The following is a 144179-nucleotide window of genomic DNA, read 5'->3' as shown; positions in this document are numbered from 1 at the left end:
TTGATTTGCATTTCCCTGATGCCTAAGGATATTGAACATTTTTTTAAGTGTTTCTCAGCCATTTAAGATTCTCTGTTCAGATCTGTACCCAATTTTTAAACTCGGATTATTTGTTGATTCCCAGTTTCTTGAGTTCTTTATATATCTTGAATATCGAGCCTCTATCAAGTGTGGAGTTGGTAGAAATATTTTCCCATTCTGTAGGTTTCTGCTTTGTCCTTTGCCTTACAGAACTTTTTTAGTTTCATGAGGTCCCATTTATTAATTGTTGATCTTAGTGCTGGCACTATTGGTGTTCTGTTTGGTTTTTGGCTTTTTAAGACAGTGTTTCTTAAAAACACTTAAAAACAGCCAGTAGTCCTGGCTGCCTTGGAATTCACTCCTGGAACGAGGCTGGCCTTGAACTTAGAGATCCACCTGCTTCTGTCTGTGCCGGGATTAAAGGCACTCATCCTCTAGCACCCAGCTAATGAAATATTTTCTATACTCTGTTTTTTAAAAAATCCAGTGACTCCATTCTAATTGCTGAGCTACATGGATTGTATTGGCTTCTGAAGCAGTTTAGTGCCCAAGTCTCTGTGCCTTTTCTTCTTCCTGCTGTTCCTTAGATTTTTCTCCTGGCTGGCTAGCTCTGGGCTCCTGTGATGATTCATCTTCACTGTCAATTTGACTGGATTTATAGTCACCCAGGGTAGCTTATGAAGCTGTTTCTAGGGAGGGTAACTGAGGAGGAGGAAAACCTGAAGGTAGGTTACACCATCTCATATGCTAAGATCCCAGACTAAATGAAAAGCATACATTTCTCTCTGCATCCTAAGAACAGATGCAAAGTGACCAATGACTCAAGCTCCTTTCACCAGGTCTTTCTTGCCAAGACATATGCAACTCTGCAAATCACCAGTCAAAACTGGTCCTTATCCCATTCGCCCAAACCCCTTCCTGTTAGGGTTCAGTCATGAGCACCATTCAAGTCTAATTCCAGACTCAAGCCTCAGGTTCCTGCACAGACCGCAGAACATCCTGGGAATTCTCAAATGCCGCTCAAACCTTCCAAACTTCTTCCCTTAGGAATGAAGGTCTATCCACATCTCACTTAGAAGCTCAGGGCTGGGGCACTGGCCTCTGCCTCCCTTTACACCCACATTTGACCAGTCATAATGGCTTGAGTGTACCTTTACCCTCCCATCAGTGATGTCTGTGATTTTTTTTAATGTCCCCTCTACCTGTTCAGTACTACAGATAAAAGTTTCGGTCAACAGAAAAGCTCATTTCTTTCTTTCTTTCTTTCTTTCTTTCTTTCTTTCTTTCTTTCTTTCTTTCTTCCTTCCTTCCTTCCTTCCTTCCTTCCTTCCTTCCTTCCTTCTTTCCTTTCTGACAGAGTCTCTATTATATAGCTCTGGCTGTCCTGTAATTCACTATGTAACCCAGGCTGGCCTTGAACTCACAGAGATCCACCCATCTCTGCCATCTTCTGAGTGCTGGGACAAAAGCCACCATGCCCAGCCAGAAAAGCTATTTTTAAATCTTCTTGCAGAAAAATGCTCCAAATAGGTGGAACTCTTTGATGAGCATGCAATGATGGGCTAAAACTGAAGATGAGGAGCAGCAATGTAGAAAAAGAATTACTACTAAGAAAGGGTCCCATTTCAAGGTCATGGACATAGTCCTTAGTAGTGTCTGATCAGGGATAAAGTATACAGGAAGAGTTACTTGTGGAATGTTGCCCTCTCCAGTATTCAGGAACCAGTATCCAAGATCTTACACACTTTAGGCACCTTAGTAAAGACATGTATTGATAACAAAAGATCACAGTGTGTTTACAGTGTGGGGTCTGGATTCAGATACTACTATTTCATCTTTGGTCACAGATGAAGATGTCGTTGATGTAATTGTGCATATTTACCTGTTGGTAGACTTCAGATCCCTTCAGTTTGTTTAAAGAGACTCTGCCCAAACTATGCATGACAAATACCAACATGATAGAGTCTTTGATCCATTTTAAAAACTGAACTCAACAACAATCAGTGAAACAGTCTTTTGGAAATGCTGTGTCAAAGAAAGAAAGAAAGAAAGAAAGAAGGAAAGAAAGAAAGAAAGAAAGAAAGGAAGGAAGGAAGGAAGGAAGGAAGGAAGGAAGGAAGGAAGGAAGATAACTAGTTCTATGTAGGGAGCTCAGGCTGCTGAAATAAGGTGTAGAAACCCCTTTCTGTTTCCAGCAGCTCTCTGGCTTCCCTCAGTGCATTTTACACAGGGTTTGGAGGTAGTGCTCCAAAATATGAGCTGAGAGCTTCCTCGGAAAGCAAATCTTTCCCACATCCTTCCCTGCAGTTCCTCTTTAAGAGGTGTCAGCGCGGCTGAAAGAATGAAGTGGCCGCACATTGTCTGGCCCTGCCATTATGTGCTCAGCATTTCCATAACAAAGGTGCCACTCGACTTCTCCCGATTAATGCAGCTCGAGGGCTCTTGTCGCCTTTAATAAAACATTGTTGAAATCATTTATTTAGAGCCCCTGGTTACTAGTGGGAGAATGACCATCTTTGTGCCAAAATATAGTGTATACAGTCCACTATTTTGTAGTAGATCATTGTGTTATTTACAAAATTGATTAAACGGATGCCTTAGGGGGTATTGATGCTAACAGCACATTACTTATGTCATTGGGATAGTCAAGGGTGAACTTTGTCAACTCTCTTCCAGAAGCAATCTTTCAAACAGAATATAGTGATGTCCAACTTAACTGGCACGCAGTGAGCCCCACTGCGAACTCAACCCAGGCCACACTGCTTGTGTAACCTGATGCTCTCCCACCATCCTCCTTGGAGTAACTGGGAGAAAACGAGGCCGACTGACGACATTCTCCAGGTTTCTTGGTGTGAGGGGTCAAAAAACAATAACGGCATACTTTTCCTTTCTGTGCTTTGGAAAAAGAAACAGGGACTGTATGCTCTGGAGTGCTCACGGTGCGCTCTCAGCAAAGCCCAAGCTGGAAAGCTGAGGACTTGCTGAGTGTTTCTGGAAGCTCCCCTGATTTGGGATCCTGTGTAGGACAGGCATGAGCTTGTCCTAAGGAAAGGACTCACCCTCCCTACTCCATGCCTTGTGGTCTCTCTTGCTTTCTGCCACTCTGTCCATATTCTCCAGGCTACAGAGGGATGCAGCTCTGTGTCCTGTGGACTCCACTGGCCATCTGTGATCTGCTTGAGCCCAGTGGCCTCTTTACCACGTGGTACTTGAGGCAAGGAGCCTCAAGTCACCTTATGGGTGACTGTAGGAATTTGACTCAAGTACAGGAGTGTCCTCTGGGTAGACAAGTTCACTTCCCCAGGGCTATTTTCCCACTTTACATACGGGGCTTGCGCGTGTACATTGCCATATATTGTTAAAAATCAACAGAGACCTTATGCTATGTCCATTGTGATCATATACAAAAGCCTTGCTGTGTGCTCGGGTGACCAGTGAAGCTGAACCTCTTTCTATTTACTGTATGGTCACTTCAGTTCAATGAACTGCCCCCCTTGTTCTTGACCATTGTCCCACACTCCCTCAAACATTTGTCACTGAAGTGCCTCCAAAGACAAATGAACCGTCACAGAGAATCACAAGCTACCAACTGGGGAGATGGGAACAGCCTGGAGGACAGATTAGACATGAAATCCAAACCCTGCCTCTCATGGGGTGGGGGCAGGGGACTTCCTGGAAATTCTCCAGAAAAGCTGAAAACTACCCTTTTCTCTCATTAATGGCACTTCCAGGCAACTCCAGGAGACATCTGAGCCTGCCAAATGTCCAGAATTCCAAAGGCCTCCCTGGGGACTTCGAGATATTGCAGATGTCAACATCTGTAAAAATCTTTTCTGTCTCGAAGCAGATGGCTGACGGGTGGTATACAGATATCACACTCTTGAAGCCTGGAGCCCTAGCTGGATCTCTGCAATCTGAACTGAGATCCACTAGATCTGTCCAAGGCAGGGGGACTCCAGGCTAGAGAGGCTCCTTGTTTAAATGATTGGGCCTTGGATCAACGTTCACTTTCTTCAAGGGAGAAGGCATAAAGCCTGGTCCCTTCTGGCCCAGGGTGTGCTGTGATTTATTTTAGGCAGATGCTTCTGACAGGCTCCTGTAAAATCAAGTCATGAGTTTATTGTAGCAGTTAATTGTCAGGCCTTTTCTGGTGCTGTCTTTTAACTTATTATGGCTGGGGGGGGGGAACTGGGCCTTTTACTGTGACAAAGACAGTAATGTGTTATTGGAGAATGTGTTAAAATAACAGGGATAGAAATTTAAATACATTTAAGCAAAAACACAGGAGTAAGTACTACCAACCTGTAGTCTTTTTGTTTTGTTTTGTTTAAAAAAAAAAAGCTGATTTCCCTTATAAGCCTCTAGAAATACTTTTTGTTAGGTCCCCAAGAAATGCTGCTCTAGGCTTTGTTTTAAAATTACATTTGCTGAACCACTCAGGTGACAGAGATCCAACTGCACCTCACTCTCCTGGGCCTCAGGCTGATATACAGCTATCTGGGGTTTTCTGATACCATACATGGCGTGTGTGTGTGTGTGTGTGTGTGTGTGTGTGTGTGTGTTGGGGGGGGGATCTTGGTTTTAGAGACACAAAGAGGAACTTGAATCCCTCCCTAATAGCTGGGAAAAGAGAAAGGCAAGAAAAGGCTCAAAAGTAGGGGTGGGAATAGGTGGGAGCAAGTGGGAAAGGGCACAATTTGGTTAATTACTTTAGGCAGCAGAGAAATCTTGTTGTTTTCTCAGCACATGCTAATATCAAATAAAGAGACTCCAGATCTTGCTAATCTGTCGACCCCTCAGACAAAGTTTATTTGTGGTGACTTTTAAACTCCTGACTCGCCTTCCAATCACCGAGTTTAAAATGAAAAGCTTTAAATAAACACCAGGAATAGAAGATAAATAAACTTTTTCCCCCTTGCAAGTGCCTAGCCTCGCTGAGGTTCAGGCTCAAATCCCCAGAGGACAGAGTGCTCTCTTTTGTGTTAATGTTTAAAAGATTTTCCAATGCCGGAGTTTATTCCTACTGCAAACATTTCTATTTACAAGGTCAAGTGTATCAGCACTCGACACAGCTTAAGAGTGTAATTATTTATGTAAGGGCGTTTGAGTGTGCATCAGGAGCTTGGCCGAAGCCCAGCCTTCAACCCACTGTTCAACAGCTCCTCGGGACAATATTACCAGTCCTGGTAATTATTCCCCTCCATGGTGTGTTTACTTTTGCACGCCTCAATGTTTTGTAACAAAATTTTGTATTTTTTTTTCCACCAAAAGTGTGAAAATGGCTTTGAAGTATTGAGTCTCAGAGATTCCCGAGACCTATTGGTAACAGATGTTATTGGCATGTTTGATTGAATGAGAGGGGGCATTCCTGGGGGTCAGGAGAAAAAGGAGGGTGGTGGCACAGGGTGGGGCACCGAGGGAGGGGGAGGGTATCCTCAGATGAGAGACGCTACTTTGTGAATTTTCTTCACAAATGGCAACAGCAGCAGAGGCCAGTTACAAACTGTTTTAGCTGCCTCATTTACAGACTTCTAATTGTTCCTTAAATTAAAGGCAGCATTAGCTTACATTCTGTCTTACACTGTATCTTAATTTCACTTGATGTCTGATGGACTCCCCGTGACCCCTCCACCCCCCTCCCACCCCATCTAACCGCAGTGTTAACTGTGGAAAGCAACTGCACTGTAGCCACGGTTTAAACTCTTTACTGATGTGTGCATTTTTAATAAAACAATCAAAAAAATACACAAAGTCATAGTTTTTTTTTTAAACACGGGATTTTTAAAAATGATGTCTATAAAAATACAATGTTTAAGGCAGTTGGAAATGCATTTATACATTTCTACAATGTCCATAAATTCTCTTGAAAATAAGAACGTTACTTCAAATCCGTAAAATACACTGTACATTTTTAAGACTGCTCTACACAGGGCACACTTCAAAATGGGCTGCAGGCGTGGGTTCCTGGTGACCAGTGTATTCTATACATTTCTTGGATGGGGGTGATGTAACAATGATGCAGATTTAAAAACTTTTAATTTCTTTTTAAAAATAAATTATTTTCTGAAGCATACAATTTATAAAAATTCTATATACAAAGTACAGCAACTGGTAAGAAACCCCAGTTTTAATACAGTTTATATACGACGTACCAGGGTGAAAGACCCCGATAGGGACAGAGAGAATATTCAATCTCTGCATATTCAAACTTAGAATTTCATAGTGGGGGAAAAAAAAGACAGCAAAACAAACATCACAGAGGTTTTCCTAGATGGCAGTACCGAGCTTTAGGATCAAAACTTGTATTGTTCAACACCATGGTAACTCTTCAGACCAATGTTTTTGGGCCCTTAATTCTAAGACACGTGGTGCTGAGGGATCAGAATGGTGGCAGTGAGATTAAAGGTGAGGGGTTAAGGTTATAATGCAGACGTAATTTCAAGGGCCCCCAACAAGGCAATCGCGGCTCTACACCGGGCGTTACCGGGTGCTATACTGTACTGGAAAGAATCGCTAAGGAGAACTTTTCTACTTACGATTGCTGTGTCTCTCAGCGGCCACAAGCAATTAAAGTCGTTACCAGTACTGTGTGTCCCCTCACAGAAAAACTGTTTAAAAACAGAACAGAAACCTGGCCCTGCTGCAAACCTAATTCCCTCAACATCCCCTCCCCCAGCCCCTCGGAGCTGTAGAGACCCCCACCATTCGGCACTCCAACAGAGTCCAGGCCTCCGTTGCTTTTTGCAGGGTGTCCTAAATTCTGGAGATTCGAGCCAGCGGTACCATACAATCAGCCAGTTATCTCTGCAGCCTGGAAACCGCACAGAGGAGGGCCGAGCTTGATGGCTGCGGTACGGCCTGGGCCCTGTCCACCCAGGGAGAGAGCGGGTCTGTGTTCTGTCCCACCTCCGTCCTCCCAGCCACAGGTGCCCGGCTTGGGAACCAGCCGAATCGCGCGCACCAGCCTTGAGCGGCAGGGGCGCAGGGGCTACAAGTGTGACCCGAGCAGTAGCAGCAGTAGCAGCAGCAGCAAACAGGCAAACGGGGTCCAGGCGCCTCGGGTCGCCCAGTGGCCTGCACTGCCGCTGCTGCTGCTCCTGCGGCCGGGCCCGTGCGGCAGGTCCCCGCGGCCATCCGCCGCAGCAGCGCCGCCGCCCGGGCGCGCCAGGCCGTCGTCGTCGTCCAGGGGCTGCTCGCCGCCCGCCGCCCCGGCGCGCTGCTCGTCGTCGTATTCTTCGTCGTAGTAATCGTCCAGGCCTCCGTCCGAGCCGCTGCTGCCCGGACCGTTGCCCGCATCTGGGCCGAAGCACAGGCGGGCCATGTTCTCCTTGACCGACTCGCAGATGGGCCGCTCCAGCCCGTCGCACACGCAGTCGTTGAGCAGCGCCGCCTTGGGCACGGCCAGCATGTCCTCGATGACCGCGCGGCACTCGTCCGTGCAGCGCAGCCCGTTGAAGAGCTTGCCGCAGTAGGCCAGGTAGCGGCCGAGGGCCAGATTGCAGCGGCTGTCGCGGTCGCAGCGCCGCCGGGCCTCGGTGCAGCCCATGACCGAGCCCGCTCCGGCGCCCGGGCCCACGCCGCTGGTGCGCGGCAGACAGGGCTCGATGGCGCGCTTGGTGGATCTGCAGTGTTCGTCCTGCGCGCAGTCGCAGTCCTCCAGCGCGGGCCCGCGGCGCGTGTGGTTGAGCTGGATGAGCGCCGAGATGCAGTGGCTCGGGCAGCGCCAGCGCGGCGAGAAGGACGCGGCCGAGGCGGGGAAGGCGCCGGCGGGCCCCGGAGCGTCAGCCCCGCCGCGCTGCGCCAGCACGGGCGCACACGCCTCGGCGTACTGGCTGTAGGCGTAGCTGCAGTCGGGCTCTCCCTGACACTGCAGCAGCGCCTGCCAGCAGATGAGGCGGCGGCCGTGCGCTAGCCCCGAGCCCCGCGGCGCCGAGCCCAGCAGCTGCAGCAGCGCCATCAGGCACAGCAAGGCCCCCGGCAAGGTCCCCGTGCGGGCCCCGCCGCCGCCCAGCAGCGCGGCTAGCATCGCGGGCAGCAGCGGCCGCCGGACGCGGTGCGGAGCGGAGTCGAGGCGCGGGCGGCGGCGGGGCCGCTGGAAAAGTTCATCCGAGTTCCGCGCACTTCTGGCATGGGCGTCCTCATCCATCCATGCCGGCGGCCCCGCGGCTGGTGGAGGCGGGTGTTCGCTCCGGCACCGCGGCCGGGGCTCCCTGAGAGGCGCGGCGATGCAGGTCCGGTTCCGGTCGGCGACTGGAGACGCTCAGTGCCGCCCCGGAGGGACGCGGCGAGGCTGCAGGAGCGCTCGGCGCCGGGGGTGCATGGCGCTGGGCGCCTGCAGAGGCTCGTGCGGCCGGCGACTCCTCCGTCCCCGGCTCAGCGGCGCGTTGCACTTCGCAGCTCTGGCATCCCGCCTTCCCGCGGCTAGGACGCTCGGTCCCCTCCCCCTCTGCCCGGGCCTGGGCCGCTCTCCGGGAAGTTCTGGGCGCCAGGCGCAGGGAAGACCCCAAACTCGGAGCGTGCGGCTCTGCTTGCAGACTCGGAGACCCGGAGCCTGGGGAGCGGATCCGCGGAGCCCGGCTGCGGACTCACTCGCGGCGAGGCTTTAAATACAAAAGTGGGCCGGGAGCCCCCGTGTGGTGCCGCGGCGCCCCCTCATTATGCATGCATAGAAAAGCAAACAAACAAAAACATTAGCAACGCTCCTCCGGCTCGCCGAGCCCCGGCCCCGCGCGCTCCAGGCTTGCCCGCTTTCTCCTTTCTCCACTCTCCAGCGCCCTTTGCTCGGCCCCCTTCTCCGCCTTTGCGCGCTGCTATTGGTCCAGCCTGTTGTTGTTGAAACTTTTTTTTTTTTTTTACGAGCCGCTGGAGTGGGGTTGCAGAGTGGGGGGAGGGCGGTGGGCAGCTCACATTCAGGCATTCAGGGCTTGAAAGGAACGGCTTAGGGAGCCTGACACAGGCCCAGCTCCTCCCACTCTTCAGGAGGCTGGGATACCGAACCCCAGCTCGCGCACAGAGCCAGCGGGCAGGGCTTAGGGCCAGCTGCCTGCATCCGGCTCAGCCACCGGCCTTTTTGTTCGCTTCCCCCGCCCCCTTTTTGTTTGGGTGGGGGGGACACTTTTATTAATTCTTACTGATCACCCATCTTTTGCATTCGAGAGAGTTCGAAAGTCACTTTAATTTTCAGGCTCCCCGTCTTCGAGTTTTGATCACCTGCGGGGGCGGGGGGGGCGGTGGTGTACCGCGAAGGAAGGGAGTCCTGAGAATTTAATGTGAGACTTTAGAAACTTAGAAACAGATCGCGCGCACGGGCACACGCGGTCATGCTCTCTCTCTCTCTCTCTCTCTCTCTCTCTCTCTCTCTCTCTCTCTCACACACACACACACACACACATACACACACCCAGCAACCACCATAACCAGGAGCATTACTACCACCCCACAAGAAGAACGCTTTCCACCAGCTCTCGGCTTCCCTTCCCAACAGGTAAGCCCTTGTAGGTAGGGGACGTTGTTTTCAAACTGTAAGAAATCCAAAGAACTGAACCCGTTTCCTAACTCACGACTGTAACGAGGACGGCAGTGACAAATCGTCGCGTTAAAAGCAGCGGGAATGCTGAGCGCTACCATCTGGCTGCAGTTGCAGCAGAGAGGACGGAGACAAACCGACCCGCTAGAAGCTGGAAAGTGTACGTTTCAGTTCCTCAGTGTGTTTAAAGGAAAGCCGCTGGCGGAGCGGGCTTTGCCCTCTGAGCAGGACTCTCCAAAGCTGCTGTAACTGTGGCGCCACGCCGCCTTTGGCCGCTAGAGGCAGCGCGAGTCTGCGGCCTGTCAGAAACTGGCGCTTTCCCCCCTCCTCTTTCCCTGGCGAGACTATCAACTCCATCTGTCACGAATTTTAAGGCTAAGTTGCGGCTGAAGCAAAGCGACCCCAGCTGCAGCGCGATCAGAAAGTGGATTGTCCACCTCTCCGAAGAGTCGAGGGAATTTGAAAGGGCAAAAGTGGGGGCCAGAGCCAAGACCCAGGCTGAGGAAGCTGCGCCCCTGCAAAGGCCTCAAACCGTGAGAGAAGCCAGGCTGAGCTGTGCCCAAACACCGTGCTCTGAGTTTAGCAGCAGAAAACAAACGCAACTCTATCCTTAAAAACTGGCCAGGTGACCGGGTGCTGTGGTGCAAGCCTGTGATCTCAGCACTTGGGGAGGCAGAGGCAGGCGAATTTCTGTGAGTTCGAGGCCAGCCTGGCCTACAAATTGAGTCCAAGGTAGCCTTGGACACAGAGAAACCCTGTCTCGAAAAACAAAACAAAACAAACAAACAAACAAAACACCCAGGCAAACCCCACCCTCAACAAAACAAAAAACAACAAAAACTGGCCAGGTATGGTGCAGCAAACCTGTTTATCTCAGGCAGAAGCAGGAGGATCATTGCCAGTTCAAGGCTGGCTGGTTCCACCTAGTGAGTTCCAGGCCCTTGCTTTACGGTGAGATTAGAGCCTTGCTCAGGTCCCCTTTACCCTTTACAGTGTATGAATTCGGCGCTCCTAAGGAGGCTGGCCCTGGGGTGCATCTTCAAGTCTGTGTCTGTGCTGGCTTCTTTAGAGAGATCTCAAAACAGCCTGTAGGAGAATGAATCATCTGGAGACCTTGTGTTCAGATCTGGATTCCTGGCACCTGGAGTCTCTGACAGCTAAAACCCTGGAAGGCCTGAAAGTCTGCCTTTCCAACACGGTTTAGGGGCTTGTGGGGGCGGGGCACTGCGGCTTGGCTGATGGCTGGGGACAGGGTCTGACTGTCCCTGTTCTAGAGGCTATAAACGGGTCATCTTTATTGGCCACATGAGTCCATCTCAGCCTCGATCCGGGTCTCTGTGGGAGTTAAGAGAGGCCTTGACATGGAAGGGGAAGGCAGCTAGCCCCGGCAGGCGCTGCTTTTTCTATCTTGTACGTAGACCTTCCTGGTTCCCCGGTCCCCACCCATTAAGGACACTGTGTCCATGACTATCCCCCACCCCCTTCCTCCCTCCACTGGCTGACTCCTCACTTCTGAACGTCCCCAAGGGCACCAAGGGCAGGGTCTTACTTTGCCCACTGGTGGTATTTCAGTCAGCTTCCTTAGGCCTGATGGCCCCGCTTTCTCAACATGCTCTTTTCAGTTTTGTAGGTTGGCCTGTGGGGCTCACTGCTCTCCTGACTGCCTGCTGCCTACCTGTCTTCAGTTTCTCTTTCGATGGTTTTCTTAAAGCACTTGTTTGTTTGTTTGTTTTGCATTTTATTTATTTTGTTTGCCTGGATGTTTTGCCTCCATGTAGGTTTGTGTGCATGCAGTACCTGCAGAGGCCAGAAGAGGGCACCAGATGCCCTGGAACTGCAGTTAGAGACTGTTGTGAGCTGCCATAGGAAGGGCTAGGAACTGAACCTGGGTCTTCTAAAAAGGAGCCTGTGCTCCTAACTGTTGAGCCCAAACCTATTTTGTACTTTTGTATTTCTTTCATGAGCCTGTGTGTGTGTGTGTGTGTGTGTGTGTGTGTGTGTGTGTTTGAATGAGAATGGCCCTCATAGGCTCATGTATTTGAATGGTAGGTGCCTAGATGGTAGAACTATTTTGGGAAGGATTAGGAGGTGAGATGTTGGAGAAGGTATGCCACTGGGAGTGGGTTCCACCAGGTTCAGTCTTGCTCTCTGGCACCTGGTTGGTGTATCAACATGAAAGCTTTCAGCTACTGCCCAGCACTGTGCTGGGCTGCCTGCTGCCACAGTCCCCACAATGATGGTCAGGGACTCACCCTCTGAAACAGGAAGCCCCCCAGTTCATGGTATCTGAAATCATTCTCACTGACTCTCCCACCTTATTCCCTGAGGCGGGATCTCGCCATCAAACCCAGAGCTTGGAGGTATAGGTCAACCTGGTGGCTAGCTTTCTCTGAGGATCCCCGCGTCTTAGCTGCTGTTCTCTTGCTGTGATGAAACACCATAATCCAGGCAACCTAGAAAAGGAAGCTTTCGATTGGGGCCTTGCTTACAGTTTCAGAGAACTAGTCCACAGTCATCATGGTGGGAAGCATGGTGGCAGGCAGGCAGGCGTGGTGCTGGAGTGGTAGACGAGAGCTCACTTTGATCCACAGCTGAAGAGGGAGAGAGAGAAAGGAAACCTCACAGCCTACCCCAGGGACACCAATTCCAGCAAGGCCACTCCTTCTACTCCTTCCCAAACAGTTTCACTGGGACCAAACATCCAAACATCCAAACGTCCAAACAAGTCTATCAATATCATTCTTAGTCAAAACACACACTCTGTCCCTACCTCCTCAGACTAGAGTTAGAGGATGTGTCCTGCACTGAAGAATTCTGGGAATCCAAACTGCTGTCTTTACACTTTGCATGGCAAGTGCTTCAACCACTGAGCCATCCCCTCAGCCCCTCCTGTCTCTTCCTTTGGAGGCTGGTAGATAGTCTCTGGCATGCTTAGTTATCAGTTTTCTCCCTCTGTACTGGTGACACTCAGATAAAGACCAGAGTCTGTTTCCTTTTCCTGAGAATCATGAGCAAGTCTTTCTGACATTGTCCAAGAGAGCATGGCAGATATTGCTGGTGATCCCAAGGTAAGGCCTCATGACACTTTGTGGTATCTGACAGCGTGTCTCTCAGTGCTTGCTCTGGAGAAGCCAGTTACCACATAAGTAAGAAGCCTGAGGAAGCCCACACTTGCATGTTTAGGAACTGTGTGGAGAGGAAAGTGCTTCCTGGCCAGCTTCCAGTTACTATACCCATGTGAAAGAAGAAACCACAAGACAGGATTGTGAAGAAGCTGTCTTGGGTGTTGTCTTAGTTAACATGCTGTGAAGAGAAACCATGACCAAGGCAACTCTTAGAAAGGAAAGCCTTCACTTGGGGGGGGTTGTTTACAGTTTTCATAAGTTTAGTCTATTATCACCGTGGCAGGGAGCAAGGTGGCAGGCAGAAGTAGCTAAGAGCTACATTCTCATCCTAGGCAGAGACAGTGGCCATAGCATGGACTTTTGAAACCCTAAAGTTCACTCCCAGTGACACACTTCCTCCAGCAAGGCTGCCCATATCTTCTAGTCCTTTTAAATAGTGCCTCTCCCTGGTGATTAAACATTCAAATAGATGAGCCTGGGGGGTGGGCATTCTTATTCACACCACCACAGGTGTCTCGTAGAGCTGACCCTGCAGAAGACCTCATCTTACTGAAAGCACATGCCAAAGGAATTTCAAGGAGGATCAGAACTGAATGAAGCATATGAGATAGCTACATACAAAATTGAGGGTAACACTGGCTCTCATGATGGTGCCTGTCTTAGTTGGTTTTTCTATTGCTGTGAAGAGACAGTATGACCATGGCAACCCTTATTTAAAAAAAAAAAGTTTAATTGGGGGTTGGCATACAATTCAGAGGTTTAGTCCATCATCATTTTGGTGGGAAGCGTGGCAGTGTGTAGGAAGACATGGTGCTGGTAAAATAGCTGAGAGTTCTACATCGGGATCTGAAACAGCAGGAAGAGACACTGGCCTGGTTTGAGTATCTGAAACCTCCAAGTCCACCCTCACTGACATACTTCCTCTAATAAGGTCACACCCACCCCAACAAGGCTTCACCTCCTAATAGTGCCTTTCCCTAGGAGATTTTGGAGACTACTTTCATTCAAACAACCTACAGTGCCCTTGGGAGCCCAGGTCTAGGACCTTCTTTTAAAACAGTAGGCTCCATTACTGATCTCTCTTGAATTCTGGTATTGCCCATTGCCCCTAGAAGAACAATAAATCTCAGCCCAGCCATCCCAAGAACCATTAAGAATAACACAGGATGTGGGCTTAAGACCACATTTATAGTATGGTTTAATATGCATGTGGTGGGAGATGACAAAACACTTCCCATCATAACCAAGAGATGAAAGACGCTGGCATCTAGGCAGATTCTTGTCTTTCACTCCCCCCCCCCCCGCCCCAACACACACATAATCAACTGACGCCTGTGGATGCAGTGAGTTGGTTATATGGTTTAGATTATAACTTCTTGACTTCTTGAGTCATATGGTAACTCAGAACTGGCATGGATCATTTGTCCCATAGAAGAGCAATCAGGGACCCATGTCCTTAGAGGAGAAAGCTCTGACATCTTCACGTGTGAAATGAGACTTAAATCTGTGAACACAGGTACCCCCCCCCCCCTTGAAGCTGAAGGAAAGTGCAATGCAATAGGAATTTATCAGCGTATCAGCTGGCTTTTGGGATTGTCAAGAGTTCTCAAAGCACAGACTTCTTAAGTTGCAGGCCCTCACTAACCTGCTTGGTTTATTGTTTTTAATGACCAGAGAATGTTAATACTTGTGTTCAGGGCAAACACTCAGTGGGTCTGAAAACTGACTATGGAGTTGTACACGTTTCACATTTTGAATGCCTAGCTCATTTCTCCCCAAAGCCATTGATGCTTCCTGGAGAGGAAGTAACTGTTGGGTACAATGAGAAGGACAGATATTCCACGTGGAAAGAAACCCACATCATGTCCAACAAAGTTGAGTCTGTGCATGGGAGAAGACCTGGGCCTGCCCTAGTCACTTATCTTATTTCTTTCAAAGGGTTAGCTCCCTGAGTGCAGGCCTTCTGGCAGTTCTAAGGAAAGTTCGCCCCAGTCCACACTTGCAGTCTCCTCACAACTACCAGTCCCTTGGACGTCTTCATCGTTGCTGAAAAGTGTGTGTCTCCCAAGTCATTTGCAAATCACAAGTTCTCAAGCAGGGAAGCATCTGAGAAGCACATGGGTGCTTTTGCAAAACACTTATGCCAGGGCTAATGCCACTGCCCTTCAGTTTCTCCCTGGAGACTAAGGAATGTGGGGGTGGGTGGGTTGAGGGGTATTTCTTAAGCATGTTTCTGCTTAACTAATCATTTTTGTTCTTACTAAACTTCCAAACTTTATAGATAGGTTCATTTTAAAAGTTGGAATTATCTTTGGGGAAAATGATAACCTTTGTTATTAAATAGTGACAACCAAGCAAAACATTAACTACAGATTAAGCCAGCCTCTTTCTTACTGCCCTCTCCTGCACCCAGCGTTCTGTTAAATGCAGGAGATGAGAAGCCCGTGGGCAGGAAAGGAATAGCTGGAGAATAAAGGCCTTTCCCTTGATAAAGCTTAGAGCTTTTCCTTTTCGATTTCAGTATCAATGGAATTGCAGTGCAAACAGACCACAGAAGGAATGCCTGTTCACCTTCAGCCAGCACTTTGGAAAGGCTAACTCTAAAACATTGGTTTTAAAGAAGTGGGTCCCAACACTAAACTTGAAAAAAAAAGACAAAAAAACTGACAACAGGAAGAGGTTTCTGGATGCGCGACGACCCCAGCTCTGTTAAAACCCAAACACCTAGCAAGCTGAGACAGTGCTGGTAGTGCCCACCATGCTGCAGCCTTTGCACCACGCATGCCACGGTGCTGTGCAGTGCCGACAGGTGCCGAGGGAGGTGCCTGAGCTCCGGCCAGAGGCTGTGGTGTCTTACGAACTGCAGCATCTACACGGCGAGACACACTTTTCTGTTCCCGGTTGTTCATGTAGTCTCAAGGCCTGCCTCTCGGTGTGCACAGAAAGGGTTTGTAGTGTCAGCCAAGCTGGTGATGGTGAGGGCCACCTGCCCAAGTGTACACACACTAGTCTCGATACATCTCACTGTTTTAAAATAAAGCACCCTAAGGAAAAAAAAAATTTATTTTAAAGACCCAGAGTCAGAAAACAGTCAGGTAATACATACTAATGAAGAAGAGAAATGTTTTAAATTTTATCAAACAATGACAAACACGTTAAAAATCAGAGCCTCTTTCCATAAAACTGTCATCTAAGAATGGATAGGCAGAAACTAGTCCTATTATTCAGAATACCAATTCCAAGTATTTTATCACAGATTGCCAGAGACTTTCAATTCAAATTGAACATTAGACAGGGATAGTCAATGTTATTACTAATTAATAGGTTCTGGAATTTTTTAACACATGCAGTAGGCTGTGATGCTTAGCTTTAATTGTCAACTTGACATTGTTAGGATGTAAATTAAAATGCCATATACAACAGATCTGGGATGAAGGGATTTATTGTGCAGGGGTGGGTGTAAAGAGAGAGGTAGAGACAGTGGGAGAGTCTAGGAGAAGAGAAATAGGAGCCTGGGGGTGGGGGAAGGGCAAGAGAGAAACCAAAGCAGAGAGAGTGCAAGAGGGAGAGGAGGTGGCAGGTTGGTCATTTATATGTGGTGCACAGCTGAATGTGTCTGCCCCACACCTGGAGATGGCGCATGGTGACATCATAGGTTGTCAGGCAATGTAGAAGTCAGGCTGCCTATATGCTAACAGATACACCCTGAGAACAGAATCTCAATAAAGGATTCTTTGCTTTGGGTTGGCCTGTTGGCATTTCTGGGGGACCGGGAGAAGTTGTAGGGGAGGGGTTGCTACACTGTGGGTGGCACCATTCCCTACACAAGAGGTCTTGAACTGTGTAAGCTTATGCATGTATGCACTGTATGTATGTAGCATGTATGCATGTAGCATGTATGCATTGCTCTCTGCTACTGTCTGCATGTGACAAGAGTACAGCAATTGGACTGTGGCATTGAACTGTAACTGATATAAACCAATCTCTCTTAACTTGCTTTTTTAATCAGAGCAACAGAAACGAAACTAAGATAAAGACCAAAATACACACCTGTAGAAAAACACTGGAAAAGAAGCTGAGCAAAGGTAGCTAGCCAGCACTGAGTATCAGCATTTCCTGATTTAATCTTTTCCCGATGTCAAAGACTCTACTTCTCCAGGGCCTCTGCAGGAGGGCAGGGCTGAGTAACAATTTCTAGCTGGTGGCTGCGAATGCAAGTGACCTTGTCACCTCTAAGATAAGACACACAATCTAACACAGTTCCCTGCCCTTGCTGGCTGAACCTAGGAGTCTCATCTTGCCCTGAGGGTGTCCATGGATCAGAGCAGCTAGAAGGTTCTGAGGATGTGGCTTTGGATTCCCTGCTACACTCCATGTTTGAAAAGCCATTCCTAAGGACCTTTCGGAGGAAGAGCCACACGAGAGGTCCTCAGACCACTGAGGACAGGACCTCAAAAGCAGCTGTGGGCCCCCATCTCCTTTTCCCTCTCTTGCTTCTTGGCCCTGAGGTGAGCCTTCTTACTCCACCCTGGGATCAAGCACCAAGTGGTTCCAGAGGCCCAAAGCAACAGGGCAATTAGGTCGTAGGCTTAAAGCCACAGATTATGAGCTCATATTGTTAGTGTACAGACAGCCTGCTTCTGAGGTGCCTAGTAACCTATGACGTCATCATGTGTTGCCCACCAGGAATATGGCAGATGTGGTTCAGCTGCACATGCACAAGCTAAAAAGGGAACAACCTGCCACTTTGCCTCTCTCTTACTCTCCTCTCTTGCTCTCTCCACCTTGCTTTCTTTTCTGGGAGCCCCATGGTATCTGTTTCTTTCCTTTTCCTCTCTATCTCTCCACCTCCATCCAATAAACCTCTTTCATATAATATCTGTTGGGTGCATGGCATCATTTTTTAAATAAATACTAACACATATAAGCTCCTCTTCTTTATAAAGTGATCACTCTAAGCATTTGTTATAGTAACAGAAAGCTGACGAACATGAAAGCAAATTTAGTACCTGGGGAACAGCTAGCTACTCTGGGCCTACAGCTGTTTTTTCATGACTAGAAAATAAATTTCTGTTGTGCTGATATTTTGACATTGTTTGTTGGGTGTTTACAATCTCAAATTTCAGGAGGCTGTGTGGGGTGATAGTTGATAGGTATTCTCCCGCCAACAGAATGAACCAATTCAATCCAAATTAAAGTATAAATGCACATTTATTGGAGGGTTCACCATTCTCAAGGAACAGGACCAGGGAAGTTGGGAGACTGGAGGAGAAGAGAGAAAAAAAAGAGCATGTGCATGCAGAGGAGAGGGAGGGAGGAAGAGAGAGAGAGAGAGAGAGAGAGAGAGAGAGTGTGCATGTATCTTGAGTCTGTCAGTTGTAGCTTGCATTGACTTTAGCACCAGTCAGCTTCCTGTTAGAAGATGGCTGAATTGCCTTTACCATCATTTATCTGAGTCAAGGGTAGGATTGGGAGGTGGCAAGGGAAAGAGAAGTCCTGAAAAGAGATGGTTTCTTCTTGTTCTAAGACACTAGTTTTTGGCAGTTTGGTGACCATTAAACAAACCAACAAGACAAATTAAACAGAAGCTAAGTCAACCCTGAAACATGACATTTCACTCTCATTCATTCAGCAAACATCAAACACCTCTGCTCATCAAGGCTCATCCCAGATCCTACAGACCAAGTCACAGCATAAGCCCTGCCCTCAGGATCATTTATCCAAATGTCAGTGTTTTCTTTCTTTCTTTCTTTCTTTCTTTCTTTCTTTCTTTCTTTCTTTCTTTCTTTTTTTTTTTTTTTTGAGACAGGGTTTCTCTGTATAGCCTTGGCTGTCCTGGACTCACTTTGTAGACCAGGCTGGCCTCAAACTCACAGAGCTCCTCCTGCTTCTGCCTCCTGAGTGCTGAGATTAAAGGCGTGCACCACCATGCTTGGCTTTTTTTTTTCTTTTCTGTCAGCATATTTTCTGTCCCAGTTCTCATTGTTAACCTGGGGAGCATGTGAGCCATTGTTTTAAAAGCCAGAAAACCACAAGTGCGCACAGCCTTGTCTCCTTCGAAGCAGATGTGACTGAATTCCTGCTTTGGACCTTGTAGGTTTGTGCAAGAAACTTCTGAGATTCTTAGCTTCCTGCAAAGCAAGCTGGTAAGGGTACATGACAACAGGATGTCTCTTTAGAACCTGGCAGCAACTTCTGCCAGAGGCTCCTCAGAATTGCTCAAGAGGAAGAAAAAGTGAGTGAGGAAAAGACAAGTGCAGACATTTTTAAAGTAGCTAGCAACCAAGACAACACCAATTATTTAACCACACTAAAGAAACCAGCAGCCAAACCACAGATTATTTAACCGCATATCCAAGTGCCGAGCCCAGCCTCAGCCAGCCATGGTCCTGTAATGTAAATAGCCCCAGCAGCCGGTTCCCAGGGAGGCAGGCAAGAGCGGCAGGGGGGGACAGCACCTCACCTGTTCCTGTCTCTGCTCCAGATGTGCGGCGCTGAGAAACTGGCTCCAATCCAGCCAGGATTTCCCTTTTATTTACTTTTCACATTTATATTATTGTTTCTCTGAAAACAGGCATGCCCTTCCTTTACTGAGCTGAGTCCCTGTGGGCATGAGCACATGGAAAACCACGTCTTATGGAGAGTTCCCTCTTTGTCCTCCTATTTCTACCTTTCCTTTATTCCCAGCCTCTTTCTTCCCCTTTCCCTCAGTATTTTTTTTAAACTGCACTTGATCATTGCTTCTGTAATTTTCACTAACTAGCATGTGCAAGGTTAACTTTTAGAGAGTATTTATTAGGAAAACAGGCACTTTCTTCTTTGCCATAAGCAATGACATAATCCACAAAGGTGGAAATTTCTCCCAGAGCCCCTTGCGCAGAGACGAGGCCATGGCTATTATGATCCAGATGTTCAGTTTGAAGAGCCCCCGCTGTGCTACGTCCAGCAAGGGCGGCTCCTGACTCAAGGCTAGCCTGCCGGTACCTGTCTGTCAACCAGAACTGGGCTTATAGGAAGCCCAGACCAAGGGAAGGAGGATGGGTAGCAGGGGACAACAGGGCAGATAGGTCAGTTAGAGTTATTTTTTTAATACCTCTGTCCACTAACGCCCACCTTTTCTATAAGTGTGTGTTGCCATCTGGCTCTGTCCTCTGGGCATAACATGCTCATCCTGAAGTCAACATGCGGCATAGATAATGTTGGCTCTAATGATAGAAAAGGAAAGGAGGGAGTGATAGGGGTGGCCCATGGTAGTAGTGATAGGTGCTTAACACTCTCCAATAGGAAAAGAGGTGAGAGGGCACGTGTTGGTTGGGGTTCTCTAAAGGAACCTAATGGAGATAATGAATGGATATTAAAAGGCACTTTATTAGACTGGCTTACAGGATGTGGTCTGGATACTCCAACAACAGCTCTCTCATTCCTGAGAGGTTGAGAATCACTAAGTGTTCAGTCCTTGATGTCTTTGCAGTCCCAGGAGAGCTGCTGCTCTTCTGTCTCTGTTGAAGTGCTGAAGATGCTGGATTTAACACTGGCAGCAGCAACAAGATAGATGAACTTGTCAGCAATGAGGGTAAATGGCCAAAAGGCAAAGAGTCCTTCCTTCTTCCATGTCCTTTTATATTGGCTGCCACCAGAAGGAGAGCCCCAAACTTAGAGTGGATCGTCCTGCTTCAATTAATCTGAGTAAGAAAGACCCTCACAGGAGTGCCCAGGATCCTGGGTTTTAGTTGATTCTGATGCAGTCATGGTGACAAAAAAGATTATCCATCACACAGGGTGCTAGGACCCTGGGATTCTAGCCATTGCTCCCTCCTCCCTCAGCTCTCCTCAGCTGGCTGGTGCTTCTGTATATTGACAGTAGTTTAGTTAAAGGCAGGGCTCCTTGATGTCGTTTCCCCAAGGTTTTCACTCATGCTGGGTTAGGACTTGCAGTGAGTTGGCCTTTTGGGGGGCATCCATGCCCCTGTAAGGAATTCTTCACCCAGATTCCTGGAAATGAACCCAGCAGTCACTGCTCAGCAAGCTGTGTAGCTGGCATTTTCCAGTTTATGGGCTCCTCTTTCTTCTACCCTTTCAACCTCCTAACACTAGATAAGAGAGAAAAAAGGACAGCGAGGAAAGGAAGAAGATCCCTGAATAAAGCCAGCTATTGGAAAAGGGGCAAGTTTATCATTAGACTCCTTCCTGCTGATTAGGAAAGTTTGATCTTCACTGTCAGGATATCTGATTTCTTGTTGTTTCTTCTTCTCACTCAATTTCTTAACAAATGACAACCAACAACCCCCAGCCTCTCAGGGCTCCAGCATTTATCTACCCTCTGAAAAATTCCCAGAATTCCAAATGTCACACAGTTGCAGAAACTATCTGTCACTGGCAAAAAACACCCTCTGCTAGAGCATAAGGCAAATTATGGTCAGCTGCTGAGGGACAGTCCACAGCAGGCCCTTGTCCCTACACCTGGAATTAAAACGAAAGCACATTCTCAGAATATTTGTGTGTGTGTGTGTGTGTGTGTGTGTGTGTGTTTTAAAGAATCCAGAACTCCAGAATTCGTAAAAATGTCATTATAAGCTCAGCTGAGGTGACTGTTACTTGGGTCTGTGGCTGCTGACCCACCAGGGACAAGGGGACATTTGTCATGTCTTCCCAGGGAAAGCAACCAAATGACATGGAATCATTTTCACAAAGGTGTTTCTGAATGAAATCTTATACAGAAACCCTCTAACAAGCCTAATCAGATTTGAGACTCGTGCATACCACTATGGAAGTGCTACTTATAAGAAAAAAATGTCCATAAGCCTCTTCTGTTGCTCAGCCCCAGGTGAGCTGCAGCCCTGACCCCCTGGCCACCGCCTCTTGAGAGTCTGTGCTGAGCTCTGACTTTTGGAATTCAAATCTGAGGTTTTAGGGATGGTGAATTAGAAGAGCCATTGGGACAAGTCACGTCTGAGATATTTTTTTTTTTAATTTTATTATTATTTTTTTATCAGTTACATTTTATTAACTCTGTATCCCAGCTGTGTGCTGATCCCTCATTCCCTCCCAGTCCCTCCCTCCCTCCCTCATCTTCACCGTGCCCCTTTCCAAGTCCACTGATAGGGGGGACCTCCTCCCCATTCATCTGATCCTGTTTTATCAGGTATCTTCAGGACTGGCTGCAAAGCCCTCCTCTGTGGCCTAACAGGACTGCTCCTCCCTTCGGGGGTGGGGAGACCAAAGAGCCAGTCATTGAGTTCCTGTTAGAAATAGTCCTTGTTCCCCTCACTTTGGGAAACCAATTGGTTACTGAGCTACCACAGGCTACATCTGAGTGGAAGTTCTAGGTTATATCCATACATGGTCCTTGGTTGAATGTCAGTCTCAGAAAAGACCCTGTGCCCAGATATATTTGGTCCTTGTGGAGCTCCTATCCTTTCCCCATCAGACTAACTCCCCTTCTTTCTTATGATTCCCTGTACAAGGACATTTTTACCATCGTGAGCTACAGTGCTGAGCTGTGCAACTCAGGTGCCTGTGAGGCACCCTCTTCCTTGGGAAGACAGCTCCCAGCTAAAAGAAGAACACCCCCCCCAACACACACACCACATCTCAAACATCAGTGCAGAAGGGTTGTTCATGAACGTGGATTCCTGTACCTGCCCTGGACTCACAGGAAGATTCTCTGGAAGAGGGACCTGTATTCTGCACTTGGTCCTGTCATCCACATGCGGGAATCTTGCTAAAGACACTTCGGATGCTTGTGGAAGTCTGGGAAGATGGATAACAAGACGCCAGTAGTGTGAGAGTTTCAGCTGCTAGAACAGTGATGGAGATGAAGCTTCCATCAGCCACCGTGAAGCATGCTAATGCCGGGTGGGAAGCAGCTCACATAGAAAAGGGCAGTGAGAAATACAGGGGTGCATTTTCAGTGATAAGCTGATAGTGATTAGCAACTGATTGGAAATAATGCCTGGACAATGAAAGAGACCATGCTGCAGGGATTTGAGGCCTGTGTCCCTTCTCCTGGTACATCTAATAACTTCAATAGTCATGGCAAGGGTGACATGTTCACACACAATCATGCTCTAGATGGCATGTCCACTCCACAAGCCTGTGTGACTGTCTCCTCAGGCTTCTTCTCAGCAAATGATAACCACACCTGTGGCTTTCCAGAACAAGGTCTGAAGGAGGTTTTTTTGGTTTGGGTGTTTTGCTTTTGTCACTTTCTCTTACAGTTCCATAAGCAAATATTTCCATTTTATTTCCAGACCTAATCAATGAGTTTACATTTTTGGCCACCTGTGGCATGTGGCTAGAGATTTCTTGCCATGACTTTAAGAGGAATAAATGTTATTTTCCTTAGCCTACCTTCTCAGCTCTGAGCAAGCTTGTGACTGCTTTGCAGGAGGAAATGGTGGAATCCATATTTCCAAAGCTGGCCATGCTTCTGTTCCTGGGAGAACACTTGCCTTTGAATCTGGAGCTGTTGTGTTAGATGCTTTGCAGCTTTCACGTTGTGAGCCTCCTGAGCCACACTGACAGGCATTTGTGGGAACTCCAACCTGCCTTCTATCTTCCCAGGCCAAGGCTAGACAGGAAACATTCAGATGACCACAGGCCTGTGGTGGGGTGGGGTGGGAGCAGTGGTCAGGCCATCCCTTCCCAGCCAAGGCCTTGGACACTGTAGAGTGTCTCAGCTGATTCTCTCTGACCATTTCCTCTCAACACCCAGGCAACCTACAAACACAGCAAGTGGCTGTCACCTTGTGCCGCTGAGTTTACACTGGTTACCTGGAAAGAGATACTGGATCCTTGGATCTCATCTTGAAGACTGTTCTGAGAGCCAAGAGATTTCTGTGGTTCTCAACCTGTGGGCTGCAAACCCTTTCATAGGAGCTGTTCAAGACCATCAGAAAACACAGATACTTATATTACAGTTTCTAACGGAAGCAAAACTACAGTTAAGAAGTAGCAACATAAATAATTTCATGGTGTGGGTTATCACAACATGAGGAAAGGGTCACAGCATCAGGAAGGTTGAGCTCCACAGCTGTATGTGAAAGAACTTAGAAACAGACCAACCAAGGCTACATAGTAACTGCTGTTGGCTTTGTGTGGCTGTAATGAAAGCTTATGATCTTTATTTTTATTCTTTTGCTTCTTTGGGTTGATTCTGCATTGATTGCATTTTCATGAGAACCTGACATCAGATACAACCAATCTCTCTATAAATATGTGGAATATGTTCTGGTTTTCTGCTTGAGAGCCCAAAGACAGCTCCTGCTCATGTATGTGTTCCCATCACCTAGCAACAGGATGATGTCCCAAGTAGACACTCCATCAATGTTTGCTTTACTGCCTTGGTGAATGTACTATGTTCACTGCCTTCTATAAACTCCTTTAGGGCTTATATTGGTTTATCTAGTATTTTCTCCATTTTTGACTTGCAATCTGTTGTAATATTTGCTGAAAAGTTGATTGGTAATCTCATAAAATTTAAGATTCATGTTTATGGATCACATAGCCAGACTGTCAAGAACATACAGTGCAATATAAACACGCACCTCTTGCACAATCCTTTTCTCTACTTGGGCTTTTTTGAACCGAGTTCAAATCTAAACTGAGCAAGGCCACACAGGGTGTTAAAGTAAAAATCTGTACAGTTGGAATGTAATGAATCTCTTAGCTGGGGGAGATGGACATTGGACACAGTGATTTTAAAGAACCTGTTTCTTATTTCCAATCACCTGGCAAGGCCATCTAAGAAAACACACTGGGCAAATGTGGTTTTTCAAGCCACACACATTGTCGGCATAGAAAAACAACTTCAAACATCTCATAGTGTTTTGGAAATTATTTTCTGGATAAGTCAACATTCCCCCTCAAAGAAAAGCAGTCGCCTGGATTTTTGGACTTTTCTCATGTGCATGTTTCTTGAAAACAAAAATAACAAAATCCTTAAATAATTACTTGGACATGCATCACATCTTAAACATGGCTTCTTGGAAGCTTTGCTGCACAACATTCAGTGGGTTTCATTCCGTGGCGGGATACTGATGTACATGAGGCAGAAGGGCAAAAGGAGAGAGTCCAGGAGAAGCGCGCAGCTACTTAGCAGAAAGAATGAGGGAAGAGGCAGATGGCTAGGATCTAAGAATCACACAGTACCGTGTCTGCAGATGTCAACCTAACTGTAATTCTTAGCATGCAGATTTCTACAGCAGTGAACACAGAGGCTCCAATGTCATTTTCAGGTGGACACAGTGTGGTGCACTGTACATAATTAAAGTGAAAGACACCCACAGCTAGTCTTTTCCAGTGGCAGCGAACCTGGTGTGGGGAGGTGAGCATTGCTCATGGCTTCTTATATATTCCCTTGGGAAGGTTCCTGCAGGGTCTGCTGACTTCTGGGTCAGGACTGTCATGAAGAGTGAGGGATGCTTGGAACATTCAGTCCTAAAAGGAATGTCTGCATTGAATTCTCCCCTCAGGGTTCAGGGAACACCACAGAAGAGGAGGTCTCAAAGAGCACAAGAGCCAGTGGAGAAAGAGGGCACCAAGAAAACAACGCCCTCTAAATCAACACAATGAAAGTTCTCATATACTCCGAGAAACTGAGGCTGCATTCTCAGCACTGCACAGGTCTGCACTGGTCCTCTGTGCTTACATTACGGTTTCCGTTGTAGTGATTTTATGGGATTCCTTTATGTGCAAGTGAGTGGGTCTCTGATTCGTGTACCTTCTCTAGTGATCTTTTTCTTCTCTTGGTTTGTTTTGTCCAATTCAACAAATTGATGTTTTTGCTTCTGTTTTATCATGTCACATTATATTATATTTTATATTATTATTTATATTACATCATTACACCTTAGAAGCCTGTTTGTTTTTTAATGACAGAAAGGGAGTAGATCTGGATGGGAGGGGAGGTAAGGAAAAACGGGGAGGAGTAGAGAGAGAAGAAACTGTAATCAGAATATATTATATGAGGGAAAAATCTTTTCAATAAAAGGGAGGAAAGAGTGCAGGAAGTTCAATTGTGCCAGTTGTATGTATGTATGTATATGTGTGTGTATATATGTATATATATGTGTATATATACACACACATATATAATCAGCTGCAGAGTGTCTCAGCTGATTCTCTCTGACCATATATATGTATATATATATATGTGTATATATACACACACACGTAGGGAAACTATTTTGTCATAAGCAATACTATGTATGTATGTATGTATATGTGTGTATATATAATCAGCTACAGAGTGTCTCAGCTGATTCTCTCTGACCATATATATGTATATATATATATGTATGCACATATATATGTGTATATATATATATACATACATATAGATATATATACACACACACACACAGGGAAACCATTTTGTCATAAGCAATCACTATGGGCTCTCATATTTAATCAGCCATTAATATTTAATGAGCATCCGTACTTACAGGAAGAGTTGTTGATCAGATAGTTAGGAAGCCTGATGGACTTTTGTATGTATGGTGTTTCTAATCCTCACCCCATTCTTCCCATTTTACAGATAAAAGACTTATGACCAGTGCCTTACAGCTGGTCAGAGCTGGGGTTTGGAGTGAAAGTTGTCTGTCTCCCCAGCATCTCTCCAGCATCCATAGCATGCTATGTGGGGCTGAGCTGGAACAGCTGGCACTGGGGAGCTAGTCTACATGGCCCTTAACTGATCCCTTGGTCTTTAGCCCCCTGCTTAATGCTGGCCAATTATTTCAGCCAGCAGATAAAGTGAGTTGGAGGAGTGGGCTGGCTTTGACATCAACATGTTCAAACTGGTAACTCAACCCCAGCTTTGATACCATCATGGTGAAGTCAGCTTGGCATGGCCCCCATTCTTCAGTTCTGCAATATTGTGGTCTAGCCACAAGCCAGACACCATCTTAGGCTCTGAGAACTGAAAGAGAGAGAGAAAGAGAGAGAGAGAGAGAGAGAGAGAGAGAGAGAGAGAGAGAGAATATGTATATAGCAGCTAAGCAGAATGGATTGGTGAGAAGTGGGCATTCCACAGCTAGTCCTTTAGGCCAGCTAAACCTGGCTCCTCACAAGAGAAAGGATATAATGTACTTAGCTGCTTTGGAGTAAGAATGGCGATTCTAACCATGCCCAGTGAGATCTCTTGATTATTTAGGCAAGAGAGGAGAGACTGGTAAAATTATTTCACATCTTTTCAAATATCCTTATACCCAGTTTTCTTCACGGGTCTCTTGCTGAATTCTTTGCACCATTTTGGTACATGCAGGTGGGTATATATTCACCAATATTGAATCCTGATACTATGTCACTTTTTCCTTTCTGAATGTATTTAGCACCCAGGGTTAGTGCTAACAAGGCCAACACATTTCATCTGTGTGTTAGTCTCTCAGATCCATGCTGCTCTTCTCTCCTACACCCCATTCAACACACTGGGAGGATGGTCCACTGCTGGCTGAGCATCCTTGTCAGTCGCCTTTCAGCAGCATTGGCTAAGGGGAGCCATGGGAAGGAAATACGGGGTAAAGAAAGGAGAAACCAGTGAGCATCCCTCTGCTTGGGCAGCAAGTCCCTGCCATGCTCCCAGTGTCCACCCAGCCCACCAGGCTTTTCTCGCTGTCTCTTCACTCTCCATGTTCCCCCTTCAGTCTGGCGGCTGGGCTGCAGCACCCTCCCCACAGTCTGCAGGAGGAATTGTATTCCCTCAGCTTCCAGTTCCCAGAATGATGTTTGTTTCCAGGGCTAGACCTCCAAAGATACAGGAGGTTTCCTGTATCAGTTTCCCCACCACACAGGGATATTTTACTTTTCTGTTCATTGTTAGATTTTGAATAGGATTGGGGTCAAAGGTCGCAAGGGCACACATAAAACACACACAGACAAGCATTGTCTGTTACTCACCTTAAAGTCTTGAGAGGTTGAGATGATCTGAAAACTTTTCTTTTCGTATCAGTGAGATGCAGATGGTGCCATCTGAGTGTTAGCCAGATGGGAAGAATTGCACATTCTTTTGTCTGGACAGCACTGGTATAAGGCTTGTTAGAGAGTGTCATCAGATTGCCCACTGGTCATTATGCTCCAAGACTACTGACATTTCCACTGGGATAAATGATCATCACCATCATCATCATATCATCATCAATATCATTATCATCATCAATATTTCATCATCATCTCAATGGATGCTGTTTTTCAGGGTAAGTGAGACACATTTCCTTCTACTTTCCTTATAGAAAGGCTGCTACCAAACTAAACAAGCCATTACAAAGCTTTTTGTGGCACTACTTACTAATTGACCAATCTGAGAGATTAACAGGTAGATGATGAGTGAGAGAGATGTGGAAGATGTGGTCAGTGGGTTGGCATTTTGTATTTTCCCAGTATAACTGGAATTTCCTTTGCAGGAGCAGGCACACCACTGGTCAGAATCATCATGACTGGCTGAGGTGCAGGCATCATGTGACAATACACTGGGCATGTACACAAATCTCTGTGTGCACTATAAATCACAGTATGTCAAGAGTGCCATTAAATAGTGAACTATCCTCAGCTGACTCACAGGTTAGCACCAGCTCAAGAAGAAAACTTCTCAACATGCTTCCTGGATACTGCAGCAGCCCCCTCTTCCTGTCAGGCTCAGAGCTGGAAGAGGCTGTGTCAGAGAGCACAGGAGTGCTCCTCAGCATCAGAGAAGAAAGGGGGAGAAGAGAAAGAAAAGAGCAAGGGAAGGAGAGAGAGCGAGAGTCATAGGATTGGTTAATGAGACCAGGCCATTTCAAGTGTTGTTACTGAGTAAAACCCTACTTTACCTCACCATGTTTCTCCTACTTCCTGCCTCTCCATACTTCCTGCTTTTCCTGCTTTCTGCCTTTTCTTGCTTCCTGCTTCTCCATACTTCCTGCCTTTCCTCACTTCCTGTTTTGCCACATTTCCTGCTTCCTTCGAAAACATTTTCTGTTTTCCCTGCTTCTCTCAATCAGTGCCCCAGTAGAGAGAGTCCCTTCTCTCCTAGCATTCGTTTGGTGGTGGAGAACAGCAGGCTCTTCAGTTTATTTTCACTTCTCCCCTTAGACAAGGGGCAAGCCTAATTTACCTATGATCTTAGCACGTACTTGTGTTTTAAATTTTAAGTGTAGAGTCCATTCTCACACCCATCTCCCTTTTTGAAACCCAACCAATGTTGTAGGCTCATTGGCTGCATTGAGTGCTCCTTCACCTAGCCAGCTCCCTTGTAACTTCAACCAGAGAAGGTCAAATTCAGTCTATCTGGTTTCTTACAAAATGATACCTTTGGTTATTACAGTAATTGGATTAAAAGAATGGACAAAATTGGATGTCTTAACAGACTTGGAAATTCTATTTCAGGCATTTCTCTCTTAGCAGAACTGAAACACCGGAGCTGGCGACAGTCTTTAAAACAGTGTGTTCTCCCCGCTCCCTCCTGACTCTCCTCTGAAATAATTTATTTATTTTTATTTCATATTGAACTTGTGTTTGCTCAAAGAGGAGCCAGTTCTCTTAGCCATGGAGCCATCTCTCCAGCCTCTGACTCTCCTCTTTAAAGAAGTTTCTGACCTTAGGGTAGAAAGTCATAGTAACTCGCATTCTGCAGTCAGCTCAACCTGCTTGCTGTTAGCTTCAAGCTGTAAGCATTGGTTTGTGGTGCAGTTTGCACAGCACCCAGCAGAGCCCCTTCCCCCTCTCCTTTTTTTAACCAATGTGATCTTGCCCCTTCGGCTCTCTTGTGTTCTCCTTTTTATGCTCTAAAGACAAATCTAGAGAAGACATAAAGCTGCTTTTCTCCCCAGAACCATTTTGTGCCTTACAGACAGGGTTCTGAGGTTCTTGTCTGGAAGCAAAGCCTGCTCACTATATGGGAACAGCTTTCAGAAAACTTTCCTTCGAACTCAGTGACTTGTGTGTTCTGGATTCAATTTTATTAAGTGAGTTGTAGCACTAAGCTGTCTGGGTTTGTTTGTGGCTCCACCCATGTGGGCAATCCCCCAGGGATCAAATACTGAATAATGATGACTTAGATATTTTTCAGAAAATGGAGAGTTCCTAACCAGTTAGTGGAATGTTCACAGAGTCCTAAAACAATTCAACTGATAACAAAGCATCAATGTTCTTACCCAAAAACAATAGTTTGCTTTTAAGGTTTTCTGAGAAGTTTAATATTAAAACCACGTGGTCATTACACATTTAAGTCATTAGTAATTTGAGCTCTAAGGTTAATACCCGCTTTTGAATGAAGTCTAAATGTCCTTATTTCTAGTTACCTTACTTTTACAGTACAATTAAATATTCACTGTAACCCATGGAATTTTCTAATTGATTTCTTCTTAGAAAAATCATTTCTCTGACATGGTGTATGTGTGTAAGCCTTAAATACACATGCTCTCAAGCAGATACACACAAATACACACACACACACACACACACACACTTACACATACATGCCCATTCTCCTTTTCCCCCACCACCCCACAATGCACTCTCGCACACAAACACATACACACAAACACACACACTACCCCATACTTATACACTTACCTCCCTAGAAAATACAGGGCTCACAGAACTGAACATAGCACCTGCCCACATCACAAACTATTCTGAATCTAGGATTACTTCAATCCTCAGAAATACAGACATTCCCAGAAGTCATTGTAATTCTGCTGATGGCTCTCAGAGCGTTACTTGGTTTTAAGACTAGAGCTCTGATGTCTTTGACTTATGATGGATTTACATGTTTTAGATATGTATCTCCCCCATCACACATATACCATTGAATTAATAAGTATAAATATAAAAAAATATTTTTGACTTTGCATATGACCATACACTTAACACATAATTACGTGAAAGATGGCTAATTAGTTCTTTATCAACAAAATGGTTTCAATGGTCAGCTAACATCTTCACCCCAGAGAGAGACTATTATGACCCCTGAATGCAAATATGAGCTCCTTAGTGGTGGGCTGCACATCCGTCACTCACAGTGTTTTAACCAAAGGTTTGTGGTCATTCACAGAGGGGGAAGGAGGGGCTGGAGATTAAGAAGACGCCGAAAGTCCTCTGTGCACTAAAGCCAAGAATGACTGTGGGAGAGAGAGCGAGAGCCTGAGAATGATTCCTGTTCCTGAAAACTTAGACGAGACTCTGGGACTTCCCATTCTGAGCCATGTCAGACCTGACTGTGGCTCATCCCTGCCAATGGCTCATTATACGAGCCCTAGAGTCAAGCGGCAGCATGCATGAGTCTGCCAATGTCTGTCCTCTTCCACAGAAAGCTTACTAAATGTGAGGAGACAGCAGTGTGCAGAGAAGAGCAGACTGAGGTGAACACAAGAGGAGGAGCAACAGTGTCCTGGGCGTCAGAACATCCTCTGACCAGCCATCCCTTCACATCGTTTCTTTGTTACTTTACTTTTTTTTTTTTTTCTAATCAGGCTGGACGAATATGCTCAGGGCACCTTTCATTTCTGTCTTTAAAATCTTAATGAATGGCTAAGGGTATTTTTTTACAGCATGGTGAGTGTTATTTCACAATGTTTCACTAGCCGCAAACCCTCAAGTCAGCTTTAAGAACCCCAGATGCCTGGCTGCGGGTGTTTTTGCAGCTGCTCTGTGGGAAATCATGAAGTGTACAAAGAGAACGTATCTCACCCCTACAGATTCGTAGCAGACATCTCCGAAACAGCCTGAGCTGTGTCTGCTCTTGCCATGATCCTGAATTCAGATGCTTATTCAGATGCTTCAGGTCTCTTGTAATTTCTCAAAGGCTTTAGTTTTCCTGGGAGGGCAGAGTCTCTTCGGGGTTGTCTGTGACATGCCCTGAAAGTTACCTTTTCCTTCCTGATAGCTGCAGTATGAGGTGGGACCAAAATTCTCTCCTCAGTCAACACATTTTTCCATGCGCTTTATTGGTTAGATTTATGAGATGAATTCCCACATTGAATTGTGCGCTCAACATCACATTGAAGGCAGTCCTACTGTATCCAGGGTTTAGTGCCAGGAATCCTCCAGGGTGACAAAGCGTAAGAATGCCACAGTCCTTAGATGATAAAATAGAGAAGTTTCACGTGACCTGTGCACATCCCCCCCCCAGCCCTGAATACTCTGAGTAACTTTTGGATTGTTTCTATTTCCTAATCATATAAGTGGCTGTGTAATAAATTACTCAGGAAATCATCACAAAAGCTTGATTTTACTTTTCAGTGCAGATAAAATTTCATTTCTTAAATATTTTCCAAATAATGATGGCTGAATCCACAGGTGTGGAACCTACAGGCACAGGTGCTAAAGGGTTCAAACTAATAACAGAACAACCACCTGCTGGTCTTAGATAACATTTTTTTTTTAAAAATCTTTCTCCACTTAAAAAAGTCATATACTTCAGGATATTGTATCTGCTTAACTACTATCTTACACTCGGACATAATCTTGCCAACACACGGTCACACCTTGTAAATTTTTTAAGTGAGGAGAAAGATGTTCTTCATATCTGCTATGGTTAAAGTGCCCCCTTCGGTCCCTGTGCTAAAAGGCTGGACCATACCTCATGACACTATTGAAAGACAGTGGGAAGTTTGCAGAGATGGGTCACATGAGACCTGGTCCTGAGAGGGTACCTCAGGGGTGATATTGAGGTCTGGTCCCCACTCTTCTTTCACATCCCTTCTGTGGTGTGCGTGGTTTGGTTGGCTGTGTGCAGTCTCTCCACAGGTGCAAATGTGGTAAGATCACCAGAGCACAGGCTGACCCTACACCACTGTGAGACTAAACCACAAACTCATGTTTACCAAGTGCCTGCCACAATAACTCTTCTTCACTCTGCCATAGCATCACGCTGTTTCTATTGGCCATTCCTACTCACAAAATTAAGAAGAAAATGTTGGAAATGGAGATTTAGGGCTCTGATGTTTTATTACAGTTCACATTGCTAATGTCTTGACTGAAAAGTAAAGGTGAGAATGAGCTCAACTGTAGGGTAATGGAAACTGAATTCCAGAGAGGGAGAAACCATTTCAAGACATTGGTGACATCATCTGGAGTCAACCAAGCCTTAAACCTTTCTGGGTGAGGTCACTAAGGCCTGAGTACCCCAAAGTGCATTAATGCTGAGAATTCCTTCATCAAATTAAAAGTCAAGTTGGAGAGCTGGTCATGTGCCTGAACACTCATCTAGCATGCTCGAAGCTCTGGGTTGGATCCCCAGGGTGACAGAAATGGGGCACAGAGGTGTGGGCCTCTCGTCAAAGCACCAGAGAGGCAGAGGCAGGAAGATGAGGAAAATTCAAGATTACCCAGGACTTCTCAGAAAGTTTGAGGCTGGCCTGGGATACATGAGATCCTGCCTCAAAAACGAAGCAAGCAAACAAATATCTATTTTATTCTGCTGTTTGTTCCCTTCTTCTGCTGTTTAAACCTGGGCTCATAGACCTCAGAATGGCATCAAATGTGACTCATTCACCAGTCCCCACCCCACAATGTTAACTAATAAAGCTGTGGGAATAAGAAACTTAAAAGCTTGTCTCCACCTTGAAAAGATTACCATCGGGATAAAAATTAACAGGCAGACCAGGGGATTTGGTGTCATGCAGCAGTGCCCTGAGGCAGTGCACAACCCCAGGCAGGCAGGGGACACTCATCTAGGGTAGAGCTAGATGGCTTTTGGGGTAGCAGTAGAGTTGGCTCTTCGTGTACAGGGAAGAACATCAGGGATGGGGTAGGGAGTGAGGCAGTGTCTCTGTAACTCAAGGAAGAATGGTGGGTTCTGGGGCAAGGCTTACAACTAGGCAGGAAGGGAGCAGGGAGCCTTTGTCTGCTCTACCAAGGAGCTGCAGTTAATTTACTACAGGACTCAGGGACCCCTGGGAGTGTTTGGAACTGAGGATAGGACTGGACTGTGTGTGCTCTAAGATGCTCTGGCAGCTTCATGCTTTTCTTTGACAGTTGCCCCAGGAACAACCATCTTATCAGGAGGGCGAGACAATCTTTCTTCAGGAGGAATCAGAAAACTTCTCTAAAGCTAAGCCCTAAGCCCCATCCAAGCCATGTCCAACAGGCTCCAATCTCACTGTCATCTTATAACAATTTATAGCTCTACATGCAACGCAGTTCTTTCCATAAAGGACAAGTTCAGTCCCGCACTGGCTGACTTAGGAAATCCTTTCTTCCTTTCTTTGATCAGATCTTTTGTTGTATTAACAGGATTAATTCCTTTTTGTGAACAGCTAGCTCTCCACATCTGCAGGTTCAGATCCAACCAGCTGTGGGTTGAAAATAGCTCTAAAATATTAACAGTGTGGAATAGGCTGGAGAGATGACACAGTCGTTAAGCACACTGGCTGTAGGTGATGGAAATTGAACCAGGGTCCTCTGGAAGAGCAGACAGTGCTCCTAACTGCTGAGCCATCTGTCTCTGTAAAACAGACTCTTTATAGATTGAGATTATTTGTTGAAACTATTCTGAGCAGCTTTTTCTTGACCTCTTGAAATACAGAGCACATGTGTCCACACAGCCTACATACCTGGGTTAAGAAAGCTATTTAAACTTGTGGTGGTTTGAATAAGAATGACCCCTGTAAATAGTTGAGTGCTTAGTCATCAAGGAATGGCACCATTTGAGAAGGATTAGAAGGATTAGGAGGTGTGGCCTTGTTTGAAGAAGTGTATTACTGGGGATAGGCTTTGAGGTTTCAAAAGTCCATTGCTATTAGCTAACAACAACAATAATAACTATAATAATAGTCCATTATAACAGTAATAATAATAATAGTCCATTTCTATTTCAGCAGCCACCAGTTATTACCCCAGTGCTCTGTGGGTGCTGCCATGTTCCCACCATGCTCCCCACCATGATGACAATGGGCTAAACATCTGACACTGTCAGGAAATCCCAAGTTAAATGTATTAATTTATAAGAGTTGCCTTGGCCCTGGTGTCTCTTCACAGCAATAGTACAGTGGCTAAGATGAAACTTAAGAAAAGATTATAGAAGGGAAAAAGAAAAAAAAAAACCTTTCTAATTAAAAAAGAACCTCCAGAAATATAAGGAGAATAACATTTCTGTGACCAAAGGCTGGTTCTGTGGTCCACTGTGAGACACAGGCTGTGACATTTGAGGAATTAGTGGAAACTCTTGGTAAGTGCTCTAATTGCGGAACTTTCAGAGAGGCAAAGGGAAGGCCCACATTTCAGGCTCCCCTCTGGCTCCACCCTGCACATCCAGATGACTGTGTCCTTGAATTTGTGGGGACAACAGCTCACACCACGGTCACAGTTCCCACTGCCAAGCTGGCGCCAGCCAGCTTCAGTTTGTTAGGGAAGAAGTCCTACTTTCCATGTGTGTTTAAATAGTACAGACACATAATATTAAAAAAACAGAAGCCCCGACTATGTAATGTGATGCTAAGCCTTCGCAAATAGGCAGAGATCCAAATATTTTTCTCTGCTAAAAGAGTTTAAAATAGGTTTACAGGGTGCCTTGGCTAGAGAAGTCACCACTGGGGACTGGTAAGCTAAAAAGTTTGATTTGGGGATGGGTTTGTGCTTCTGAGAGACAACCACAAGAGGTTGCTAGGACTGGCTGATATCCGAAGGGAGGTCTGGATCTGTGAGCAGATTCTCCCAGTTGAGACCAAGTGTGTGTATGGGTGTGGTGGGGTGGGTGGTCTTATGTGAGAATGGGGTAGGGTGCAGGCTCTTGTGAGAGTATGGAGTGGGGTCAGAGATCTCATTGTGAGTCCAGGGTAAGGTGGGGGCTCTTGTTTTTGAAGCTTTGAACCTGGATTATGGAATCCAGTAAGGTATCAGGAGATGCATCCAGATTTAGCTATCTCTTTAGACTCCAGAACTCTTTGGGAGAGGAGAATCAATCTCAGGAATACTAGCAATGGTGCATTTGTTGGAAGCTTTGTCTTAACAGTGGCCCTGTGGTAGGTAGGGAGAGAGGGGCCATGATCCCTTAAATCTTTAAGTCAGAGCAACCACATCCTCTGGGGGCTTGAAAAGCAAGCTGGCTGTAGCAGATGGATTTCATAACATCCAAGTCCTTCCCAGCTGCCCCTAACCCATTTGACCTGCCTTAATTTCCTGTTCCTGATGTCTGGGCCTGTGTGCTAGCCTCTCTAGTTGAGTTTGTTCATCTTAGATTCAGGAATGCTCCTCCCAGGTGGACTGAAGCTAAGCATTTCCACCCAATTCACAGATTTCACACAGTAGACCTCTGAAAACGACAGCCCAGTCAGGTTTACTGTCAAGTCCTTCTGAAAGGGGCTTTAGACACCACCTTGGCAGAAAAGGAAAACAAGCAAACAAACAAACAAAATAAAACAACAACAAAAAGACTTCTCCTAAAATATGCAGGAAGAGATAAGTAGTCTTTGATCTCCGCTTTCAGAAACCTCAGCCCAGTATGACAGAGCCCTATGCAGTGAGCAGGTCACAAGTAGGGAGTGTTGTCTCCTGTAAGGTAGCATGGGAGTGGGGGTGATGCCTACCCATCTCTTTCTCCCCTTACCGCCTTGGAAGAACTCGCCCAGGGGTTATGGGAGAAGGTGAGCTGTCCCTGTCCCTTGCCAGCCACAATACTTGGGAGGGCAGGCCCCGCACTTTGTCTGGGCTCTGATGGCAAAGGCACAGATGAGCCAGGCCTGAGGGGGTGTGAGAGAAGAAGAGCTGGCCCAGCCCCACACAGTGGGAAGTGGACCCTGCACCTGGACTGAGCTGGCTCTGGAGGCATGGGTGCCCATGAGTTGGCCATGAGGGCATGAAAGCAGGAGAGCTGACCCTGCCTCATGCCTATAGTGGCGTTGGGTGGCCTAGCAGGAGAAGGAGCAGTACTGGAGAGCTTGCCTGGTAGTGCGGATAAGGGAGAGCTGTCATGCAGACCAGCTCAGCTACCACCCAGGTCCAGATCCGGGGCTCTGAGCTGGCCACCACCAAATCCATATCATCTGTGAAATGCTGGGGCACATGAAAAGGCCAGCCCTGCTGACCCAAAGCTGTAGGATCTAGATGACAGAGGGCAACATCAGAATAACTAGAAAGAGTCCCAGTGAAGATCCAATATTGATGGTGTCAGAGAAGCCGGAGGCTTCAAACCAGACCAATGACTCATGTAATGAACATTTGCAAGTGAAGATGTTTGGATAGAGGGATGTACTGTGGGACACACTGTGCTATCCTACAGTTTCCATGATGAGATATTTTTCTATGCTTGTGTGTGTGTGTGTGTGTGTGTGTGTTTTATTTTGGGGGAGGAGGTTATAAGAGCAAAGGGCAGATATGAGAGGATGGGGACATGAGCAGGACTGAGGTGCATGATGTGAGACTCACAAAGAATCAATAAAAAGCTGAACAAAACAAAACAAAAAACCCAAACGAACAATGCTAAAACCAAAAAAAAAAAAAAAAAAAAAAAAACAACAACCAAAAATCCCAAACCCTCAAAACAACAGCAACAACAACAGTATGGTGAGCTGGCTGCAGGTCTCTAGAGGAACGGGTGGTCCTAAGGGTTTTCAGGGTCCACAGATGGTGTTCTTCTTCATCTCTCACTGCACAAATCACCGTCAGCTTGGTGGATAACAACACACAACTGTGTTAGCTCCCAGCATGGTGAGGTATCATCTAGAACTAAAGTGGTAGAAGACTGCAGAGCGCCCCCCCCCCAACTCCACCCTGTCCCACTCCACCATATTTGGGTCATTGGCTTCGGTGGTTTGAATGAGAATGGTCCCCAGTTGGTGGAGCTATCTGGGAAGGATTAGAAACGTGTCACTGCGAGTGTGAGGGCTTTGAGGTTTCAAAAGCCTCTTGGCTTTTTTTTCTTTCCATTTTTTATTTTAATTTTTATTAATTACATTGTATTCACTTTGTATCCCCCTGTGGCCCCCTCCCCCCCTCTGAATTCCACCTTCCCTCCTCCTTTTCTACACATGCCCCTCCCCAAGTCCACTGATAGGGGAGGTCTTCCTCTCCTTCCTTTTGATCCTAGTCTATCAGGTTTCATCACGAGTAGCTGCATTGTCTTCCTCTGTGGCCTCAGGGGAGGTCATCAAAGAGCAGGCCAATCGGTTCATGTCAGAGACAGTCCCTGTTCCCATTGGACTATGGAACTCACTTGGACACTGAACTGCCATGGGCAACATCTGTGCAGGGGTTCTAGTTTATCTCCATCAATGGTCCTTGGTTGGAGTATCAGTATCAGAAAAAACCCCTGTGCCCAGATTTTTTGGTTCTGTTGCTCTCCTTGTGGAGCTCCTGTCCTCTCCAGGTATTATTATTTCCTACATCTTTCATGAAATTCCCTGCACTCTGCCCAAAGGTTGGCCATAAGTCTCAGCATCTGCTTTGATACCCTGCAGGGTAGAGTGTTTCAGACGCCCTCTGTGGCAGGCTCCTGTACTGTTCCCTGTTTTCTCCTTCTTCTGATGTCCATCTTCTTTGCCTTTCTGTATGGGGTTTGAGCATTTAGCCAGAATCATCCTTCTTGATTAGTTTCTTTAGGTATACAGATTTTAGTAGGTATATCCTATATTATATGTCTAATATCGACTTATGAGAAAAAAGATTGCATTTTCAACAAATGGTGCTGGCCTAACTGCATGTCTACATGTAGAAAAATGCAAATAGATCCATTCTTATCGCCCTGCACAAAACTAAAGTCCAAGTAGATCAAAGATCTCAATATAAAACCAGACACACAATACCTGTTAGAAAAAAAAGTGGGGAAGAGCCTTGAACTCATTGGCACAGGAGACAACTTCCTGAATAGAACACCAACAGCACAGGCTCTAAGAACAACAATCAATAAATGGGACCTCATGAAACTGAAAAACTTCAGTAAAGCAAAGGACACTGTAGTCAGAACAAAACAACAGTCTACAGACTGGGAAAGGATTTTCACCAACCCTAAATCTGACAGATGGCTAATATCCAGCATATATAAAGAACTCAAGAAGTTAAAATGCAACAAATCAAATAATCCAATTAAAAAATGGGGCACAGAGCTAAACCGAGAACTCTCAACAGAGGAATATTGAATGGCCGAAAAACACTTAAAGAAATGCTCAACGTCCTTAGCCTCTCAGCTTTTTGAGGTAGCCCCTCCTTCTGTGGATGGAGATGTGAGCTTCCAGCTGCTGCGGCAGCTGCCTGCTGCTGTGCATCTACTATGCTGTCATGAACTCACCCTCTGGAATTATAAGGCCAACTGAACTCTCTCCTTTATAAGTTGCCCTGGTCGGTCATGGTGTTTTGTGACTGTAGTAGGAAAATAGCAAAGACATTGGCAAAGTCCAGTTTTACATGCTCATGTGGGTCCCCATTTTTTTTTTTTTTGGCAATTGCCTGGAGGTACCCTTTAGCCCCCAAAGCCTCTGCCATCCCCTGTCCACCATCCCTGGTCCCTACAGCTCAGGAATAGGAATAGTGTGACGGTTCTACCAGGCACAATCTAGCAACCCTCTCTGCTATTTAGGATGTTATGATTACAGAGAATTCAACCTTTTAGCCCAGGGGAGCCTTTTTATTTCAAGATTATATGATTATCACCCTTCATCATACAATACAAACAAAATATAATTCCACACAGGTGAAGCTCCTGGGACCAAAGGCCCCTCCCCTGTGTCCTTGTGATGTCTGGAGATGGGCAGGGTGGAACTCTCAAACCACAGTTTCATTGAACACCTTTGGGGTAGAGATTCCTGATGCTGATCTTTGCAGCAAATCACACCCGGTTCTTAGTATGTTGGAAGTGGGCATGGTTCCCCTTGTATGTCAAGGCACAAGCAGAGTACATCCTTCTTGATTGGTAAAGGGACATGGGCAGGCCCACTTTGGCCATTCTTCATGCAGGACATGGTGATTGACACTCCATGAAAATACCAGGACATCTCTTGATTGTGATGACAGACACAAATTCCCAAGCCCTAGTCTGTTGCAGAGATTTAAAACTGCTGTCACATGGCCCCAAACTCAGAAGTTAGGTATGTTTGGTATGGACTGACAGGTTAGTTGACTGACAGATATTTAAGACAGAGGCTCACTATGTAGACCAGGCTGGCCTAGAACTTGCTATTTAGCTTGGTTTGGCCTTGAACTCACAATTCTCCCACCCCAGTCTCCTAAGTGCCGAGATCTGCAGGCCTGTACCTGCATAGCCAAGTATACTTTTTTGGTGCACACTTGTGGGGTGCAGTTTGATAATTTGACTTTGTATGCCATGTGTAATGATTGTCAAACTAAGGTAATTAGTGCTACCATCTTCTGCATATCATTTCTCCATGTTGGGGAATTTCACACTTTTGCAAGCATTTAGAAACACACTGTGCTGCTAAGGTCATACCAGTGTACTATGTATTGGCCTGACCTTCTGCATACATGTTGTTTGGCTTGTAGTTGAATTGGAGGCTACCATTCAAAGCTTTCACCTAAGCATCATAATGAATGACTTTTCTTGAAAAATAAATTCCCGGACTTGTGTTCCTCGGGATATGGAATAGTGCAAGTCCCTTTAGACAGATTTCCTTGGCTGTCACAGTCTCACAGCGTCTTTGTACACTCAAGTGATGGGCCCAACCCTAGTTTGCAGTTCCTGAAATATGTTTCGTGTGTAACAGAGTTTCCAGAACTGTTGTAATTAGGAGCAAGAACTGAATGCCATACAGCACCCTTCAACATTTTCTCAGATGTGTCTTTATTAACCTCAGGGATGGGACCAGCGCGGCCAGGTCCCACAGTCCTTCAGTCCTTTGGGATTCTTCTGGGCAGAACCAGAGCTGGCTTTGGTGACTGGCAGGGAGTTTCCAGACCTGTTTAATGGCTGCAGTTCTGCTCAGCCAGATCTTTACTTGCGGAGGAACTTATCTAAATCTCACGTCAACAGATAAGCCGGGGAGCTTCAAAAGGTTTATAAATCAGGCTGGAACCCTGCCAACACACTAGACACTGAGCGCCAACAGAACAAAAACAGGCCAGCCATCCACAGTGCTTTCATGAGTGCAGAGCCAGGTTGGGGAAAAGTCTGTACTCCTACCAGATGAAAATCATGTCAGGCCTGACATCAGCCTCTCCAAGCCTGTGTTGCGAAATGCTCTTTGGGATCCTGATGTGTTAATTGTTATGCCTGAGTTTATTTGCAGGCACGTCCTTTTCACTCATATTGGATGCTGGTGGTTACAGGCGACATTTTTGGAAAAGCAATCCCTTGCACATGCATACTAGGAAGGCCCACAGAGCATTGAGAGGAGAGACAAGGGAGAAGTGTGCTCACAAAAGCAACAGTGTCCTGGGCAGCGAGGCGGGAATGCACCTTCTCTAGCTTAGCCTGGGTGTCTCAGAGCACACTGGAGTGACTCATCAGTCATAGATGGGCAGGGGGAGGGTCTCAGGCTCTTGACACAGCCCTCTGTAGGCGTGATGGATGTGGAGAAACCCTACCCTTCCCAGGGGGTCAGGTGGCACCAAGCAGACAAAGAGTGCAAACAATTCGGTCTTGAAAAAGAATCTCTCCCTTCCCCTCCCCTCCCTCTGGTCCTCTCCCCCTCCCTATTTTTTTTTTTCTCTCTCTGCCAAAAAGTTACAGTATCCAGCCGTTCCTTATTAAGTTAGAAGCCTGTGCACAGAAATATTCACTGGGTAGACCCAGCTATTTGTATGGCGCAGACATGCCTGGAGAAGTAAGTAAATGGCATTTCTGTTTGCTGCAGAGTCGAAAACCAGCTGCTCTCTGGATTTCAGAGGGAGATGCTATCCCACCCTGTGATTACCCAAGGTCTCTCAAGGTTTTCCTGCAGAGACTGCAGATGAAAACAAGAGAGAGCAAGGGGAGGTGGACAAAAGAATGGGGCTACTGTGTATGAGTACCGTGTGTGGCTGCTGGAGACCTTTTCTGTCTTCTTGTTGCTTCCTTGTCCTTTGACATCTTTTTGAAGTGGTTCTAATTGGATATGGCTTAATCTGACCTTTTGATAAAATATATAACACTATTCAAACCCCCCTCTCTCTTTCTTTTCTCTCTCATTTCACTGTCTCCAATCCTGGCCCCAAGAAGTTGTAGAAGTGTCTACATATTTGCCTAATGGGTACACACTGCGTATAGCCACGTTCTTCAGGCACAGTGCAGAGGTCTGACCTGTCACATCCTGGGAATGTGTGTGGTGCTCCCTGCCGTTTAGAAGCATCTTCAGTTTTCTTCATTCATCTCCTCTCACAGGCTGGACCAGAGAGGCCTGGAGCAGTCTGCTCTTCAGTTTTGATCTGATGAGCAGAGAGGTGCCAGCCCAGACAAGAATCTAGAGAAAGTCAAGATGGCCACCTGTGCCTACCACACACTGCCAGTGTGCTGACTTTTCTTGTCTGCAAACCCTTAGCAGGCCATCTTGAACAAGTACAGAGAGTACAGAGCACAGAGGAGCCATCCCCTGATAGCTGGCAGGAAGTGCAAAGCTTCAATGCTGAACCAAAGCTTCCTAACTCTGAAGCTTTACTGGCCCACAAAACTTCATTCTTAGTCCCATTAGAAACTTCTAGAGGGTACTTTGATGTTTGCTTTTTAAAACTTATCCCTCCTATCATTCTTCCTTGCAGAGAATTCCCAAACAGTCACTGCATGCAGTTGGAAGAGCTTTGCAGATATAATGATCAATGTGCCTCAACTCAGTTTCCACCGTCAAACCCAGAACACCCCTCTCTGGCCAACCATGAAGGATGGAAGGTGAAGGTCTCCATGGAGTCCAGGTGACCTGTTCACCAGGACACCACTCAGTCACACTCTGCTCAGGGGACGTTAGGTGTATGGTTTATTTTTAATAAGAGTCTGGAACCGTTGTTGTTTTGTGGGGAGGTTAAAGGGTAGCAGGAGAGTTAACTCAGTCTGAAGACACCGACTGCCCCAGTCAGATGACCGGAGGAGTTCTTGGACACCCGTGGGTTCACTTCTTCCCTCTGCCCAGAAGCTCCTCACTTGGTTTTGGACTTGGCAGTTCATGGCGTTAGGTATTAATTCCAAATACCACATTTTACGCACTTGCTCTTAAAAGAACAGAGCAATGACATGCCAAGGCAGGACTGTGGAGTGGCTGCACTGACTCACTGTGACCTTCAGGTATTGCCTGATGTCTGTCTGGAACCCTCTCTGTAGTCAGTTGTGCTAAATCTTACACACGGTAAATAACACATTGATTGCCTCAGCTTATCTGAATCTGAAAATTTATCTTTTTTTTTTCTCTTCACCTTTTCTCTTCTTTATTTTTTTTTCTGGAATTTCCTGGTCTCTGATCTTGAACAACTCCCCCCACCACACACACCCCTACTTTATCCTTAAGTCTTTTATTATTGCTTACTTTCTGGAGATAGTATTGAAGATGACATCTTGGCCTGCTCCTGAGCCAGGCACAGACTGCCAAGGATACTGTTTGATTTCTCTGAACTATAAATTAGTGAAAACGCTTGTGATCTGTTCATATTTAGCTACTCAGCACCTCACGTAGCAGCTACTTGATGTCTTGTTTGTGGCACCTGGAGCAGTTGCAGCCATCTTGAATCTGGAATGGTAACCAGTATGCTAATCGTGGTGGGATGGATGCTGGGAAAGAGCCTAGGTTTTAGCTGACATTGTGGAATTGCTGAGTGAGACCTTGCTTGTTCCTTTTCATTTTCTTCTCTATGAACCAATTAATGTTTACGCTAGTAACTAATTTAAATAGTCCCTTAGTTGTAGTGAAAGGCATCACTGCTTCCAGAACCATCTGAAGATCTAGAGATGGCACAGAACCCAGCCAGCACTTGCTATCCAGCATGCATCAGGACTCTCTGCTTGTTCACAGCAGGGAGAAAAACGCTGTCACCAGGGCCCTTAGTCCCACATGGAGGTTTTAATGGTCATTTCACTACACAAGTTTATCATCTTAAAGTTGCAATGCTGCTAAACAGGAAACAGCAGTAAACAGACCATCCTACGGGCACAATTGGATCTTCTCTCTGGCTTCCAGCCATTTCTCTCCTTCCCTGACTGAGCTCATCAACTTTTCTTTTCACTAAACTTGCTGCATTTTTAGATCTGTCCACGGAAAAGGGCACTGAGGTAGAGCCTGTTCTTTATTCAGTAGTATCTGTGGATGAGTTGTCTGGAGGATGAAAGACTGAAAACTTAGCTGTGAGTGAGTACGGTTCCTCAGCCAACATGGTCATGTTCTGGGTGCTGAAAGCAAGGTCACACAAACAGTCCCTGTGACCATGGTGCTCAGAGAAGCCAGCAGAGAGGATGTTTGAACAAGCCTGTGCAAAAAATAGAGTGTGAACAAGTCAGGAAGCTCCTGCTGTCTCCCAACAGTGTAATCTCGATGGGAATGACCAAGTCCAAACAACGCAGGGATTACTAACAACAGTGGTTTCCAGTGACTACGTTCCCTGTTCCAGGCTCTGTCCTAAGTGTCGCAGATATGTTGTCTCCTGTACTCTTTATTTATTTATTTACTTACTTTCTACCTCTTTATATCTGAGGTCTTGGAGTATCCTCTACGCTGATCCAAACCTTTTAGCTTTAAGGGCTCCTTCTTGCCTATCCTCCCTGGAGCTGTGACTTCAGGTACATACTGTGGTTGGTTGTTTGTGTGTGTGTGTGTGTGTGTGTGTGTGTGTGTGACAGTTGTGTGTGGTTGGTGCCATTGACACAGCTGCTCTGGAGATGAACTCACTGAGACCCAAAATGTGTGCCATTTGCTGGTAGAATTCATATCAGGGTAATTACAAAGACCCTCATCATCATAACTAAATTGCTAAAGAGATTTTTGCTTGAAAGGAGAAAGTAGTGCATCCTCTGCACCCCCTCGCCAAAAAGAAAAAGAAAAAGAAAGACAAGAAGAGAGAGAGGGGAATGAAGAAAAAGAAGAGGAAAAGGATAAAGAGGACTTGGCCCTTGGCAGAAATCCTGCTGTGCAGAGAAGGGCTTCCCAGAAGGGGATTAGAGGCATGTGGCTTTCAGCTCATTCTCTAACATGGACGGGGGAGTATGAAGTGGAATACAGCTGGAACTGGCACAGGGCACCAGAAACCCCTCAGATTCCTGTGATAATGATATTTGAGGGACTTGGGAGAAATTATGAGACTTGTTTATCCCTCTCAAATGCTTGACAGTCCTGAATAAAAGGTTGTTTAAGAGAACAAAGTGTTATGGTTGTGTAAATCAGACAGGAAGGTGGAGGGAGACACGAGATTAATAGAGAAGAAGCCAAATACGACCTTACTTTATTTTATTTTTATTTTTAGCTCAGGAGAGTAGGTAGCCATTTCAGGTGTGTCAAGCTGACAACCAAGATTAGCCATCACTTGGGTTAAAAGGCCTTGGTTTGGAGAAGCACTGTTCTCAGCAGGCATCAGTCAGTTATGTGTGTCTACTCATAACTGGTCCAAGCACTGTGAGTGACCAACCCTAAATGAGACATCTATGTCCCCCTCCCTGCCACCAAAGCTAAGGAGACATCACGGGAGAGCGCATGTAAAGAAGGCCAAAGCCGGGTGATGGGGAGAGGACACCGGAAGCTGTGTTCTGGACATGACATGGTTGTGGCTCTCCTGAATGCATAGCAGAGTCACATGGCCTGCACAAGACCACACCAGCACAGATGGCTGGATGATTGCCAGGCCCATGCCGTACCTGCGAGCTATTGGCAGTTGACTGCTGCTGAGACAATGACACTTTTTCTTTAAGGATGTGGCCTCTGGTAGCTTTCCCGTGTTCCAGTGGATGGTCCCATGCACATGTGAAGTACGTAAACATAGTGGGTATCAAGACATAACTGAGACATGGATTAGGAGGTGGAGGTGTTGGGAAAATATAAATGGAGGTTACCTATAATCATATTTCATTATGTACACATATAAAATTATCAATGAAAAATTAATTTTAAGAAGAAAATTAACTGAAGAAAAATTTTTCAAGGAGACAAAGGGGGTTCATGAAAGGAGGCAGAGATGAGAGAATGAAAGATAGGGGCTATGGGGAAATATGCTCAATACATATTTGTATGAAAACTTCAAAATTAAATAAATTTTCAAAAATGCAAGATGAGGAACCTGACTTTGGAAAGCAATGAAGCTGTGGGTCGGATTTCAAATACTTCATTGTTCCTTGGCAATGAGAGACAGCTTGGGAAAATGTTTTGTAGACACTGAGACCATTGTCAGGAACTATGGCCCCAGAGGTTTCCACGAGGGTGAAAATGCCCACTGGAGATCAAAGCAGACTGTCCTCAGAGAGGCGTCCACAGGGCCATCCTCTGAAAAGTGACCCACTGTTAGGCTCAGCTCTCTCTAGGATGCTGAATTGGAGCCAGCTGGTGTCTGGAGTATAACTCCTGGGTCATTTCTGGTCTCCGTTTGAAGGCCAACTGCATGTGATTAAGGGTGACAGATACAAAGCTTGTGTTAAGTCCAGGACGGAACTTGTTGAATGAATAGCAATTGAGTTGAAAATTGGATGAATGGATTGAGTTTCCTCTCTCTTTCTCTCTGTCTGATAGACAAGATTGAATTTTCTGGGCCTGGGCAAATCAATGCTTATATTTCTAAGCGTATTCTTGAGGGACATTATTTTAGGGTATATTGAGATTTGAGTAAGATAAAGCTTTTTATCAAACACATATATGCTGGAATTAGACCATTAAAATTACTGCATTTCCTTTGCAAGAAATTCTGAAGCTCTTGGTGGATCTTGTCTGACCAATAGTATTATCTGGAAGTGACAGCAACCAAAAAAGACAAACAGAGAAAACCTGAGGCCTCTGGTTAGGCTCCACAGATCCTATCTTAAGGTGGGTGGAGTATGGCCTGGGCCCTAGGGCTTTTTAAAGCCTGCAAAGCAATGCTAAGGTGTATAGTCTGAGAACCCACTGCAAGCCACAGTCAAGCCCCTCACTTGGGGGAGGTGCTGGCTACAAGCATGTTTCACACCAATGTTTTGCTGAGCATAAACATGCCAGAGCAAACTCTTACACCCAAGACCCCAGGGCAGCCTGTGGACAATCTTTAGAAAAATTCAAATTTGTAAACTGATAATACGTATAATTCCATTGGCTCCATATGGTTCCTGTTATCTCGAGGGGAACTATACACATTTGCCTTGCCCCGGGCAGAAAGATAAATAACAGATGTGGGTAATTTTTATCATACTTGTGCTGAACAATAATAGAAAAATAAGAAATGAAGAGGGCAGGGAGCAGAGCAACACTCGTGAAAATAAAGCTCGAATTATTCTAGGTTATATCTCAAATTTTCAACACAGGTCACAGTTTCTAAGAGGGAAGGTCTGTAGAGTGAAAGCAACGATGTGAATCATTTGAGAATAATGCAATCATCTTAATCTGCCGATAAAAGCAATAACTATAAAGCCAACGTGTAACAATGTCTAAGCGCTGCATGTGTTAAGTTATTTACCCCGCTGCAAGCCTGAGATGAACTCTGCAGTCATGTCCTCCACCTGCTGTCAGATGAGAAGACAGATCCGAGAATGCGAGCAGTTTGTTCAAGGGGACACCACACACAGCGGAGTCTCGGATGGACCTGAAGCAGTCCACCACGGTACCCCAGAGCAGCTGATGATCATCAGGTGACAAGCCCTGCCCAGAGTTTTTGCTTTGAAACACACACAGCGTGTACAACACTGTGTATGCACATACGGATATGTGTATATTCTATAAGCGATTAATTATTGAACACTCATAAATATATGGCTACTATGTTGTGTTACTTGTCAGGAAGTTGGTAGGCCAAAGGCACCATCCAGCCTCTTGCTTGTTTGTGTTTTTGTAAATAACACTTGGTTGGTACACAGACCACTCCTCTCTCCTTCGGGGACAGCAGCTGCCCTGATTTCTGTGCCCACCTTGCCTTTTAATAAACATCCTTAGCTTCACTCTTTTCAGCTGTGAACTGTGTCAATGCAGGAAGATGGATTCCGTGGTAATGTCTTCCTCTCTGTTCAGTGTGACGTCTGCCGTGCATCTCCGTTGGTGGTGACTGGGTACCCTAACTCTTCGTCATCTTGCCGTGACCTATCGGGTGAGACCACTCACCTGTTCAGTGGTGTGCGCGCACACCTGTAACAGTTATAGATTTGTTGATACTTTCAGTAAAGCAGCGGACTACAAAATGCTTGGTATGATTTCTGTTGGGCGTGAATGAGACAGTCTCTGGGGCCAGAGAGACACTTCAGGAGGCGAGGCTTGCAAACATGACAGCCCGAATCCATTCCAGAGCCCACATGGAAGGGCAAGGAGAGAGCTGCCATCCACCCTCCTGCCCCCATGCACACACTCAGTGATGACGAATTTAAAAAATTAAAAGCAAGGAATTTCTCTGGCACACATATTTACAATGTTTAGGTCATGGGGTATTTGCGTGTTCTCATGCCCTTTGTTGATGCTCAGTTTGAACTATTTTCTTAGAGTTTGAAAGTGTTATTTTGTGTATCGGGGTTTCGCCTGTGTGTATGTGTGTGTACCACGCAGCACCTGTGGAGGCCAGAAGAGAGTGCCAGGTCCGCTGATATTAGAGTTGCAGGCAATTATGAGCCATCATGTGGGTGATGAGACTTGAGCCCCAGTCCTCTCTGCAAGAGCAGCGTGTGCTCCTAACCACTGAGCCACCTCCCCAGCGTCTAGTTTAGACTACTCTGCACATGGCTGAGCAAGCTGGCGATACGACATGGGACTTTCTCGCCAACACTTGATGTTTTCTGGCTTTTTAAAAATAATTCATTTAATATTTTATGTGCGTTTAGTGTGAAGGCATCAGAGCCCTTGAAGTTGGCCTTACAGACAGTTGTGAGCTGCCATGTGGGTGCTGGGAATTGAACCTGGGTCCTTTGGAAGAGCAGACAGTGCTCTTAGCCACTGAGCCATCTCTTCGGCCCCATTTTCTGGCTTTTGAAATACTTGGTTATATGGGGTGTGAGAGAGAGTCTACCTGGCTTCGGGTGCACTGCCCTGCGCTGTGAGATGAGAAAGCTCTCCAGAAGTCATTCACGTGTTCTGCTCTGGATGAAATCTCCCCTTAGTTGTGTTTCCAGGTTCCTGGGTTTGCCTGTTACTGAATCCCATGAATAGAGCATACACTCTGCACATTGTACTCTTCAGGTTCCCTGTCTTCAAGCTGGAAGAATGATGGCTTTATTATAAGAATTAGTTTCTCTTTAAATAGCCGGCTGGAGTCACTGTAAAGCTGTTTGCTTCTAAATACCTTTGAGCAAATTTTTATTTAAATACTGAATCTGTTCTTCCAAACAGTTACTCAGTTTCTTTAAGCGTGTTTTCTTCTTTCTAGAAATTTCATTAACATCTTGCAATCTGGTTGTAAAATATATTATTATTCACATCTCATAAGATACAGCATTAAGTTCCCTCTTTCTGTCCTTCCCCTCCCAGATATAAGTGATATCTCTATTTTTCTCAGTTTGGCTTCATTTTGGTCAGAGACGACTCCTGGTGTACCTTCCATCCTTTGTCCACAGTGGAGTCATGTTGGTGATTGTTCTCTGCACACCTTAAAAGGTGTTTCCTGGTGTCCTTGAGTGACCTGTGTCAATTAGGCTAAGACTTGTGTTGGTCAAGTCTTTTCTGTCGTCTTGCATTTCTGTGAGTCGTTATAGGTATTTCTAGATGGGCCGCTGGGATTGTGTGGTGAGCTGGCAGATGCAGCAGTGTTGCTGTGGCGGGCTTCTCTTTAGTGGATGCACCTACACATCAGATTGACATCACACACAGCCTGTGTTTTCTGTTTGTCATTGCCCTGAGCCTTGCTTTTCATTCCTGCTTATGGTTTTTTGGATCTTGTTTTGTTTCTGCAGTGCTGGGGGTGGAAGCCAGGGCCTCACACCGGGGAGACAAAAGTTCTCCCACTGAACCACATTCTCAGCTCTCCAAAGCCTTTTGTTTTAGGGTATCTCAATTGTTTAAAGTCGGTTTGGTTATCACTGTGGATTAAATTTAAAGTTACCAGCTAGGGAGTTGGTTCCTTTTTGTCTTATTGCATATCTATTAAACATCCAAAGCAAACCAAAAAACCCCTCTAATATTCCATTTTGTACTGGGTGAACTTTTGTTCCGCTGTTTTCTTTGTTAGCGTGTTACCTGAAAGTCTTTACGCTGTCAGCTGGGTGGGTGGTTACAGGTTATAGTTTATACCCAATGCAGCACAGTCTGCTGACTAGTATGTTTACCGCTTACACATAAGAATGTTATCAATCCTCACTTCTGTCCTTCTATACCTTCTCATGTATGCGTTCAATGCCTTCTGTTGACCTTCCCTTCCCTCCACTCTCTTAGTTCTATCCAGCTCCTGTCAGCTCCTCTCTTCCTTTCCCGCTTTTCTCAGTTTCTCACTTTCATGCTCTTTTGTCTGCTGTGAGATCGTGCACTTGGAGCGATCTGCTGGCGCCTTCTGGTTTACCAGTGGGTGCACAGCTGAAGAAAACGACTGTCCCTCTCCCAGAATCCATCAGGAGCTATAATTCAACAGGAAGAGGCAGTGATGTCTAAGCCCCTCACAGACCCAGGCTTGACTGTTGTACAGGCCCAGCGCAGGCAACCACAGCTGCCTCGCGACCATGTTTTCGATGCCTGTGTCATGCCCAGAGCAGCACTTTGCAGCTCTTCCCCCTGAAGTCTGGCCCTTAGATTCTTTCTTCTTCCTGGTCTACGTTGTCTCCTAAGCCTTACAGAAGATGATAGAAATGTCTTCCTTAAGTTGGAGCACTGAAAGGTTACCGTTCTCATCACCTTGAGCAGTCATGAATTCTGTAATTGCCAACGTTCATTGCAGAGAGAAGCTTCCTGAGTAAGGCTGAGGATAGCATTTGTCACTGGATATAAACGTAAATATTTAGAAGGTAGTTTGGTGCCAGTTCATTTTTGTTATTACATGCTATAAACCTCACATAATTTAAAAATAATTTTTGTTTAAACAATGAGGTTTAAGAATAAATTGTAGGAAAATGTATTTATCATGTAGTTATATGACTACTAACTCTCACCCCCTGTGTAGATTCATAATTTTATCTGGTGTCATTTTCTTTGTGCCTGAAGGTGCCAGTGGTAATATAATTTAAAAGGAAATATCCCATCTGGGCCACAACTTTCCCTTCAAGAACCATAGACCATCTAATAAAACCCTAAAAGAAAGCATGAGAAGCCCTTTTTGGAGTTCTTGGTCATTGTTGTCCAAGAGGCTCCCAAAGCTTTATGGACTCTTGCTTTCCTTTTGGCATTGGTTGACTCCAACAAAAGATCCTCAACTACCGAATTCAAACATACTGACGTGGGTACAATGCCAGAAAAATTCTTTAAAAACTAACTTGGTAAAAATGTGCATGGACCTGAAAGAAGATATGAGAAGGAAATGAATTCTGTCTAGGACTTGGAGAGGAGAATTAGCAACATAAAGGGAAAGATTAGAGAAATGTATGAAGATATGAGCAACATGCATGAACAAAAGGTCATCATCTCAGAAGAATGTTTTGCAAAGGAAAATGGGATTTTGAGGGGGGAAAAAACACATAGAAAGAACTGCTGAAAATGTCAGAAAACAAACAACTCCTAGTGAATCAAATAAAAAGCACCAGTGGGCTTTCCCAAGAGAGGGTCACCAGGGATGGAGAACCAGGCTGACAGAATGCTGTACAAACAATGCTAGGGACAAGGTAAGTGTGGCCATGGTGTCCAAGAACTCTGGGATGAGACTAAGAGCCCAAACTTGAGAACCTATAGGGTGGTTGGAGCTGAGAGAAACACTGAAAGCATAAAGAATCTACTCAATGAAATTCTGGCAGAAAATTCCCCAGGGGTAGAGGAAATAAAAAGTCATGAAGACATAAGAGCCATAGAGAAGCCAAAATAAAAAATGACCAGAAAGGAATTTCCCCATGACATTTGTCGAGATATCAAAAACAAAGAGGAAATAAAAATACTAAAATTCGCAAGAGAAAAAAAATGCCAACTGACCCATAATGACAAACGTAGCAGAATGGAGTTCTACATTCACAAGGAAGCACACAAGATTGCCAAAGCCAGGTCAACCCTTAGCAGAAGGACCAGTCAGGAGATGCTGCAATCGCTGATCTCTAGTTACATTACAGAGCCATATTAACAAAAGCAGCATGGCACTGACAGAAATGCAGACATGTAAAACAATAAAAATAAATAAACAAAAAAATAAAAGACCCAGAAAAAAACCCACAGATAGTCACCTGCTTTTTAACAATGTTGTCAAAATTTGAGAAAAGATTGTCTCAGAGTTAACTACACCACCGCCGTTCTGGGAAAACTAGCTTTCCCATGTGGAAGAATGATGCTTGATCCACTCCTGAGCAAAAATCAATTCAAAATGAACTAAACAGTTCAATGTAGAACCTGAAAAATTTAAAACTGCCAGGGGCAACGGTCAAGAGAGGCCTAGGCCAGGATTTTCTGCCTAAGGCTACAGCAGCACAGGAAATAAAACTGGAATTGACAGTGTTGGCAGAGAAAGGATCACTGGAGTGAAGAAATAGCCTACAGAGTAGAGGAAGGCTTCACCGTCAGACAGGGGAGTAATATGTAGGCTATATAAAGAACTATAAGAACCAAACACCAAGCCAATCAATAAGGAAAATAAAACCAGGGTGTTATAGGTAAAGGGCCAGAATTATAAGTTATTGCGGAAAGTGTAATAGATCAGACCAAGGAAGACAAAACACTGCACACTTTGGTTCACATGCAGAACACAGACTTAATTTTTTATGTATATATATATATATATATATATATATATATATATATATATATGTGCATTTGTGCCTGGGTCTGAAAGGGGATCAAGAGAGTGGGGAGAGATCTTAAGGTGGGGAAGAGAAAGGCTTGGAACATGTGATAAGAAAGCAGAAGGAGGAACTATCCCAGAGATAGATGGGAATTGGGCCGGGTGGGGGAGGAGGCATGGGGGAGAAAAGTGGGGAAGAGAAAGAAAAAAGCATATGGCACATAAATACACAAATAATGTAATTAAGCCAATTATTTATGTGCTAATCTAAGAAACTGGTCTTTAAAGTGAAATTTTTAAAAGAGTAACAATCATTATGTAAAGTCTAATCTGTTGACTGATGCTTTTTCTCATTAAGTTTCATGTTGTCCTGCTTTTTTTTTTTTTTTTTTTTTGTAGGCCTGATAGCTGTGGTTTAGAAGTGTGCTGTGGGTGTGAGGAAATAGGATTCAAGGAGAAAAGTGATCGTCTGCCTGCAGGCTGCCCTCTGCTAGCTGGGCAGACACTGCACAGACCACAGGCAGAGCTAAAAGCAAAGCAGGTCATCTCTGCAGCGCTGTGGCTAGAAGAAAAAGCTGTGACAGCTAACAGAGAGACAGACGTCTCCTTTGCTGCACGCATGTAGCAAGCACACGGGCACTGGAACATTATTCTGTTCTCTCTGTAGATACTGAAAACCCTGGCCAATAGGGACGTACATACAAAGTAAAATTAGCTCAACTAAGTGTTTTTTTTTTAATTGTAACTTTACCACATTGCTTTAATAATAAAACGATATAATTTTAAAGACCCTAATATTTTTTTCTTTTTAAATACATACATACATGCTTGAACATGTATAGAAACTGTAAACTTTCTCTCTCTCTAGAAACTGTAACATCCCTCTCTCCATCTCTCCCTCTCTTCTTCTCTCCTGACCCCTCCCCCATGTACTTAACTGCAAGGGACATGCTTCAAGACCCCCATGGGTGTCTGCAGCCCTCAACAGGTATCTCCCTATGTAAATATGCACAACATAAAGGTTAGTTTACCTTGTACGTTGTCACAGTAAGTGATTAACAGTGAGCTCTAACAAGGGAGCAGAGTGATCTTTCCAAGACTATGTTACTATGACAGCTGCATGGGGGTGGCCCCACTGCCTCTACTTACCATTTCTGTTACACGCTGACAACCAAGTTCCCACAGTCAGGTATGTCTGTTGGCACACAAACTGGAATATGTCAACGATTCATATACGTAAGTAAAGGTCAGAGTCTCCTGTGGAAGGTGAGCACAGCAGGCCTGTGTGTGCACACGCAAATCCTTCACGGAGTTTCCAGGTAAAAGCGGCTTCTTCCAGGTCCCCGCTTTCCTGCCTCCCGGCACAAGAAGGGCCGCCTCTGTGAGCTCGCTGTTTGTAGTTCTACCATAGAGCTACTTCAGTGCGATCTCCATGGCAGGCCTCTGTCCGTCTCTCCCCGTCTCTCTCTGCTGTTAACTAGGGTCTGCAGTCCTCAAGGCTACTGGAACCTGACAGCCGCTCAGTAGATGAATATGGTTTTGAATCTTTCTGGTAAGTGAGAAAACAGTGTTTGCCAGTTACTGGTCTCCCTTTTCCAAGGGGTGCTTTGTGAACACATCTGATCTGTGGAACAACGGGATCCACATAGAAGCAGGCACACCCAGCCCTTATCTCTATGCACTACAAAGTTCAATTCACTCCCCCCCCCCCCACCAGCCAGGGCAGGAGGCTGGGGTGGGAGCTATGGCATCACTCAGTCAACAGAAACAGAGGTAAGAAAGTCTGGTGCCCACATGCGCTGTGCATGCTGGTGGCCAGTCAGAGAGCAGGTCTCAGCTAAGCAGATTAGGCCAAAGAAAGCACTATGAGACTGGGCACCCGAGTTGCATTCTGTGCAGTTTCTGAACACACCCTGTCCCCCAACGCTAAGCAGAAACTCAAGTGTGTGGCTCCTCCAGCCAGTGCCGGAGCCTTCTGCTCAACTCTCAGAGGACTTCTCCTGGCACGAGGCCTTGGGGGGCTGAGTGTGTGTGTCTGCACAGGGAGGTGCAGTTCTGCGTGCACCAGAAAATTCCTCACATCAAGGGCAGCAGTTGCTCTGTCTCGTTAGGACCACAGCATACAATGGCTTCTTTCTAAATAAACAGACGTCGAGAGCGCCCGATAAGTCACTTGGAAGACACACAGGTCACATCCAACCAGTGGCCCCCAGTGCAGACAAGCAGCCCTCTATGTCCGCTGGCTCTGGAAGAGATATCATCTATCCCCCTGCCCAGGCCCCATAATTGCATCCCATTCCTGAATCCTGCTGAATAATGACCTCTCCTCCATGGGCTGCAGAAGGCTGCAGAGGAAACAGTAGATCTGCTCTCCCTAGCCCAGAAATTCTAACCAGATGATGGAAAAACGTTTTGTCAAAGTAAGAGTTCTTTGGAATTTTTTTTAAGAGCCACGCATAACCTAATCAACAACGTTTTCAAGGCTCAGTCCTTCAGTGAGACCAGCAAGACCGGGCACTCAGACTCCCTGCTACTTTCTCTCACCAGAGAATGTAAGACTTTCTCCTCTTAATCAAAGCAGTAAATGACACAGTTGAAGGGGAAAAATGCCTTGCAAACAACAGAGACATAGAGACACAGCTTTGGGGGGTGGGGCAGGATGAGAGGCTGGGGGAGTGGAGGGTGGAGGAGTGGGGGCGTGGCTTAAGTCTGTGATCTCCAGCTCTTGGGAAGCAGCGGAAGATGAGTACTCTTTGGGCTGAGAGCGGAAGGAGAATGGAAACATCTCCTCACAGACAGCAGTGATTGGTCTCACATCTCTGAAGACTATGCTCCTGAGGAAAGGCAGCTCAACAACACGTTGAGAGCACCGGCTGCTCTTGCAGAGGACCAGGGGTAAATTCTCACTACCTACATGGAGTCCCTGACTGCAGCTCCAAGGAAATCTGATGCCCTCTTGTGGCCTCCGCGGGCACTGCACACAGGCGGTACACTTACATGCAGTCCCTACATCTAAAACGAGATTTGAAAAATGTTCAATGAGAATGATTTATATTAGTGGAGGATACAACTTTTAAATAAGTTTAAAATTTTAAATAATTGTTTAAATGTATTTAAGGCTAAGGGCTTTTTTCCCCTCTTTTGTTACTATATTTTGAGCACAACTTTCAGGTTTGGCATGTTATTACTTAAAACCCTAATGCATATATCTCTCGTCGTGTCCTGTCTAAGGACTAGGGAAGGTGAAGGCCTCTCCAGACTTTCCAATACCAACAGCCAGTTCTTCAGACAGCTCTTTATTCTCACATCTAGAGCAGGACCCAGGACTGATGGTCCTGTGAAGTCATGCTTGTACAGTGCTTGCTTTGGGTAGAGACGGAACACAGGCATCCGCTACAAATGAGGTTGTTCTATACGGTAAACTAAGAACTTGACCAGAGTCATCACGTACAGCTATTTTCAATTTCCACAGAGGACTCCCACCAGGATCTCCCACAAACATCAAAGGCTGACGTCTGTCCCCCATACCATTGCCACACATCTCCTCTCCAGCTCCTCTCTAGATTATTTGTAAAGCTGAGTGTGACTGAGTAAATAGTTGTTGTGCTATATTGTTTCTAGATCAAAGACAAGACCAAAAAAAAAAAAGTCTGAACACATTTGGGACAGATGCAGGTTTTTTTTTTTTTTTTTTTTTTTTTTATCTGTGGTTGGTTGAAACCACTGCTGTGGGGGTGCAGTGATAGGGCTGAATGAAATCCAATCTTCTCTCTGGCCAAAGCTGGCCAGATGTTGCTACCACTTGGTCTTCTCTGCGTAAGTGAATATTGGAGAGACAGGATGGGATCACAATTAGCACAGGAAGGAAGCTCCATGTGGAAATTGCACTGTAGAAGACAGAAGTCAAGATGGTGGAAAGATAAGCCTCTGATGACTGTAGACAAAGACAAGGTAGAGTGGGATAGAGAGCTGCCCTAGAGGTGGCCTCTGGGTAGAAAACTCAGGATGTAGGGTCCAGGCAGCAGCAACAGAAGAAAACTCTGAAGTTTGCAGGGGGAAAGTATGTCCGGGTGTCCACCATGGACAGGCCTCAAAGAAAAGTTTCCCCAAAGTTTGATGGGGTTCATGCTTATGCACGAGGTTGTGTTTCTTTCTCTTTCTCTGGTGGGCTAATAAAATCCAGCACAGATGGTCAGTCACAGTGGACTCTGATAGGAAGGTATGTGACTCCACTGAACAGAGAACCACAGGGAGGGGACAAGGAAGGATCCAGCCGGGGAGAAAGACTGTTTTCGTCCAACCTTGCTGATGATCGTCTTCACTGGGACCAAAGGAGAATGGAGAGCATGGAGAAGAGAAGGTTGTAATTGGGGTGAGGGTCGAAATCACAAAGTGGAATCCCCAAGCTTGTTCATCTGTGACACTGCCCTCACGCAGTCTTGAGTTAGAGGCAGACACACCTACCACACAGCAGGGTGCCTGTGCCTTTTGGGTCCCATGATGAAAGTGTCCCCAGGGAAAGGAAGCTACTGGCAAAAACTGTTATAACTTTCCTTGATAACAAAGAGACTACATTCATTTTTTTTTTTTCTGGAAGAATTTGATTTGAAGAGGTGTCACTGAAAGGAACCCAATAAAAAGCAGGTGTAGATTGAAACCCAAAGTTTTCTTGGCAATCTAGAACAGGCTGTCACTATCCTGCAGAGGACCTGTCTCGTCCTGGGACCCAGCTGTGACTCTCCAGTCTCAGGTCACTTGGCGTTTGATTATATATTCGTGTGGCTTTTCATTGTCAAGACCAGGTCTCCTCACAATCTTTCATAGCAGGAATTCCGTCCCCAATTTGCTTGGCCCACCTCTTCATTCTTTCTTCACGGGCTTCCCCAAAACTAAAATGTCTCCGAATAAAAAAGGCTGTGTCTCCATCTTTTTCCTTATGTGGATCCCTCAGATATGAAATCTGCCATCCTGCATAATTATCCTTGTTTGCTTATATACTTTATATGTGTAAACACCTCGGATACAGTTTCCTTGTTTGTTGACTCATGGGCATTAGTTGCTGTTTGAGTGAAGAATTCAGGTGTGCTTAGTGCAACAATTCCCTTCTGCCTGTGTCAGGGATGCTCGCTTTCAGTTTCCCCCTCTTTAAAAGAAAAACTATGTTCTTTAGATAGTGATAGTAGTTTTGGAAGTGGCTACATGGGAATATATTCAGAATTGTGGGGAAAAAAACGCTAGAATCCATGTACTTGTTATATGTGTATGAAAATAGATCCCACATTTATGTATAAATACAAACATATCTATGTTCTACATATAGAAATGTACATATACATATATATTTTTATGTCTTTCATTTTAAAGTTTTTGCACATATTTTAGAACATATGCAAATGTTCTTAATGATGGTATTTTAAGTTTAATTAGCATATGATATATTTGAGAGGTGTACAATCTTATTTTCTATAGTTTCAAAGATTAAGTATCTTAAAATCATAATAAATATTCAAAGAAAGAAAAAATATTTAAATTCATGGCTGTTTAGTAACAAATACATTATGCATGCTGGTTAAATTTGAGAAACTATAAAGTAATGAGTTCATTACTCTGAAGCCATAAAAGGTAAATTAGATTTGCATAATTGTATTATACAAAATGTACCTTCTAATTACATTAATTGTGCCTTCTAGTTATTAATAAATAATAATAAAATTAAAATGCGATAACACACTTTTATACTTCTGATAAAATAAGCAAGAAAGGCCCATTTCTTGAGCAGTATCTATGTGTAACTGGTTTATTCTATGACATTCCCATTACAGAACTTGATCAGCCTGCCTGTGTCCTCAGAGCCAGCTGTGGCGGAGCAATGCTGACAAGGATAGTAATGCATGGCTTACTTATTTTTTTTTATGTGTCTTCAAGTTGTTATTTAGTTGTAATTTTATCTTTAATGATGTTTTTAATAAGGAAAAGATAATTTACAACAATTCTTTTAACAATATCTGAATTGTCTTGGAGAACAAGGAGAATAAGGGACTGGTTGATGGGACAGAGTAAGAAACAAACAACTGGGGTTGATAAAATTTGCCAGCCATTGATGAAGCCCTCTTTTGCTCCCCCTTACTCCTTCTCCTCCTCTCCCCACTCCAGTGCCCCTTTCTCCTCCTCACCCTCTCTTCTCCTACCCACACTTGCCTCCCTGTTCTCCTTCCCATGCTGTCTCCTCTTCCTCCTCCACACTCTCCTCCGTCTTTCTCCTTCCCTTCCCTCCCATCTTCCTCCTCCTCTTCCCCTTCTTCCTCTTTCTTCCCTTTCCCCCACCTCTTCTTTTTCTCCAGCTTCTCTCCTCCTCCTTGCATTCCTTCTGGGATGTTCACCCACTGCACGTTCAGATGCTCAGAAGATGCCCAGTGGAGAAGCCTCTCCAACACTCCAGCTCCTCATCCTAACAGAGACTCTGCAGATAAAGCTGTGTTTAAATTGGTTGCCCTTCATATTCAGTCAAGATTGCAGGTCTACCTGGCACAAACTACGGCACATGTCAGTCCTTCCTGCTCTTAGTGTTACCTTGACCAAAACTGGGTGTGGCCCATGGGTCATTGGAAAGTGGAATGTCCAGCTGAGGGGAAGCTGGGCTCCAGCAGCCAGACCTGAGCAGCAGCCCAGCCTGGGGAGGATGATAAACCAGCCTGCCACTACCTTGGGTTTGAAAGCCATCTTGCAGTAAAGACAGACTAGGTTCATTCCTGTTTATGATCTAGTCTGTTTCTCAAGGATTTGGCTATGCCCTACCTGTAACCTTAACTACAGGTGGTTCTGGAATGCATGTTGCAGGAATGACAATCATGCCCTTGTTTCAAAAAGTTGTCATGACTACCTTGCAACCATGTCTTTGTTTTAGTAAGTTGTTATGACCGAGTTGGCCTATCAAATCCCCCATTTGGAAACCCCCTATTCCTGAGATATAAATACTGTTATCTTCCTCAAGTCCAATGCTGATCTCTTGAAACCCACCTTAGGGAGAAATAGCCTGTGTGCACAATAAAGCTTGTTTCAATTAATTTGGCCATGATTTGAGTCGGTGTTCTTTTTCCTTCAATCTGTGGGGTTAGGAACAACAAAAATGCTTATGCTTCCTTTTGCTTCTGGGCCTTCCTCTAGAGATCAGCAATGACCAATTGGGAGAAGTACTCTTTCCTAAAGCACTGAATGTTCCAGACCAGTAGAGTGTGTTCTAGACCAGTAGAGTGTCCCATTTGACCTGCTCCCATCTCTTTCCCTACTTCCAGGACCTCAGTCTGAAACCTCCCTTAGGGCAGGCTTCCTGGATTTCTTAAAAAAAAAAAAAAAAGCAATTTCCCCTAAAGGAGCTGTTTATGGCATGATAAAGTTCTGTTAGTCTCTCCTGAAACATTGTAACAAATAAAGGGAACTAAATTGTTGGTACTGTCAAAAATGCTCAGAGTTCCCTGGCCAGACAGAGAAAATACCTGATGGCCACTTAGAGTCGCTGTATAAGTACACACAGAAAAACAAAGTAGAAGAAACAATGTCACATTGATGAAGTGGAACATTGTTGATTTCATTGTTTTCTTTATACCCTAAAATATAACCTCTCTACAATGATCATATGCATTTAGTTTAAATGAGAAAGAAATGTATATTGTTAAAACATATAAAAAACCCTCTAAATATTGGTATAAACTGCTTTTAAACAGGTGTACACTCAACCATAAAAACCATAACAGATTAAGATCACTGGAAATCAAGAGAAACAGACGGATCCAAATTCAAGATGGTCTTCACTGATCTCTATTTTCAAATGTCCACATAGTAGAACAGGACAAGGCAGTGTTTGTGGATGAAGGAAGGGGCTGGTGTTTCCTGTCAGGTGGCTTCTGTCTCTTTCACCAAGGCTGAATTTCCAGAACACCCATCTCCCTATTTCTCCTGCCTTCTCTCCCCTTCATAATTGCTATCTCCTGTCATGATGGGGACCTCCCGTGTGCCCCATGGCCACAGTTCAGAGATTAGCCGCTTGGGAGCCAACCTGAGTATTCCCAGCAGATGCCGAGGACCTCTGCTGTAGAACATAGGACTCAGGATGGCCGGCTCCACTCAGGGATGTCCAACAGCTGGGAAAGAGATGAGTGGAGGCTCATCTTACAGTGTCGGAATCCACAGCCAGGCTGAATTTGGGCTGCTTCCCTTTGCAAGTTATTGCCGTGTGTTTAGAGGATCATAGCAGTGACTAAATCCAGTTATGGATTCCAAAGCGCAACTGCTTCAAATGGGTCAATCCCCTTGCTTGGCTAAACAAATACCAGAGTTCAGAGAAGGGGTCAGAAGCCAAGTGTTGCCTTTATTTCTGAAAAGCAGCGTTTTAAGTTGTGTTCAGTTGCCTTAGAACTACATGAAGTAAACCTGGAAGAACAAAAGAGTTCTTCTTAAGTCAAGTCCCTCCCATCTTAGAGATGCTTGTTTATTTACAAAAGCATAAGATCTCCAGCTAATGCTCCATTAGTACTAATCTATGGTTCTTCCTAGAGGTTCAACAAATTTAGTCTTTGTTAATGATGCCCCTCACTCTCTTCTTGTGGTTCCCCCTTCTTTCACTGTAACTCCACTGGGTTATCTACACCAAGGAACAGGGCGAGTCCCCACTTACTTTCTAGTTGCTGTACAATATAAAACAAACCAGAGTAGTATTTAAGTCTGCATGGGAAAAGAAAGCAAGAGAGCAGATACCAAAAGGGAGCGGTCTGCAGTTTCTGCTATGTTTTAGATCACTGTTTTTTTTCTATCATAAAATGCCCATCGCTGAGTAATTTACAAAAAAGGTTTAACTGCCTTTAAGTTCTGGAGAGTGTGGTGTCCATTAGCGTGTCAGAGGCTGTGCTGCACCCCATTCAGCCTCTGGGGAGGGCCTTCTTGATGCTTCCTGTCACAGAGACAGCACACAAGCCCACTTCAGGATCCTCTTTTTCTTCTTAGAAAGCCATCCATGATCTCAGGGAGCTGCACTCTCACCACAGCTTAATTATCTCCTGAGCCTCCACCTACAACTACCATGGAAATATGAATCTGGAGATGTTTTCATTTAGGAATTTGGGGGGGGGGCACATCTTTAAATCACAGAAGGGGATCTGGGCCAGTGTTCTTGACAAAGTGAAAGTCACTTTCTGAAGAAAAGTAGGGTGGCCAAGAAAAACAAATGATGTAAGCACATAGGAGATGGGGCCAGAGCCCTGGGGTGGAGGAGAGATAAGGTTGAGGATGTGGGGGTGCTGGGGATGATGAGGTCAGAGAGATCATGGAGTGGCTGGAGTTTCCCAGGCTACAGGAGGGCTCTTAACCTTTACTATGATGCATAGAAAGCAAGTGTGGAACTCGAGATAGCCTAACCGAGCTGGTTGAGAGGTTTAAGGCTGGTAGTGGTTGAGTGTATGAGTTCCAATTTAGGTGTCTGAAGAAGGTGGGGGTGGGGGAGTGGGACCTGGTGTGTGAAGAAGGTTGTACTAGGGATTGGAGGTGATAAAGATGACACAGTCAAAGGAGTTTGGGGCTGAGCAGTGGGAAAGATGGATATTCTGTTTCCTCAAATTTCTCTGTTGATTTTGGGATGCAGGGGTAAACTCCTGGGAGGTTGTCTTCAGTCTCCTGTGTTGCATCATCATCACAGAACTGAGGAACAAGACTAAAAAGCATGTTTAAATATGTAACTTAAAGTTCCTAATGTTCGTTCATGCAACCTGGAACTTTTCATGCCAAGCCTCACTAGGGGTCTAACCTGTCATGACTGCTTCCCTGGCTGAGGCCCTCCTGGGGAACCACTGGTTGCTTCAACACATCTGTATTTACGCGCCAACCTAGCCAGGGTGGTAGGTGGCTGTGGGAACGTTTTACTTCTTATGTGTTCTAGGCGTTCCTTTCCCGTTCTTTTTCTTACAGACTTACACATTTTCCAAAGAATTTTTTCAAGATTATCTCATTTCTTTGCACATGCTCTAATGTTAGCTCACGATGAATTGTACTCTATAGACATTTGCTTCTTGAGAAGTTATCAACCCCGATTTCTTCTTCTCTAAAGGTGTGTGTGCACATTTACCCATATATGGAAGCTAAGGTTAAAGTCTGTATCTTGCTCCCATTGCTCTCTACATTTGTTGTTTATGTGAGAGTCTGTCACTGACGCTCATTGACGTTACTAGGCTGCCTGGCCAGCGAGTTCCAGCCACCTGCTTCTTCCGCCAGTGTGCTTGGGTTACCAGCACACGCTGCCTTCACGCAGGTACGGAGGATCTGGACCGAGGTCTCCATACTTACGTGGCAGGCACGTTAAGGGTCCATTTCCCAGCTCAGCTACTTTTGGTGTCACAGAGAAAACATTGACTCTGTGCCTTTCTTGTTGCTTCCCACTACACTGGGGAATTAGGGACAGGGGGAGAAGGCCATATGGTCACAGGAGGCTACAAAAGAAGTTACTTCCTGTTTTCCTCTCTTCCTAGATTTCAAGATCACAACCAAAGGAAAAGGAAGTGACCAAATTAAGAGCAATAAGATTATTCTTTTAACACACACGGAAAAATACAAGCATTAAGGTAGACATATGTTAAAATTTTGAGCTGGACCCAAGTTGACATCCATTTGTGTCTGATATCTAATTTTGCTCTGAACACGTAGGAGGACTTATATAGATTGTTTATTTCCAGAAACCCTTTTATTCTGAGGTACAATAGATATCTCTAAGGGACCAACAGTAATTACCAAAACTTTTCAGAACTCTATTGTGCTATGGTTTGGATGTGCAGTGAACCTGGACAGTAAGGACTCATCTCTTGCAGGTTTGCCTCCCAGTTAGACGCCGTGGGCCCTTTAACTGCTCCATCACATGGCTGGGTTGCCAGGGCACTATTCACAAGAGGTTGATCCAGTATGGTGAAACTGATTAATTCTTGAGAAAGAGAGAGTTACTACAAAGTACAAGCTCTGCCCCTTTCTCAGTTTCCTGTGTCACCCTGTGTTCTCCACCTCCTACATTTATTTTTACCATGATGCTCCATCATGTGTCCTTCCCAGAGGCTAAACACTATCCAGCCTCATGGGTTTCATTACAATCATGAAAAATCACCAGCACACACGGGAAAGAAATGTTTCAGTATGTATGTAACTTCTTCCTAAGAATCCCTAATGAGAATTGTTCTGTGTGAGGTGACAAGTCAGGCTGTATGGAATGCTTAAAGACCAGCAAGGAGACGCACTGTCTTCAGTGATAAATTTATGACCTCAAGGGGCTAGCTTTAGTGACACATTTATGAGATCAAACCCTATATAGTTTTTAGCTACTTGAAGGTGAGGGGACCTCACCACCATCCTATCTCTCTTCCATTTCCATCTCCCTCACCCTAATTCTCCAGCAGAACCCAACTATAAGCAACTGACAAAGCCTGCAATGGAAGGCGGGAACATAAAGGACTCCTAGGGACTTCTGCATGAGGAAAAGGTCCTCAAATCAGGAGAGGAACTGCCAACTGTAGCCTTGGGAACAGAACAGCAAAGCAGAGTCGAAGACCAAGGTCCCTACCCTGGGCTAAGAGCAGAATCTTCTAGCCCACCTCCACAGTGATGGTTTCTCTTCATTGTTAGCTTGACTGGATCTGGAAGCACCCTGGAAATACAGCTCTGTGTGGCTGATTCCAGAAAGCTTTAGCTGAAGACAGAGACCACCCTTTATGTGAGTGGCACTATCCCTTGGGCTGGGGTCCCAGCTGAAGAAAAAAGAAAACGGTGAACTGAGTACCAGCTCCCTGTGGCACGTGTGACCAGTCACCTCATGCTCCTCACCCATGCCTTTTCCTCAGCAATGGATTGAGTCCCTTCTTACCCCTCAACCCAAAACAAGGGTCTTCCTTGTAGGCTGCTTTGTCACAGCAATGAAAAAACAAACAAACAAAAAACCAACAAAACCCCCAACTAATCCAATGTAAAAATGTCTGCAAAGGCTGTCTGTACCTCCTAAGCTATACCCACTGTGCTCATTTGTTCTATTCCATTAAAGGAAAATTCTTCCAGTTCATCTGAAAGCTTTAAACTCTGGTGAGATTGTCAGTGTTTACAAAGCCATTTAATACCCTCCACTATGCTTCGGAGTTAAACATAATCCCTTAATTTATGTTGATATTCTCCTGGGAGGATGAGCTTGATGAGTCTTTTAGAATAAGGAAAGCTTTCATTCTTTCCTGGGGGAAAAAAAAAAGATTTTCTCTGCATGCTTCCTCTTCTCTGGCTGGTTCTGATGATGACTGATTTTATAAGCCAAGATATTTCTACTTCTTTAGTTCCATGTGTCCTTGAGAACACCCCCCCCCACCATCAAGCAAACAAGAATTGTCAAATTGTCTCTTGTTAAGTGTTAATAGTCACGTGCTCTGTAGTCAGTCACCTTGGTTCTTGGTGCCACGGTGTTTGCAGTCCTAAAGACCCCAAAGACATTAGAGTTATTTCAACTCCGTGTAGGACAACTGACCCAGATTAGAGACTAGTGTGTGGGTAGGGTGGGGGTGAGAAAGGAGAATGCATGTCTCCAAAAGTTTTTGTTTTAAGCCAAACGCTTTCTTGAAATATTATGTTGGAAGGGGAGAGACTTATTAAATTAAAAAAAAAGTCTTTAGTGTCTTTCCAAGTCCTATTTCTGTGGCCATCGCTGGATCATTAACTCCACAGCATCCAAACAAGCTGGGAAGTTCCTAAGGCCCCGAGAACAAAGGGCTGCTTCAGGCCAATGGACGAGGGTCTAAGCACCTGTGTGGCTTCTCTGCCTTTCATCTCCATCTCCACCTTTACTGACTGTTGATAATAACCACAGAAAAGCCCCCCCCACACACACTGCAACTCCCAGCTTCACTATCCAGCTAGCGATGGAGCCCAGCTAATTGTGAGCATGTGAGTGTTCAAGTATCCAGTTTTATATTTAGTCCATGGCTCTGACAGGCCTTACTCAGCAGTTGCTAATCACGGAGGCACTAATTGCTCTTCCCCAGGACTCCAGCAAGGTGAAGGCTGCTCTCTAAAAAGCAGCTGCAAAGCTGGCAAGACGTACTGTCTCTGTGCAGATTGTCTCTGTGGCAGTTTTCTTTCTTTGTTGATTTTGTTGTTGTTTCGTTTGTTAACAAATTCCAAGAAAGAAAGAGAGAGAGAGAGAGAGAGAGAGAAAGAGGAAGAAAAGAAAGGAAGAAGAAAGAAAGAAAGAAAGAAAGAAAGAAAGAAAGAAAGAAAGAAAGAAAAGAAAGAAAGAAAGAATTAACCTACAGAGGCCCCACACTGGCGTCTTGCAGAAAGACAGTTCTGTGGTGTCTAGTTTCAGGGTAGCTCACTGAGATCATAATTCCAGACCACGGATGGCTCTCCCAGATGTCTTTGGTCAAGTTAATCACAGTTTGCCTGAAGGTTGAGTCTCCAGGTAATCCATCATGGCGTAATTGTAAATCAAGAGCTCCTTCTGCCTCGAACTGGAGCGTTTAGCTCTCCTGAGCCTTAGGACAGTTAGTGCAAGGCTTTATCTTTGCAGCTTTGCAACTGAATACAATTAAATGGCTTTCAGAGAGACTGAAAAAGCCTAGGAAGTTACACTCACTGGAATGTACAGAAAGCTAGTGGACAGCACCCTGATAACACGGTGACACCAAGTTGTGGCAGGGGTCCTCCACTGGCTAAAGCATTTTGGTTATTATTATCATCATCATCATCATCATCATCATCAGTAGTAGTAGTCTTAGAATGATACTGGTAATGGTGATGATGGTGGTTGTGTGAGTGTGCATGTGTGTGTGTGTGTGTGTGTGTGTGTGTGTGTGTGTGTGGGCATGTGGAAGTCAGAGGACAGCCTTGTGGAGCTGGTTCTTTCCACCTTTCATGTGGGTTCTAGATAATGAATGCGGTTGCCAGGTTTTGCACAGCGAGTATCTCATCCTGGCTGAGGACTTCTGACCCTAGATGGTGAACAGTTGGGTTGGCATGACATCCTGTGGGCTTTTGACAAGGCCTCTGGGTGCTGAACATGTGTGGAGTGGGAGGAGTTCTCACCAAGCACATCTCCCTGCTTTTTCCGACTCTTTGTCCCATCATGTTCTGACTCTCCAGCTTGAAGTTAATCTCTTCCCCATCTACAGGGAAGGTTTAGTTAGAAGCCTAGAGCAGAAGAACAAACTTCTAATCTATACTGAAGAATTCTGCTGCCTGATGCCCCAAACACCATATACATCCAACTTGGTAAAATACAGTTATGCATTTACTCACACACCATTATATGAATACCACATGTATCATTATATCTAGAGTCAGGGGTTGTTTCCTTTCTTTATAAAGCTGAAGTAAAACATTGTCCAGAACATTCCCATGTTAGCATATGCATGGGTACCGTTGGCTTCCAGCCTGGCTCTATGTAGAGAGCTCACACCACTGAGACTTCCATGGCTACATTCAGTATTTTCATCACCCATTCTGAATTCTTCTTATGGCACACCAGCTGGAATTGCTGCCCTGGGTTTCCATAAGCTCTTATGCTCCTCAGAGCTACGACCTATCCCAATACCAGTTAGAAGGCAGTGCTTATTGCCTGTCATAGGCTGAGGGTCCTAGGGGCATCTCCCGCAGTCAGGGCTAAAAGGAAAGTTAGAAACTGCCTTTCCTTTCTGACCATGCGTCCCAGGCAGACTTCCAATCCAGGAAGCTTCGAACTCCACTGTTCTCTGTGGTCATGTCACTCTCTGCTCAGAAGGATGCAGCAATGCAAAAGGCCTCAGAATCACAGCAGCCATATCCTTGAGTGTGCCAGGTTGTAGAAGACTTAATGCATGCATTTTTTCCTGAATTTTATTCAGGTATATTTCCAACTATAGAACTCTGGTTAAATTTGAAAGACAACTCTGTCTTGTTTCCTTACTCACTTATGGCTTTATTTTTCCTCTCATCTATATCAGTGTTTTATCTGCATGCTCCCACCCCTTCAGTCCCCTCCCTAGGCTACGAATCACCTTCCTTCCTCTCCTTTACATTGCTTGCTTTGCAAAACTCAGTTGCCTTTGGGAGGAAATTCATTGGTAATTGCCTTAGAGAGAAAAAAAAAAGAGAAAGAAAAGAAAAGAAAGAGAACCAAGCAGGCTATGATCCTGCCAGGCATGGTTAATGGATCACTGCACTCTGTCCCTGCAAACTAGCACAGCCTCATGAGGCAGCCACTGCAATCAATCAGGCTAGACTATATAGCTAGGATGATGCAGCAATAACACAGCCCGAGGCTTTTATTTATTTAGCTTTTGGAGGGGCCACATTCCAGAGTGCATGTGTGGAGGTCAGAGGACAACTTGCAGAAGCCACGTCTCTCCTTCCACCAGCAACTGAGCTCAGGTTGTCTGGGCAGCAAGCACCTTTACCTGCTGAGCCATCTCTGGTCTGGAGGGTTTTATTTGTTTTTTTAGTAAATGTATTTTAAAGTAATGCTTCTTCTCAGTGCTGTCTCTGCTTTGGCCGCAGCTTCTACCTCCTGTTTAATACCTTTTCCTGTGTAGCTGAGGTCAGGTGACCACAAAGGAATGCATTTCTGAGAATTCAGGCTCATAGAGGAGACTGGTCTTACTCCACTGGGAAGAAAGGAACTCCTAAGCATGTCCTGTTGGGGAAAAGTATCAAAGCGTCTGAGGATACAACCTCCATTCCAGCCTGGAGCACTTGGCTCTTGAGACCTTCTACCCAACATTTATTGCAAAGTCCTGCTTTTTAAAATGTGGATCACCATCCCACATAGGGTTGTAGAGCTGCATTCCAGGATCACTAAACATTTGGATAAATAAAATAAAAGGTGTCTGTGTGTACAACAACTAAAATCCATTCAATATCAAATGGACAATGATTCCAAGATATTTTGGCAGGCCACACCATGCTCATACAGCTTCTGTACAGCCTTGGTTCTAAACAGGCACCTGATTTGTCTCCTGGTGTGTATGCCATTGTGCCCCACGACACCAGTGAACACTGCCTAGAGTTCCTCAGCTTAGATCTGAGATTACTATGTGTTAAGAACACAGGTCATATGAAAGGAAAATGGGGGAATACAAGGAGGAGGCTTTAACTGGGAAAGGTGGAAGGAAGACAATTTAGAAGAGAGGGATGAGGAAGGGAAAATAACACTAACGATGCTTCTGAAAGACACAGGGAATCATTGTTTTACATTTACCTAAAATTATATATAGTACATGTAAGTATATGTACACACACATATGAATTTACACCACTTAGAGTGATAATACCACTCATAAAAGACCCCAGCACCCCCATCAAGAAAAGCTCTCTTTGCAATAGACAGACCATTACAGAAAACCACAACCTATCAAAATTCAAAGTTGTGGAGGCCAGTCCCAGTGGATACATCTATGAGACAACTCCTGTACCCAAGGCTCTGCAATCATTGCAGAAGAAGGGATGGAAAATTTGTAAGAACTGAATGAACAGGTAGTTTGTGGTGAGTTTGTCTCCTAGTGATGTCAGAAGCTATACCCGTAAAGACTCACCAACAGTAAACATGAGCAAAACAAAGGCAACACCGATAGATACAATAAGGTGAATGGGGACAGCGAGGGATGGTAGGGGTATTCGGGAGGTCTCACCCCTAAACAAAGAACTAGAGGCAAGTAAGGAATGCTGAGGGCGGGAGAAACAGTCTTCCCCAGCGAAGAGCACACTGATTGGTTATCCAGTTTTGAATGGTCAGCCCAGAAAACATGCATACAAGTAACGTTACACAGAAAGAACAGGTTATCCTTACACACTTAGGAATATGGGTGTAAAAATGAACAAAGCGGTCGTAAATTTGAAAAAGATAAAGAAGGGGGTGCCTTAGCTAGTTTCTCTTGCTGTGATGAAACACCGTGACCAAGAGCCACTTGGGGAGGAAAGGGTTTATTTGGACTACACTTCCACATTATTGTTCATCACTGAAGGCAATCAGAACAGGGCAGGAATCTGGAGGCAGGAGCTGAGGCAGACACTGTGGAGAAGTGCTGCTTACTGGCTTGCTCCCTCTGGCTTGCTCCTCCCGCTTGCTTACAGAACCCAAGAATAGCAGCTTAGGGATGGCACCACCCGAAGTGGGCTGCCCCACCCATACTAATCACTCACTAAGAAAATGCCCTACAGGGTTGCCTGCAGCCTGACTGTGTGGAGGAATTTTCTCATTTGAGGCTCCCCTCTCTCTGGTGATTATAGCTCGTGTCAAGCTGATATAAAAGTAGCCGGCACAGGGGTATGTGGGAGGTTTTAGCTGGAGAAAGGGGAAGGGGAAAGTGATATATTTATATTATAATCTCAAAAAAAAGACATATTTTTTAAAAGTATCCCAGTACCAAGCATGAAAATCCTCCTTTCAAATTGTTGGTCAGGGGAGTTCAAGAAACTCCTAGAATGTTACACACAATTTCTTGGCTTCCTCCCAGAAGTTTTAGATTAGACCCTATTGCTGAAGACCCCACACTTTGGACACAGAGCACAGAGGTTTAGAGCAGGAACTGGCCTAAAGCCTTATCCCTGAGACTAGCTTTCTTGGTACCAGAAGGCAATATGAATGCTGCAAAGATAGGGAAGCAATCAACAGTTCTACCCAGCTATTAGGATGTCTATGAACCATAGTAATGACCAGCAAGGCAAGCTCTTTCAGCTAAGCTCTTAGAGCTAAATCTTTATTGCACAGGTATATCTGATTAAAGTATTGACTAGTGGTAAGCAATTGATTGTTTCTTCTCTTCCCTGGAGAAGAAAGTCTTCAAGTCTCAACCTTTAATCTCACCTTGGACTAGTCCTGTCTCCCCCTGGACTCCTGCACACTGAGAAAACTTTCAAATCAAGTATGCTAACACCATAAATCCAAAGATATACTAATTTGATACATGCTGAGGAACAATGGCAGGGAAGATATTTGTTATCTGTAATTGAACTATTTCATTTCTGTAACAGCAGGAAGCTTTGTGGATATAGTGTAAAAATACTGCAAATTTCTTCTACAATTCCACCGTGAGCAACACTGCTCAATCAAGAGAAACCAGGTTCCCCCTAACCGAAAAGGGACTTCCAGGAACTCATTCAGCGCTCCTTTTCTGATTATAAATTCAGAAATAACAGAAGAGGCTGAAAGGATGGCTCACTGCTAAGCCACCAGTCTTCCGGAGGACCCAAGTCTGGTTCCCAAAATCCACTGGGTGCCTCACAACTGACTGTAACAACAGACACAGGTATATCCAATGCCTCTGGCTTCATATCCATATTTAGACACACACACGCACACACACACTTAAAAAAAATAAAGTACAAATCAACTTTGAAATTTGTAAATCAGGAGCATTTTAGCCGTATGTTTCCATTAAGGGGTTTGGGTGCAGGGCAGTGGTGGAGGTAGGGAGTTTTCACCTCTGCCCAGAGTTAAGGGCAGAGCCCTTTGGAAATAATTGTTTATTGTTCTAACCTGTCAGAAAAGAGAACAAATCTGTTTTCTTCAATGAGACAGGCTGTGAGTGTGTGAGTCGCTGGTACAGGTGCTTTGGGAATGGGCTGAGGGGACCTGCTACCTGCACCTTTTCTCTCTCTGAGCTACTTCTGAAGCCATTTGATGGAGCAACTTGTTCTTTGCAAATCATCCTTTGTTTGCACTCCCTTTGCCACCGCTCTCTAAATAAGCTTGCATGTAACTTTAAGATATTCCCAGCTAGAGTCCACTATGTCAGGAAAACAAATGAGACAATCATCAGCGGGGAGACCAAGCTAGGAGACTATCTTTGGAACTCAGACTACAGAACACCGATAATATCAGGATGCTTTTCAAAGAAGCAGCCACCATAGGATGAGTGACTGCTCAGCTGCTCACCCGTCCACCTGTAGCTTCCTGGACCCAGACAAGCTTTTCATGGGGGCTGGGGGGTAATTTTGTTATTTGACCAGTAGCCCCCATCTTCTGCTAAGGTAGCACCTGTGATAAAGTGCCTCCTCTGCCACCATCTTGCCTCTCTTCTAACTGGCATCCTCCCTGTAGTGACGGTTGCCTCTGCCTTTGCCTGAGAGGTGACGTGGTCAGAGCAGCTGTGCACCCGCTGTGGCCCAGGTGCTGCCACTGAGCACTTCTGCCTGACCTCACAGTGGAATTTCTAGACAACAAAGGCTGATAAAATGTATTTGGATAGGAATGGAAGGGCAGATCCATGTCCACTCTGAGACGGCAATAATCTTAGGGAGAAATCCCTAGATGTTCACTAGCAGTTACTAGAACCAATAAATGAATTCTGTAATAAATGAATTTCAGGTGTATATAAAAATCAATTATTCTTCCATGCATTAATAACAAAAATAAAATTATGAGAATAATATACCCAAAACACAAAACCCTGGGGAAAGCTATAATGAGGTAAAAATATGTACTGTGGAAATTATGAAACACCACTGAAAGAAATAACCCTGACTAAGCCTGGAGACATCCTCTGCACGAACCAGAAGGCATCATTTTAAAAAATTTTATTTTTACATGCATGCACTTGTGCATACCTTTAGAAGTCAGAAGAGGGTGTCATGTCTCTCAGGGCTTGGGAGAAGTCCTGGTGTATTTTTTACCACTTACCACTCAACAATATTGTGTGAAAAATCATGCATTGGGTTTGAGGACCTCTAGTCTATGCTGGGCGGGGCTGCAGAGGTTTGCCTAGGAGCTATACATCCCTGGGGAGAAATCAGAGCATTTTATAGTTCAAAGCATCCATGCATTCATGTTAATTAAAACTAAATTCTTGTATATAGCAATCAAAATCACATTGCAGAAATATTTAGCTTTGTTGAGTTTATTTGTTGGCCACTGTCACAGCTCCTGAAAGCCAATTTCTATTCGGAGTTCTCTGGAAAGCAGAGCAGTGCTTTCTAGAAACTGAAGCTCATTCTTGATCCATGAGGCTCATCCTGGGAGCTGGGAGCTTTGGTTCGTCACTACACTAGGCAGCTTTCTCTGACTGGGAACAGACACTCCAACACTCTGCGCTCATCCTTCTAAATATTTACAAGACAAAGAAAGGCAAAGCTCGGTTGCATCTTGCTTCCTCCCACAGGAGAAAGTTTGAGAAATTAAATATAGCAAGACAGCTGAGAGCTGTAAAACGATGATTGAATTCCAGCAAGCCGGGGAGAGGCTCTGAGATTCTTGTGCGCTGTGGTGCAGTGGGAAGAAGCTGGACAAACTGTCTGATGACAGGGACTGTTGCAGAGGCTGAGCCTCCTCCAAACTACAGCCAGCATAGGACATACCAGCTGCGTGAATCTGCACTGTAAACATCCCTGTGAAAGCGAAGGCTTTTCCAAATAATCCTGACATCCTTTTGCCCTGTAGTCCATGTAGTATCTGACTCCAAAAGTGTGGACAGATGCTTAGTTCACATCACTATGGTAGATCAAAGGGATGCTGGCTGTGATGACAGTTGCTTCGGTAAAACCAGAACCTGGCCTATATTTGACAAGGATCCCAGTAAGTCCTTTTATGCTTCAATGTTCTAATAGCATAATATCCTCAAGGCGCATACATGTTGCTACATATGACAGAAGTCCATTTTGTATGGCTGAACAGTATACCATTGTGTTCGTATGATACATGATATCATTCTTGGAATCTGAAAAAGCTGATGTCATGGAAGCACAGAGCAGAAGAGCCTTTTCCAGAACCTGGGAAGGAGATGATGAGGAAGAGATTGGTCAACTGAGATCAATGTAGAGTTACATAGAGAAGTAAGTGTGGACTCCTGCTTAGTGGGGAGAGGTAACAGCATCGACGTGAACTAGAAGAACAGACTCTGAATGTTCTCACCCTGAAGTAATGGTCAATGCTGGAGGCAATGAATGATACATGCTATTTTTTGTTTACTCTACAAGTATATGAGTTAAAAAGCAGAAAAAGCCATAAGAACTGCAACTACATTCTCAAAGCACAATGACAGAAGGTTAGAGCTTTGTACTTCTCTGGATGGAAAGTGTTGTACAAACCCACATGGAAAAATCATTGTGATGTCTTTGGGGGAAGGTGGCAGGTCTTCTTGTCCCCATGGGGATTCTGTGCCTTGTGATGATTTGCCGTCAGAAGGGCATCTAAAGACTTCAGAGCTCAGGACTCTGGAAAGTTGGGAAATGTTTCAGACGTCCAGAAGCACATGAAGGATATCATAACATCACACCATGGGAATCGTCCACTTTAAGGAAGGAACATCAGAAGCAGGCTTCTCCACTCTCCCAGTCCTGTCTCCCTGAGCTGGTCATTGAAAGGGACTTGTTTTTCAAATTAAATCTTATACATGGCTTCTCCCTGTCTTTGTATGAGATACACAAAAGCCAAATTCTGTACGTTTAAATAAATATAATAGACACATTGTAAGGGAAAAGCATTTCCTGTCTGTCTTTGTAACTGCCAAATCCTTCATCTGTTGGATTTCATCTAATGCTACATCAAGGACGCTGGAAGGATGTGTCTCCATACTTTGCCTTTCTTTACTGATGGCAGCTGATCTTTTGCAGAACCTTGATTTGAAGACAGTGTTCAAACAGTAGGGTATGCAAAGCACATATGACTCGAGTGTGTGTATGTGTGTGTGTGTGTGTGTGTATATGTGCAGGAATAGAAGGTAGATTGATGGATAAATGATAATAGATAATGGATAGATAGATAGTAGACAAATGAGAGATACATGCATAGGTAGACTATGATAGCTAGACAATAGATAGATAATAGATTGCAGATTATAGACAGACATTAGGTAAAGTATGACAGATGAGATATGATTGAGGATGTGCAGATAGCTGAGAAGTAGATCCCAGTGGCATGCTGTTTTAAAGGGAGATTCTCCCAACACACTGGCGCTAAGTCTAACTGCACACCTTGCTGCTTTATTCTTGTGGTGTTGGAGCCTGTGCACTCGGGACAAGTGCTTTACCACCAACCTGTATCTGCAGAGGCCTGAACAGCTTTAACATGTTAGTGAAACATGACTGGGATTTCCCATAAGCCATGTGCTTAGAATGGAAGTACGCTCCCTCTGAAGCTGCCACAGAACCCTTGCTGTTCCTAGACCTCTGTGGAGATCACCAGGCTTGAATCTTCCTTCCACAAATGTCCAATGACCTTAGGTGTGTGCAGATCTGTCAGATAGCTTTTGTTTGTTTGTTTGCTTGTTTTGTTTTTTTTTTGAGACAAAATGGAGAAATGGAAGAAAAGGAAATACTTAGTAGGGTGCTAGAAGGCCAGGTGAGGCCTGATTTTCTGTTTGTCTGGAGTGAGTTTCTAGCTGAGGGTGGATGGAGGCCCCTTCACAGAAGAGGAACGTTCATTTGATGGTGCTCTTGGGTATCATACAAAACAATGAGGAAATAAAGCCCCTCGTGCCATCTCGGGAACATGCAGAGCTTCTGCTGGTCCTGTGAGCAGGCGCCTCACTACAGCATCCCAGCATCTGCTTGTGAAAAACAGGGCAAAACAATACTGAAACAGACAAAGAATAAAACAGCTCAGAAGTGCACATTGTTTCTCAAGGTCACTTTGCAAGTGCTGGCATGTGCGAGACTAGATGAAACGAAGCTGTGAGGTGGGATGGGGAGGCCTGACTGTGGAAAACCGGCCTGAGCTCCTAGGAAAGACTCAGTCAGAATTAACAAAGCCAAAACTGGTCAAAATTGAAGCAGAAAACAAATTCTTGCCTGCTGCCTTGGCCTTCTAAGTTCCTTTTAAACTCCGGCCCTACATATTCTCACAGATTTTCTCTGTAAACCCATAACACTTGGCGGGGGGCAGAGTAATAGCTTGTTAAACAGGACCTTGAATTCCTTCTCTGCAGTCACCATGTACATATGGGGCAGTCCATCTCCAGCAAAGTTTAGATGGTCCCAGGGAAAGCAAATTCTGAAAGACCAAGAAGCCTGTGGAGAGGGCAACCTTCAGTGTCATTAAGGTGACCACGGCATGGCGGCAACGGGGAAGAAAAATTTCCAAGTGTTTCTTTCTTGTGCCAAAACTTGAACTGTTGAGATGAGAGCACGTGGAGGGAGAGAGAGAGAGAGAGAGAGAGAGAGAGAGAGAGAGAGAGAGATCAGTTAAGTAAACAACTAAACATTTCAGCAGGCAAACAAACAAATCTATGGGATAAAGACCAAGGCTGGGATGCATTCAATAAAGCTCTTTTCCATCAATTAATGCCATTGTTTATTTAATCTGCCCAGCCCAGCCCATGTGGCAGGCAGGAGAAATGCTCTCCTTTTCAACTGAAGCAATGCAAAACACAGTCTAGATCCAAGGGAATCTTGCCAGAATCTGGCCCTGGATGGCTCTTTAAAGCCCTGTTTTGCTTGTGTGCTCATGGTAACGATTGCAGCTGTTGAACGTGGCTTCGGGCTGTCTGACTCCCTTGAGAGAATTTATGTGTTCCCACTTCCTTTCCTTATTAGGAGGCAGGAATCTGCAACACCTATTAGAAGAAGTATGCATAAAGGGTAATGACTGTGCGATTTATTAGTGGTCTGTTCTTGCTCACTGGAGCCCTCCGCCTCCCGCCTCCCTCCCCCCCAGGGCCCAGCCTCAGCTGAGTCTGCCTCTGCCTTCTTGGCAGCAGGTGAGCAAGGACAGCTTTCATCAAGGGGCGAGAAAATCAGCTCTCTTTTCCACACCAAGGCACGGGAAAGAGACTGAAGTACCTGGGACCGAGCGAGGAGAATCATAGTAAAGGGAAACCACAAGCCGCAGAGACACCGAAAGGCTTCGTAGAGTCTCCCGCTTTGCTACTGTTATTAATAAAATGAAAATGATGGGGACTGGAGGTGAATTTGTTAAAGCCATGAGTGTTTTCTAGAAATAGTTTGGCATTCCTTTTCCCCTGAGTCCTGAACCTGGGGGCAGCATTTTCCTACCGGGAGTAGAAGGTCAGAGTGGACACCTCTGAAGCTGCCCTTCACAAAGCCTTCAAATCATGGGCAGAAACACTGGTGCTTAATAAAATCCACAGCATCCGCCTGAAAACTGCAGGCAGTGCCTGCCCCTTCGGGGCATCCAGACAGAAAGTTCAGGAGAACAAAATGTGAGGGAGCAAACGTATTTGCTGTTAAAATCCCATATATATTCAAGAGAGCGTAAGCCATGAGTTTGCGGGTCATTCAGATTTAGATGATCGAGTTTTAGGTCCACTCTGCTGTTTGAGTTCTGGAAGATAAGACATATTAGGACATGGACAGAGGCTCAAACTGTACAGTGCTACCTCTGAGACCCCAGTTACACATCTGCTCCCCACCTCCCCAGAAGCACCAGGACCCTGGGATGATCCTTTCGTTTGAGCAATTTAGAGTGTGGGAGAATGTGGCTGAAGTTCTGTGGAAGTATTATCCGTGCTCTAACAGGGTCAGTTTCAGTGAGTCTACCTTATGCTAGGCAAATTAGAGTCTCTATAATTCATTCAGTGTATTTCCTCCTGAAATATCAGAGTTGCTTCTCCGACATCATCCACAAAGCCCACCACAGAGGCTCATTTTCATGGCCTCTAGCCCAGCTTCCAGTCTGTTATAGTAGGCACCCAATGAAAGATGATCAGCATGGCGCCCTGTGCATGTCTACAAGCGACCACCTACCCAGAGTGCTCAGCGGCACTTACGTCAAACGGAGTGTGAGTAGGAAAAAGCCGGATTGAAGGAAGTCCCTGGTAGTAGATCTGCGGGAAAAAGATGAAGCTAAAAGATCAGGAGATATGTGCATGGCTCATGGCTGCTCACTTCTTCCAGTGCTGTCTGGTTCATTTCAATTTGAATGCAATAACTAGTTTGCAAAAGCAAAGATCCTGCCTCTGGGTTTCCCGGAGACATAGCAGAATGAGAACACTTCACGGCATCCCTCATGTCACTACACAGATCTTCCCCCCACCCCCAGCTTTATAAATCTCTCAGTGAGCAGAGCATGAGGCCCATGCTGGGTTCTGACAAAACTCCTGGCTTCTTTGCCTTTTTTTTTCTCTCTCCCCGCCGTCATTTCAAGCAGGCCAAAGCTACTAATTAAAGAGGCAGTGATTTATTCCTAACTCTTCTCTTCCCTCAGGAAACATAACTCAACTCCAGGCACAGCTAGCTTACCTCGCCCTATTCAATAAATTATGGCCGCCTCGTTAATAGTTAATTAGAAAAACTGAAAGCCTAAGACAGACCCTCAGGGAGGGGAGAGGTCAGCTCTCCCCAAGCCTTGTGCACAAGGAGTCAGAGCTGATATTCCTTGGTGGATTTTCCTCATGAGTCCCTGAGCTAGCCTTAAATGTCAGTGCTGACCCTGCCCTGGTGTTGAACGGACTGATTGTGCCCTGCACTGAATCCCATGTTGAGCTCTTCTTTGTTAGCTGAGCAGGTGGGAAATCTGTCATTAACTTTCTTTTAGAAAAGTCATGGGAAGAAAATGTGTGTGGTGTTCATGCGTGTATTCATGTTTGCATGTGTGTGTATATGCATGTGGGGAGGCCTATTTTGGGTGTCTTCCTCAATTACTTTTCACTATGTTCATTGAAACAGGGTCTTTCTCTGAAGCCTGAGCTCACCAGTGTCAGCCAGTCTGGCTAGCCAGCTTACTCTGGAGAAGCCTCTGCTCTTCAGTATAGGATTACAGAAAGTGTCCCTGCCTCTGACATTTATAAGTGTTCCAGGATGTGAACACTTGCAGGGGAAGGACTTTATCCACTGAACCATCTTTCCAGCCCTGACTATTAAAAAAACAACAATAATAACAACAACAACAAAAACTGGACATCAATTGTTCTTCAAGGTATTTGCTTGTTCACCAGACACTAACACACCATGAAAACTTCAAGAACAAGTTTTTCTTTCTCTTTTAAAAAGAGAGCAGGCCCCAAAGCTTGTGTGCTTTTCTGATATAATGCCTGACTTGAGGAAAGCCAGCTCCCACCAGTTTCCATTGGCTCCTGCCAGCTCCAAGCCCCCCTTGTTTCTCTGTAGACAGCAAATTTTGCACAGCTGCAGCGCAAGAAGCAAATGTGTGGAGAAGAAACTCAGCAGCAATGTCCACTCCGAGTCTGCAGCGTCTCCATCTGTTCAACTGGAGGTTCAACTGGGGATGTCTGCAGTGAGCGCACAGCCTGTAAGCTCTTGTGCAGACTCAGAAGGTTCTAAAAGTCTAGGGTGGGCGCCAAGGATCTGTGTTGCTAACAGGCTTCCAGCTTCTGCTGCTGCTGTTCTGTGGACAGCAGAAGAGGTAGCAGGACACAGGGCTTGCCTTTTGGAGTCAGCACACACATCTGAGAATACCAGTAAAAAAGTAATTTTTGTTTGCCTGATGTAATTGTTGCCTTGAGGCTCACTGCCTCTGTCTGCTAATGTAGGCCTAGTCCTTCAAGCTTCTAGCTTCCATATAACCTAACCTAGGCCTAGAATGTTTTCAGCCTCTGAGACTGCTGAATAAGCTCACCTTTTCAGGCTCTTTCTGAACTCTGGCTGGCTGGTTCAACTCAGCTGTTCTGGCTCAAACTCCTCTCTAAGCTGACTGATTCAAACTGGCTTCTCTCAGCTTCTGACTGAATTGCTCTGCTTGACTTCGAACTAACTCCAACAATCTGTTCTAATCTTCTGGCTCCTTCTCATCCTCTGGCTCATTCTGTCTTCACCTGTGTCTAGCTTGTTCTCTTTTCCATCTGTTTCCATAAAACTCTCCTGGTAAAACTGCCTCTGAATTCCACGGACTGAATTGCTCCAAACTCAGCTCCACTGTACTGCCTCTCAACTCAGTGAATCAACTGAACAGCCTAGAACTCAGAGATCTGCCTGCCTCTGTCTTCTGTGTACTACCATGCCTGAACCTAAACTTTTCTTTGCCTAAAACCTGTTCTGTACCAGTCTGGTCTTGAATTTAGAGCTCTGCTTGCCTCTGCTTCCTGGGATTAAAGGTGTGCCTGTATTCCAGACAGAGTAGCCGTGTTACTGGATTAAAATTCCTCTACATACCAGTGCAACCAAATGTCATCAACAAGGTGTTTCTCCTGCTCCAAGGATGTCATGGCACCAGCTTGTCACACTTGCTCTGAAGAGAGACATTGTAGGCCATTGGTCTCTGATGAGGATATTCACAGTCCTCTAGACACACAGATCTACTGACAGAGAGTCTTCTGTCACAAGGTAGATGATTGGAAGTTCATATTTTGATGGACACTAAGCCTGTGAATGATACCACTAGGGTATGCAGATGTGGATTCAGGCATCAGGTTCTCTTGCACATCAGCCCTGGACCTCAGAACTCCCACCTGGACCCATGCTTTTAGGTCACGTCACCAGAGCCAGTGTCTTCATCCAGGGATCATGAGGGCCACCCGTACCCTTAAAAACAGAGATCTCAGCTGGGCAGAAGGCTCTGGAGGTAAAGCAGTTCTGAGCAAGTGTGAGGGCCTTAAGTTCACACATCAGACCCTTCATAAAGCTGGTGAGGGAGCAGGTGTCTGTTATCCCAGACACAGAGGTAGATGATGTCTGTTATCCTAGACACAGAAATAGCAGGTGCTTCTTAGTGGCAAATGGGAGTCAGAGCAAGGGAGTCCACAGATGCTTACAAGCAGCTGTGACATATGTAATAACAAACAACAAGGAACCCTGTCCCAAGTAAGGTGGAAGGTGAGATGACAGCCAAGGTTGTCCTTTGAGCTCTACACACATGTGTATATACCCATACTCTCATAGGAACACACACACGCACACACACACACACACACACACACACAGAGAGAGAGAGAGAGAGAGAGAGAGACAGAGAGACAGAGAGAGAGAGAGAGACAGAGAGAGAGAGAGACAGATAGACAGAGACAGAGAAAAACAAAGACCAAAGAAACCCCACATAGATTTCCAAGCCAGTCCTCTGGAAGCCTGCTCCACCGCCCAGTTCTGCAAATGCAGCAAGTGGCCCTTGATGATGCTGGAAGTCTAGCAAGGTTGGGAAACAATGGTTTAGTCAATATTTGGGGCTGAACTGTGAAAATGTATAAGCAAATCAGAAACAAAGATAAGCAATTCCCAGGTCAGGACCGGCGGAATTCCCAGAGTCCCCCAGATGTTTCCCTGTTTGTAACAAGAGTCCTGTCTCAGAGCTGTGTTGCCTTCACACCACTGGCTGTATGTTCACATAATGCTACACATAGATGTGATGCTCAGAATCATCACTAACAAGGTCAAACAAATGGAGAAAAAAATGTTGGGAGAAGAGAAGTAGGTGATGCTAAAAATTCCTGTGTTGACAATTAACCAGAAGCGGTCTAAGGTTCTTATAACATTAGAAAACTTTTTACTGAGTAATAAACCACTGGCTAACTTACCATAATTAAAGAAAAGATTCACTAAGTCTTTTCAACTGTAGGCTATTTTGCTCTGACATTCTCCCTCCCCATGAAAATATGAATTAAGAGTTAGTTAAATTCCAACAAATCAGGTCCAGTCCAGCGATCAGAAGTTGAATCAAATGTATTAAACAGCAAGGTAGACACTTTAACTGTGTGAGTTTGGACCTGACATTTAGGGAACAACTCGACGGGTAAACTTCAATCCCAGTGCCCACATAAAAAGCCAAGCCTGGCATGCCTGTAAGCCTAGCACTGGGGACCAGTCACAGACATGTCCTGAGGGCCTGCTGGCCAGCCAGTCTGACCAAAATGGCAATTGCTGAGGAGACTCTGTCTCAGAAAAAGAGGTGGGCGGTCTCACTGCTGAAGGCATTGGTCTCCCTTCCAGAGTTTGCCAACGAGCAACACTGTCTTTGCAGGTAATCCTGCCAGGGTCTGGTGGAGAGACCCAGCCACAGCTGCACAGACCGAGTAAACTCAGCGGGTCGCAGAGCAGGCGTTGAATGTGGGAAAGGCACCTGTAGAGAGGAGGCTGGAAGTTAACAGTGGAAGGAGAGAGAGAAGAGGGGGTGAGAGTGATCGGAGTGCATTCCATCCAGGTATGAAATTGCCAAAGAACAAATTTAATTCATTTAATAATATAAGATGGAGAAGTGATTGAGGCAGAATTTCTGATTTGAAGGTCAAAGGTTTGACCTTCAAACACATGTGTGGATGGACATACCCCTGAATACATAGAGCGCACACCTAAAAGAGACACCGCACATACACAAAATTCATACAACATACACAGAACACACACAATATATATACAACACATCTACACACAGAGACACATTCACAGATACACTTATACACACACACACACACACACACACACACACACACACTTGAAGTGCCATGATAACAAACAGGAAATTCACAAAAGATTACTTATCACAACTACACAACAAAAGCATGTCAAAGCTCTCCTTTGAGGTTTGTCTGCCAATCACTCCGCTCATATCAGCAGTTGAGGAGAGTCAGGAGCAGTGGAAAGAGACTTCCAAGAAAGGAACCAAAAAAGAAAGTGCATCCCACGTTCTCTTTCAGGAAAGTAGCCATAAATGCTGGAAGTGCATTGCTCTGGTTAACAGCTGCACACCCACGTGCATTCTTCCTAGCTGACTCCTGGGTGTGCGTGTTTGCAGGTCACTCACGAGTGTTCAAATAGCTGACATAACTCAGAATAAAGTGGGCTTGGGGCTGGGGAGATGGCTCAATGGGTAAGAGCATTCTCTCTGCAAGCATGAGGACTGTAGTTCAAATTTGCAGCACTTTCATAAAAGGCTGAGCATGGCTGTATATGCCTGATGCCTGTAACCTCAGCTCTGGGAGTAATGCCCAGCAAGTCAAGAGCACTTCCTGGCTGGCCGGTGTGCCCCCAAAGCAACTTTTTGGCTCAAAGAGAGATTCTGTCTTAAGGCAATAAGGTGGAAAGCAGTAGAGACACCATTGTCTTTCACCCCCCAACACTGGAACACCCACACATGCACACGTGCATTCATGGGTGATAATGATAGCAATTGCATGAGCATAAAGCCAGCCATCTCTCAGAGCAGGTGGAATGGGATACAGTCCTGGGATCTAATGCCAGAGCTCCCATTACAAGGAATCACCAAAGGCCACTGTCCTTAAGAATGGTGACGTAGGGCTGGAGAGATGGCTCAGCCGTTAAAGGCCAGGCTCACACCCCAAAATATAAGAATGGTGAAGTAAGTGTGGGGTTCTTTATAGCTTTTGATATTTCCATTCTGTTAGGTTCCCGTTTTCAATCCAGAAGATAATCAATAATTACAGCTACCATAGTCAGGAACTTCCAAGAGAGTTTGTGGCCAGCCTGGGCTACGTAGTAAGAAGACAGTGAGGAAGGGACAAAACGCTAGGATGACTGGTTGAGGCCCTGGCTGGCTCAGCACTGACTGCTGGTCACCCACCTCCTACCCTGCTTCTTGATCAGTTTTGTGCAGAAGGCTGTGGCCCAAGTAATGTGAGTCAAGGTGGTCGCTGTTGAACTTGATTACTGGCAGAAATTGATACTAGGAAAAAAAAAATGTTTCTTGATCAGGAAGGATCCCATTTCAAAATCAGTTTCCTAGATGGCTTACGCTGGGTGGCAGATCATTTTTACTGAGAGACAGAGAAGGTAACAGGAGACGTGGAGAAAGAAGAGACGCAAAGAAGAGAGGAAGAGACACCGTTACTTGTAGCTCCCTCTGGCCCACATCTGAGGCTGCTTGGGCAAGAAATTAAGACATGTGTCCTTGGAATGGGGCAGGGGACTCTCTTTGAAAGTCAGTGTCCCATTCTTCAATGTTCCCAGCCTGGGACACTTTCATATAAAAGTCAGCTGAGGGGGTTGGTGCTGATGCTGACTGGCTGTTATTATGAGGAAAACACAAGGGGGAGAAGTATGGGGGAGGGGCAGAAGCAGAACAAAATTTCACAGGATTTGGGAATGACCGAGCTTAAAGGAATGTTTGAAAATCCAAACTGAAACATACTTAAAAAAAAAAAAGAGCAAATGTCTAATAAGTGCAATAAAATAAGCTGGTGGAAAAGACCACTCTGGAAAGGTTTCTCACAGTCCTACACTTACAGAATTTTGGAGCCAGAAAAATCCATGGGAACCTGAGGCAAACCAGTGTGTTCAAAGCCTTGGATTAGGGGACAGGGTGCGAGGGTGGAAGAGGAACCTTGTGCCCTTGTTTTAGCTCGTACAGCTGAAACCTAAGAAGCTCAAACCTGGCTGTAGCATAGCCCCACAAATACAGCTTCAAGCAAAAATTAATAGCAAATGATGATGCACACACTCAGCTTAGGAAGCTGAGCAGTTTTCCTTCAGGTGGGGAACATGGAGAATTGACAGGAGGAGGAAGGTTGTGAGTTTCCCTGTGTGGGTACTTATATTCTTTGTCAAAAAAATGCTAAAAGCAACAAACATTTTGAGCTTATATACCTACAGTCCACTGATTCTAAACACCATCATTTCACATTTTACTCTCTTTATAAAACACTCCATGTCTTACATACATGATTTTAAAAGGTGTTTGGTGATTTCCCTGTTAAAGAGCAGAATGTTAGAATAATAACAAATCAGCTAGAAAGATCATCAAAAATGACTCAACTCAAAATTTATCCTTTAAGTAAGATAAATGCAAAATAGCCAAACAACAAGAGGGTACAAAAAGCTATTCTCTTCATTCTGGAAAGAAATGGTGAATGGCACATAGCTTCCGTCTAGGCTGCCGGGGTAGTGGGAGTCAAGCTTGTCCTGTTATAGAGAAAACATGGAGCCCAACTCTGTCTTGGGCAAGTCTTGCATTGACTCTTTCTGGAACAAGGAATGTGGGTGGGCCCCAAACATCACTGCAAAGCCCTGCCTACATGGGTGACACTTTTCTGAAAGCTGTATAGGTGACTGCTCCCTTTAGTGCCTTCTGTCTTCTAAATACTCTACCCTGCACCCTGCCCCATGTGGGTAGCCGGGCAGGACTGTGTGCAATCTGGTGAGAGATGAAAGGCTGGAATCTCTGGATGGTTGGCAACACTCCCCTTCATTCTCTCTTTCAGGGAACTTTAACGTGTCTGTCTGCTCATATGAGGGTCTCATATTTGAGGACCACCATAGCTTGTCATTGCTACTTTATGGGTTCCTCTTTTTCTCACCCTCTATCCTCACTTCTCTGCTTTCACCCTCTATCACTAGATAGGAGAGAAAGAAAGAGGGGGGAGAGAGAGTCCTTGAATCAAATTTCTTTCTTGTTTCTTCTTTGAGCATGACTACTAACAAACCACAACCAATCTTCTCTGAATAACCAACAACCACCAACCCCACCTATCAGGGATCTAGCATTTATATATCCCCTGAAAAGTTTCCAGAATTCCAAATACCACACAATTGCAGAAACCATCTGCAGCTGGCAAAGCCATGCCTCTGCTAGAGCATGAGGGAAATCATAGTCAGCTACTTTGAAGCAATCCCATATCCCCACACCTGGGATTAAAACAAAAACACATTCTTATAATATTTCTGCATTAAAAAAAGGAAACCAAAATACCAGAATTGTCATCATAAGCCACAGTTGCTCGGGTTCAGATAACCCTGTCATGTGAAATATTCACTTTCCACTTCCCAGTTGGATGGCCCCACAGCTGTCCCAGAGGGCTTAAGCAAGTGTACTGAAGTCAAAACCCCAGGTTGGGGAAATTCTCAGGATCAGCTCACATCCTCAAAGATTTTGTCTAGAAGCACAGACCTCAGTAAGGATTACTACCATGAGAGAGTGAGTGACATCAGTAGGAGAACTTTCAATTCCATATGGGTAGTTACAGCTCCAGGGAATTTATCACGAAGCCTTTGAGCATATTGACTGGGAATTTTCATCTCTTTATGGCCTCATTCTTTTCTATCCTGCTGCTTGATGAAATGCTTCTGTCTGTTCCCTGCTCATTTTAGCTCTGTCTGGCTCTCTTCAATTTCCATATGGATTTGGGGTGCTATGGATGTGTCTACTAAGAGCTTGTGGGCTGGAACCTTGATCGCCAGTGTAGTCATAGTGGGAGAGGGGAGAGAGAGAAAGAGAGAGAGAGAGAGAGAGAGAGAGAGAGAGAGAGAGAGAGAGAGAGACTACCTTCAGGTGCAGATGTGGGGAATAAAGTGTTCATGTGTGAGAGTGGGAGTGCATGTTAGGTCAAAGGAGAATTACAAGTGTCCTTCCTCAGGTGCACCTTCCTTATCTTGTTTGAGTTCTCTCATAGATATGAAATTTCTCGTAGATCTGAAACTTTACCAAGTGGGCCAGGCTAGCTTGCTAGGAAGCTCTGCTTCTCTTGCCTCTGCCCCCACCTTGCTATCATTGGCATCACCAGTGGATGTCATCATGACTGAATTTTTACATGGGTACTGGGGATCTGAACTTAGAAAACCCTTATCCACTGAGCCATCTCCTCAGCCCTAGATGTAGTAGACTCTTTAAGAGATGAGGCCGTAGGGAAGTCATTAGATCATGAGGTCTCCACCCTAGGTAGCTATTAATGCAGAATCAGAAAGACCTCTTGTGAAAGCAGATTGTTAAACAAGGCCACCCAATATTCCTTACCCCATCCCTTCATGGCCATGCCCATATATCTCTGCCGTATTTCAGTACAATTAGGGTGGTTCTCAAGAGACATCATGCTGTTTGAACTTCCCAGCTCCAGAATCACAGACTAAATAAATCTGGTCTTTTATACCCCACCTGACATCCAGCGTTTTGTTATAGTAGCACAAAGTGGGCCGTGACAGGAGTTGGCAGAGACGTCAAGGCAGAAGAAATGTGAAAGGTGAGAAGAACAAGGATCAGAGGGGCCTGAGTCAGCATGGGAGGTGGGGGTTGTCACTTCAAGGATGGGGACACCTCCAGGAATCTCATTTGGGGAAAGCAGGAGGCAATTGAAGTAAAGTTTGTACATCCTCTGTTAAAAATGAAGACCAGGAAATTCAAAAGTTCCTGTGAGGATAATGAAATTCAATTCTCTGCCTCCATCCAGGGGTTCTACCCCCATAGATCATGGCTGCAAACAAGGACTGGGGTTATTCTTTAGACCCAAGATTAATTATAGCCTATACCTAAGCCAAGGGTGCATTTGCCCCCTGGCAGGCATACTCTTAGAATTTATGACACAAAGAAAGGATGGGTGGGGGTCAGGGCAGCCCAAATCCAAAGAGTTGTAAGAATGATCCCAAAGAACTAAGGGCACACTGTGACGTAAAAAAGTGTGATTGCCAGTAGGACAAGGACACAAGAGTGCCACCTTTGTGGAGGTTGTTCATCATATGATGGTGAAGTGTGGAAGTCCTCTTGAGAGCTGGCGAACAAGACCTGAGCCTTCACCAGCATCTGAGGTAAAAAAAAAAAGTAAATTATGGAAATGCCCAGAGTAGCTGAAAGTGAGTATTCTGCGTTTTTAGGTTTTACGTTCAAAATTATGATTTTGGAATCATTGGTACAAAGTATTTGCCACCATAACTTAAGAAATGGAGACAGATCCGTGTTGGGCCACAGAGAGAAACAAAAGGTGGTGGGAACACAGTGGAATTGGTACAAGGATGGCACAGTGTGGAAGCAGACGGAAGCCTCGACTCAGAGGAATATGGTGAGTCTTGTCCCGTGAACTTAAAATCCTGGGTTTCGCTTTGTTGAGGGGAAAAGAGCCGAGACAGTTTAGCTTCTTGTACCTGGCAATGAGTCTGGCAGTGTGTGGCACACCCTTGACTTCTCAAGGGACCATCAAGGACTTGTCTACACCAATCCACCCATTACCCTATTCTGCTCCTAGTGAGCAGTAAGTTTATAAGGGGAGATAACCTAGAGCAAGCTGCTCCTTGGCGGGAACAGTCCTGAAACGTCTCTAGTTGAGCTAGACTGAGGCAGAGACACTGGAATCTGCCCACCTTTATATCCAAGCACTGAAGCTGCAGGTGCTCACCCAGTTTTTAGGTTGGTTCTGGGAACTCAAATCCACATGCTTGTGTAGCCAGGGCTTGACACATTGAGACATCTCCCCAGCTCCTGGGATATTTTAATTGCCACCCAAGTCTGTCCAGCTTGATCAAGGTGATCTAAGTGCCAATGTAATGGCCAGCAGTAACAAGTTGTTTGTGTCTTTATGTGTAATGGCTGAGACAGATAGGAAGGATAAAGAATAAATACATGTGGAGTAAAGCCAGGTCTATTTTTTTGTGTGTGTGGGGCACTTTTTAACTGTGGCAACAATTCTAATTCCACAGTCCCTCTCCCTTGAGTTAATTCAATTTATCAGTAACTCAGAGGAATTCACAAACTCTAAAAGATGAGCTGTTAATGAAGGCTTCTCTACATCAGCTTTAATTGATTTTAAAAATTCATTTGAAGCAAAGGGACTCTCTCATTTCTCTTAGAAGACACGATGTCCACCCACCCTGCCCAGAACAAGTTTAATAGCAATAAAATTCTGGCAAATGAAGGACTGTTAGAAACAAAGATGAAATTCCAGTTTTGGCTCTGAATGAGGAGGTTGGTAGCTCTATTTGGGATTGTTCTAGCCTGCCTCTTTCAATCTCGCATTCCCACAGAGGCCAGGATTCCCCAGAGCCTGTTCTTCCACGGTGCTGTTCCCAGTATTGTGGGGTTGGCCTGTGGTGTTTGGAACTATTGAAAACTCTATTGAAGAGTTTTATATTTCTCAATCAAAGTGGCAGTCATAAAAATTACTTGCTACCATTTAAATTTGTAAACCAAACTTCATGCTTCTACAAACTGATTCATCCGCATGTCACCAGAGACCTCTGAGCAGAGCTGTGACACTATACTGATGAGGACAGGGAAGGAACCCCCGATTATCAGGGTGTGGTGATGGATGTAAGAGAACCAGGGTGCCAAATAATGCCAGTTGCTCTCTGTTTGGCTGTTTCCACATATTAGCTCCCACACTGCGTTCCCCAAAGGCTGTTTACCTCCAGCTCTCCCATAACTATGAATGCCCCGGTGGGAAGGGACCCCATCTGCCCGGATCTTGTCTGGAACACCGAGTGTTCGTGATACCCATCGGATAAGCCAATGCCAGAGTTCTCCCTTCCTTCATCTGTCTTCTCTCAGTGGTCGCCCCAGTTTTCCCTTCTTGTCAGAGCTCACCAAATGGATGCTTTATGTCCAAGGTGCCCACGGATAGCGGATATTCAAAAGAGAAACAAAGTGACTGAAAAAACGAAGGTTTGCTTATTTTTCCACAGAGTAGAAACGAACCAAGCAGTGTGCCCAGTCTATGCTTACTGCATCTCAGGTGGAAAAGGGGCTGTGGGAAGACCGGACTCAAGCACAGACCTCACTGCACTCTGCACTGCAGCCTGTTGGCGGCGCTCCTCCCTCCCCTCCTGACTTATTCTCTCCTGTGCCTTGTGGTCTTGAAGGAGGAGCTGAACTCTTTTGGATGAGAATGAAAACAAACACAGGTGTGGGCTCCTTCAGGAACTCTAGAGTCTGGAGTCAGCCACTGTACGTTAAGAATTGTCTTGAATCTCATTTTAAGTGAGATTCCCAACCAAGTTGGACATGAACTCAGCAACAAATGGCATACAAGAAAAACTTTTTCTCGGTATCATTTATTTCCAAACACCGTTTCAAAACTCCTGAAAGTAATTCACTTCAGTGAGAGAGGGAGAAAAATATAAGGAGAGAGAAGGAGAGGGAATAAAGGAGGGAGCATGGGAGGGGGAAGAGAGATTCAGGTTTAGAGTTTAGAGTTATAGGCACAACTTTAGTACCTATGGCTGAGGCTTGTAAAACAGAGAAGTAACTTGTAAGCTTGATAATGTAGAAGTTTATCATTCTCTGTAAGTTGGGTTGCTCTGTTAATTGTAATGGAAGTTTTGGTTTTTTTAAAAATTCAGGTATGTAAATATGTTTTTGTTTTAATGTCCTTCAGTTTATCTACAGCTGATAATTGCCTCATGCAGGGGTGTGGTCTTTGCCAGCTGCAGTTAGTTTAATTTTGAGGACTCTTGAGAGGGTATAAAGCCAGAGTCCAGAGAGAGAAGGCACAGCAGCTTGGAGGGGATGGGCAGAGAGAATGCTTCCATAATGCTTTGAAGAAAGAAGACTGCTTGCTGTGTTTGCTTGTTTGCTGGTTACGTGGACTGCTGGATATCCTGATGACTGAGACTAATATTGTTGCCAAAAGAATCCAACACCCTACCCAGTTGGAAGAAGTAAAGAATTCTGCATCCCATTTCCCATCTAACTTTCTTTCTCTCCTATATAGGGTTGATAAAAGGGAGGTAGAGGCTTTAGGAACCCCAAATAAAGGAGAGTTAGAAATAGCACCTACAATTAATTTCAGTTAATTTTCTGGCATCTGGACAAAGGGGACTTGATCTTTCCATGCGCGCGTGTGTGTGCATGCACGCATACACACACACACACACACACACACACAAACACACACACACAGAGCCACATAGTCTGAATGGGGCAAATCAAGGGATACCCTGCTATCAGAGGGAGGACAGTCCTTAGGGCAGCCTCAGTGAGGATGTAGGTGTAGTAGTCAGAACCCAGGTCTTCCCTGAGCTGTATGTAAGAAGATTACCTCATACACGAATCCATACCTTACACATTGCTCCAGCCTTCCTTCCAGCTGTCGGACTAGATATAACAGGACAACACATACACCCACTGACAGCAAGCTAGGCCCTTTACTGACAATTTTGCCTGCACCATCTCTCAACATCCTTCAAAGTTTTCTATTTTTACAATGCCAATGTTATTCGTGAGAGAAACTGAGGTGAATGTGATTGAATAGAGTCTTGTGAGGTGTCTGGGCAGTAAGTCTGGTGTGACAGGCTCTGAGCGCTCTTAAACCTTCCTGGAAACATCTTCCCAGACACACCTAGAATTGTGTTTCTATGGTGATTCTAAAGCCAGTTAAGTTGACCATGAAGAGCAGGTATCACGAGGCACTAGAACTTCAGTTAGCTAATTGATTGGTACATGTCTAGTGTTTATCAGGTGGAGGAGAAACACGCTTTGGCTCTGGGGCAATCCATGTAGGTGTTAACTTCTGCCACCAAATCCCTCCTTGAACCTTTCTAACTTCTTGTATCAAATGCATGCCTTTTCACATCTTCAGTGAATTATCGATTATCTGAATTCGTCACCGGAAGAAGCAAGCTTACCTTAGGCGAAATAAACTTGGAAACAGGCATGTCTATGGGATAGCTTAATTAAGAAGAGTCATGTCATAGGACTATGACAAGCACAATTGCTCTGGGTCTTCTGTCACACCTGTGGCAGCATCTTTATATATTAATAATCTGTTCTTTGGCTCTGTGCCTTTTTTTAAATGAAGTTGATGCATTCATTGAAGCAGGTGTCAAGGGCAGAGGCTTGAGATCCAGCTCATGCATTCTCCTAGCTCTTGGTGACATATCCATTGCTTTCATTTTCCATCTTCTGGATCTGTGTCCTGCCTAGCCCCTGCACATTATGTCTCACAGCAGCTGTCCTTAGCATGAATGACACAAGAGCCAGGTCTGGTATCCCAGGGGAGTGTCACCATGGGGTACTTGCTGGGTAGCCTGGTGGCTGGAGGCAAACTCTATCCTGCCTGGACTGAGGCTGCAGATATGTCACCACGACAGAGCAGGGTGTCACCCACCTGTCCTGGCTAAGGCAGTGAGTAGCTCAGGGAAGAAGCTCACTCACATTCTCCTCTGAGAGGCTCTGGAGAACCTGCTCTTTACAGCAATGCTATTAAATTATAAATTCAAACTCCAGAAATAGAAGAGGAGAGGAAGGAGAAGAAGGCAGGGGAGAAGAGGGAAGAAGCCTGGAGAGGATGGAGGAGAACGCCGAAGACTTTAATAACTTTCCTGGCACTGAGCCTTGTTGTTTAAAGTGCATCTGCCAACATCTCATTCTGCTGGGCCACCCGAGTCCCACTGCTGGGAAGCTTAAGTCTTCTTGGATGGTAAAAACCTGACTCACGCTTCAATTGACAGAAGAATTACAAAGATCTGCTGTGTATAACGTTATGTTTCACACATGCGCTTTGTAGAATGCTTTGTAGAATGCTTAAATCAGGATAATTAGTTATACCTATCACCTCACATATTTTTCTGCAATGGTGGAAAAACTGAAACTCCTCACGATTTTGAAATTTATATTTTTACTAGCAATCTGGCTCACTGTTACACCAGGCTGTTAGATGGCAAGGAGGACTGGATTCCCCAGCAAGATGGGGAGGGAAACAGGAGGGAAATGGTTTTCACCCTAGTGCCTTTAAGGAGAACCCTTCCTAACCAGAAACAGGGTGGCAAGCGACCGGCATCAAGAAAATGCCTTCTGTTGCCTTCTAGGGGTTGGGTAGTGGGGAGGATACCAGCTCTACTTTAGAGACAGGGTATGCAGGTTCAGAAAAACCACGTGTTTCATGCACAATACCTAGACCATGACCAAGCATGGTTAGGCTTCTGGCAGTCCCTGTTCATCCAGCTTGGGTAAATTAAATTCTTGTAGAAGGAGAAACACCCACCAGTTCTGACTGAACTCAGCTTTGTTTATAACATTTATTAAAGACAAAGGGACATAAGCCCAAGCTTATTTCCTTAGGCTGGAGGGGCTTCTACAAATGGAAAATCAAAATACATTCTCAAATGAAATACAGATGAAAGTAAAGCTGAATGAACCGCCATTGGAACAATAGAGGAATGGAAGACATTTTGTTCAGGATAAATTAACTCAGTTTGAATTTAATCAATACTAAAATTAACTGTGGAAAAAGGTACTTTCAGGGCTTATTTTATGCTATATATTTCTAAAATTTGATTGCAGTTATGGCTATGTGGTGAAATTTCAAACAAATGAGTATAATGAAAAATGATACTAATTTCAAGGTATCTTGTTTTATTTTATTTCATAGTTATCAGGTGCTTGACAAAAGTGTTAGTTTTTTTTTCTGTTTATTTTCTTTCCATCGTGTGTGTGTCTGTGTGTGTGTGTGTGTGTGTGTGTGGTTTGAGTGCACAACTCTCTGAACATTCCAACAGAGCCATGCACATGCATGCGAGGCCAAGGTTGATGCAGCCCTCTTCCTCCTTCACTTTACATCTTTTGCACCAAGGCAGTGTCTCTCAGCTGAACCCAAAGCTCACTGACACAGTGAGTCTGGTTAGCCACCTTGCTCCCATCATGCCCCGCTGCTTCCCTCCATGTGCTGGCATTACAGGTGGGCTGCCAAGCCTGAGACTTTAGTCTTCATGAAGTGAAACAAGCACTTCAACCACGGGGCCATCTCCCTTGCTCTAGGAAGCTTTCATTTTGATGGTGAATTGTTTGATCATTTTATCAAACTGCACTGTTTGTTTGAAGATAAACCAAACAATTTCAATATTAGCAAATCTGCTCTAGAAGCACAGGGAAGCCAGTAATTTCTGCACCCAGAACTAGAACACTTCTTTGTTACACATTTGGTCCTGTACTTGCTGGTAGTGAAATGCAGGTAGTTGGGCTGGCACGTTCCCAAAATGCTTGCAAAAATACTATCAAATACATGTGATGAGCAGACAAAAGCCATCTTTAATACAAACTATATTGGTCAATTGCCATGTACTGGTTTCAAGTGTGAAAAGTGCACTCTGGGAATGAGACCTTTCCTTAGACCCAAGCATTTATTTAGCATGTCTCTAAGATTTCATATCCTGCTCCCCCAGCCCTGTGACAAAGCAAAGGAGAGCAATACACAGATTGGCGTGTTGAACACATTACACCCTTGAGAATCATTAGGAGGTGAGCCATTTCCAGTAGAGGATACTATCGTTTATTCCCTGGTGTTTGTGCCTGTGGGAATAGAAAACCAGAAGCTCATTAGTGAAGAGCGCACCCTGATCTACTCAGGACTCACTTTTGGGAATCCCAATACTGGCTATTTCTGCCTCGTTTCCCCTTCCTTTTCCACTAGATGCTGTAAGAACCTGATTTAATGTTGTAACTTTTGCTTGGTCTTCCAATCTGGCTGCCATTTCTACAGCATGTCATAATGCCCAATGTGGTGGTTTTTCTATCTCCCCTCTGCATTTATATACCTGGTTTGTGCTGTTTATTTCTTTCCCTTTGCTTGGCACATGGTTATGATATTATTATCACTTATGCTGTATCAAAAGCACAGATGTTGGAGGTCCTTCACTGAATGGAACAGCATCCCAGAGACACTGAAGAACTTGCTCTGTCTCACCTGGAGAATGAATAAGGAGATGGAATTCCATCTGGCCATCTGGCCACTGCCTGCACTCCTGCAATAATAATCAAAATAGAATTTATCTTCTTTACATATTTCCCTAACATCTTTTTAAAACACAACAGGTTTTAAATATATATACTTCAAATCAATTGAAGTAGAAATAGTTTGATAAACATCAAACTAGTAAATTTTTGTGTCCTTTTCTACTACCTCCATGCAAATATTTCTGAATGTTCTTCTCCTTTTTGAGGCTGGCCCTCCAACACAATGGCCAACATTTTCCCATAAGACTGAGTATAAAAGAATGGGATATATATATATATATATATATATAGAGAGAGAGAGAGAGAGAGAACAAGAGTGGCTGTCCATGACTTGTGGCCTGTCTGCTGGAGAAGGGATGGTTTCAGTTAGAAGCAGCTTTGAAGATCTACTTAAGTCTTCATGCCTGCTGCTATCACATGGATATGGTTTGCAGGCATGAGGGAGCTTGGCCACCAGTGTGGCAGGATTGAGGTGACAGAAGTTTTAAGAAGCAGGGCCTACCAGGGGTTGCTGTGTCCCTGAGACATGCCCCGTAAGGGAATTATATAGTTCCTGTTGGACTCAGTCTTGTTTCTCATGTCATATATAGTCCCATGGTGATACTTACTATTCTCTATGAAGTTACACAGCCTAGAGTTTCTCATGGAAACTGTTCTTAGTCTCTAAGGCTTTGAACATTTATGAGTATCCAGTCCTGCATATGTCATCATACCCACAATAAGGACATCTATAGCGTTTTGTATTCTGTAATGACTAGATTATAATAAATGTTTCCCATATACCAAATGCAGAATTAAGTACTGTCCATGAATAGCTCATGCAGTCTTCATGCTAATTCTGTGAATGGAGGAGGGATTTTTGCTTTTTTGCAAATGAGTAAAAGGAAGCTTGTAGATTTTTAAGTCTTTGCTCAAGCTAGTGGCTCACTGAGGTGAAAATTTACTTTTAAATACAAAGCTCCAAAGCTGTATGTTTAACCATAATACTGTAAGTCTAGCATATGACATAGTTAGAACACCACATATTAGACTATTTAGTCAGTTTATAGATAGTGTTACTGTGTCAGGATTGGTACGTCAGAGCATGTGAGATTTCAGGGGAAAGATATAAGCACCCGAGGCTGACAGCAGCTAAGTCTGCTGATTTAGCTCAACAGTTTATCCCATGTGCCTAGAAAGGCTCTGACTCATAGTAAGAATTTAGTAAATATTTGATAAACTGATCAGTAGACAAAGGAATGAATTAACAACAAGGGTCTTTGAAAAGAAGGAGGAAAGTTATTATAAGCAAGATAAACACTATCTGTCCAAAGTACCTTGAAAAATGGTTAGGGATTTTTGTTCACCAATACAAACTGTTGCTATGCCACCCCAAAAGAGCCTCCTATCCCTTCCTTGTCTCCTTGTCCGAGCCCTGATCACTTCTAGAAAGCAGATACGCTCCATTGACACAAGCAGTGTTTGGGGTAAAATGAAGAAGACATAAGTCAAAGCAAATGCTGAGACTAATGAGACAGGATCTATATGTGTGGAAGGACTTATATTCTGAACATATATATTTAAGTATATAAACTGCTCCTTACCTCTTCCTTAAAACATAATATTCCCTGGGTGAATTATAATGATTAAAAATGATGCAGAGCACAAAGCCTTTGAAGGTGCCTCTGCAGACAAAAGAGTCTGCATGGAGCAAGGTGATTCAACTGCAATGGGTGCAAAAGCAGCCTAGGATGAGTGGGCTTCTATTCAAGGAAACTTGAAGGCAAAAAGTACACAACAGTGGTAATTTATAAAAGTTGTAAATCTACGAAACAACATAACAACATGGTTCCCAAGGCCTGGCAAGGCTTTGCTTTCATCTTATTGAAGGATAAAGTGAGACCTGAATTGCCGGAATTTTCTCTAAGACAGTGGACCCAGGCCTATGGGTGATTCTCACATCTGTTGAGAGACTATTTGGTGACCAAAGAAAATGGCCTCTTAATTGTGTAGGACAATTTGTAACCAAAATTGAGGGTGAAAAGGCAAAACAAAATTTGCCCTATCTCCTATATGAACTCAAATGACCTGGCTTCTTAAACTAAGTCTGACATTTTTTCCTGGCAGTCTGTCTGAGGAGATAAGATAAATTAGAATTCCTGAGACGGTGGGGAGAGGGTGGGGGGAGAATGCTTGTCCATAGCTTTAAGGCAAATGTCTGTTTTCTTTCTCTTAGATATTAAGACACATTGACAGGAAGAAATTTTGGCATTTGGAAGAAGAAGGCAACATGTCTCACACTATTCGAGAGAAATCTGTTCAATGTTAGAAGAATTTTATCATGAAAGCAGTCTCCCCTGTGCTGTGTTCCCTGGCTGTGAGGCCTTTGTCTTCCGGAGTAAGCCTGAGCTGGCCTACTGTCCTTTCTCTGCTCATTGCAGCCATTGTTACTTTGATGGAAACCTTGACCCTTCTATGACCTTCACAAAGGCCAAGTCCTCCTCACAGCTGGTCAGGCAGGAATGCTGGGAGTGGCAATCAGTGAGAAGGTAATGTATGGTGACAGTGGGTTCTCTCTCACTTTCCAGGGTCCACCACCGCAATTGGGGCCACCTGTGGGGGCAACACTGGCCATGCTCCAAGCAGGCTGTGGACAGTTCTTTGGTTTCTTTTTCCCTCCCTCAAATCTAGTCCTTGTAAGAAAACACTCATTTTGCTTCATTTCTTAAGACTCAAGGCTAAAACTTGAGTGTATTTTCCTGTTGAAAGATTTCCAGTTTTTATTAGTCCTAGAGGGACCAGAAAAACTACAGAGAGGCCTTTGCTTTCAGGGCCAGCCTCAAATTATTTGGGCTAAGACCTGGAAGCCCAAAGACATTGTGTGGTCTTAGAGTTGTTTTGATTTAGAGAATGAATCCTGAAGGCAAGATTAACATTCCCCACATAAAGAGAAATCTACACAAAGATGAGATGGCTCTCCCAGTCAGTCCCCAGTAAGAAACAAGCAAGAGAAGTCAGGGTAGACTTCATATTGGTGCTGCCACCTGTGATCAAATACTTCCAGAAGTCACCACGACACTCACACAGATTCACCAGAATTTCACAGGCATGAGGGACGAAGTCGAGTCAAGATGGAAATGTGCTCATTGCTTTACAGGACTGAATATTCCAGAGCCTGGCACAGATTGTAGATCCAGAGTTGAAACAATACTTCCAAGAATTTGTCTGTCTCAGATGGGTTAAGGTGTAGGCAAACTGGGTATATAATTAGGGGTAGCAAAGTCTGAGGGCTTGGCCCGGATTGTAGCCTTTCTTTCTTAATTCTGTACTGTAGGTGACTTGCTAGCCTTACCTGAGTCTGAAAAGCCATCTCCCCTCTCTGCTATGGCTTCTGTGTTGCCTTCTTCCTCAGATGGGCTCTTCCACACAGTGGCCAGAGGTTAGCAAAACTCCAGACACAGTTGCTGAGCTATCAGTGTTCCCCCACTTCCACTCCACTCCACTGCCCCACCTCCATGCTTGGTCCCCTACCAAAACCTTCACTCTAGTACTAGCTAGAAGTGAAAACACAGTTTGTGTGCAGAGGTCCTGATTATTTGAGCCTGGATATGTCAGAACCCTTCAGTGTCATGGAATCCCCACACTGTTTTATTTTCCCAAGACATTCAGCTAAACTGCCATCTTAGGTCCTGCGTGTCTAGGTTTACTCGTGTGATGAGTCCCTTCAGCAAGACAGAGGAGTTAAGGAAAAGGAACTCCATCCTGGTCACCATCTGAAGAACAGTCAGTCAAGAACAGATGAAATGGCACTGGAGGGAGAGATGCTTCAGCAGCTAGTGTCACCTGTTCTGTGTAATCCACATGGCAGGTCCCTATTCCTAATGTCAAAAAAGATTGGATTTTTAGAAGTAGCAGGTGTGTTTCAGGGGTCATCTTTGAAGCCCCAAGTAAGGTAGAGCCTGTGTAAACCCCAAAGGGTTAGAGCTGTGAAGGAGCTTTTCTGTGAGACACTCAGAATGTTCTTACCAATGAAAGGGAAAGGGGGTGGTGGACAGACAGACAGACAAGGCAACAAACAGCATGAATGTCTACATCAGATTACACAGAACACTGCTGCTTTCTGTCCAGGCGTCCTAACTGGCACCTAACTGTCTTTCCTTTGTTCATGCTCCTCCACTGTCCCTTGGGTCTTCAATGGGAAATTTCTACTTATTGTTAAAAGATACTTTGGATATGCAAACATCCCTTTCTTCTTTTAGTTTATTCCTATCCAAGGTGAGTTTTCTGTGTCCCTTCTCTCATGCTCTATCATTCAAGCACTGAACTGCAGCACACCAAAGGAGGATGGGCCCCGCAGGCATTCCTCCCAGACCCGGTATAGACATTCCACCTGGCTGAAATACTCAGATGGATGGAAAAAGGGAGACAGTGAGTTTTCCAGCTGTAAGCTAAATCCACTCACTTTTCCAGAGAATCTACAGAGATCTGTGCTCACCCTCCCACTCCTGCTGTGGAGGAGGCAAAGTGAGCTGCATGGGTGTGAGCTGCACGGGTGTCTCCAAAATCATTCATCTGCCCACAGAGCACGGTGCTGATGACCTAAGCACTTGCTTTTAGCTCGGGTGCTTTCAACTTACGTGTAGGTGGTTTTATGAGAATGTAGTGTGTCAAAACTTTACCTGCATATTTCTCCCCACTAGAGTCTCTGGGAATAAATTGTCTAGTTGGACCCTCATCTTTGGCTCTGGCCCATGTCAGAGTCTGTCCTATAAAGAGCAACACCCCACTCCTTCCCAAGCTGCATGGGGCAGATTCTCCGCTGACCCCCACTGAATGCAGTGAGGCCCAGTCAGTTTGCCAAGCATGGCTCCCTGGGGGATCTCACAGGAACCATGCACATTTGGACAAGAACGTTGTTTTCAATGGCACCTGCCCCCACCCCATCTCAGCAGCACGGGAAGCCATTAGAGAAGGCACAATTCTTGTTACGGCCTGGGGTACTGCTCATTTATCACTGTCTACTTCCATCCCACTCTAATATTTGCAAGTCAAACTTCCAAATTCCTTCTGTTTTTCATGGACTAAATTAATCATTTATCAAAATGAGATTTTTCTGTGTTATATTGCCATAGTCAGCTCTATCCAAGAACCTAAAGTCTCTCTCAAAAAAGGCTGTGTTGTGCTTGCTTGTCAGACAGAAGCCCAGGAGCAACTCCAGTCTTCTTTCTGTCTGAAGTTGTCTGTCAGGAAGCCTGGAAATTCTTTTGATGGTACCTCCTCATCATCTTAATATCCACCAAGTCGGGTAGAGCAGTTGTATGGTCAGAGCCACATGGATCTGTCGTGCCAAGGTCATTCTCCACTCCACTTTAAATGTAGGTGTCTTATATTCTGTTGAGCAGGCACCAGGCATCCACTTCTACTGCTTTTAAGCCTTGATTTTAGAGCAGAAATTCTATTTTCAATGAGCTTATTACTTGAACAAGAGTTTTCAAGGACTTTAGCAATGGTCTGGCTCAAATTCTTCATTTTCTTTTGGAAACCAAGGGTTCTTCCAAAGCAAAATGTTCCCCTGTGACAGACTGAAGTTTTCAGCCAGATCTCACAGTCTGTGGAGTTCTGGCCGTACCTGCAAGCCATCCTGGAAAATGTGTGTATGAATTAGGAGGCTAGACGTCAACACTGGCTCTTCAGTTTGTCTAGACTGGCTGGCATGGTGAGGGAGGGACGGGAAAAAGGGGAGCTTTAAGAATCTGCCTTTCTCTACTCTACAGCCATGCCTGGATTTTGTATGGGTGATGGGAATCCAGACTTGGGTCCTCATGATTACATGGCAAACAGTAAGTATGGATGTTGATGGAACCATCTCTCTATCCCCATTCACACTTATTTTAATAGAAGTGATTTTTGTTTACCACGTAATATGAGCTGCAGGACAGCTGTGGTCCTCTGTGATATGGGAGGCACACCCATCTACTGTCCAGGCCTCAAACTTCAGATAGTAAAGTGACTATGTCAAGCCTCACTCACACCAACTGTGGTGACTCACACACAGGACAGCACTGTGGCCCTGGGTGGCTACACTAATGGCCTCTTCTGTGCTAGTCAGTGGCTTCTGCTCACCTACCCCCACAAAGCTCCACAGGTCATACAGAAAGATACGGGTAAGTAAGACACACTCTTCTCTTGAATAAAAGTATTATGCAAGGCACTCTTGGGCAGGACTCTGCCAACAAGATAACACTTCCCTTTAACCTTCCAAATGGATTATGGTGAGATGGAGTGGTCAGATGGTATAAACAAGGGAATAGAAACAGTCATCGGTATAAATTAATGTCTTCAACATGGCTGTGAGGTTTGAATCTTTATTTTACTGGATTCTTCATAAAAATTTCCCAAACTGTGGGTGGAACTGCCACATATAATGCAATGTAAAGTATCTGGGAACAATTGATTTGTTAACCTTCCTATTTTGGCCAAATGATTCCCCCAGATGGATGTGGACCCAAGACTCAGATCCAGGGTAGGCTGTGCCAGATGAAAAAATGGAAATAAGGTTGAAAGATGGGAACTGTGAGCGGAAAATTTTTTTTCTTTGCTTTCCAACTTAGGCTCTGCTCAGACATATTAGGCAGCACAGATTCCGCAGTGGGGGAGGAGGATTTCAAGAAGAAAATTTCATTTTCAGCACCAAGGGCCTCTTGTCTCTAGGATAACATACTGCTCCTTCCTGAATTCTCTTACTTCTCCCTGTCCTTTGCTGAGTAGCCATTTCATTAGCAAGTCTCTGTTTCCACAGACACACTAAAGTCTGAGAGTTTTTCTGCACAGGGTGTTGTGTTCACGTGGACTAAGATCAAATCCTGTGTTCTGTAAAAGTTGTTGACGTGTTTCCAAATAAGTCCATGGGCAATGGTGATACCAGTAAAGTAGTCAGCTAATCACTTATTGGCACATGGGTTTCCACCACAGGCAAATCTTTCTGAAACATTTGCTTTCAACCAAGTTTGATTTTACATCGGCAAGAGTTTTCTTGCTTTTGTTTATCTGAATGCATTTCCTATAAAGAGCTGAGGTGAGCTCTTAAGCATAGATGCATACGTGCAAGTCTCTGAGTCTGTGGCCTCTTTACTCCATAGGTGGGTCCTTGGTGTATTCTACAGGACAAGTAGTGCAAATGCAGGGTAGATTCTCGATAGAGTTCAGTGGTGTCTATTTTTAAACTATTTTGTTGGCATCTCTTATACTTTCTTATACCTCTACCTCACTCCTCCACCCCTTATCATTTCTAATACCTTTCAACACACCAGCACCAGGTAGGAGAGAAAGAAAGTTAGTGAGGAAAAGGGCATAGGTTTCTTTATCTACTTCCAGATGGTTAGGATCCTTGGGGCAATACCAATCTCAGTCTTCAGCATATCTAGCAGTCCCAGCTAAACCAGTCACAGCAAACACAGCAGAAGGATGAACGAGCAATAGCACGGGGAGCAGGGGCCATTTTCTTTCTTGGAGTTCCTGGCTCTCTCCTGCCTCTGGTGTTTATACTCCTTCCAAGTCCTCAGAATCCCACTAACTGCAGCTGGCAAAGACCACGCCCCTCTCTGAGCTGCACTAGCCAATTAGCCAATTATCAGCTGTGGATGAACTAAGGCAGTCCCATATCCCATACTTGGGATTAAAACAAAAACATATTTACATAACACAACTGAGCTTTTAAAGAACCCAAAACTTTCACTACAGTTCAGAGTAGCTTTCTGCACATACAAGGGTATGCCTGGTGAATAGGAGAGACATGGGAAGCTGTTAGCCTTAGAGACAGCATTGTTCAACTCATAAGAGACAAACTCCATCCAAACTTGGCTCCTGACTTCTGGGCAATGGCTTTTTCTCTTGCTCTTTGAGAATAATGTAAGAAATTTACATGAGTGTAACACTAACCCCAAGAAGAACAAAGAAGAGGAAGACCATCCAACAAATTATTATCTTTGAGCCACATGACTTATAATATCAATTTCAAACATCAATCCATTGGCTTGAGAGAGCTCAGTAGTCAACAGCTTGTTTTGCTCTTGCAGTGCCCATGTTGGGTGGCTCACAGTAACCGTAACTACAGCTCTAGAGGACCTGCCATCCCCTTCTGGACTCTGTGGGCAACCGTACATATGTGCCCATACTGCAAATAGATACTCAATACTACACACAATTAAAAATGAAAATAAATATTGAGAACACATAGCCAAATGTAAAGAGAAAAGGGAGGCCTGAGAGACCAATACATTTACAGTAAGACGTGGAAAGGCCACATTTTTAGAATCCTTGGTTACGCTGTCATGATGCAGCCTGCTTCTTTACTCCTGTTTTATGTGTGATCTCCTAACTGACAGGTAGGCTTGAGGACCAGAATTGAAGATTTGGCAAAAGACCCCAGCGCCAACAATCCGTGTTCATGCTCTAGGGAAGATGCAGGCTATCGCTTGCCCATTAAACGTGGAGTTTTGTCAGCCTTCCTTGGAGTTGTCGCTCACGGATGGCAATAACAAACATGAAGAATGCTGAGGGCTTTATCTCTATATTTGGTGTGCCACTCATTCATACTCACATATCTCATGAGTGCTTGTGTCTGTTGCCCTCAGTGTCAGTCAGGGGTTGCCAGAGAAAAACAGTGGCAGAGAGAGACCAAGATATGGAAGACTTACTGGGAAAATTGGGGCTCACAAGTAGAGGGGCCAATTGTTCTCGTGCTCTAGACTTCCCAAAAGCTAGAGCCAACAGAGTACTGATGTGGCTCAGCCCAAGTTGGAAGGCCTCAGAGCTAATGACATCAATGGTGCAAGGCTCATTCCCAGGCTCAGGCCTGAGAACCTAGGAAGATGTGATCCGGTATAAACTCTGGAGTCCGAAGGCCTGACAGCCCAGAGTCCCAGTTTCTAAGAACAGGAGAAAAGGGGTGTTGCTCTTGAAAAGACAAGGGTGGGTTCTTTTTATATATATTTCTTTTTGAGGAAGGGCCATGTGTATTCCAGGCTGGCCTAGAGCTTGCTAATTAGCCACGGATGAACTAGTCCCCATTTCTCTGCCTCCCAAGTGACAGGAGCCCAGGCCTGCAGGACCACACTTGATTTGTACAGTGTTGGAGATCAAACCCAGGGCTTCATGCATGCGAGGCAAGCGTCATACCCACTGAGATATACCTTCAGCTCCTTTTCTCTACTGCTTTGTTTTCTCAGTGTGAATGAAGCAAACTTAAATCTCAAAATGTTTAAGTTGTGACCGTCTGTGGAGGGGGATGTTGCTCTATGTACTTGCTGCAATGTGTGCACTCATGTAAGCATGTGGATGTGCATGGGTACATGTGGGTACAGAGACTAGAGGATGACCTTAAATGTCTTGCCTCAGTCAAGCCCATCTTCACCTTTTGAGACAAGGTCTCTCACTGAGCTTGAAGGTTATCTCTCCTGCATAATTTCCTAAACTTAGCACACTTGCTTTCTGTGCAGTGACCATGACAAAGGCTGTCTTCTTGAAACCTGCCAACCTTACAATGCCTTTGGCTGAGAATCCCTGAAGACTACCTTCTCTGTGTTTCATTTTAAATGTTATTTCTTTAAGGAAGCCCAGTGCCAGGAGCGGATCACCTCTTTTGGAGTTCTAGGCCAGTGAAATCTTAGAAATCTAAACATTAGGCTGTTGCCAACTCTCCTGGTTCCCTTGAAGAACTTCACAATAAGATCTTATCACTGAAGACACCACAGACCTGAGTGGAAGATGAGTGAGAAATGAAGCTGGTACACATGATACCTAAGGAGCTGTTGGCAACAGATGGCTTTTTGGAGGGGGAGAGTCAGTTTTCTTTAAGGATTGTAACCCCTGGCAAGCGATTTAGGCCCATTGGGTGCCCCATACCAGAATGTATATGGACAGAACATTGCATTTACTGGACACAAAGTTGTGGGCTTAGGGAATGGGGTAGACATGCAGGAGCTGGGAGTGGATATCAATATGATAAAAAGAAGAAAAACACTACAAACTTCTCAAAGAACTAATAAAAACCAGGGAAAAAAAGGGAGTTCTTTTAGTCACCCCCCCAAGGTGTTAGCTTCCTGTCCACCTCATCACACGACCAGTTGTGCGCTTTGCCCAGCTTGAACCTAATGCCTTCTGTCTTGCTTATGTGAGGACTAACTGCCTCTGCACACATGCCATTCTGCTGCATGGATGAGAAAATATGAAAAGGAGCCCAAGGACTTGGGGATAGTCACCCTGCCTCTCACTACACTCTACACCTAGTTTCCTGTTGCAAATCCCACACAAACCAGCTGCATTTCCTAGCCACACAGAGCACCACCCTGAACTAAGGACAGCAGAGGAAGACAAGCAAATCTCAAGGAAGCAGTTTTTCTTCTTCATCAGACAAAAAAAAAAAAAAAAAAAAGTCTCAAGAGTGACCTCACCGCCTGCTACAAATTAGTTGCCAAAAAAATATTTGCTTAACTCTTGAACTGTATGCTTGGGAAATAAAAGGGAATTTATTCTTGCTTTGTAACCAGACCCTTGAGAAATGTCCGCTGCACTTCCCCAGCTCCTTTGAGAATTACCTGAACACCCTATGCCCTGCCCTTTCTTATCCCTTTTCTTAAATGAGATATTTGTGTTTAAATGAAGACCATTGTTTGCCCATCATCGATGGGAAAGCACTGCTATGCACGCATTCCTCCTGTAATAAAAAATAAATCCCTTAAGCCTATAATTTGCTCCTGTGGGTTTTGAATTTTGAAGTCCAAGAAGGCATCTGCCATCGGGGAAGTTGATTCTGGGGCTGAGCGGCTCTGCAGCTCTGTGTGTGCCCATTGTTCACGGTGCAGGAATGGTTAGGAGGGGCCCGGTGTTCTGTTCCCATAATAAACTCTATGTTTCTAAACACAGGTGCCTTTGGATGCAGACACCTGTGTCATTAAATGCAGACAGATTACAATAGCAGCTCAGAAATGGGCCCCTTGGAAATGCAGGGTGCCATTACCATGGGAATTCTTATCAGCCATCACTATTATTTCTTTGATGATACTATGGCACAGAAATGGTGGTAACTTACCAAATTATCTATCATGATTTCAACATGCCGCCTTGTACTGTGGAGTAGGTGAGGGAGTCATGATAGAATTCACCCCATTGTCATCACTGAAAAGAGTCATCAGACGGCCCTGCTTTGTCCCGCTATCACCGGCATCTGCTTCTTTCTTCATCTCTCTGATGGTTGATGTACAAGAATGAGAGAGCTCATGAGAAATGCTTGTTCACTGGTGGCTTTGATGAAAAGTCCTGGGAAATTATCAAAAATGCACAGGGAGAAGAAAGGAAGGCTATCAGGTGACCTGTGGCCATTATCCTGCAGCTCTCTTTTGGATTCCTTTAACTCAGACACAGGTTCGTGGGACGGCACAAGCCTTCCAGGGCTGGCTAGTTCCTGCCATTTTGCTCCCTGGGAACTCACCTTTCTGCAGTTACTCTTGCAACTGTCTGTCCAAGTTCTAAATTAGTGTGTCTTATGACAAGAGTATATTTCAATATTAGTCAACAATGTTCATTTTCATTTTTATTTTAAGCATTTTATCTAGATATAATTGACATGCAAAAACCTGTCCCTATTTAATGCATTCGACTTTATGAGCTTTGAAATAAGCATACCTATGGAAACATTACTGCCATATATATGTGCTAAGCCTGTAAACACGGGCTTTTTTCCTTCCCCCTTTATCTTTTCTGTGTTGTTGCCTTTTAAAACTTTACATGAGAGCTACAGCCTTAGAAAAATTTCCCATAGACAACAGGGCATTGTTGATTATAGGCACTGTGCTATGGTTATGATTTATTTTGTGTCATTGAAACTTTTGCCAATTGATCAATGCCTATGAGGTGTGACCCTTCTGTGATGACCTCTTCATGCTCCACCCACTTTGCAGTATGTCTTCTTTTTCTAAGCCTCTCTTTCTCTCCCTCTCTTTCCCCATCTGTCCCATTCCCCACTGCCATGCTTAATTCTGTGTTCAAATCCCTCCTGGTCAACTCAAGCTGGGCCTTGTACTGGCTCATTCTACTATTCCTTTCTGCTGAAGAGTCTAAGATTTGGTTTTCAGTGAACAGCTTGTAAAGACGACCCCACTCCACTGTGGACCCCAGCTTGGCGCTGTGCCTCTGGCCCAAGCACTACCACCACTTACAAAAGAGCATGAAGCGAAGCAGATCGCTGAAATAGTATTGCTGCCGCTTTCTATACCTGTGGTTCTTAGCCTTCCAAATGCTGTGACTCCTTAATACAGTACCACATATTGTGGTGACCACCAACAATAAAATTATTCTCGTTGCTGCTTCATAACTATAATTTTGCTACTGTTATGAATCGTAATGTAAATATCTCAGGGGACTCCTGTAGAAGGGGTCATGACCTCAGGCTGAGAACCTCTGTTCTATAGCCATGTCTTAGTCTCGCCAAAGCATCCCACAGCACCCCATGAGCCAGTTCCTCCCACACTGAGCTCCTGTCTACTCAATACTGTGAGCGCACACTGCAGGCCCAGGGCTCCCGGAAATGGTGTTCTCTCATCACAGGAGAAAACTTAGGAAAAAGTGACTTCTTAGGGATCAAAATGTGACTTCTTAGGAAACATGCATACACAGCTGCAAGGTGTTGAAGTGCGTCTCTGACTTACAAACGCACCTCACGTGTGGTTACTACCTGACACTGCAGGGGAATTCTGCAGAAACCTTGCCCCTGGAGGCTAAGATCTGCTGTGGATAAGCATCCTCTGTCACAGCAATGATCTGGCACTCATGTGACTGTATCTCTTCTGAGAGGCACCATAGTCCCATTTCCCTAGCTGCCTCCTCAACCCCCACCCCCTTTTTCCACATTTCCGGAGTTGTTCCTCTTGGCTCCTACCCAGGGAGCAGTTTCTCTGGCGGAGAGTCTCGTGGGCCCAAAGTTCATGGGAGCCTCCTCCACTGTAAGTGGCCTTTCCCAGAAGTAGCAATTGTCCTGGGAGTCCTGAGGTACATCACAATTTAAAATCAGGGTCCTCTTCTCTAATTTGTTGAAATTAGAGATAGCATCTTATTGCTTGCCGGAGAAAGATAAAAGCTCTTTGGCTGCACTGGATTGTGAGCCCTGGGGCTCTGGCCTCTCGCTGAGTTTAAAATAAGGGAGAATTTCCAGATCCCAGCACAGAGGATTCTTTCTTGTCAGAGTTTTCTCTGTGTGCTGATTGTGTGGAGAAATTCAACCGGGAGAAGACCTTGATGAGGCAACCATTGTGACTGATTTGGAGCCAGATCAATGCAGATGAGCCATCCCTGCTTACAACTGCATTAAAATGGCAGATTGCCGTCCCCAATAGGTCCTAGTTTAAGGGAGAGACCAGACTTCAATGGTGCAGTTCTCGAATCCTCTCAACACGCACAGTGAGGCAGACAGAAATCCCTTTAAGCCCAGAATTACTTGAGTCTGATTTTTATTGTTTTCTTTTGTCTGAGAAGGATCTCCCTACATTGGCCAGAAAGATCTCAAATTCATTATGTACCAATGGCTTTGAACCCTCAATAATCTCGCTGTTCCAGCCTCCACACACACTGGTATGGCATACATGTGCCAACACACCTAGCTCTCCATTTGACTTTAAGCAGAGAGAGGTTTGTGGGGACAAAACGTGCAGCTAGATCATCAAACTGCTGCAGAGTTTCAGCACCTTAAAAAACAAAAGCCAACATTCTTTGCTGTATTTGTGTTGTTCTCCCTACCTTGGAGCAAAACTCATTAGGTCAAACATTTTATGTATTTACTTTCATGTCAGATTGGAGAGAAATATTCATTTATCCATGCTAGGTATGTCCTATATTTAAATATTTAAGTTAAACGCCCCAAATTCCTATTCACTTTTGAAACTGACATTGTGAATACTGTTAAGTGGGAAACTGAGCAACACTTGACACAGATATAAAACAGCAGGTTGGAAAAGATACTTCCCCTGTGGATATGTGTTCAGTACTGACCAAAGGTCCCTCTAAGTGGTTTCAGAGTTTTCCACTGTTCTGAAATAGGAAGTCAAGCAACAATGAGCATAAAACTGGATATTTGTTTTTCAGCCTAAACTATATTCTCCTTGTCTCTTTTGACCTTACATGGAGTTTCTACTGACTGACTCCCTCTGCTTCCCTGGTGCTCTCTGTGGAGATGTGCTAGATGGCTCAGCTGCAGCTGTTTGTAAATAGTTACTATTCTAATAATCACAAACTACATGCCTTTTCTTCTGCTGTTCCATGTGGTAAGTAATATTTCTGAACATGAGTTTTTATTCACAGACCTAGAAGATGATGAAAGAAAGAAAGAAAGAAAGAAAGAAAGAAAGAAAGAAAGAAAGACATGCAGAGTAACACCCAAGAGTTCATCATTTTGGTCACTAAATACAAGGCCACATGAAAACCTTTATTACCATGCCATGAGCCCATTCTCCCTGATCTGAGAGAGTTCTGCGAAGAACAAGGGTGATTACAAAGCAAAAGAAAGAGAGATCGATGGAGGTTCAAAGTTGAGAGAAGTAAGGCTCTGCATCCAGGCAGTGTCTACAGCAGACTTGGTTTGTTCACACATCACTAGTGACACTCAAGGAAGGGGACTGTACCCATACAAGGCATTGTTGGGCATCTCTGACGACACCCTGGGGTAAAGATCATTTTTCTTTTTCCAATAATAATTATTTTTTATTAAAATTTGAGAAATACGTTATGATGTGTAAGTATGTACAAATATTTTATATGTATGAGTATTTGCATACATGTATGTTTATACATCATGTGCATGCCTGGTGCCACAGTGGCCAGAAGAGGCCATTGAACGTCTTGGAATTGGAGGTACAGTGGGTGCTGTGCGCTGAACCAAGGTCCTCTGCCAGAGCAGCCTGTGCTTTTGCCCACGGAGTCATCTCTCAGACCCTGAATTTTTACAATTTTATACATACGTGCATTGAGTTGTGAAGATATCTGCTCTGTGCCTACAGCGAGGTGGTGGCATCGCTGTGTTGGTGGAAGTAACCGGCTGCCTTTTTTATTTTCTTCTTCTTCTTATAATGAAAATCCTTCTTTAAATATAGTGTTTTCTTGATTCTTTGAGAATTCCATGCAGTGCATTTTTTTCACATCTAGAAGACACTGCTTTGCTGGGGTCTTCTGAGACCTCTGACTTTTGCGATCTTTCTACCCCTCCCTCTTCTGTGATGGGGACCTGACAAGTTAAGTTTGATAGGACTTCAAGTTCTTTGTATTTAATCAACCAATGGTTTGGAGACAGTTCCTTGTCATGTAGTCCAGGTTAGCCTTGACCGCCCTGCCTCTGGTTCCCTAGTGCTGGGATCCCAGCGGTGAGCCACCACATCTGCTAGGACCTCAGGTTCATCGAGGATGAGTGTCATGCCACTTGGCCTTGTACCGTTTCCTATGAGACAGCCACCATATGTCTGTCACTGGGACATGTGAGCTGCATGGGAAGAGCTGCACTGTGTTCTCCGTTTTCTTCTCAGTTCTATCCCTGCACATGAGTGAGTCTTGACACACACTGTGCATTTGCAGGAAAGGCCATTGCCAGGCCTCAGGCAGGCCCCTCGACATTACACTTGGCTCTTTGGAGGCTGAAGTATCATGCTCTGTGTGCTGTTTGCCTCCCTCTAAACAGAATCTTTTCTGGCCCTTGTGACCCGCTGGAGTCTCCTCACTACTGTGCTAGACTGCAGCATAAAACCTACTGTTTCCTCTCATCTCCCTGAAGCTTCCTCTACAATTTTTTTTATCAAATGTGACTTGAATTCGGGGACACATTCTGAAACCAGCTGACAGGAGCTTTGCAGAGTGCACATACACACACACATAGACAGCAAGACACTCCCACAAATGGTTACGTGGCACACAGAGGAAGTCGTGCTGCACTGCACAAATGTGTAGTTTTTCCTGTTGCTTTGAGGGACACCAGAACAACACAGTCAGACTGGATCAAGCGTAAGAGAAGATAATAAATAATAAAATTAGGAGCTATAATAAGCGAGATGCCAAGCCCGCTGCCAGCATGACCCAGATGTAATGTTCATCAGTAACTTTTACGCGTAGGTTAAACTCTGGAGTACCCATAGAGATACAGGACCATGCTGTGAGCACACAGCTAGTGCCATGGCCATTGCTGTTATTAAATATTACACGCCATGCTGTGCTTCTCTTTATGCCGGCAGTGAGGCAGGTTCATTTCGCCACCATTGCCGTAAGCATGCAAACAGCCTTCAGTAATTTACATAGCTGAGCTCTGCTAAAGCTTCAGTCTGGTAAACTTATAGCTGTCAGTTTTAACTCTAAACTCTGTAAAGATGCATACAAGGTGGGGAATGTTCCTTCCTTGAACTTGCCAAAAACTGGCCTGTAAAACTTTATGGACTTTTGGCTTTTAGAGTAATCCTGATTTTTCTGCTGTGACTTCTGGGGTCAAATAAAATAGTTTACTTTAAACTTCTTATAAGCAATGGTATTTGCATGTGAGAGTCTTAATTTACCTCCAAGTCTGACTTCTGCCGCTTTCTGCCATTTCTGCCAGGTTGCCTTTTCAGTCACAAAACTGCTGTGTTTGTCTCTCTCACGCCAGTGGCAGACTGGACAGTGCTTTCCTTCCCAATGTGCAATGCTTGAGCCCCTGGAACTGAGAGCAGATTTGTATGATTTTGTACAACTCTAGCAAATACTACAGGTAATTAGCTCACAAAGAGAGAAGGTTTATTGGACTCACAGAATTGAAGGTTCCAGTCCGTAATCACCTGGCCCCATTGTTCTGGGAGGATGGATGTGGCTGAGCAAAATCGCTTACCCCAAGGCCAAGAAACTGAAGGGAGGAAGAAGGAGTAGGGGAAGGAGGGACAGGGTATGGGTTAGTGAAAGCTAACGGTGTATGAAGGATGCTTATGAAACCCTACTAGTTTACAAGTTAAGTAAAACATAGTTGTTTGAGTAGAGATGCATTCTTGTGAATAATACTGCTCCCAGAACACAGAAGTTATTAAATGAAAAATCTCAGTGCCAGGTATGGGACACCTTTCTAGAAGTTATTGATCAGGGAGGTCACAAAGAAATGCAGGTCATGGTTATTGCTCCTGGTGTCCACTATAACTGGATGGTAAAACCTTACTGCAGAAGACACTTCATATTTTGTTTGTAAAACACAGAAAAGCCAATCTTGAATTAACCAAGAATCTCTCTTCCTGCTGCCTAGCTTTCATAGCACTAAAAGGAGCTATGTAGGCTTGGGGGGAGGGGCAAAGATGAATGGTCTTATCTACCCTTGGACCCTGCAGGTTACAACACCAGCTTGCTATGCAAGATGTGCTCTCTGGGACAATAGTGGCAAGAGTATCCATGGAGGTCGGCAACCACTCTCTGGATTTGAGGCCTGTGCCATGGCAGGACATTCACGCCCAGCACTGCAAGCTGGGTCAAAACCTATAATAAGAAAAACCAGAGGCCCTAGGGGAGATCATAGTCATTGTTTTTTTCTGAGTGGTCATGTTGTCAAATTGTCTCCTAAATGTTTATACCTGTAGATGAGTGCTTCTCCCAATCTTGGTCAGAGAAGTGTCTTACTGCCAGAGGTAGAGTTTAATGCAGAGACTCACAACTGCTCAGAATGCTGAAAACAAGTGACTGAGTGCTTGGTTATAGACAGAAAAGCTGTACTAGCACGCATGCACGCATGCATTCATGCACAGTCTTAGCTGTGCTTGGACCAGCGTAGCTTTGCTGCATCTTTCATGAACCGCTTGTCTCTTCTGCTGACCTTGCTCATTGACTCTATTTTGTTTCACTGTTGGTAACACCACAACCAGACTGAACTGACTTGGCAAGAGTTGGGGTTTCTCCATAACCCTCCTTTTCCTGGATAGGATTGGGTCACATGTCTCCTCTGCGTCTGCTGCAGAAAGCACACAGCCCCAGTGTGGATTCATGGCTCCCCTTTACCAAAAAGCCTCTTCACCAGCTGTGCTCTGAAAATCTGTGTCCTTACAGATGCTTGTGAAAGATTCCCAGCTGCAACCACCTACCCTTCATCATCAAAAAACAAAACAAAACAAAACAAAAACAAAAACAAAAAAGACTTTCACTTTCACCTACCTTGTCTCCATCATCACTTTCCTCTCACCCTCAACATTTGGGCAATTACAGTCATTACAAAGGAACACGTTTCCAATTCAGATCCTTGTGTTTAAGGTAACTGTTTTAGAATCTGAGTCCAGGTGATTCAATATTACTTCCTGTGTTTTTCTTTTTTTATCTCCTCAGTGAGCTAGGCTAGAAACTGCTCTGCATTGTTTTTTTCCTTCTCCATAAGTTGATCTTAACCATACTTGCTAAGGGAGCTGAACTAGAAGTATTCCATGGCTACTTTCATTGTACAGGACACAGTCAGCAGATACAAATCCAAAGGAAGGGAAAATCAAATCATCTCCAGGAATGTGCTTCCCAGAGCATATAAATAGTTCATTCAAGAATGAGCATTCTCCCAACTAAAAAAAAAAAAACCAAACAAAACAAAAACAAAAACCAGAAAACAAAATAGTAGCCTACGAGTGTGCTTTGCAAGAGTTGATTATTGATGATGATTCTTCATTCTGCACTTGAGAAAGTGAATGACATCAGAACTCATAGGTCAGGGCAGAACAAGTCTTAATGTAATGATTGTGGCATGGCAGTACAGCCATGAAATGGCTTTCTCAGGGAGCCCACCACAGTAGGCGCACTTCAGCTGTTCTCTGAACTAAAGGGTCCAGATTGTATCAGATACCTCTTGGCTTCAGCCCTCTTTTACATTCAGTGGCTATGCTGTGTGACGACTACTGTGTGTTTTCTAGCCAGCTTCCTACAGAGACCGATGCTGGGGTGGGATGCAGGACAGGCTCGTCACTCATGCTGCAGAACTGCACAAGCTCAGCTTGTAAGTCTCAGAGAACTAAAGAGAGAAGCTGCATATAGCTGGAGCTTCCTGTCTTCCTCTAGCACCAGCCCCAACCAGTCTGATCCAGCTCTTGAAGATGTCTTCAAGATGTGTCTGGACCCAGAATGCACCTAGCCTGTTCTCTCTGTGCTGGATCCTCAACTGAACATCTCCCCAAAGCCTTGGAGCCACAGTGGTATGTAGTGGAGCCAGCAGGAGAGCTGAAGTCATTGAGATGCTTCTTGAAGGATACTTTAAAGTCCAGTTCTGCTCTTTTGTGTCCCAACCAGGAAGTAAATAATTGTTCCATTGAATTCCCTTGCCAAATATTTCCACACTACAGACTCAGAACAAGCCCCATTAGTCATGGGCTGAACCCTCTGTTGCTGTGGGCCAAAATAAATCTTTCCTCTTTATAAGTTGACTGAATTGTTCTGGTGACAGACCTTGGCTAGCACACCATCCTTCATTCTGGTCCCTGGGTTATATTGCCTAATGGAAAAATTTAATTTAAGCTTTGTTCCAAGCTCTGTTTTTTTTTTTTTTTTTTTTGAGAGAAAAAACAAAAAAATATTTTCACTTGGGAAGTGTCACAATCAATATCTTATTTCTGAAAAGCTGGAAGGCCCATCTGTGGTGGTTTGAGTGAGAATGGCCCACACAGGCTCATATATTTGCATGGTTGGTGCCTAGTTGGTAAAATATTTGGAAGGACTAGGAAGTGTGTCCTTGTTGAAGGAGGTATGTCTTTGGGAGTGGGCTTTGAGGTTTCAAAAGCCCAGGCCGAATCCAGTGTTGACCTGTTGCTGCCTATGGGGTAGGATGTAGCTGTCAGCCTCTTGTCTAATGCTATCCTGTCCACATCCTGCCATGCTGTTTGCCATTATAGTAATGGACTAACCTTCTGAGACTGTTAGCAAGCTCGCAGTTAAATGCTTTCTTTTGTAAGAATTGCTTTGGTGTTTCTTCATAGCAAAGGACAGGAACTAAAACACCCTCAGCTTTTTAAAAGTCCTAAGGGATCCCACTTAAACCACCCAACCAGCCAACCAACCAACAACAAAACAAAATAAAATAGAAACAAAACAAAACAAAACAAAACAAAAACTTGCTTGCTGTTTAACTTTAGGTAGAAAATTACCCAAATACCTGGATTATGAACCATCCCTGAGAAAGAGCCCTTTCAAAAACTGTGTATGAGGAATCTGTCCTAAGAAATGCAAGTCTAGAACTTTCTATAGCCACATTAAGGATTTAGAATTCCTGAGATCTGTGAGGACATGCACAGTAGTGGATGAATGGTGGCCCTCAGAAGACCTGTCAGTGTCCCATCCTTAGGACCTGGGTGTCTAACTTTACTAGGAAAAAAAGATTTCCACCACTGTGACAAACTTCAGTACATTGAGAGGAGAAAATCATCTTGCATGCATTTGGGTGGGCCTAGAGTCTTAAGGCAGGGGCTCTCAAATCAGAAATCGAAAGAAAGACAGAAGTTCGGAGGGAAAGGAAGGATTGGAGAGAGACTATAAAGATCTAACAAGAAACCAAGGAGCTGCAAGGATCACCAGGAGCTAAGAGTGACAAAGAAGCAGTCAGTTTCTTGGACTTCTGTCCTCTTAAATGATAAGAAAACACAGTTCTGGTGCTCTGAGTCAAGGGCGGATGAAGGGAAGAGACATCCTTTGTCATCTAGTACCCTCAATAAGGAGGTGTTTGTACACAGCAGTTACTCCTGGGGCCAGGTGGGGCACACGGGGGTGGTTGGTGGTGTCATTCTGATGCAGAGAGAGTTGGGAAGAGCATGTTCTGTGTCAAGGTGAGCAAGTGTGATCAAGCACAATTCTGAAGGGCCCGGTGGGAGAATCAGCTCTTTGTAGGCAGTGCCTGAGTGGAGTGTGTACTGCTTAGTAATCCTGGTTCTTAGTTTTCCTTGTAAAGCTATTGAATAATCATGACAGTCCCTCTGGCTCTAAGATTTTAAATCATTAAAGAACAAGTTCTCTGTCTACTTTTCAACTTTTTTATTTTACAGTGCTGCCCTTTCAAATCTACCTCACACATGGTAGGCCAACACTCTACAGTGAGCCACAACCCCCCCCCCAACAGATTTCATCATGCAGCTTAGCTTTTCGTGGTGTTAGTTCCTGATAGTCAGCTGCAGTTCAGCAGAAGAAAATGATCCGTAAGTTTGACATTGCCTGCCACTCTGAGTAGGGTAATGAGCACATACCATCTGCTCTTATCCTGTCTGCATGAAAATGGCCTCTTGATCCAGTGTATCCATGCTGGATATGTGTCCCATCTGTTAGGCACTCAGTAGCTATCTTGGTTACCAACTAAGGACATCATAGTGTTTGGATACAGGGGCTATGGCTACCTGGGTTTCAGGCACTGAATGAGAATCTTGGATGGATCCCTCACAGACCTGACAAGAGCAAAAGCTCAGGCTGCCAGTCCTAGATAACAAGCTTAACATATACACGCTGATTGGAGTTTAGGTTCACGTACATGTGAAGGTCCAGGCAGGCTTCTTCTTGGGGCTTTGCCAGAGAAAACTGTGGATGACAATGTCTATTGGAAACCCATATTTTCTGAAGTTCCAGACAAGCTTGATGTCTATAATCTCATTGGCTTCTTGGCTAGATTTTTGTTTTTCTGGTGGCCTGTAAATCCATGGCCAGGTTAAGTGAGGTCTGCCCACCAGCCTTCTTTTAGAAACTCAAATGTTTCCCTTCACTGTTGGTTTTTCAACCAGTGACTGTTAAAACTAATGACTTTTTTCAGAAAAATTAAGTTTTTTTAATATAAGACAAATTGTATTTAAAAAATTTTTACTAGCTTTTTATAAACATAATTTTTTTGATAGACCAGGAGTAGCCATTTGCTTTGAGGGGATGGTCTCCTTGGAGGCCATTTTCCTGCCTTCTGGTTTGTGTGTACAGAGATGTGCCTGTATGCCCACCATGACTCTTCCAGATGAAAAACGTCGAGCGCAGCTTCCCTGCAGAGCCAACCTGTCAGAAGCACTTCACAGAGCTCTGCCTGCGACCTCCAGGCTACAGTAAGCAGCGAGGAGATTCTTGAACTAGGTCCAGATGGAAAACACAGTGACAGCTTTGGATTCTGTCCAGGGGCCCCAGAAGAGGTGCTGCAGACACACACATTTCTTCATGGAGGCTTCAGAAGAGGAGGGGGTGGGGACAGCCACAGCTCTACAATCCTTCCATGGTCAGAAGTAAACAGACCTAGCATGTAGCCTATATTTTATATGGACATTTTTCACAGGACGTTTGTAGACTGTTACAACCACAGCCTTCATGGTACGAAGAAAACCCAGGCTGAGGAGCAGGAAGATTTGAGTTTCAGGCCTGGCTGGCCTGTGCTCTGCAGGCCTCACCATGAACTGGCTCCTCCCTGTAGTTCTAATTCCTTCTCTGAGAGGGGAGGGGGGAGGAACCTGCTTCTGGGGTCATGGTGAGGACAAAATGAGATTGATAGAAACTTTAGTTCCTAAAGATGGTGCCTGTCATGCAGATGTAAAATACTATTGGGAATGATCCAAGGGAGCATTTCTCCTGAACAGAGCACACATCATCTGAGTTTTCTGCAAAGAAGCAACGGGGAGTGCAAAACGCCTAGGCTCTTCATCTATTTCTTGAGAAAACAGATTAAGGTTGAGGTTCCTGGGGTACCCAAAGATTTGTGGGCACAGTGCATTCCCTGAGAAGGTACTACCGGAATCTTGCAATGAAGGGACCTGTGTAAATTTGATGCAGACACACACCTGTGTGACAACCAAAGTTGCCAATATACTGTAAAAAAGAGGAACAGCCCAACTGTGGGTTGCTCTACCTGTTTCAGTTAGGGACACATGTTCTATGCAGCCTGTTGGCTGCCTAAGCTGGAGGGGATCTTCAAGGTGGCTCATTTCAAGGAATAAAGCCTGAGCCCTGAACATCTTCCCTGGTCACACAGTTAGGTCACCCAGGAGCCCCTGATTCAGTATTTTTTTCATTTTCTCTCTTCCTTTGTGAGTGATGGTCTATATGAAGCCTGCAGCGTGCTCTTGGCCATTCAAAGGGCTTCCAAAGTCTATAAATCATACTTTTTGAAAATGAGGAAACCACACCTCAGAGAGTTTCCAAAGCTTGCTTAACACTGCACATCTCCATGCTTCTGGGATTGTCCATGTTCATTACAGCCCTTGAAGGACTCGCTGGCTGCGGATATGAGCTGAAGCCATCACTCTGTCTTCCCTGTGGGGCATGGCTAGTGGATCATTCCTGATGGTGAAGCTAAGGAGTGTGGCAGACCCAAAACCATTCCCACCCCCATACCTCCTGCTTCTGAACAATGGTCACATGAACATTTCCGTTCAGAGCATTCTTCTTTGGTCCTCATTCATGAAGGAGGTCAGAGGCCAGAACCTTCTACCCTGGACCTTCCTTTCAGGCTCTAAAATGTTCTGAGCTCTTCCCAATTCTAAAGACATACCTGAAGGATAAAGGGTTATGAGAGAGACAACATGAAGGTCAGAGGAGAGGGATGGTGGGTAGAGGCATAATTCTTTCAACTGGGAACACTATGTCTGGGTTTTAGGAAATTAGCTGTTTATAACTAGGTTCTTGTTAGTCATTGATCCAAATCAAAGACTCATCTCCTCATTCTTCAGTGCCTCTGAGAAGGGCTGGGAACAGAGAGTCTCTGCAACAGAAAAAGAATGAGAATGCAGACACTCAGAAGTGAAATGAACATGCTTGGGCAGGTCTGGTACAGTGGGCCAGAAAAAGGAATCCTTGGCAGTTAGCAAGAGCTGTAGGCCTTCCTTCTCCTGACTCATAGCCTCCAAAGAGTCTCCTGACTCTTTGCAGGCATATGCACGACCTTTGGAGTCAATGGTTGATGAGCCTTCTGTATGTAAATACACAGAGCCCTCAACTCAGATTCAAGCTCAATTCAGCTATCATAAGAGCTAGGGGATGGCTTGAGAAGAAAGGTTATATGATTGGGCCAGATTCAGGATAGGCCCAGCCTCATCCTAATGGCAATTAAGAATGGATTCTAAGTAAGTTTTACTGATCTATCAGGCTGCAAAATCAGGGCTTAAGAGATATGCTTGTCAGGCTGTCAAGATGGCTCAGTAGATAAAGGTGCTTGCTATCAAGCCTGACAACCTGAGTTTGATGGACTGTCTCTGTGTCTCTATCTCTCTCGCTCTCCTTTTTACAATTTTTTTAAGGGGAAGGTTCATGCCTAATTGGAATCCAGATCTCTGTAAGAAGTAGTTCTATGTGATTAGAAAAGGCTCATTGTTACTAAATTAAGCTAAATGGGCTAAAGACAAAACCATGAGCAGCAGGAGACTTCATGTTCGTAGTGGTCACATGACAGGGATCATTAGTCAGCATCCAGCTGACTAATCTAGACTTCAGAAAGACCAGCCTTCATTGTAAAAACTGTCCTGAATCACCAAGAGAGAAGAAGAAGAAGAAGAAGAAGAAGAAGAAGAAGAAGAAGAAGAAGAAGAAGAAGAAGAAGAAGAAGAAGAAGAATTTGTTTCCGTACAAAAATGGGTCAGCGAGGCATCTGGTCAGAGGCAGAGGCAGTAAAGCCAGGACTGAGGACCAGAGGCACGCCCAGTCCTGATTCCCTAACATACTGCTCTCTAGCTGTCGAGTGGTCTAGAGGGCCACTCAAGCACAAGTGACTAAAACAGGCCACTACTTTCCCACCAGAGTGGAAAACTTCACCCTCATTGAAACACATCTTTACAAGGTCTTAATTAAACCATTTCAGCGCCATAGAAAAGTAAGAGGAGAAAGACCATTAGTCCTAAAAGAATGAGGAGGACATAAGCTAAACACAGAGTGCTTAATTAGAAGGCTCCCTGTTGGAGTACTTTTTAAAAACTCTTTTATTTTCATTTCTTATATCTCTTTCTCTTTATGTATTTCTTATATCTATTTCCAAGTCCCTTCCAACACCCCAACACCAGGTAGGAGAAAGAAAGGGTTAGTGGGGGATGGGGCACAGTTCTCTTAGCTGCTTCCTGCTTGTCAGGGTCATCGGGTTCCTTGGAGCCAGTCCAATCCTCATTCCAGGAGATCTCCATCTTGTCTCACCAACACCAACAGGAGCTACAGGAGGGAAGCAGAAGCAGCAGCAGCCTTGCTCTTCCTCAGAGCTCCACACACTCTATGCTCTGGCATTTATTCTCTCTTCAGAGTCCTCAGATTGAAACTATCTGCAGCTAGCAGGCAGCTCCTCTTAGAGCCCACACAAAGCAAATAATCTGTTGCTGTGGACCATCTGAATCAGTCCCACATCCCACACCTGGGATTAAAACAAAAACATGTTTATATCCACAACAGCTTTCTTTGGCAAAGACTCATGGATGGAAGGAGCTGGCTGTCCTGATCAGTTTTTGTCAGTGTGACACAGCTAGGGTCATTTATGAAGAAGAAACTTCAATTGAGAAAAAGTCTCCACCAGAGTGTGGGAAAGCCTGTGGTGCATTATCTTGACTGATGCCTGTTGTGGGTGGTTCTATCCCTGGACAGGTAGCCCTAGGTTTTATTTAAAAACACACACACACACACAACAACAACAACAAATAGGCTGAACAAGCCATGAGGAACAAGTTCGTAAGCAGTGTTCTATGACCTCTGTTCCAGAGCCTGACTCCAGGTTCCTGCCTTGAGTTCCTGCTTTGTTTTTTTAAATGATGTTCTGTGTTCAGTGTAAGCCAAATCAAGCCTTTTCTCCCCGAGGTGCTTTTGGTCATAGGTGGTGCTTATCACAGCAACAGAAGCATAACTAGGACACTAACTGTGATTATCCCAAGAAAGAACATTCCAAATGAAGAGTAGCCAGAGTGAAGGCCCTGAGGTAGGAGTGCGACTATGCTGGTTGGCAATCAGGAGGTCAGTGTGCCAGATCATACCATCATACTGACTGACAGAACAGTGGGTGAGGACCCACGATGACACAGCTTAGAGCATGGTAACATAGTTCAGATCCATGCTGGTGTGTCTTACTCTGTATGAGGATCCAGGGACTAGGGAGATGGTTCAGTGGTTAAAGGTGTTTGTTGTGTGAGGATGAGGACCTGACTTTGAACCCTGACTTTGACTTTTTTTGCATCAACATAAAAAGATGAGTGTGGCCACATGCATGCCTTTAACTCTAGTGCTATTGAAGAGGGCTGTGGAAACAAGAGAATTCCCAGGGGTGGCTGCCTGGCAGCCTAGCTACAGGTTTAGGAGGTACAGCCTTGCCAGAGGAAGTATGTCACAGGAGAGGGCCTTGAGGATTTACAGTCCTGGCCCACTTCCTGTTCTCTCCCTCTCTTTCCCTCCCTCTTCCTCCTCCCCTCATTCTCTGTGTGTGTCTTTTTGTTTGTCTCTCTGTCTCTGCTTTCCATGGGAAGCTGAAATGTACTGACCCAGCTTCCTGCTTCTGCCGCCGTGCCTTTCCCTATATGAATGGAACCTCTCCACCTGGATCCATAAACCAAAATAAACCCTTTCTTCTGTAACTTGCCTCCTGTCCTGGTGTCTCATCACGGCAACAGGAAAGTGACTAACACAGACGGCCCCCAAGCACCTCTGCTATGTCTTCTGAAACTCAGTGCCCTCAGCAGAACCCTCACTATGCCAGCCTCTCAGCCTGAGGTTGAACCTCACTATTTAGACACAGATTTCTGAATTTACCCTTTTGTTACAATTTATTTGCAATCCCCAAATAAGTATCTGCAGTATGTATTTATTTCCAAATACAAAGTGGCAAGACAATTGCATCATCCACTATATCCTTCCCAGGTCAGGTTGGATAGATAACACCCTTGGGTTCAGCTCTCATACTGTAAAGAGTTGTGCTTTTATGGCATATTAGCACCACAATTTTGTAAATTTTAGACTTGTTGTTGATTTCCTGGTCTAAAATGGTGCCAAGCTTGGTGCAGGTGTCTAGTGGTTCCTAAGCACATAAAAGCTGAGATGTAACATGGGGAGAAAAACATGCCTTGAATAAACTTCATCCTAACAGGAGGTACAGTGGCAATGGCTGTGAGTTGGATCTTACTAGACAGCAGTGTATCGAATAAGCAGAAATTTACATTAACAAGGGTGGGCATGCCTTAGCCAGTGCAAGCTGTCTTTCAAGGTTTACTAATCTAGTGTTCACGGCCATTTCATAGAACTGCTAAATCCAACTGCTTGCCCATGGCTGCCCTCAGCTGTGTTCCAAGGGGATGGCTGCCCTCAGAGATCTGATATTTAACTCCTTCTTTTGCTGCCACTGAGACTGGAGGTGAGCTAAGGGTCCTCCCTGTTCGCCATTCATTCTTCCAGATCACTCATTCTCCATTCATCAGCACCCCAATCCCAGTTCATCTGAGATTGGCTGTAAGATTCTTCATTTCCACATCCTTTTCCCAGAGATGGCTGTCTGCAGACAGCTGTTTTGAGAGTCTACTTTCTTTCCAATGTAACTCCTTTTACAGCTTGTGAGGATTTCAATGTCCTGTCTCCCTACAAATAATTCAGCTTCCCATCTCCTTTCATTGTTTTTACCTCCTTTGCACCTATATTCTACGCCAGCTCCATTACCTTTGGAAATGATCCAACTGTTTCTCAAGCACAGCACTTCTGGTAATTGTGCCCCTTTTGTAGACTCAGTGTCAGGCAGCCCACTTTCTGCCCATCATCTCCTGTCTTTTTTTTTTTTATCACAGTCTCTAAGGCACAAATTCTAGCAGTGCTCTGAGAGGTAGGCTGCCCTAATGCCATTTCTTTCGTTGATCCTTGACATTGCAACCTCTTCTTTGTTGACATCACCGTCCCCTCCCACTACTTGCCTCATTACTCTGCATTGGAAAATTTCAAAGTCGTTTTTCTAAACCCGCTAGTTCCACATTACTTTTTATGACATCTTGGACATAATCCAACATTGCTTCCTGTGTTCATTGTCTTCCTCTTGTGTCTATCTGGGGGTCTTTTGGATATATTCTCATCAGATTTTGACTGTCATGCCTCTAAAACACCTGCCCCTTGGATCCAGTATTTGAATTATGGCCCTTTCTGTCTTGATCTGTCAGCAGGATGTGTGCCAGCTGCTCCCCATCCCCCTTTTTGTAGTTCTCCTTGCTTAGCGTCAGCACCATTTGTCCCTGGCTTTCTTCTTCTGTCATTGCCTGCTCCTTCTTGTAAATTTTATTGGATTCTTCTTGTTCTTTGAACCTCCACATGTTGGTGCTTCTCCAGAGGCCAGCCTTCATATCTTCTCCCTTTTCCATCTATGCAGACTCGTCATTTAATCTCATGTAGTAAATGTCACTTTCACATAGATGGCTCCCGAATGTCTGTGTGCAGCCTGGGCCATCCTCCCCAGCTCCAGATTTGCTTATCCACCTGCCTTGTTGGATGATGACTAATGTTTAAGCTTAATCTCGTCAAGTCCGAGTATCTGACTAACTATCTAGTTCAAACTCGACTTTTCTTCATTCCCCATCTCAGCGGAGGACAGCCTCATCCACACAGTTGTTCCTGTCTGGATCCTTGACATCTTCTTGGCTCTTCATCCCCTAGGATCTTCCATCCAACATGTTATCTATTGCTCTTGGCTCTGTCTTTGGGATATACTCAGAGTCTGGCCACATCTCAATCTCTTCTTTGTTCCCATTAGTTCTTGCCAAGTTTATTGCTTCACTCTCATCTCCCAGACCGTCTTTGCTTCTCCTTTAGGGTGGTGGTGGTGGCAGGGTCGGTGTGTGGCTTTGCTTTGTTTTTTGTTTACACGGTAGTCTATATGCTTTTGAGTTCTCAGTAGAATTTCCCACTTCCCTGTTCTGATGTTAGAGATTCCTAACTTTTCAGAATAAAATCCAAAGTTCTCACTGCAGCCCTAACACTCTAACCAGCCTGGACCCTCCTGTTTCCCCATCTTCTTTTGGAACTCTGCTCTCAATCACTCATTTTAGGACAAGCACTTCCTTCCCCCATATATAGTCTCCATGAAGCCATGCAAGGGTCAGCTTTTGTGCCAATTCCATACGAGTACAGAAAACATGACAATTATGTGAACTAATGGACACATTAGTGGGCTCAATTCTGATATTTCACAACAAATTTGTAGATCCAAAAATCCTATTATGTACCATAAAATGTCTTGTAAAGTTTCAGTAAATAAGCAAATGTCACTATCAAGGACTGTACTCTGAATAACAGCATCATGCCCCTTCTTCCCCCAACTCCTCAGCCCCCTTTCTTTCCTGCATAGTATTGGACACCTGACAGATTGTATTTACTTATCTGCTGCTTCCCCCAAAGAATAGGATCCCTTATAAAAATGGTTGCATTCATTTCGCTGCTTATCCCATGAACTTTGTCATATAGTGAATAATCAACCAACAGGTGTGCCTGAGTCCTTAATCTTCAGTAAGGACTGTTGTGGGGTAACATATACCCTAACTCTGATTTAGTCATTGACTTAGCCATTGAGCACATTGTAAACATTGTTACTAGAAGAGGCTGGAGAAGGAGGTTAGTGGTTCATAGTACTGGCTCCGCAGCTCCCAACTGTCTGTAACGTAGCTCCAGGGAATCAGACTCCCTCTCCTGGCTCCTTTGGGCACTACATGCATGTGGTGTACATACACATGTGCTACCAAAACACCCATACACACAAAAATAAATAAAATCAATCTTTTTTCCTTAAAAAAAAATGTTACTAATTTATGTCACTAAGTGTTTCTGAGCCTCTTCGTTAGATCATAGTATCAGCTGAAAACTAAAAAAAACATCAAGAAACTGAGGAGAAATGTGATAATCACTTAAAAGTGTTTCTACAAGTGGGCAGTGGAAACGAATCAGTAAGCAAAGCACTTGTGCAAGTGTTAGGAATTGAGTTCAGATCTCTAGCAGCCAATAAAAGCCAGTTACATCAGTGGACACTTCTAATCCCAGTGCTAGGGAGACAGACTCTCGGACCTCAGTGCCCAGCCAAGCTTACTGAGTGGATGAGCGCAGCTTCTGTGAGACCCTGCCTCAAACAATACAGTATGGCAGAGAAGCGATTGAGAAAGTCACCCAACATTGACCTCTGGCCTCCACATGCACATAGACACATGTACAGGTACATCTGTGCACATACATGCATATGTACACACACGTATAAAAACAAACTTTCTACAAATGCGTTAACATTAGTGTAAATGATCCCTTTGTCCAAGAGTAGTAAAGGAAGTGTGGGAAATCAATCACAGGTCTTAGCCGACCCTTCAGATGTAAATACCAAGGGATGTGTGTTCTGCCATGAACACACTGACCACAGAGTTAAGATGGCGGTGCTTTTGTGGATGATAGTTGTGGCTGAAAGCTTTTGTTTCACTCAGGAGAGCTGGAATCTGTTCCCTTGCCTTTCAGAAGACAGAAAACAGCTCAGGGGGTAAAACATAACAAATGCTATTTGCTAATTAACATCTCTGGCCGGTGTTCTGACACCCTCTTGCGGAGTGTTTCAGACGTAGGGAGAGTTGTTTTTAAAGTTTTATTTTATTTGCTCTAGCAGAGCCTGAGAGCCCCCATGTCCTGCAATTGGTTGAAGTTGCAATTGGCTGTTTTATTTGTGCTGTATTTAGTTTGCCTCTTGTGGGTGTGGCATTTGCCCTGGTGGGAAGAAGTGGAACCTCTGGTGGACAGGTGAACTGTGTAACCCTGAACATCAGACATCCAGCCGAGGACAGCGTCTATAGCCCTTAGCATAGCTCAGAGGCACCTCTGCTCTCTGTAACACAGCCACCTGGATGCTTCTCTATTACTAACCACTTGTCCAGAAAACAGTTAATAAACACTTGTTTCTCTATTACTCAAATGATAGTAGACTTCTTTTCATTTGTTGCTATCCTTTTAGCTGTCTAATTTTGTTTTGCCTTGGGCTTTAAGGATTTTCTCTCTTCTCTGCCCAGAACTGTTTACCCATTAGAGATGTTTGGGATGGGGGCACATTGGGCCATAGACGCATTGTCACAGTCAGGAGACATCAGTTCAAAGGAATTCAGTGCACAGTAGAATGTCTATAGTTAACAACAAAACATTGTACTCTTTAAAATACAAAGAGAATGATGTCCTGTGGGCTCACCCCTAAATTGATGACTTTATCAGGCAATGCATGTGTTAATTAGCCAAATACAACTGTGACACAATGTGTCTGTACTTCCAACATCTTTCTTCTTTGCCAAAATTAAATCTGACACTGTATCATGATATATAAACTGGTGGAATCAAGCCTCTCATTTCTGAAATTAGGTAAAAATCACAATTAGTCAATAATTCTGTAAGTTCTAAACATGGGTGAATATGAAATTGTAAATACTCTCGAGGTCTCAGAAGGTGGGAGCTTGTGTAGCAGAGGAGATCTGATGGTGGAAACCAGGCCAAGACCATTGTGTGTGAGTAGCTGCTGCATCTCGGGCTGAGAGGATGTCAGGAGGAAAGCAAGGAAACCAGAGCCTGCAGAAGAAACGGCCCATCCCACCCTTCGTTTCAGCCCAGCAAGACTTCTGACCTGTAGAACCATCCGATAACAAAATGTGTTGTTTTAAACCAGAAAGTCCAAGGTTGTTTGTTTTAGTAGGAACAAGAAACCAACACAACTTTCCTTGAGAATCTGAGGTGGCCTCAGCATCGTCTGAAGCTTCTTCCTACAGAAGGGAAAGCAAGAGCTTGGTCTGTACAGACTCTCTTCCCCTGCCCAGACTGGCCAGCTCTGTGTTTCAGTGTACTTGTGGGCACTGACACATTGCCCAGACAGGACCTCATCTTTTGTGATTTATTTCTTTAGTTGTATGGTTATGACCTCCCAGAGGCTAGCAGGGTGTGCATCTACAGGGCCCCTGTATTGTTCACTTGTCTTCCTTGCTGCAGGAGTGATGGAATAGTTCTACCTACATCCAGTACATTTATTCACTAATGGTGTGCCAATTCTGTGGTAGAAATGTGTCTGGTGAGAGCAAGATGCAAAATATTTAGGTCTATTTAATCATAATTAACCGAAGTTATTTTTTTTTTTATTAATTCGTTAGTTTTTTAAACATGTTACATGTGTGGATGCTTTGCCTGCATGTCTCTCTGGATCATGTGCATGCAGTGCCTGAGGATGCCACAAGAGGTCATCAGATCCCTGTGACTGGAGTTACAGGCAGTTGAGAGCTGCCATATGGGTGCTGGGAACTGAACCCTGGTCATTTGCTAGAGCAGTCAGTGCTCTTAACCAATGGAGTCATCCCTCCAGGCCTTATAGTGAGATTTAAATACCCGAAAAGTGTCTACTAGTAAAGCAGACAACCCAAACAGCAAAGCTAGGATGTTGATAATGACCAACTAAAATAGTCAGCAGATAACTACTTCCTTAACGTCAAGTCAAGTCAGCCAGTTTTGCTTTAAATATTTTGATAGAGATGGGGCTATCATCTGAATCTTTAAAAACCTAAAAAACACATTCAGGATAGAAAGCCAATTGAGACCCCCTCAAGCTATAAGACCCCTAGGTGCAGTGCCTTAGGAACTCATGAAAGGAAGACTTGGCTTGTGGCTCTGGGAACATTTTGAAGTCTGGGGTATCGCATTTACCACACTTATCACATAAACCACATCTATGTCCTTTGTTTGGTCATTTTCAGCACCTCATGTCTACTGCTTTGGAACGTAAAGAAGAGCAGGGCATTGCTGATGGCTGTGTCCCCATGCTGGCTCCTGTGCTCAATCTCCCATGACTTCTGTGATGTAAAAGCCCATATAAAAAGGAGTAAGTGGGGGAGACAGTGAGAATTTTATAAGCAGCTGAAAGTCACTTGCTGAATTAACTAAGCAAGATATAGCATCGTCTTTGCTAGGGGACCACAGCCTACGCTTCAGACTAGACAGCCAGGTAAGCTGCATGACAGCAAAAGCGAGCCAACATGGTCCCCATGATAAATCCCAGATGGCTTATCAAAGACTGTTGCTCTGACACTCTGATGCCCGCCTGTCTTCTCAAGACTTTGTTGCAGGATTTGAACCAAAGCCACAGATGGAAAGTGGCACCAAAATGTCAAATTTACAGAACTTTTGCCTGATACATCTCCCATAAATAGCTGCAGAAAGGGTTTGTAAATGATTTCCTAAGAGGCCATGCTACTGGGCCTACCTCAAGTTGGGGTCAGATGACACAGATGGCCTACTTTCCAGAGAGCTGTGGGTTCCCTCACCTGGGCCTTTCCTTAAGGTTGTAGGTTACTTTGCATTATGCCTTCTTTTGCTTATAAAATAGGTGAGTACTTTTAAAACGCAAGTGAATTTAATAAAAATATCGCTATACAATGCTGAGTCTGTCAGGTTACAAACACCTCTGATCATAAGGTGAAATGTGTTTAAGCTCCTGGTTTACTGCTCTGGAAATGTTCCTTTGAATTTGTTCTTTACCCACCTGTCAATTGGTCATCTGGCTGATATAGAGAGCCATGGAATATTTATAACAAGGCTATGATACGGTTTGAGCGGGAATTAAGTCATTCTCCCCGCAAGAGCAGGACCAGGGAAAAACACCCTCTTACTATTCTGTTCCAGGAATCACTTTGTCCAGGATGCTCAGTCTGCCTTCCTCTGTGGTCTCGTCTGGAGTGGCAGATGGAGCCCCCAAAGCATTTGGTGCTACTCTGATGGAGGCCCTCTGCTGAGCTCTTAGAAATCATGACTTCAATTACGACTTCTAACTCAGAACCCTATAAAGAGGCTGTATTTGAACCGGAAGGAGAGGCATGCCTCAAGTGGGTAATAAAATAAACTTTTAATGGTTTGCATTTCCTGTGTCATTATTTACTTTATCAAACTTGAAACCAGTACCAAGCAGATCTTTATGCCTCCCCGTGCCAGCTAAGATTCAAGACTGCTCAGCGCTTAGAGAAAAAAAGGAAACGGATCTAGACAAGGGCGATCAGAGGGTCTGAACAGCTGCAGATGTGTGAGCCTGGTGGGGTCTGGAGAGAGCCGGGCTGCCCATGGAAGACTCATTTTAGTTGGCGACAGCAAATGCATGCTATTATGTTTCCAAGAGGTATGCAAAGGCAATCCAGCCCAGCCTTTATCCTGCATGCAGCACACATGGTTGTAAGATCTTAAATACTTTGAGGGTGGAGGGAGAGGCTAGCAGAGAAAGCAGAGAAGACTAATTGAGAAAGAGACTGTAAGTCTGTTGCCAGGCAAGAGGAAAAAGAATTTTAAATGTTCATGTTTTTTAAAATATGATTTCTTGTTCAAATTATATTCCTGCTTTTTAAGAGAAGCCAGGAAAATGAAGTTATTGGTACATTCAAATTTTCCTCTCTGCTGTCATTTCAATTTAATTATTGCTCAGACATCTGTAATGGAAACAACCAAGCGCTTAGAGCACAGTTTCCAGCTGGGATCCTTCTAAATATGTCCCTGGGTGGATGATGAGCTTAGACAAATGCTTCTGGTCCTCAGAGAGATGTGTTTCTTCCCATGAAGGGGGTGGAGGGTGGCTATTGACTTCTACATAACAGTATGGAGGAGAAGATATAACTAAATAATGAATGTGAAATCAGCTCCTGCACAGCGTGTTATCCAAGCCTGTTTTAATTGCTATGCTTATTGACCTGACAGTAACGCCATCTTGCTTAACCCTGAGACTCTGACGCATCTCACAGATGTCACAGATTACACAGTACTGAGATTTGAGGAGCAAAGAAATGCTACCTGTTGTCATAGTAGAGTGCTTGCTCCTCAGTGGCTTGTCTTTAGGATGAAAGGCAGAATCTGACACAGGAGCCGGTCACCCAAGTTCTGGTCAGCAGGATTCTGACATCCTCCTAAAGAGCAGAGGATGTTGGAAATGCTGCCAACAACTTCCCCAGATGAGAAACTCTTCCAGTTCCATGTGGCACTGAAAGTTGCCGAACACCTGTGTTTGAACACGAGGTAGGAAGGGAGGCCCCTTGGGTCTGATGGGTGAGGTTTGGGATGTACGGCCAGCAGCTGGGTTTCTTATCTGTCCTCGGGACTCTCACTGAGCTTGTAATCCTTGGCTCCAAGCAAGAGCCCAACACAGGTGCTCTGAAGCAGCCGATTTCGAACTTAGAAGCTTCATTTTTTTTTTAAACAACCATTCTTTTCTCAAGAGGTGTCTATAGACATATGACCATGGAAACATTTTTTCTTTTCTGGCACTCCATTCTGCAATTTTCCAAAATTCCAGAGCTGAGTAGTTTTCAATGTACACAAAAGTATCAATCCATTTGGATGACCTGGCCAAATGGAAGCAGGCAGAGAATGCCATCCAAGGGCCCCGTAGTCAGCTTATGGCTTTTGAGTCCCTCACGTGGGGATCTCAGAGTTCTGTTTTGTGAGGCAAAAGACCTTCTTAGTTAAAGGGAATCTTTAAAGTGTCCTGAATGCATCCTTTCTGGTTATGAAATTAGACGCTCTCAGCCAGACCTGTAGCAGGCTAGAACTCATACACAGTCAAACCTGTGGCTCATTTCCCACTGATAGCACGTCCCAGGGTGCTGGATGAGCTGGTTTAGCCCACATTCACCACGGCGTGTTTCTGCATCCAGCTGTGCATATGGCCACCCCAGGTTGGGGGTGGGTGGGTGGTATCAATTCTGAGACGTGTCTCTCTCAGGAGGGGGAGGTGCTTCTAGAATAACATCTGTCTTGTTTGTAGTTTGCACCCGTCCCCAGAGAAATCTCAGTTTAGTTAGGGGAAAAATATGCCCAACCTGTTGTTGTTTAGTAGTGGGGATCCTATAAACCACCTTCCCACAGTTACCCAGGAGTTTCACAACTGTGAAATCCACTGTCTTGGCCTCAGCACATTCAAGCCAGCCTGCGTGGATCTGGGCTCACGCCTCACCTGTGTGAGCACCCTCTGAACTCGGGGTTGTTTGAACACTTGGTTCTTTGGCCGGGAACGGCTCCTCCACCTCAGTGTGCACCAGGAGTGGGTTCAGAATTGCTGAACTCATACACAGCTGTGAGGCCTGCACAGACTTCCAGTTGCTCCATTTGCTTTAGCTAGACGTTGCCTCAGCCTGGAAATTTGGGAGCTGAGAGTCCAAGCAGATGCTGCTGTATCACCATCTGCTTCTGCCGAGACCCATGGTGCTGGACCTGAGGCCTCCGTCTCTGTGGATTGGGTTCAGTTCTGCATTGGAGGACAAATGTGGGCTGAGGAAGAAAACTCCTGGGATCTGCTGGCAAGAATTGAGCGTGTGCCATCTGTTGAGGAGATGAGCCCCAGAAGCGCAGGAGAGGAGGGTGCCAGGAGAGCTCTGGTTAGCAGGCCTGTGACTCCTGTTGGCAACTGGAGCCTGCCTGACCACTCAAAGAGCCTTGGAGCCGGGAGCACTATGCTGTATGACGGACAAGGGAGTCAGGGCATTTAACCCCAGTCTCTGCACACCCGAGGTCTCTACAGCACAAGCCTAGCTGCCTGAGATCTATCCTGGAACCCACGTAACAGTGGAGAGACAGAACTGACTCCACAAAATTGTCCCCTGACCTCCACACATGCACCATGGTACACATGCCCACACACATCACGCATCATACACACACAATGAAATAATAATAATTTAAGTCAGCTACCTATTAACCTAGTAGCCTATGGCTATTAAACATGCTCCCTTTGCGAATGCAAAAGAGAAGCCCACAGTTTGCTTATACTCATACCAGACATTAAAGCCAGGTGGATCTAGCCAAATATGGGTGCGACTGCAGGGAGTTAAGTATATACATTGTGTGAAGTTTATATTTGACCCTGACAAATGAAGAGAAGGGTTTGTCATATTGCTTCACATGGTGAGAGGCTTATGCTTAATAATTTCGCATCACTGCAGAGTGGAAACAGGAAAAAGACATCATGATCCTGCCACACCAAGGCGTCCAAGTTGGCTGTGACAAGTCAGATTCAGTGTGTAGATGTGTGTGACTTGGCCTGCACAACATTTGCCCACATAGACTTTTAATCCTGCTTTGTTTCAGTTGGCATCCTTAAAACCCACAGACAGAATAAATCAAAACGCGTTTGGTGTAATGGTTCTCTTGGATCATCAAAAGTGTCCGTCAGCCCTGGCCCTGCTTTTTCTTAGAAACGAAGATTTATTTTTTTAAGTAAGTGTGTGTGTGTGTGTGTGTATGTGTGTGTGTATGAGAGAGAGAGAATGTATGTGTGTTTATCTGAGTGTGTGTGTGACAGAGAGTGTGTGGGGAGAGAAAGCATATATGTATGTGTTTCTGTGTGAGAGTGTCTGAGAGTGTGTGTGAGTGTGTGTTTCTGAAAGTGTGTGTGATAGACAGTATGTGTGTATCTGCGAGTATGTGTGTGAGAGAGTGTGTATGAGAGTGTGTGTGAGAATGTGTGTGAGAGAGCATGTGAGTATGAGAGTGTGTGTGAGAGAGAGTATGCATGTGTCTGAGAGTGTGTGTGAGAGTATGAGTGTGTGTGAGAATGTGTGTGTGAAAGTGTGTGTGAAAATGCACACATGAGTGCAAATGTTTGAGCGTCCGGAAGAGAATGTTACATTCCCCTAAGCTGGACTTGAGTTAGCCATGTGCTTGTAGATGTGGGGTTTGGTCATCTGTGAGAGCTATATGCTGCTCTCAGTGGCTGAACTATCTCTCCAGACTCTGACTTTGTGTTTCACCCTTTGAATACAGTCCACACTTCCTAGGGCCACACACTTTCTAGAACACTGGCTCCCTTGCACTGTGGAAGGACAGTATTTGTGCATCGTTTTACTTATTCTGCCTTTTATTTTCATTACCTGCCTGGTCTGTGCAAACCTTCTGGGTAGCTGGAAAGGAACAAGACTTAGGTGAGTGGTTCAGCACACGCTAAGTTGACTGAAAAAAAAAATTCCAGGAGAAGAATGCAAATACATTCCACAGTAAAGTTTGGTAAATGCTCCCATTTTTAAATTCCCAGTGTTCCAGGGCACACAGAGGTCTCTAGGAAGACTCACGGCTTACCCGGCTTTGGGTAGACAACAAGGAACCATGTGAAGATTTAAATATCAGAGAGACTGATCATAGTGGTGGGGTTAAGTTTGCGGAATGTCTAGTTTTCCTAAAACTGAAGTTAAGAAAACACTTTCTTCATCTTTGTTTTCCTCTCTTTACAGCCATAATGGACTCTGTGTACTGAATGCCTGCCTCTGCTCATCAGCCCAGTCCCCTTTCTGTGTGGGTAACAGCAATGTTTTGCTGTCCCTGCCCACGGGAGAGACTGGGGTAGAGGTAGGCAGGATATCCAGCCGTGGTGAGGCAATGTTGACACTCTCAGGAGCTGTGTCTCCTCATGCAGGAATTTGCAAAGGTTGGGCTCATGTTAGGCACATATAGATTATAAATGGGGAAAAATCATAAATAAAAGAGTCCTGAACCTGGCTGGGGAACTTATGGTCTATAGGGGAAGGTAGACAAATCCCACAGCTCTGGTTGTTGGTGAAGGGGACAGGAGCATGCTGTTTTGCAAGTGTGTAAAGGAAAGGTGGCCTCATCTTGCAAATGCACTCCTGAAGAAGTGAAGTCTAGATGATGACAAGTGTGCCCCAAGCAAAGAGCACGAGGGTAAAGTTGCAGCCTCTGCTTGCACAGGCCTCTTGGCAACAGCATCAGAAAAACCCAAACTGAAGCTTCTGAAGAGGGAGCCAATGATGGGACAGAGCAGGACAGAAGAGATACGGGGAACCCAACCGAAAGCTCACACAGAGCTTCCGTTTGCATCCCAGGAGAGGCTGAGCTGGGGCAGCCTGGCAGCAAACAATGTGCAAGGGTATTCCAAAGTAGACAAAGGACTCAACCCACAAATTCTAAATGCTCCCAAGGCCACACAATCGTAAGTAGACCAACACGTGTCGACACGACCACATGGCGTGGCTCTCTACAACTCAGGGGGCAGGGACTTGGCGTGTACGGGGCCTTGGCTTCCACCCCAGCGCAGTCATGGTGAAAACGCAATGAGCACACAAGAACCTGTGACATGGGGGCTGCACGCGTGAGTCCAGAAGTGGTGAGCTAAAGGAAGGAAGTCCGTCACAGCGAGGTTTGTTCTGTCTGACATTGTAGGACATTCTGAAAAGGGCAACACCAGAGTGGAAGGCAGAGAGTTAAATCAGTTCTTACCAAGGTATGGGTGGCAGGAACCTGACTAGAAAATGGTGTGAAGGAAATCCCTTGAGTCTGGAATTCTCAGGTGCCAATGGAATGGTAAATTTGTACTGTGAAACAATACGATAGAAAACATTCGTAAGCTAACCATCAAGAATTAGTCACAGGGGCTGGAGAGGTGAATTACGGCCAAGAATACTGGCTGCTCCTCTAGAGGACCCCGGTTCTATTCCCACTACACACATGGTAGCTCGCAGTGTCTGTCACTCCAGTTCCAGGGGACCTGATGTCCTCTTCTGTCCTCCTTGAGCATTGCCTAAATGTGCCATACAGACATACATTCAGGTGAAATACAATATACAAAAATAAATATAAAATAAAATGATAGTCATTGCTGGATTCTATCTGCCTTTAATTTTGTCATTTGTCTTTAACTGCTGAGTTTTCTGGCATAAGAGCAAACTTATTACAGGTAGGGAAAAGGTTTTCCAAATTTGGGTAGGGGGGCGCGTGGTAAGTCTGCATGCGTACCAGTTCTGCCTGCTGTTGCCGCCCTGCCCCTCTATGCGGCACAGTCAGAGAAGAAATGCCTGGCCTCCTGCTTGGACAGACAGGGCTTGCCTTGGGATCAGAAAGACTATGGACGACCTTCGCATGACTTCATGGAAAGGTGTCCCCCCCTACCACACCACCTGCTGATTTATGGACAGTCACATACCTGTCTCACACCTGGCTTCACTTTTCAATCACACCAACTTGCTGTGTCTCAGCTGAAGGAAAAGAAAACAAGAAGTAAAGCCACTAATTACCCGGGCATAGGTTAAAACCCGAAGCTCCACATTAGCTAAGTGGGGCTTGGAGAGGCCTGCGAACCACCAACACCTCATTCTCCTGTTTTATGACAAATCTTCAATTACCCAATAAGTGATCTCGCTGCCCCCTGAAGCTCTGTGAGGTTACCTCACTTCACAGAGCTCCATCTCTTACTCTCTCCAGGGCTGACTTGGGGAGTTTCACTTCCCAGCCTTTGCTTGAATCGTTTTAGGTACTGCACGTCCAGCACGGAAAATGCAGCCTCGCCCTGTTGGCTCCAGTTCTCTTCTCCTCCTGTGTCCTGCTCACTCCTCCTCTTTCTTTTTGTCTCAGAGTTGTCATTCTGCAAAGCTCTCATTCGTTTTTTCCCCTTTTAAATATTGTCCCATGCATATTTACCCAGCTCTCTTTCTTTCTGCTGCTGTGAACGGTCACACTGTAGAAACGGTGCATTTTATTTTGTGGCTTTTTTCCCCCCAGCATCAGAACATGCCTCCTCACATCTGACCCTCCACATTCATATGACCCTAACACCCAGGCTTGGCCAGGACAATTTCCACCACACAGAAATGCCAGGCTACCTGATGACCAAACTACATGTGGCCTGAACCTCTGTAGAGCTGGACTTTACAGGATCTTGTGGCCCCTACAGGAGAGACAGGGATGTCCCCTCCCCTATCATGCTCTAACCCCCCAAACAGCTTTGTCAAACTGACTTTGGATCCTCTTGATGCTCACATGCAAAGAAATAATTTCACTACTTTTCCCATAAAAGTTAAAATGCACCTAAAAAGTGGTTCCATATGAACGTTCCCTCCACCTCAAACCTGGCTGCTGTGTCAGGCCCTGGAAGACTTGCAGCTCACCACCCCAGGAGCAGCAGCAAAGAGCCAGCAGAGGTGTTCAGGGCCTTTTTGCGCTGGAGATAAGATGGATTTTTCCAAGTGATACCGATAATGGCAATAATAATGCAGCAGGCGGTTGAGGCTGGCGTGGTGTCTGTCACACTTGCTGCTTTCCATTCCCTGAATACAATCCCAGCCCTGTTCTGAGCCTCACCAGCCATTTCAGAGTCATGAGGTCATCCCAGCTGCAACTGTAGCCTGGGAAGGAGCTGCTCTAGCTGTCGTCCCATCCCCCACCAGATGTAAATGTCCTCTGCTGAAGCTCAGATGCACAAGTGTATGCGTGTGTGTGTGTGTGTGTGTGTGTGTGTGTGTGTGTATGTATGAGAGAGAGAGGGGGAAGGAGAAAGAGAAAGAAACATAAAGAGGCAAGCAGAGAGACAGAGGGAGAGACAGACAAAAAAAGAGAGGGACACACACACAGAGACAGAGACAAAGATCTAATGTTGATGGAGGATGGAAGGGGAGAAGCATGATCCCACCCAAAGCCAGTCAGCAAGCTGCCAAGAATGCAGCATTTCACCCTGGGACCCTCCAGCAGGGCCAGGAGATACAAACCGTTTTCACTTGGAATGTTGGAAACGCATGGCCTCCAACATGCCAGCCAAGTGTCAAGTCCAGTTCCACTCAATAAACCCAGGAGGGCATGTGGGCGGTTTAACAACTGAGGGCTACAGGTGTGGGGGCTGAAAAAAAAAAAAAAAAAAAAAGGCCCAAGGCAGGAGGCCCAACCTCCTGCTTGGCCTGCAGCAGTGGAAAAAGTAGCATATGTGCCAACCCCCCCAGACAGCCGACATGGACCCTGATTTTACAACAGTATTTCCGCCAGGCGCCTGGCAGAATTTCTCCATTGCTGCTAGAGCTTCCCCAGGCTCCCAGGCCCGAATTCAGGTTCTGAGGTCTCCAGGGCATCCTTCAGATTGAGATAGGGTAGCACTATTCTTGCTTTGAGGGTTGTAAACCTGGTTCCTTATTCCTCCACCCCTTGCTGAGTTGGCCAGAGCATTTGCTGCCCTTCTGTACGTTTAAGGGGCACCAACATCCTTTCGAGTACCCCAACTTTCCTTCTCCCTTGGAGAGGCGTAAAGGTGGGAAAATCAGTCACTGTGAGCACTTGGGTACAGAAAAAGAGACACCATGTTGTCACCAGGACGGAGCGGCTCTGGTTGCTGTGCCAAAGGGGTTGGAGGAAATGGACACTCCGTTTATGCTCCTGGGAGCTCTGAGAGGTGCTTAGGGCCCGTCTCAATGTCTTCTCTCAGCGTCCTCAAGTGACTGCCACCTCCTCTGCTGTCCAACCACAGCTGCCGTCACACGCCTGTGAACCTGTGAGAAGCAGGTCAGACGGCCAGATTCGTCTGAGTCTTTGCCCTAGGATCTTTATGAAGCTAAAAGGTTCTGTCAAGGGAAGTTTTCAGAGTGAGACAAGGGTTTCCAGGATGAACACTTGTGCATCTCTATTGTGCTTCCACTGTAGGGACTCTCCCACAGGCCCCCATACAGGAACACTGAACAAGACACCTAGGGAAGTGGTTGCACTGTTTGTGAAGGTTGTGGAACCTTCAGGAGGTATAGCTCTGCTAGAGAAAGTGGACAGGTATAGGGGATTATTTTGCTTCTTTATTTAATTTGTCTATTTAACAAATTAATTTTATTTTATGTATGTTTGTGAGCACTGTATGCAGCTGGTGCCCATAGTGGCTAGAAGAGGGCAGCATGTCCCTTAACAGCTTGAGTTACAGGCAGTTATGAACTACCTAGTGGGAGCTGGAAACCAAAGCTAGAGGCTCTGTGAGAGAAGCCAGCACTCTTAACTGTGCATTGCCTGTGCATCACCCTCTTGAGGTTTTAGAGCCCAGCTCACCTCCTGTTTACTCTTTGCAGGTATCTGTCCGTCTGGCCCCCTGCTCTGGCAGCAGGGACTGAAGTGTCCTCTCCAACTGCAGCAAACCACATTTTCTTCTAGAAACTGCTTCCTGTTGTGTGTGCAGTCACGGGAATGAGAAAAGTAACCAATGCAGCCTCCTCCACCCAATGCATCATGCTCAAGCTCTCAGGGCAATGGTGTTAGGACATTGGGCCTTAGGGAAGTGATGAGGTGGTGAGGGTGGGGCTCTTAGGGTCAGAGTTAGTGCCCTTAGGAAAGGAGCTGCAGAGAGTTCCTCATCCCTTCATGAGGCCACAGCAAGAAGGTACCGTCTGTGAAGCAAGAAGAGAGCCAATCTGCTGGTCTTGTGGTCTTGGACTTCAAGACGTGAAAAACACACCAGGGTCATTAGTGAGCCTCCAGTTGATTGAATCTTTTCCTCACCGCCCCCCACCCCAACTGCCAGAACACCTCTCCTTTCTCACCAACGTGGAATTTGGTAGCTCCACCTCATGTGCCAATTCCATGACAGTGAGGGTCAGATATAAAGACAAGAGAAGAATGCGAAAAGCATGAAGGACATAGATGTGCTGAGGAAACCGGCATAGTGGTTGTTGGCTGCCCTTTGGAGAGCTGAGGAGAGTGAAAATGCCGTGCCTCCCTCCTTCCCTCTCTCTTTGATGGAACCACCCTCCAGTGGAAGTCCCTTAACGGGAGGGAGGGGGACCCACTTGTCTGGTGTCGCTGCTTAGGCTATGTGACAAAGAGGAAACAGAAATTGCTGGGGAATGGCTGATACAGGTGTGAAAGCCATTTCTCTCACCTCTTTGACCCAAAGTAACTTCAAAATTGAGTGTCTTGTTTTAATTATTTCTTTCAAAGTAGGATAGTGGCTCAACAGTTAAGAACATACATTGCTCTTGCACAGGACCTGGGTTCCACTCTAAGCGTTCACGCTGGGGGCCTCCTAACCACCTGTAACTCCGGCTCTAGGAGATCTGACACCTTCTTCTGTCCTCTGTAGACACCAAACATGTACATACATAAAGGTAAAGACTCATACATAACTAATAAGAATAAGTAAGGGAGAAAAGTACTGCTGTGCCTTCATATATTCAGTTTGTGTCCCAGGGACAAAGAAGCTTCCTCCACTCCTCAAACCAGCGAGGCTAACAGGAAGCAGGTGGCAAACAGTGCATTTCAAAGTGTAGGAATCACTGGGCATGGTGGTGCATGCCTGTAATCCCAGTTCTCAGGCAGGCAGTTTTCTGTTAGTTCAAGACCAGCCTGGTTACACAGCAAGTTCAAACCAGGCAGGGCTACACAGAGAGGACCTGCCTCAAATAAACAAACAGAACAGGAAACCTTGTCCAGTTCTAGCTTCCTGACACTCAGTCCTCCTCTGAGAGCAGAAGAGCTTCATCCTTTGCCTTCGGATATTAATTCTGAGATAGTGAAGACTTCACTGGTTTCTTAGAAACCGACAAGGTAGATGATTTCATGCATCCTCTTTTTGTCACCATGGCCAACAATCTCCAGCCTCATGGGAACCCTTCTGTATACCCTAGACCTCTTGGATGGTACAGAACACGTCTGATCCTCAAGGCAGCACAACAGCATGAGACACCACATGTGTCATGGGACAGTGACACAGAGAATGATCCCCCAGCTGGCTCTGCCTTCTCTCCAGTCTCAGACTGTGGTTGCTGTACATGTCTTCCAAATGCTGCTTTGTCATGTGCACCTGAACTGTAGCTAAAATCTTTCCTCGAATGCTGGAGAGCTGTGGTGGTTCAGATACATATGGAAGAGAGAGCTACAGATGGGCAGGTGCTGTGTTTGACAAGCCCTTTGAGCCTGGGCAGGGAGACCAAGCTCTGTGAAGGTAGGATCTGACCGTGAGGACTGGAATTTGGATCGCCGACACTAACATAAATGCCAGATGGCATAGCATCCCAATTGTAACCCCAACACTCAGGAGGGGGAAACTGAGGATCCCCAGAGCAAGCTGGCCAGCTAGACTACCTGAGTTGGCAAGTTGTGGGTTAAAGTGAGGGACTCTGCCTCAGTGTATAAACCAGGAAAGTAGTCAACAAAGACACCTGTGTTAACCTCTGGCCTCAATCACACGCATGTACACACAATTGGAACTGCACACAAAACCACCCACAAACATGATGCATTAAGACACACATGCACACACAGAAGAAAGAGAATGTGATGCTGCGCCTGTCTGAAAGCAGCCCCAGGGAATACAAGAGTTTTCCTCTTATCATTTGTCTTTAATATTGTTCTCAGGACTCCTGGGCATTCATTCAGAGAGACTGACAGAAGTGACCAAAGCTTTGGCTTTAATCTCATAAACCAGAGAATATAACATTACATTTGGATGGAACACTCATGTTCTAAAAAGTCATGGCCTGTTTTTCTATCCTCTAGAAGATGATCGTCAATGGCCCCTATGTGACTAGCAGAAACCCGAGCTGTCTTTCCTAGGACATGTGTGCTGCTTCCTCACAGCCCTGGAGTCTCAGGCAGACTTGGAGAAGGCCCTGCCTGGAGTTCTCATGCTTGAACGGAGCTGTCTGCTCCCTGTGGGTGATAAGCCAGCATCAAAGATGCTGCCTTTGTTGTCTGAAATGAATTTTGGTCTCTGCTGCATAATACCATGTCCCATGAAAGTTGCAGTGTGCTCTGGGGCAGCAGAAACAGGGGATGCTCTGTGTGGATTCCTCTTCCATCAGAGGGGACCGGAGCACTTTTGCCTTATTTAGACAGAGATGTGTTTTATTATGACCCTGACCGTTTGTTAGCACAGAGAGAGACAGAGTGGCTCACAGTGTTCAGTCCCTTATCTTGCATTGTTTATGTTCCAAAAATAATTTAATTATCTTAATAAACAAAAGCATTTTTGGTTCATAAACAAGGAGAGCTCAGAAAAAGTCAAATGTTCCAAAAAGCAGAAAAAAAAAAAAGAGAGAGAGAAGTCCCATTATTCTAGGCCCTTCTTCCTTCATATCAGACATTTGTACAACCCCACCCTTAAGAGACAATGAGCCAGCTAAGAAGAACAACTTTTTTTCACATTTTGTGCTGAGTTAATGAAGGCTTGGAAGCCTTCAAAATGGATTGGTATTTATGCTGGCTTTGAATACTATGACTGTGTCTATCTTCACCTTTCCCCCCATTTATTTAGTGGGAGTGTACACATGTACCATAAAAAAGAATGTGGAGGTCAGAAGACACCTTGGGGGAGCTGTTACCTCCTTCCATCATGTGGGTTCTGGGAATCAGGCCCAGGTCAAAAGGCTTGGCAGCCAGCACCTTGACACACTGAGATATCTTGCTGGTCCAAAATTCTTAAATGACTCCCCAAAAAGATTAAATGTAAAAGACCCAAATGTATGGCTTGTAACTTACAAGTATGTTTTTAAATTCACAAATTGATTCATTTTTTTAAAGTAGAGAGAATTTAAAACTATAAGGCTAAAGAAGGATTTCTGAGAGTAGAATGAATGAAGGGGGTTTCATGCTTCTTAGTTGGCTGTGTCACCCCAGACTGTCTATATTGCTTTAATCTTCCATTATCATTTATCAGTGTCTCTGACTTTCTCTCCTTGTGAACTCTTAGTACACATTAATGACAAATATCCCATGTTTTATCTTATATGTAAATATTAGCACTTATGCTTTTGATATTGCAGTGCCTTGAGCAAGAATGGCCTCCGTAGGCTCATAGACTTGAATACTTGGTCCTCATTTGGTGGAACTCTTTGGGAAGGATTAGGAGGTGTGGTCTTGTTGCAGGTGGTGTAGTGTAAACAGTTGAGGGGTTTCAAAAGTCCACATCATTCCCAGTTAGCTCTCTCAGTCTGGTCATTTGTTTTCAGATCGAGATGTGATCTCTCAGCTTTGCTGCCCCCATGCCTTTGCTCTGCCATCATGAACTCTAACCCTCTGAAACCATAGGCCCAATTAAATGCTTTAGTCATGGAGTTTTATCACAGAAGTGATAGAGAAGACAGGAAAGTCCAGCCGTAACCAAGAAACTTCTCCAGTGGGATGACTGCACTACAGAGCAGGCTCGCTCTCTCCCTGTTTCCTCCAATTGGAAGAGTCAGAATGTTTCATACAGAATAACAGGATCATAGACAAGATTACAAGTCTACGACAGATATGTGTGTTGTACTTTATATTCACAGACATCAGGTACTCATAAAGGACAAAGGAGGAGGAGAAGACCTTCTAAGGAAGAGGAAATACAATATCTTGTTATAAAGGGGAAATCAGACCAATAAAATTAAAGGTGAAGGAGATGGGAAAGCAGGGTGACTAACAATGAAGACATTTGAAAAGCTGTATGCAACCCCATTACTATAGGACCTTCCTAAAATATGCACATGCATAGAAGGAATTTAAATGGACCCACCATGTGATGGGAAGACAATGCACATCTATCCCCAACTTAATTAAACTAGACACCACATGCCACTAAATAAAACTGCTGATACCAGGAAAGATTTAAGTCTTGTTGAGTCATTGGCCAAAAGGTATCCAGAGGTTCCCCCAAACATCGTAAGTGGTATTCATTACCCTCCGCAACATAATTATAAGACCCTATTGATGAGGAAAGCATGGGCTTATGTCATCAAACAGAGAAACGGAGCTGGTGCTTAACCAGAAGCTTCACCCCTACTGATCAGTGTTCATGGTGCTTGGAGGTCCTGTTAGGCTTCCAGAAAAGTAATCTTCAGTTTCACTCAGCTACAAGCCCTGTGAATAACAATGACAAACTGCCTTCAGTATACACTGATGCAGCAGCAGCATGGGTTTTATGGGAATAACCAAGCAATTTTTAAAGTTGGATTTAAGGCTCCCCTTGAAGGGAGAAGCAGAAAGCATGCAAGTGTCAGAGGCAGTGGGTGCCTCCAAGGAAGCAGCATACTTGAGACACAGTAAGGTTGATGGACGTGTAAACTTACAGAGTTTCAGACAGCACAGGTTTAAACCAGACAAAATCCCAGCTCAGAGAAGACGGGAAAGTCCAGCCGTAACCAAGAAACTTCTCCAGTGGGATGACTGCACTACAGAGCAGGCTCGCCCTCTCCTTGTTTCCTCCAATCGGAAGAGTCAGAATGTTTCATACAGAATAACAGGATCATAGACAAGATCACAAGAGGAGCTGTGGGAATGTGAACTTGATACCAGGGAGGAAAAGAAGCAGCAGGTAAAGTCAAGACTGTCTGGTAAATGGTGAGTAAAGGAGGGAGGAAGGCAGAATGCTGTGAGCCCTTATACAGTGAGGAGAAGCTGACATCTCAGTGACAGAAGTGAAGGAGGACACCCCAGGAGGGAGAACATCATGAGTTCAGAGGGCTGTGATGATTATTTGTGACCTCTTCTCTGAACTGAGGGACACCCAGGTCCTGAGGACAGGAGGTCTGCCCTCACCTGTGTTGATGAGGGCTCCAGTGAAGCAACAGCATAGGGGAGAGGGCCATTCTCTGTCACATCTCAGACAGATGTCCATCTTTGCAACTCTCAGCATTCACGGTCTGAGGCTTTTGAATTCAAACTTGACCTGCTACTCAAGTTTGTCAGCCCCAGTTCTCAGGCTTTCTGACAAGTAAAAAAGCTCCACAGCAGTTTTCCTGCCTCTCCAGTTTGCAGAGAGCAGACCAGAATTTCCTTTTTTTTTTTCATTACCACATGAGCCATCACACATTAAAGCTGTTACTATCTGCCTCCCTCCCTACATACCATCTCACCATCTATTTGCTGAGGGTTCATGTCTCTGGACAATGCTAATACATCAGAAGAAAATTCAACAGCAAAAATGGCTTAGGACCTGAAAGGCCAGGCCAGAAGGCATCTATCCTCTTGCTAGATGACATTCATGGAAAAACATGAAAATAGGCAAAATAATTCAAGGAGAAGATGCAAACTAGACTGAAAATAGTAAACATGAATCCTTTGTGCAAGCCTATATCCCAAGCCCCTGCAGCTTCTGGCAGGAGTATCACCTGCCACTCCTCAGCTTCCACATTCAAAAATTAATTTATATTAGAAGGAAAGGTGATAACACATTTCCGTTATCTGGCCTGGAATTTGGGATAAGCACTCAATACAGAAGGTTGGTCGGTCAGGATTATCCTCATCACCACCCTTGTGCTGGATAGTTTTATGTCAACTTGACACAAGCTAAAGCAGAGGTCCTCAACTGTGAGTCTCAATCTTTTGGGGGCTCGAATGACCCTTTCAGGGGTTGCCTAAAACCATCAGAAAGCACAGATATTTACAGTATGATTCATGACGGTAGCAAAGTTAGTTATGAGGTAACCACAAGAATAATTTTATGATTGATGGGGTAGTGTCACCAGAACACGAGGAACTGGATTAAAGAGTCTCAGCATTAGGAAGGTTGAGAATCACGGAGCTCAAGTCATCTGAGAGGAAGAAGCCTCAAATGCAAAAAATGCCTCCATAAATTCAGGCTGTACACAAGCCTGTAGGACATTTTCTTACTTGGTAATCAATGATGGCTGAGCCAGCATATTGTGCAGGTGAGGCCATCCCTGGGCAGGTGGTCCTCGGTTCTATAAAGCAGGCTGGGCAAGCTATGTGGAGCAAGCCAGTGAGCAGCACCCCTCCATGCCTCTGAGTTAGCACCTGACTCTGAGATCCTGCCCTGTCCTGTCTTCCTTCAAAGATGGACGTGTAAACTGGAAAAAAAATGTTTTCTCCCCAATTTGCTTTTGGTCAATGGGGTTTCATCATAGAAGTGGTGACCCCAACTAAGACAGCCATCATGCCACTGCTGATGAAGTAGTTCTGTGCTGCTGAGAAATCCCTGAAGGAGATGGAGAGCTATCAAGGAACTGAGGGAAAAGAGAGGAACACCATGGCAAAGGGCTGGATTTGAAGAAGACTGGAGTCTTTGGCAGAGAACAAGGGAATGAAGTGTTGTGTGAAGCTGCGGGACAGCATAAAGGCCCATTATCTTTTCTGCGAGCTTTCCAGGAAAGGGAAAGGTTGGTGGTGGTAGCCAGGGAACAGAGAGGTTGGCAGCCTGTTCATTCAGCTGTTACCATGCCATGGTGCTTGCTCTTGGTTTTCTATTTGTTAAAGAGGGCGTTGTGAGAAAAGAGTGTGAAGAGTAGAGAAAAATAAGACCTGCTTCAACAAAAGCCCAGGAAGAGACCATGTCCGGCATGGTCAGCTCCAAGCGCTGGGGAACAGAAAGGTGTTTGGGTCGTAGGTGGGTGTCGACAGGGCTCTTTCTTGGGTTGGCAGGCAGCAGGTGGGCGTCATTTAAAAGTGAATATTAGAAATTATATAATAATGTAAGATTTGACCACTTAGTCAGGGAGGAAAAAGGCACAGTGGAAGGCATGAAAGCATTTCCTTCTTTCAGGCTTACAGGGAAGAGCTTTGGGCTTGGCCTCCACAGGAAGGTAGCACTGACTCAGCCTAGATAAGGGTGATTGACAGATGGAGTGTGCCTTGTAGGGGCTGTAAGCCTTCTGCCCCCCTTGTTCCAAGAGAAGCAGAGCCTGAGTCAGGCAAGTGCTGTGCTGTTCATTGAGGTAGTACTCAGGGAGAAAATGCCCTGCTGGGGTCTCAGAGAGTGGGGGGTGGGGCGCACCAGGAGTAAGCATGCTCAGGCTGCAGACCTCTCCATGCTTTTGTTTCTAGTCTGGTGGACTGAACTATTTAC

The 144179-nt window shown here is 45.0% G+C and overlaps 1 protein-coding gene and 2 long non-coding RNA genes across 3 annotated transcripts; all 3 read right to left on the bottom strand.

The window, feature by feature from the left end:
• Nucleotides 1-5710: 5710 nt before the first annotated feature.
• On the bottom strand, nucleotides 5711-8167 carry Gas1 (growth arrest specific 1). The gene has a single exon (XM_021650455.2). The coding sequence runs from the start codon at nucleotides 8165-8167 to the stop codon at nucleotides 7010-7012; it is 1158 nt and encodes a 385-aa protein (XP_021506130.1). The 3' UTR covers nucleotides 5711-7009.
• A 69001-nt stretch (nucleotides 8168-77168) lies between these two features.
• LOC132652793 (uncharacterized) lies at nucleotides 77169-117610 on the bottom strand. The gene is made up of 6 exons (XR_009590351.1): nucleotides 117047-117610; nucleotides 110514-110606; nucleotides 110284-110426; nucleotides 104796-105022; nucleotides 79510-79585; nucleotides 77169-77225 (listed from the first exon to the last, which is right to left on the bottom strand). It is a non-coding gene; the product is annotated as an uncharacterized LOC132652793 (long non-coding RNA).
• A 1088-nt stretch (nucleotides 117611-118698) lies between these two features.
• Nucleotides 118699-133733, bottom strand: LOC132653138 (uncharacterized). Its single transcript, XR_009590872.1, has 4 exons — nucleotides 133596-133733; nucleotides 133121-133193; nucleotides 132893-132987; nucleotides 118699-118846 (listed from the first exon to the last, which is right to left on the bottom strand). It is a non-coding gene; the product is annotated as an uncharacterized LOC132653138 (long non-coding RNA).
• Nucleotides 133734-144179: the final 10446 nt, after the last annotated feature.

Source organism: Meriones unguiculatus, chromosome 3 (genome assembly GCF_030254825.1).
Source record: "Meriones unguiculatus strain TT.TT164.6M chromosome 3, Bangor_MerUng_6.1, whole genome shotgun sequence".
Classification (NCBI taxonomy): Eukaryota; Metazoa; Chordata; class Mammalia; order Rodentia; family Muridae; genus Meriones; species Meriones unguiculatus.
This window is presented reverse-complemented; position numbering and strand designations above follow the sequence as displayed.

What these genes read in the sequence shown, in the direction of transcription:
- Gas1 (XM_021650455.2), bottom strand. Translation starts at nt 8,167, where the DNA reads ATGGATGAGGACGCCCATGCCAGAAGTGCGCGGAACTCGGATGAACTT.